The 144179-nt window shown below is 42.5% G+C and overlaps 4 protein-coding genes across 7 annotated transcripts in view; 2 read left to right on the forward strand and 2 right to left on the reverse strand.

Moving 5' to 3' along the window:
- Nucleotides 1-13826: 13826 nt before the first annotated feature.
- On the reverse strand, nucleotides 13827-37757 carry LOC110521839 (protein ABHD8). Of its 2 annotated transcripts, none has more exons than XM_021599752.2 (5): nucleotides 37533-37757; nucleotides 16021-16792; nucleotides 15755-15925; nucleotides 15411-15627; nucleotides 13827-15335 (listed from the first exon to the last, which is right to left on the reverse strand). In XM_021599752.2, exons 2-5 carry the CDS (start codon nucleotides 16782-16784, stop codon nucleotides 15135-15137), a joined length of 1353 nt encoding a protein of 450 aa, XP_021455427.2. In that variant the 5' UTR covers nucleotides 16785-16792; nucleotides 37533-37757; the 3' UTR covers nucleotides 13827-15134. The 2 variants fall into 2 exon arrangements, with proteins under 2 accessions (XP_021455427.2, XP_021455426.2); XM_021599751.2 differs by lacking the exon at nucleotides 37533-37757 and adding an exon at nucleotides 20706-21036.
- On the forward strand, nucleotides 35227-41168 carry LOC110521840 (DET1- and DDB1-associated protein 1). Its single transcript, XM_021599753.2, has 5 exons — nucleotides 35227-37523; nucleotides 38892-38972; nucleotides 39069-39120; nucleotides 39293-39354; nucleotides 39564-41168. Exons 1-5 carry the CDS (start codon nucleotides 37515-37517, stop codon nucleotides 39666-39668), a joined length of 309 nt encoding a protein of 102 aa, XP_021455428.1. The 5' UTR covers nucleotides 35227-37514; the 3' UTR covers nucleotides 39669-41168.
- A 2611-nt stretch (nucleotides 41169-43779) lies between these two features.
- LOC110521841 (anoctamin-8) lies at nucleotides 43780-103623 on the reverse strand. Of its 2 annotated transcripts, XM_021599754.2 has the most exons (19): nucleotides 103061-103623; nucleotides 77916-78026; nucleotides 77298-77430; nucleotides 72954-73092; nucleotides 72735-72831; nucleotides 72389-72505; nucleotides 70265-70392; nucleotides 67011-67172; nucleotides 64472-64624; nucleotides 63931-64057; nucleotides 58545-58600; nucleotides 58331-58405; nucleotides 55440-55478; nucleotides 54044-54291; nucleotides 53338-53848; nucleotides 51274-51465; nucleotides 50287-50418; nucleotides 49043-49153; nucleotides 43780-48705 (listed from the first exon to the last, which is right to left on the reverse strand). In XM_021599754.2, the coding sequence occupies exons 1-19, from the start codon at nucleotides 103227-103229 to the stop codon at nucleotides 47998-48000; spliced, it is 3408 nt and encodes a 1135-aa protein (XP_021455429.2). In that variant the 5' UTR covers nucleotides 103230-103623; the 3' UTR covers nucleotides 43780-47997. The 2 variants fall into 2 exon arrangements, with proteins under 2 accessions (XP_021455429.2, XP_021455430.2); XM_021599755.2 differs by lacking the exon at nucleotides 55440-55478 and having other exon boundaries at nucleotides 103061-103244.
- Nucleotides 103624-143054: 39431 nt separating this feature from the next.
- Nucleotides 143055-144179, forward strand: part of LOC110521842 (nuclear receptor subfamily 2 group F member 6) — an 8223-nt gene continuing 7098 nt past the window's right edge. Inside the window, exon 1 of one of the 2 annotated variants that reach the window (XM_021599757.2) lies at nucleotides 143055-144179. This exon is cut by the window's right edge and continues 436 nt beyond it. The gene's annotated coding sequence lies outside the window, so the exon portion shown is untranslated. The other variant, XM_021599756.2, reaches the window with a different exon arrangement.

A 144179-nucleotide genomic window follows, 5' to 3' on the forward strand; every position in this document is an offset into this window, starting at 1 on the left:
AAGTTAAGTGTATGTCCCATGTCACTACTTCACAGGAGAGGCATTTGAATGTAAAAACAACAAACTAAATCAAATGGGGTTTTTTATTGCAGAAATGCTTTTTGGAACATGTGAACTTTCATGTGCCTTAATAACAAACATGTATGCCATCTGTAAATATAAATACAGTTGTTAAACTACGAGCCTAGTTGGTTTAGCCATGGAAAAAGTCAGGAACCTTCCCATGATTGGGTGAGATAATGGATGGGATGGACATGCTGAGAGATGAGTTTGGATTGGTCTGCCATGTAGCTGGCTTCTGTCTAAAACATAAGCTGCCCAGTATGTAGATAATCCTGGTTACCGCTGCTATTTTGAAAGATATCATGGAGAACTGCTAAAGTATTGCTACTGCTCTCAACATTGCTGCCTGAATTTAACAGGTGCTACCGGCAAAAAGTTGTGATGGACTACTTTCTGGAGGTCGATCGGGCCATGTTGACTTTGACTCTGAAAATGAATCAGATGATGAGGAAATCCCTGATTTAGGTAAAAACATTTTCATTGAACCAAACATTGTAGTATCTTCTGGTGACAGTTATGGGGAAGAAATGGCAATCAACAGTGTTGTTGTCAAGGAAGAAGTTGACAGAGTTTTGAAATCAGTGGAATGCCCGGTGAAAGCAGAGTTTGATTGCAAATGTGTAGGGAGTCAAAAAAGAGAACATAGTAGGCTGTGGTATAAAACACCTATATCCAGATTATATCTTCAAACGAAGGGAGACCATGGCACCCATGATAGACAGGGAGAAGCGTTCATCCATGTATACGGTAAGAGTCTAGCTACATTTTTGTATTTTAATTAGTTGAAATGTGGCATCTCCTGGGTTTCGGGTGGGTGTGATTGTTTGCACTTTAGCAGATACCAAATAAAAGCCCCTCTATACAAATATAACACAACAGAAAGACTTTGCACTCAAAGATGTTACATATGAATATGTTTGAGTCATTGTTACATATCTTACCATACATGTCTATTTGTTTGTCACACCACTTCACTTCAGCTTGACACTTACTGTATGATTACTGTACTCTGATAGTCCAGAGGGAACTATCTCATTCCCGCAAAGGTTTTCTCCTCCTTTTCTCCTCTTTCATCCCTTCCTGGTGTGTATGAACAAGGCTGAGGGATGTGACTTAATAGACACCATATACCACAGAAGACTACAAACAGATATAACACTTAGATGAGTACATTTCAGAGAAGAAGAAAAAGGAAGATATTAACTTTACTTCAAGATAAAAATGGTCATGCCAGAGAGAGATACCAAATAAATGATGTGTGTGATGCAAAAAGAAATTGATAGATATATTTATTGAATGTGTAATGCATGTGTCGGTAGACCTATGCAGGACGTAGGCCCAGTATGTGAGTTGTAATCACTTTTCTTCTTTTCAAATATAGACTTTAAACTAATGGGAGGAGTCAGAAGAAGAGGGAAAATGCTGAAACCACAACAGGTTTCATAATGTGTCACAGACCCCAAAGTCCCCAGTGTATAACTACCCACACGTTCAACAAAGATGGCTGTCTTGTCAGGTACAAAGGAGTAGAGCATGTTCACGTCTATCACCTAACTCGTCAAAAGAAGCGCAACAGGTCCACAGAGTTGAAATGTGAAAACATTATGTATCCGTAATATTTTTTGGGGTGTGACAAGAAACAGGCTAAAATGAATATATATGCCAATTAGCAGATGCCTTTATCCAAAGCGACTTAGTCAGGCGTGCATACATTTTCTAATGTGTGGCCCCAGCGGGAAACAAACCAACAAACAATGGCATTGCAGGCACCATACTCTACAAACTGAGCCACACAGGACCAACTATAATAGTCAACACATAACTCTGTTATATGGAAGTAATCCTTGTTTGTGAGTTCAGAAAGCCTCTTGTATTTGTTAAAGATTTTATTGACAAATCAGCTATGTCTGACAGTGAGACCAGACTACTCTGGCCTCTCCTCCTCAAATGTCTAAACACAGTTCAAGCTGGCCTGCACTAACAAACTTATAACATGTATGTTGTGTCTATTTGATGTGTATCTAGGAAAGAGCAGAAGTGGAGGGAAGGGGATGTGTGGCATAGAAGAAATGGGACTTCCTGTAAAGTACGGTAAGGTACAGAGCTAGCTGTGAAATCACTTGTTGTGTCACGCTGAGGGACAAGAGATGAGGGTTAGGGGAACACATCAAGAAGCTATGTCCACGGATAAGACCGGAGAGAAAACAAACATAAAGAAAAATAGCTTTTTTTAAAGTACTTCTCCTTTTTTTGTTGTTCATAATAAGACAGATACATTGTTTCCTTCAGTGTCCCCTTTAGGACATATGGTGTATGGGTAGAGTGTATGGGTAGAGTGATCATCGCTCCTGGATATGGCTGGTCTCTTTGGACTGAAGATCCTGCTGCTGTGGACTGGGCTCACAGAGTTGGCAATATGTAAGTACAGTATGATACCCAGGGGATGGGAGTGACGGGAGGGTTGTTATTTATTTTAATGGGGATGGGCTGTGGGGCCTAAATTCACCTTTAACGTATATGGAATTGTTTTGGAAAAGGTGTCCTGATGCAGTCACCATCAAGACTTAAGAAAACACTTAAAGGGTGCAGGATTGCATATAACCTAATGTTGATGAATCACACTTATTTGAGATCATTCGAAATGCAGTCACTTTCTCGGGGTTAACTAATGTGTCCTTTCCTTTAAAACGGAGGGTGAGTAGAGTAGCTCTGAGATTGTCAAGTCCATCTCCAGCTAGCTTTTAAAGGAGACGTGTGACAGATTTGGCCCGCTCATGTTCAGAGAATGCACAGACCTTATTTAGTGATGTAAAGTATTTCATCGCCACTGTCTTTGTTTGGTTCTCTGAAATAGTTTTCCGTCAAAGACTATAATAATCTGAGGCTAAAACCTCTTGTTGCGTGCAAAACTGCAGCATTGTATGTGTGAATTTAGCATGAATCTACACTGCAGTACATGTGAAAGTTCTGAATGTACTGTACATCTACCGACTGCAGTAAGACAACATTTAGATGAGCGGTTGTCTGATCACAGCAAAACCACTCTCGTGTTCCATTTTGAGCGGCCAAAGTGTAACAATGATGATCTGGACATTATTTATATCTGTAAAGAGTTATATTGTAAATCCACATGTCATATGAATTTACATATGACAATTGAGTTCATGTTTATTCAATTGAGTATGAAACCATACATTTAATGAATGGATATCCATTCAAAGGAAGTAATCACTAATATTCTTGTTTAAGTCACAGGAAACAATGGGTCTATCAACTTGACTAATTTGGAACCCTTCAAGGGGTACATCTGTCTTGGAGATATTACTGACAACAAATGAAACTATTTATACCACGTCCCATGAAGTTGAAATCAAGTGTTGTAAGTTGTAGCATTCTTTTTAAAATAAACTCTCTCGACTTAAAAATTTGAATTCTTAAAATAGTCTCCACTCTTAGAAAAGGGGTTCCGAAAGGGTTCTTTGGCTGTCCACATAGGAGAAACCTTTTATGGTTCAGGTAGAACTCTTTTTTGTGTTCCATGTAGAACCCTCTGTGGAAAGGGTTCTACCTGGAACCAAAAATCGTTTTTCAAAGGGTTCTCCTATGGGGGATGAGAGCCTTTTATAATGATAAACTTGGATTAGCTAACACAACATGCTATTGGAACACAGGAGTGATGGTTACTGATAATGGGCCTCTGTACGCCTATGTACAGTGCCTTGCGAAAGTATTCGGCCCCCTTGAACTTTGCAACATTTTGCCACATTTCAGGCTTCAAACATAAAGATATAAAACTGTATTTTTTTGTGAAGAAACAACAACAAGTGGGACACAATCATGAAATGGAACGACATTTATTGGATATTTCAAACTTGTTTAACAAATCAAAAACGGAAAAATTGGGCGTGCAAAATGAATCAGCCCCCTTAAGTTAATATTTTGTAGCGCCACCTTTTGCTGCGATTACAGCTGTAAGTCGCTTGGGGTATGTCTCTATCAGTTTTGCACATCGAGAGACTGACATTTTTTCCCATTCCTCCTTGCAAAACAGCTCGAGCTCAGTGAGGTTGGATGGAGAGCATTTGTGAATAGCAGTTTTCAGTTCTTTCCACAGATTCTCGATTGGATTCAGGTCTGGACTTTGACTTGGCCATTCTAACACCTGGATATGTTTATTTTTGAACCATTCCATTGTAGATTTTGCTTTATGTTTTGGATCATTGTCTTGTTGGAAGACAAATCTCCGTCCCAGTCTCAGGTCTTTTGCAGACTCCATCAGGTTTTCTTCCAGAATGGTCCTGTATTTGGCTCCATCCATCTTCCCATCAATTTTAACCATCTTCCCTCTCCCTGCTGAAGAAAAGCAGGCCCAAACCATGATGCTGCCACCACCATGTTTGACAGTGGGGATGGTGTGTTCAGCTGTGTTGCTTTTACGCCAAACATAACGTTTTGCATTGTTGCCAAAAAAATATTTTTGTATCCAAATCCGGCTTTAAACTTCTTCACAACAGTATCTCGGACCTGCCTGGTGTGTTCCTTGTTCTTCATGATGCTCTCTGCGCTTTTAACGGACCTCTGAGACTATCACAGTGCAGGTGCATTTATACGGTGACTTGATTACACACAGGTGGATTGTATTTATCATCATTAGTCATTTAGGTCAACATTTGATCATTCAGAGATCCTCACTGAAGTTCTGGAGAGAGTTTGCTGCACTGAAAGTAAAGGGGCTGAATAATTTTGCACGCCCAATTTTTCAGTTTTTGATTTGTTAAAAAAGTTTGAAATATCCAATACATGTCGTTCCACTTCATGATTGTGTCCCACTTGTTGTTGATTCTTCACAAAAAAATACAGTTTTATATCTTTATGTTTGAAGCCTGAAATATGGCAAAAGGTCGCAAAGTTCAAGGGGGCCGAATACTTTCGCAAGGCACTGTATTTACATAATTTCCCATCAATTCCCATTATTAAAGTGGCTGGAGTTGAGTCAGTGTCAGTGTGTTGGCAGCAGCCACTCAATGTTAGTGGTGGCTGTTTAACAGGCTGATGGCCTTGAGATAGAAGCTGTTTTTAAGTCTCTCGGTCCCAGCTTTGATGCACCTGTACTGACCTCGCCTTCTGGATGATAGCGGGGTGAACAGGCAGTGGCTCGGGTGGTTGATGTCCTTGATGATCTTTATGGCCTTCCTGTGACATCGGGTGGTGTAGGTGTCCTGGAAGGCAGGTAGTTTGCCCCCGGTGATGCGTTGTGCAGACCTCACTACCCTCTGGAGAGCCTTACGGTTGAGGGTGGAGCAGTTGCCGTACCAGGCGGTGATACAGCCCGCCAGGATGCTCTCGATTGTGCATCTGTAGAAGTTTGTGAGTGCTTTTGGTGACAAGCCGAATTTCTTCAGCCTCCTGAGGTTCACAATTCACAATGCTGTCTGTGTGAGTGGACCAATTCAGTTTGTCTGTGATGTGTATGCCGAGGAACTTAAAACTTGCTACCCTCTCCACTACTGTTCCATCGATGTGGATAGGGGGGTGTTCCCTCTGCTGTTTCCTGAAGTCCACAATCATCTCCTTAGTTTTGTTGACGTTGAGTGTGAGGTTATTTTCCTGACACCACTTCTCCGAGGGCCCTCACCTCCTCCCTGTAGGCCGTCTCGTCGTTGTTGGTAATTAAGCCTACCACTGTTGTGTCGTCCGCAAACTTGATGATTGAGTTGGAGCCGTGCGTGGCCACGCAGTCGTGGGTGAACAGGGAGTACAGGAGAGGGCTCAGAACGCACCCTTGTGGGGCCCCAGTGTTGAGGATCAGCGGGGAGGAGATGTTGTTGCCTACCCTCACCACCTGGGGGCGGCCCGTCAGGAAGTCCAGTACCCAGTTGCACAGGGCGGGGTCGAGACCCAGGGTCTCGAGCTTGATGACGAAGCTTGGAGGGTACTATGGTGTTGAATGCTGAGCTGTAGTCAATGAACAGCATTCTCACATAGGTATTCCTCTTGTCCAGATGGGTTAGGGCAGTGTGCAGTGTGGTTGAGATTGCATCGTCTGTGGACCTATTTGGGCGGTAAGCAAATTGGAGTGGGTCTAGGGTGTCAGGTAGGGTGGAGGTGATATGGTCCTTGACTAGTCTCTCAAAGCACTTCATGATGACGGAAGTGAGTGCTACGGGGCGGTAGTCGTTTAGCTCAGTTACCTTAGCTTTCTTGGGAACAGGAACAATGGTGGCCCTCTTGAAGCATGTGGGAACAGCAGACTGGTATAGGGATTGATTGAATATGTCCGTAAACACACCGGCCAGCTGGTCTGCGCATGCTCTGAGGGCGCGGCTGGGGATGCCGTCTGGGCCTGCAGCCTTGCGAGGGTTAACACGTTTAAATGTCTTACTCACCTCGGCTGCAGTGAAGGAGAGACCACATGTTTTCGTTGCAGGCCGTGTCGGTGGCACTGTATTGTCCTCAAAGCGGGCAAAAAAGTTATTTAGTCTGCCTGGGAGCAGGACATCCTGGTCCGTGACTGGGCTGGATTTCTTCCTGTAGTCCGTGATTGACTGTAGACCCTGCCACATGCCTCTTGTGTCTGAGCCGTTGAATTGAGATTCTACTTTGTCTCTGTACTGACGCTTAGCTTGTTTGATAGCCTTGCGGAGGGAATAGCTGCACTGTTTGTATTCGGTCATGTTACCAGACACCTTGCCCTGATTAAAAGCAGTGGTTCGCGCTTTCAGTTTCACGCGAATGCTGCCATCAATCCACGGTTTCTGGTTAGGGAATGTTTTAATCGTTGCTATGGGAACGACATCTTCAACGCACGTTCTAATGAACTCGCACACCGAATCAGCGTATTCGTCAATGTTGTTGTCTGATGCAATACGAAACATGTCCCAGTCCACGTGATGGAAGCAGTCTTGGAGTGTGGAGTCAGCTTGGTCGGACCAGCGTTGGACAGACCTCAGCGTGGGATCCTCTTGTTTTAGTTTCTGTCTGTAGGCAGGGATCAACAAAATGGAGTCGTGGTCAGCTTTTCCGAAAGGGGGGCGGGGCAGGGCCTTATATGCGTCGCGGAAGTTAGAGTAACAATGATCCAAGGTCTTTCCACCCCTGGTTGCGCAATCGATATGCTGATAAAATTTAGGGAGTCTTGTTTTCAGATTAGCCTTGTTAAAATCCCCAGCTACAATGAATGCATCCTCCGGATAAATGTTTTCCAGTTTGCAAAGAGTCAAATAAAGTTCATTCAGAGCCATCAATGTGTCTGCTTGGGGGGGGATATATACGGCTGTGATTATAATCGAAGAGAATTCTCTTGGTAGATAATGCGGTCTACATTTGATTGTGAGGAATTCTAAATCAGGTGAACAGAAGGATTTGAGTTCCTGTATGTTTCTTTCATCACACCATGTCACGTTAGTCATAAGGCATACGCCCCCGCCCCTCTTCTTACCAGAAAGATGTTTGTTTCTGTCTGCGCGATGCATGGAGAAACCCGTTGGCTGCACCGCCTCGGATAGCGTCTCTCCATTGAGCCACGTTTCCGTGAAGCAAAGAACGTTACAGTCTCTGATGTCCCTCTGGAATGCTACCCTTGCTCGGATTTCATCAACCTTGTTGTCAAGAGACTGAACATTGGCAAGAAGAATGCTAGGGAGTGGTGCACGGTGTGCCCGTCTCCGGAGTTTGACCAGAAGACCGCCTCGTTTCCCTCTTTTTCGGAGTCGTTTTTTTGGGTCGCTGCATGGGATCCACTTCGTTGTCCTGTTTGTAAGGCAGAACACAGGATCCGCGTCGCGAAAAACATATTCTTGGTCGTACTGATGGTGAGTTGACGCTGATCTTATATTCAGTAGTTCTTCTCGACTGTATGTAATGAAACCTAAGATGACCTGGGGTACTAATGTAAGAAATAACACGTAAAAAAACAAAAAACTGCATAGTTTCCTAGGAACGCGAAGCGAGGCGGCCATCTCTGTCGGCGCCGGAAGTTAACTAGGAATGCTAGGAATGCCAATTATGGGCCCGCCAAGCCTGTACCCCAGGACAGCTATACCACTGTCACAACTGTGACTCTGATTAAGTCAGAGTCCAACATTCAGTCATACACAGATGCACACACAGACACACACCACAAACTTTAAGGTGTTTAGTTCAGCCTACTTCTTGTTTGGTTGAGAAAGCTCATTTAGTGAAGGGTAAAATAATAAACATTGTATTTATATTTATTATTATTTCTGCCAAACAAAATCTTAAACATGCCAATGTTGCTCTCATGGTCTCAATAAAGGTGTTCAATAATTAGCTGCATGTCATGATTTATGCACTTTTTCAATCTGTTACAATATTCACCCCAAGCACCGTTACAACTAACCCAGACCATGTGGTAAATTGTAACACTCCACTCCTTGTATTTAAGACAACCCCATGCATTTGCAGTTTATTTACATATGCTATATAATAACCACACCCATTTTTAAAGTTTTGAATACACTACCATAAACGATCTCTGGGAAACTGACTAAAAGGTGAAACGTGTTACATGTAGGGGAGACCGGTGGGATGGTTGTAACCATTTGAAGTTTACATGTGTTCTGAATGGATTTTTCAGCAATCTTTTGAAATGTTTCATATTATGATATTTATAGCTTTATTTCTGTAATATTATGACATATTATGCATATTTTCAGATTCAAACTAAATGATTCATTGTGTGGCCATGGTAGGGTAAGCTGTGTAGGATGTTGCAAACATATGTGCTATTTAATAAGCAAAGTAAAAATGGCAAACTTTGCACTACATTGCTGTTTTCAAACTACAGATTTTTCATCTTTGTATGATATATTGGTATGCCTAATGGCTGAGGCTTTAAGGCTGTTTCAATTTTACTAATAGATTGATCTACTTTCTGTACTATCATAAATGCAAATCAAGTCTGTGTATTCATTTATTTTAAGTAGTAATTTGACTTGATATAAAGGAGTGGTGACTCTGCCGAGACATTTCATGGCCAATTGAATATCTTGTAAAGATATTTGAACTGTTGAAAATGTGCATTGCTTACTGTTATTACATCATGGTTACTTAGCACTTCCCATTACCGAGAAGCAAGCCAAGTGAGCTAAAAAGAAAGAAAGAGAAGTTGGCCTACACTTTGATGAAAAGATAAGATTGAATGCTGATCAACGATGCCCTGACTGTAGGTCTGGATAAAGTATGTATGCTTAAAAAACTGTGTTTTCTTACTTGCTAAAACCAAGTAGCCTGAGCCATTGGAACCACACTGTATGTAGGCACAGTTGATTAAGATTTTTTTTTTAAAGGTACCATAGTTTTCCTACTGAATTGAATGGTGGAAGTAACAAATGGCTTTGATTCCTAATCTGGACAGCTACTTGTTACTCGCCGCCACTACACTTTCCTGTATTAGGATGGATAACCACAAGTGTTTCCTCAAACAGTAATACTTCCAGCAAACACAAGGTGTACAGGACATTTCCACCCCTAAATGCTTTCCACTGTAGTTAAGGTTCATTCTAGCGTTAAGCAGAGTATTATACAGTGCAAATACTAACTACTTGTAGCTTGACAAATACCCAGGTATTGTAGCTTGACATTGCATGTGCTTCTAATACACTTGTAATAAACGTGGCTTTTAAACATTTAAGGTTGTATGGTATAATATTTATCAGATCATGATTTTAATTTAAAGTCAAGTTCCACTGAGAACACGACTAAGAATGAGGAACTAAACATGCAGTCGACAAATTTGACTTGTGACAATTCTCTTATTCTATTCATTCACTGGTGTTCTCGCATTTTTCCGCATCATGTTCTCGTCATATGCAAGTCAAAGTTGCATATTGTATAAAGGGTATACTCTGTAAACAAATATTAAGAAACATCTGAATACTGTGAACAATAATGAACCTGTGCTTAAAGCCTCATCAACATAGTTAATGCTGGACATGTTTTCTGTGAGAGCCTATTGTAAGCGGCTTTAGAACGTCTTCCATTTTACTGTTACCTCATTTCACGGCCCAAAAGTATCCACCCCTTTTTTTAAATAAATTTTGCCTAAAATGACATACCCAAATCTAACTGCCTGTAGCTCAGGACCTGAAACAAGGTTATGCATATTCTTGATACCATTTGAAAGGACACACTTTGAAGTTTGTGGAAATGTTAAATTAGTGTAGGAGAATGTAACACATTAGATCTGGTAAAAGATAATACAAAGAAAAAAAAACATGTTTTTTTGTACCATCATCTTTGAAATGCAAGAGAAAGGCCACAATGTATTATGCCAGCCTAGGCGCAATTTAGATTTTGGCCACAAGAGCAGCAGTATTCGTGCACATTTTAGACTGATCCAATGAACCATTGCATTTCTGTTCAAAATGTTGTATCAAGACTGCCCAAATGTGGCTAATTGGTTTATTAATACATTTTCAAGTTCATAACTGTGCACTCTCCTCAAACAAGAGCATGGTATTATTTCACTGTAATAGCTACTGTAAGTTGGACAGTGCAATTAGATTAACAAGAATTTAAGCTTTCAATATTTAAGCTGCCAATGTCAGATATGTCTATGTCCTTGGAAATTGTCTTGTTACTTACAACCTCATGCTAATCACATTAGCCTACGTTAAGTCAACCGTCCCGCGGGGAACCCACTGATCCTGTAGAGGCTAACACGGAACCCAAACCGGCTGCGCGCACCATCATGCATACATTTGTTTTGTCCCCCTACACCAAACGCGATCACAACACGCAGGTTAAAATATCAAAACAAACTGTGAACCAATGACATTCATTTGGGGACAGGTCGAAAAGCATTAAACACTTATGGAAATTTCGCTAGTTAGCTTGCACTTGCTAGCTAATTTGTCCGATTAAGCTTTCTTGCTGTTGCTAGCTAATTTGTCCTGGGATATAAACATTAGGTTGTTATTTTACCTGAAATGCACAAGGTCCTCTACTCCGACAATTAATCCACACATAAAATGGTCAACCGAATAGTTTCTAGTCATCTCGCCTCCTTCCAGGCTTTTTCATCTTTGAATTTTTATGGTGATTGGCATCTAAACTTTCATAGTATTACCATGACAACCGGCAACACAGTTAGTCTTTCAATCACCCACGTGGGTATAACCAAAGAGGAGATGGCACGTGGGTACCTGCTTCTATAAACCAATGAGGAGATGGGAGAGAGAGGACTTGCTGCGTGATCTGCTTGAGAAATAGAAAGGACTTCTATTTTAGCCCTTGGAAACGCAGACGCGCGTGAGCAGTGTGGGTGCAATAATTGAATAACATAGATTTCTACATTTATTTTGCATCGCGAGCGGTGCAGTCAGGGTATAAGTGTTATGTTTTCAAAATGCATATTGCTATTTGTAGGTGACCTACTGACTGTTCCATAACAAATAGTAACAGAGCGCATTATGTGATCATTTTGAAATAACTGGACTCTTGCAGTGCTAAGATCAGAATTCAACCATATAGTTTCAGAGTAACAGTCGTATTAGAAAGGAGAGCATCCAGTCCTGTGCAATACAGGAGGGCATCATTCAGAGTGCACACCAAGCTAGAGAGTAAAGCTATACGGTATTTACTGTTATTCAATGCAGTCTTTGTATGAGGACACTTATCAGACACAAAACAGGGCTTCTCCTGACATGTTCATCCACCAAGGGATCTTACACTGAACAAAAATAAAAACAAAACATGCAACCATTTCAAAGATTTCACTGAGTTACAGTTCATATAAGGAAATCAGCCAATTGAAATAAATTAATTAGGCTCTAATCTATGGATTTCACATGACTGGGAATACAGGTATACAGATAAGGTATGGGGCGTGGATCAGAAAACCAGTCAGTATCTGTTGTGACCACCATTTGCAACGTTCAACATGACACAGCTCCTTCGCATAGAGTTGATCAGGCTGTTGATTGTGGAATGTTGTCCCACTCCTCTTAAATGGATGTGCGAAGTTGATGGATATTGGTGGGAACTGGAAGACATTGTCGATGCACTTTGTGATGTAGCCAGTGACTGAGGTGGTATACTCCTCAATGCCATTGGATAAATCCCGGAACATATTCCAGTCTGTGCTAGCAAAACAGTCCTGTAGCGTAGCATCCAAGTCATCTGACCACTTCAGTATTGAGCGAGTCACTGGTACTTCCTGCTTTAGTTTTTGCTTGTTAGCAGGAATCAGGAGGATAGAATTATTGTCAGATTTGCCAAATGGAGGGCGCGGGAGAGTTTGTATACGTCTCTATGTGTGGAGTAAAGGTGATCTATTGTTTTTTTCCCCTCTGGTTGCACATGTGACATGCTGGTAGAAGGTAAAACGGATTTAAGTTTGCCTGCATTAAAGTCCCCGGTCACTAGGAGCACCGCTTCTGGATAAACATTTTCTTGTTTGCTTATGTCCTTATACAGCTCAATGAGTGCGGTCTTAGTGCCAGCACCGGTTTGTGGTAGTAAATAGATTGCTATGAAAAATATAGATGAAAACTCACTTGGTAGATAGTGTATCATGAGGTACTCTACCTCAGGCGAGCAATACCTCGAGACTTCCTTAATATTAGACATTGCGCACCAGCTGTTATTGACAAATAGACACACACCACCACCCTTTGTCTTACTAGATCTAGCGGTTCTGTCGATGCACGGAAAACCCAGCCAACTGTTTATTATCCGTGTCATTGTTCAGCCACGACTCGTTGAATCATAAGATATTACAGTTTTTAATGTCCCGTAAGCTCATCCAGTTTATTCTCCAGTGATTGCACATTGGCCAATAGAACGGATGGTAGGAGGCAGGTTACCCACTCGCCGATGAATTCTCACAAGGCTCCCGGATCTGCGCCCCCTGTATCTCCGTCTTTTCTTCATGCGAATAACAAAGATTTGGACCTGGTCCGGGTGAAACAGTATATCTTTCGCTTCAGACTCATTAACGAAAACATCTTCGTCCAGTTCGAGGTGAGTCATCGATAAAATGCCATCGATAAAATGCAATTGTTTTCACTGTCTGTCACTTAGGCCTGCACATACCATGTGGCACTCTGTTCACAACGTTGACGTCAGCAAACCACTTGCCCACCTGACGCCATCTGCCCGTTACAGTTGAGACTAGGATTAATCCGTGAAGAGCACACTTCTCCAGCGGGCAAATGTGGGCACCGGAGGTGAGCACTTGCTCACTGAAGCCAGTTCTGACGCAGTCCGGTCAAAACCCTGTTGAGGACGACAAGCACGCAGATGAGCTTCCCGAGACGGTTTCTGATAGGTTGTGCACATCCGCTGTCTTGGTGGCTGGTCTCAGACGATCCCGCAAGTGAAGAAGCCGGATGTGGAGGTCCTGTGCTGGCGTAGTTACACTTGGTCTGCGGTTGTGAGGCCGGTTGGGCGTACTGCCAAATTCACTAAAAGGACGTTGGTGGCGACTTATGGTAGACAAATTAACATTCAATTCTCTGAAAACAGCTCTGGTGGACAGTCCTGCAGTCAGCATTCCAATTGCATGCTCACTCTAAACTTCATATCTGTGGCATTATGTTGTGTGACAAAATTGCACATTTTAGAGTTGCCTTTTATTGTCCGCAGCACAAGGTGCACTGGTGTAATGGTCATGCTGTTTAATCAGCTTCTTGATATGCCACACCTGTCAGGTGGATGGATTATCTTGACAAATGAGAAATACTTACTAACAGGAATGAAAACAAATTTGTGCACATCATTTGAGAGAAATAAGCTTTTTGTGCATATAGAACATTTCTGGGATCTTTTATTTCAGCTCATAAAACATGGAACCAACACTTTACATTTTTGTTTACATTTTTGTTCAGTAGTTACATGACGGAGAGCTTGCTATGTGGTATTGAAGAATTCTCCGATTTTACAAACATTTTTGGTGTACCATATTTTGGTGTACCAATAAACATTTTCATAGCTTATATCACTTTTACCTGAAAAAAAGGTAAACAATCATTGTTCAGCATAGTTTTGTAGAGGAATATGAATAAACAGCAAGAAAAATAATCCTTCTAAAAAGGGCCCAAAACACACATTGATATCTACCAGTTTGTACTTCCCAGTTAACCAGCAGCCAAAGGAAACATTTTTGTTTTTCCCATAAAATACACAAGAAGACTTTGTAAAACAGTCACACATTGGTATTTCCCCTGTCCCTCAAGTTGTTTCTCAGTAGACAAAGCAAAACATTGTCAATGTCAAGAAATGGCTTGTCATTTGCAATGATTCTGACAGGGAAGTGCGTTTGAATAATGCATTTAAATACATTGGAGTTGGCTCGTTCTCAAAAAGCAGCATTGATGGTCGAACATCATTTCAAATGTCTCATTCAACTTGAGTCACAATGTTGTGAAGTTTCAAATATTCAAATGTGATCAGAAAAAAAAAAAGTGGTCAGAAAAAAAAGAAAGTTGGTTCTGGTGTTGCTTGTCACAAACATTGGCTAACCTTTGGCTTGAGTAGTATAACAAGCGTTCTTCTTGGCTAGTTATTGTCTTGTGTGACTTGACCACTTCCAATACATTCTCTTCCCTCTCTGATCCACCCTTGTTTTGACATTTCCACCCATTGTGCAACTAGAGGTGTACCACACGCAACACACAAAACCAATAACATTATCAGGTCCACCTCTACAACTCAGCACCTCTTCAGCCCCACGCCACCCCAAGGCACAGTCAGGGATCAGTCACTCAATCAGAACAGGTCAGAACAATACAATAGACCTCCACGGTCAACGTCATTGACGTCCATCTATCCGTCCCTCCTCACCCTCCCTCGCATCCCTCTTGTCCTTCCTCTGATGTAGTGCAGTGGCTCAGACTTAGACCAAATATAGACCCATCTGTCCCTGTGTACTGTGTTCCACCTCCTCAAATCTCAATCTTAAACCAGCCCAGCCCAGTTCAAACCGACTCAAACCAGCTCCCTGCACCCGAGGAGACACGCCTAGCACTACCAGCCATGGTAGACAGTACACATCACTGGCTGTGCAAGCTTTGATTGGAGTCAATAACACACATCCATCCTTCTATGGGCTACTTATTCTTGGCTTGGCTTTCTGAAGTTGCTCCCCCGTTGGATGCATTGGCGGTTTCAGATCGTGGTTTAGATTTAGGAGCGGAGTCTGGCTCCCAGAGGAAGAACTCGTGCAGGAGGGTGTTGACGCTCTCGGGACACTCCATCATCACCATGTGACTGCCCTCATTGATTATCTTCAGGAAGGCCAGCAGCAAGATCTGAGAGGAGGTAGAGAGGTTAGATTAGGTTTAAAGAAAGGGTTAAAGTTGGCGTTTAAAAGGTTTCTCTCTCACCTCTGCCATGCGTTGATCCTCCTCCACGGGCACAAACTTGTCGTACATGCCGTGCACCAGTAGGATGGGCACAGTGATCTCTGCATGGTACACCTCGTCGCCCTCTGGCCAGTACTGGCCACTCATCATGGCACGCAGCACGAAGGAGGACACGTTGAAAGCATTGTTGTCTTTCAACAGCTGCTTCTCCTTTGCACCCTGATGGGCAAATCCAGCCCTGAGGGAGGCAGAGGAGAGAGTGAGTAGGATATAGGATATCATACTTGAACGTCATAGACGGAAAGATATTTGTACTGAAGTTTGTCTGTATGGGAGGGAAGACGCACACACTCTCCCGCTCTTACTTGAGAAAGCTCCAGGAGAGGCAGGGGGAGAGGCAGTGCAGGACGCAGGTGGGCAGGTTGAAAATGGAACAAAGGCTGGGCTCCAGGGCTGTGGGGCCTCCTCCGTTTATCATCACCACCTTGTGGACCTGGTCCGGGTACTCATGGGCCAGGAATGTACAGAATGACACACTGTACAAAGAGAGAGATGGAGAGAGTCTGGGAGAGCAAAAGGCAGAAAATACAATATGTAGTGTCTATAACTAACACACTTCTGTCTAACTCACCCATAAGAATGTCCGATGAGAATGTTCCTTTTCCGTGCATATCTCTTAAAGATGGCCCTCATGTCCTCGGCCAGGGCATAGAACGTGTATGCCGCCGCGATCTGGGGCGCCGAGCTCGCCCCGTGACCTACCAGATCTGGCACGATGACCTCATAGCCCAGACGGAAGAAGAAGTCCAGCTGACTGCCCCAGATGTCCAGCGAGCCGCCCACACCGTGCACAAAGAACAGTGCCACGTCCGCGTGTGTCCCCTTACACGATGTGATCTTCCTCTCGCTGTCGATCACCACTGTGCGCTTGGGCTTCCGCCGTCGCTTCCGGGGCTGCTGGGTCAGATCTGGAGCTGTTGCTGCTCCCCCTGCCCCAATCACTGACCCTGTCTTGTCCACTTTAGTGTCAGAATTGGGAGTTGGATTGGAAGGTGGGTCTGCGAGCTCTACCTCTACTGTACAGTTCGGTTCTGCTTCTCCGTTCGGAGCATGTAACCGCTCCTGTTTAACCGCATCCCCCAGGTTTTCTATCAGTAGCTGTCCGTTACGATACACTGTGATCTTCCTCTTGCAGTGGACGCTTCCCCCTGGCCCGCTGGGCTCTTCCTCCACCTCCCGTTCCGGAATGACATGTCGGACCCTCAGGACGCGACCTGGTTTGACCTCCACAAACTCGTAGCCGTCAGCGGGTTCTGAGGTTTCTATGGGAACCACAACGTTGGCCGACTTCCCCGTCAGGCAGCAGAGGAGGCCGTCCATTAAGGTGGTCAGCATGGCTGCCCCTGGATGTTCACACACATAGACATAAACATGAGTCAATTGTATATGAATAATGAAGGCAATAACAGTGTCTGACAATACATAGTACATAGCCGGCTGTTTCACTATACATATACAAATATAAAGAAACACGCACCCACTCACAGCATCCACACACAAACACATGCTGCCAGGATAATCCCTATTCTAAAGCCGTTAGGGGTAAGGTTAGACTATGTGAACAGAGTCCACTCTTAGAATCCCAGCACAACAGAATAATGAGCGCATAATATATCAGGAATGGGAGAGGAACTCCTTTGACACGTTGGTGACTCGTTGAAACCACCGAAACGTGACCATTTTCCTTCAGACGTGGCTGATAAATAGGCTCTTCTATCAAGCCTCTTTCCCTAGTGAGGCCTTAGAAGTATTAATAGAAAGGGGGGACCGTAATAGCCCATGGCTGAGATAAAGCCGGCTACAGTGTGCCCATGTGTGCCCCCTGTGTCTTCCAGTATTATTACACTTCATAGGACCCAAGGCCTGGGGTGAATATTGTTGAGGCTACAAAGCAAGAACATGTGTGTTTGTTTTGATAAGCAAAGTAAATGACAAACTTTGGATTTCATTGCTGATGCTGTTTTCCCAACTACTGTTTTTTAAAATTTAGAATACTTAAACAATGATTCTGTGATTTTCAGGCTGTTCCAATCTGATTATGAAAAATTGGGTATTTGGGAGTGGGACTGCTCTGAATGAAGCGAAGATGACATGCGTTCACAGATGTTGCCCACACAAACATAAATCGGGCTCAGGACAGCCCTTGTAAAGGGATTGGGGTGTGGCTCTTCTTTAAGATCCCATTTAATTCAAATAAACTATTCTGAGTGGGCAGCATCTTGGCTTTTAACATAGACTTGTTACACTGTTTTCACATATTGACAAACAGCTGACAAAATGTTCCCGACAAAAGAACAAAACAAAATCAGACAAAACCAGATTGTTACAACTACTGACATGTATTCACACTATGTCCTCTCGCTGTGTTCCTAATGTATTATTTCCTGAGCAGCAACTCTTAAGATAAATAACACTTATCAGACTGGCAATAGCAGAGAGAGTCAAGCTGGGTCTGTCTCCTGTGCTATTAGTCTTTGTGCTGCTCTCCTCTCCTTTCTTTCCTGGGAAAAGAGGGATGTACACCCCTTTCTTTCTCTCCCTCCAGACACACTGCAATACGCAATATGTTTGTCTATCTATCCTTTCTAAAAAATATATTTTAAAAATATGTGGTTCTCCATAAACAATTCTTTCAACTTTTGTGTTTGCAATAGAATAGAATAGAAAAGGCCGGATATGTCTTTTCTTTTGTGGTTTGATGTTGGAACCAGACGTTCTTTTTGTACAACTGCAGACTTTTCTACCTCAGCCCCCACTGCTCACTGTGGTTGGATGAGGATTATAGGAACAATGTAGCATATAACTCCACTCCTCTTGTTCTCTCCTTTTCCCCCTCTCTTTTGCTTACTTGCACTTCCTCATCCCACACGGTGTTCTGTGGTGCTGTGTGTTGTGTGATAAGCTGTAGGCCTTGATGTCTGACACATCAGGTTTGATCTATTGAAAAAACGTGTCCCTCGACTACTGTGGCGTGGCCCTCCATTTTCTCTCAGCGTCGATTCTGACAGGGGCATGGCCAGCATGTAAAGACCCTGTCCTGTGTTTTAAAGGTAAACCTCTTATAGGCTACCTAACTTACCATACACTTTACTGTTAATAACTAGTCCATTTCAGGTGTAATTTTAGGTAGAAAACTGATACACATTGCGTCCCCCTCCATAAACGACTGCCTTTAAACCACACCTACCCCTCCTTTTCATAGCAGTCTCCCTCAGTGCTCATATATATTATTCAATAACCAGGAGTATAGATGCTATATGTTTAAATTATTCATAATTCCAGTGATTCTTAAAAACAGACTCAGTGTCTCGTCACAACACACTGAATGACAAATCACTGAGTGGGACCTCTTCCCATAAACGCCACAAACTGCAACCGTGGGCTTATTTGTGGTGTAGCACACAACGGTTTTACATCTCTCATATGTGGTCTTATCTGAAATAATAATAAAGGATTTGAAGGTACTGCCACCCACTTTCTTGGCCAATAACGCTGTTATGATGTTATCGGCATAACACGGCACTGGCTACAAATAGCAGAAGTCCCACACACATTCTTCGCGTGCACACTCATTAAAATCCCCCCGCTGTCTACCCACTGAGGAACAAGAGTGTAACTTTTTGGCAACTACAAACAATTTCAGCAATTGGGTCAAAATCTCTGGTCCATGTGCAAATGTAGTCAATCCTTCAAAATTGGCCAGTAATATCTGCAAGGCTAGCAGTAGCAACACACCGCCTTCCTGCCAATGGCGTAGCTAAAACAGTGTTACATAAGCACAGATCAAAGGGTAGTCAACTCTGCGTAGGGATTGGCGCTTAGAAAAGAGCAGATAGCATCAGATGGATTAAAACACATTATGGCCTGTGCTGACGGTCTCGGGCCTGCTAAGGGTCAACAAACACTAACAATAATCCTCCTTCTTCTAGGTGTGACTATGGGCGTGCTTCTGTTCTGCACGATGCAAAGTGGCATCCTTAATATATCAAGGTCACAGTATTGTGTGATTGTATGCCGTTCTGTCCTTCAGCGGTCATTGCCTGTTCATGTTATGTATTATGTTATATTTTATGTTTTGTGTGGACCCCATACTAACAATGGCTCCAACTTCTGTGGATGAGTGTCAGGACAATTGATTTGTTGGCTCATGGTGAGAGTCATAACCATGAGATGTGCATAGGCTACATGGGATCAATAGATACTTTAAAAATGGTGTTGAAATCTGATGCTAAGCGGACTCTAAATTCATGTATACATACATGTTGTATATTCTGTACTAAATCAGAGGCGAGACCAGCCATGAGAAAAGTTTGAGGAGTTGATCAAAATCAGAGCCTATTTGGTACTAAAAACACAATAATTTCTAAATGCTGCTGAGAATGTGTTCAATATCCTCCAATGGACTGGTGTCAGCTGGAGGATCCAATCAATATCAGCTACTTTACAAGGCAACACATCACATGACCTATCACTGGGTGACATCTTCAAATCAATACACAGGATAGGTGCTTTGTCTTGAATACAAATAATCAAAACAATTGGTCACAAAACCAATCAAATAGGATATTGGTGTGACATTAAATACAAAAGACATCCTGAGGTAGTCGGGAACATTATTTTCATGACGATGTATTAATAATATATCATCCAAGCTTATTTTGAAACCCTCAACCACTACAATATAATCTCAGGAATATCATGCAATAAGAGGGCTGTCCAAAGGACAAATCCTATCTGGGCTCTCATGAATCACATGTCAATAATTAGGTCATATCACAACTGAAATGAATCTAATATCATTTATTGTTATTAGTTGGATACAACAATATATATACATTGTTGGCTATCTAATAAATGAGGTAGTTTATTTGCTACTGTTCCGTTCACTATAGGTCCCCTTCCATAGAATGGAAAACCACAAAGCGTGCGCACTGCCTTTTACTTCTGAATGGATCACTGACCGAACATCTGAGGCAGCAAATATACAGCAAACACCAGAATGTTTTTCACCTTTTGTTCACCAATTTTCAAGATGCATTAGATCAGCCATACCACTTTCCACAGAAGTAATACCACATCCCCATTTTGGTATTTGATTTAGGCTAATTACATTCTGAGAATTTATTATGCAATTGGTTTAGTGTATCTCCCTACTTTCCCGGTGCGTTCTCTTTTTGCCTTCTGTTGACACGAAATACAATTATAATCATACATCAGGCTTCATTCATATACATTCTCAACAACGAAGAATCATACCTTATTATTGTCGAAGTCCACAGGGGTAAAATTGTTAGATCATACGCGTCTTCCTCGGTATACTGCGTCTTGGAAGCAGGCGCGCTATAATCTGTTGCAGCCAATCCAATAATCTAATCTAATTGGAGTCAGCAGCACTGTTCTCAACCTCAACATTCTTACCCGTTAGTTTACCTGATAAACTACTAAAAATGAAAACCAAGGTGCATTATCAATTCCATTGCATATTGGACGTGCCCGTGGGCGCATAGTGGATGCGCACGCCAGGTGTCTATCTACATGTGCAGGTTTTTAATCCATTGTAAAGCGCACCGTTCACTCTTTTTCCAACTGTTCCCTGGTCCTGTGACTGCCTCTCTGGAACCTGGTCTCAGAGCAAAACGTATTATATTTGACTAAAATCCGGGTCACTCCGTTTAGTATGAAATGTTACTTTACATTAGGTTACATTACATTGGCCCTAGCAATGTAATAGCAGTCGTAAAATATAAAATGAATTGTAGGATGTATAGTATCCTATATCTTGATCACATTTGACCTGTTTAGTATGATACATTACATTTGACTACTTCAGTGTGATATGCTAAGTTTGACTGCTTTAGTATGATATGCTATGTTAGGTTAGGGTTAAGGTTAGGAGTTAGGTTAAAGGGTTAAATTTAAGTTAAGGTTAGGGAAAGGGTTAGCTAACATGCTAAGTAGTTGCATTGTAGCGAAACAGTAGTAAGTAGGCAAAAAGTCCATATGGCAAGAACAGCTCAAATAAGCAAAGAGAAACGACAGTCCATCATAACTTTAAGACATGAAGGTCAGTCAATCTGGAAAATTTCAAGTGCAGTAGCATAAACCATCAAACGCTCTGATGGAACAGGCTCTCATGAGGACTGCCACAGGAAAGGAAGACCCAGAGTTACCTCTGCTGCAGAGGACAAGTTCATTAGAGTTACCAGTTTCAGAAATGGCAGCCCAAATAAATGCTCCACAGAGTTCAAGTAACAGTCACATTTCAACATCAACTGTTCAGAGGAGACTGCGAGAATCAGGCCTTCATGGTAGAATTGCTGCAAAGAAACCACTACTAAAGGACACCAATAATAAGAAGACTTGCTTGGGCCAAGAAACACAAGCAATGGACATTAGGCCGGTGGAAATCTGTCCTGTGGTCTGATGAGTCCAAATTTGAGGTCTTTGGTTCCAACCGCCATGTCCTTGTGAGACACAGAGTAGGTGAACGGATGATCTCTGCATGTGTGGTTCCCACCATGCAGCATAGAGGAGGTGTGATAGTGTGGGGGTGGGTGCTTTGCTGGTGACACCGTCTGGGATTTATTTAGAATTCAAGGCACACTTAACCAGCATGGCTACCACAGCATTCTGCAGCAATACATCATCATCCCATCTGGTTTGCGCTTAGTGGAACTATCATTTGTTTTTGAACAGCACAATGGCCCAACACACCTCCAGGCTGTGTAAGGGCTATTTGACCAAGAAGGAGAGTGATGGAGTGCTGCATCAGATGACCTGGCCTCCACAATCACCCGAATTCAACCCAATTGAGATGGATGGGGATGAGTTAGATCGCAGAGTGAAGGAAAAGCAGCCAACAAGTGCTCAGCATATGTGGGAACTCATTCAAGATAGTTGGAAAAGCATTCAAGGTGAAGCTGGTTGAGAGCATGCCAAGAGTGTGCAAAGCTGTCATCAAGGCAAAGGGTGGCTACTCTGAAGAATCTCAAATATAAAATATATTTTGATTTGTTTAAAACTTTTTTGGTTACTACATTATTCCATTTGTGCTATTTCATAGTGTTGATGTCTTCACTATTACTCTACAATATATAAAATAGTAAAAATAAAGAAAAATCATTGAATGAGTAGGTGTGTCTAAACTTTTTACTGGTACTGTACGTGTCAAGGTAAGTTCTGATACAAATTTCCTCTGACACAACATCAATGTACATCCAATTCAATGGAAGGAAACATTTAGCACACATACACGCAAGTGAGATCAACTTATTTTGTTTTATCTCTCCTTGGACATTTCCAAGGTGATTCAATAAACATTTCACTTGGTCCAAAAGGGACTGATATTCCGGTAATGGCTGAAACTGGTTTCAATACCATGGATCAATATCAGATTAGGCCATTTCCAGATCTATGTATAAATTGTCCATTGCCTGCCCCCCCCCCCCTTACAGTGCCAACATTTGTCAGACACAGAAGCTTGCATGAGTTTACATTTCTTAGGGGTCATACATTTTAAATGGATTAATAATATATTCATAACAGAATTGGATAGTTAGCACGTTTTTCCAGATATTTTCCCATGTTTCAGGAGAAAGGCGGACACCCAAATCAATCTCCCAGGACAATTCTACACCGTGGTAAACAGAAGATCTGGAATTATTAATGATTTTATAAAGTTGACTAGCTATGTGTCTTTTGGACTTAAAAAGTTAAATAAGTTTGTTTTCAAATTCAGTAGACTTTGGAGGGTAATTTTTTACTGGGTAAATTGAATACATTTCTAAACAATCTCATATTGTTGTCAGAGGGGCTTGGGGTGATTATATTCCAACAAAGCCCATAGTTTTATGTAAATTGAAAGCAATCTTATGATAGGATTCTTTATCCCTTACCAGTATTTCAGATTGTCTCTTCAAGGCTGAGTGGTACAAAGAACATTTGTTCATGTCTAAGACTTCTTGTTCTATGATCTCCCAAGGAGTGGGAGTGAAATCGTTGTGAAAAGCCCATTTAAGAGGGTACCTTGCATTAAATGCCAAATAGTATTTACGAATATCAGGAAGGCCCAGGCCACCTCTATTTCTGTCCATTGATCATTTTGAGCAGCTGACTCAAGGGGGTTTCTCTCTACAGAAGAACTTCCTGAATAAAGTATTGAACCTCCAGATACCTCGTCTAAATATTCTGAAATAACTTTTACTTTTTTTTTTTGAAAGATAAGCTTGAACTGTGCTTGGTGTAGGCTAATTGACTGAACAACAAAATACACATATCTAAGTTTAGCTTTCTTAATTATCCAGAAAATCTACTGTTATTTCTGGGTTGTTTATTGAAGTTAGCTGGCTAACTAGTATACCCCTCTGCTCTGTGAATTAATTAACCCAGCTGTCTCCATGGAGATGGCAGCCTACACATGATACATTGGAAACAGTGTTCACCTCCTAGCAGACACACTACTGATACAGGGGGAATGAAATCTATTCATGGGTAAACAGTTTCTGAAAAGTACAATTTCAGTAAAAGCTAAGTTGTTTCCATTTACACTTGAAAACAGTTGCAATTGTAACTGATAAAGCCAATGAATCCCATTGGTTTCCAAACAAGTCTAACAGGAAAATGCAAACTCCCCAAATCTTCCTCTTTATCCCTATCCTCCTCTAGCTGACAACCACTGCTGATATGGTTTCTATTAGTTTTGTTGCTAAGGAACAGTTACCAAGGGTCCAGGTGCCAGAGAGGTGAGACAAGGCAGACTTCCAATACATCAGCGGTGATGGCCTATATTCACAGCTGTGTTTCACATAGGCTTACCACAAAAATAATCATACAGAGCAGCAACATAGGTCTCAAATAAAGAAGAGAAATTCGCTGAAATTATCTTGCAAAGATATTCTGTGATTGGCCTATATCAATTTAGTCATACAGCATCAATGCACTAGCGAGAAAGAACTGGTAGGTGAAAGCAAAGTCTGCATTTATGTTATAGATCAATGAGAGGAGACTATCGAGATGCATCATTTCCATCCCTACCTGCCCATTTGTCAACCTATCCCTGGTTTTGGAGTGGGGCTAAAAAATTATAGCCAGGAATGGAGAGCCCTCCTCTATGTGACCGGAGGTCACCCTCACAGGTTGTCACTCTCCTCTTCTCCCTCCTGCCCCAGACTGTAATCTCAGCCAACCACCCACAGTTAATATCATCCAAATTATAATCCTACCTGACTTCAAAAGGAATATGAAGAAATGTAGGATGGGACCTGCAGGACTTTTTGAAACATTCCAAATAAAAAAACTAAATTAGGCTTTTGAAAGATCTAAGGGCAGGACTGTTTGTAACAGCCCTTTCACAGACTCATTCACAACCAGACAACCAACCATTCCACTACAGGAGTATCCCCAGCATCCTTCAGGTTGGGAAAAGCTTCCAGGGTAACCCTTCATTTTACAGCCTGTTAGTAGGTAAATACATGGTAGCAAAAAAAATATGTACCAACAATTTAGTCTTAAACATAGTTACTAGGAACCAAGCAAGTAAGTACTACATATTTAGTATAGGTAAGTAAGTACCAGTGAGCCTACCAGATTAGCTAAATGCCTTCTATGCTCGCTTCTAGGCAAGCAACACTGAACCATGCATGAGAGCGCCAGTGGTTCCAGATAACTGTGTGATGATGAGGCAGCCTATAGGGAGGAGGTCAGAGACCTGGCAGTGTGGTGGCTGAACAACAAACTATCCCTCAATGTCAGCAAGACAAAGGAGCTGATCGCGGACTACAGGAAACGGAAGGATGAGCACGCACCCATCCACATCGCGTTCCTCAAAAAGTTATACAGCTGCACCATTGAGAGCACTGGTTACATCACCGCTTGGTACGGCAACTGCAAGGCACCCGACAGCAAGGCGCTACAGAGGGTGGTGAATACGGCCCAGTCCATCACTGTGTTTGAAAGTAACTCCTATAATTTTTCTTATACAAGCTGTATGTGAAAGTAAATTCGGAGTGAGGTTGGGTTCATGCGCTTTTTTTTTTTTTTTTTTACCAATCTACCAATAGGTTCCCTTCTTAGTAAGGCATTGCAAAACCTCCCAGGTCTTTGTGGTTGAATCTGTGTTTTAAATTCACTGCTCGACTGAGGGACCTTACAGATAATTGTATGTGTGGGGTACAGCGATGAGATAGTCATTCAAAAATCATGATAAACACTATTATTGCACAAAGAGTGAGTCCTTGTAACTTATTACGTGTGACTTGTTAAGCAAATTTTACTCCTGCATTTATTTAGGCTTGCCATAACAAAGGGGTTAAATACTTATTGACTCAAGACATTTCAGCTTTTCATTAATAATAATAATAATTTAAAAAAGCTTTGACATTATGGGGTATTGTGTGTAGGCCAGTGACACAAAATCTTAATGTAATTCATTTTAAATTCAGGCTCTAGCACCAAAAAAAATTGGATAAAGTCTAGAGGTGTGAAAACTTTCTGAATGCACTGTATGTACATACAGTTCCTTGCAAAAGTGTTTTTCCTATTTTGTTGCATTACAACCTGTAATTTAAATTGATATTTATTTGGATTCCATGTAATGGACATGCATAAAATATTCCAAATTGGTGAAGTGAAATGAAAAAAAAAAAGTTGTAAAACATTATATATATAAAAAAAAACATGCATATGTAGTATGATGGCCTCCTCTCTTCTGTCTCTTCCTGCCGTGCATATGTATGCACCCTCTTTGCTATGAAGCCCCTAAATAAGATCTGGTGCAACCAATTACCTTCAGAAGTCACATAATTAGCTAGATTGCACATAGGTGGACTTTATTTAAGTGTCACATGATCTCAGTATATATATATATATATATTTTATAACTCATATATATCAGAAACTTTGAACATCCCATGGAGCAACATTAAATCCATTATTAAAAAATGGAAAGAATATGGCACCACAACAAACCTGCCAGGAGAGGTTTGCCCACGAAAACTTACGGACCAGGCAAGGAGGGCATTAATCAGAGAGGCAACAAAGAGACCAAAAATAACCTTGAAGGAGCTGCAAAGCGCCACAGCGGAGATTGGAGTATCTGTCCATAGGACCACTTTAAGCCGCACACTCCACAGAGCTGGGCTTTACAGAAGAGTGTCCAGAAAAAAAAGCCATTGCTTATAGAAAAAAATAAGCAAACACGTTTGATGTTCGCGGGAGAGTCCCCAAGCATATGTGGGAGAGTTTTGGTATAAAAATGTGGAAAAAGTCAAGGAGTGTGAATACTTTCTAAAGGCACTGTCAATCCGAACTGTCAGCCCCGTTTCGCTTAAAGATAACAAAAGATTAGATAATGTGTCCCACCCTTAGCCTTCTAAAGATGGCCTCCTCTCTTCTGTCTCTTCCTGCCGTTCTCCCCGACTTTCCTCTGTACTTGGAATACATGTCTATCATTTGTGTCTACCATTTGTGTCTCTGTTCCACTGCTCCTGCCATCTCTACCACTACTTCCCATATCAGTTTCTTAGACTCAGCCTTGCTCATTGGCACCTCCACATCCATCTCTCCGAATAGGCTAGTGGCAAGAACCCCAACATTTTGAGATAAGCCTACCGAAGTATAACAAAACAAAAACATGTTTTCCATATTTCTAATGTCTCCCATATATGAAATGGATGGTTGTATAAAAATATTTTACTGCAGTGGTTAAATTGATAAATATTGTGTTAAACCCCCTTAACTCCTGAGTGGCACAGCGGTCTAAGGCACTACATCTCAGTCCTAGAGGTGTCATTACAGACACCCTGATTCGAATCCAGGCTGTATCACATCCGGCCGTGATTGGGAGCCCCATAGGGCGGCGCACAATTGGTCCGGGTTTGGCCGGTGTAGGCCGTCATTGTAAATAAGAATTTGTTCTTAACTGACTTGCCTAGTTAAATAAAGGTTAAATCAAATAAATAACAAACAAACTGCAGAAAAATGACTGGCTGGATTGGGGAAGGGCCACAAACTCATGTAACCCAACATTTCAAGCTTTTTTGAATACAAGTAGTCAGGCGTCTACCCCACAAACACAAACAGAATTAGGATATATTATTATATTATGAGTTCCCCAAGATGGCGTAGCAGTAGGACGTGTGTATTTGTCTTTGTCTTATCCTGTGTAAATAGACAGTCTTTTTTGTATATATCTTAATCTCACTTTCTATCTACAAACTAAATATACTTTCCTGCAACCCGCCTCACCCAATGCGGTACGGATCTGCTATTTTTATTCCTTATAACTGGAACTTCCATCATGAGCTCGCCAGCTAACTAGCTACTAGTCTTTGTTAGCCAAGGTCTTCACCTTTTTCTCTGTCAACAAGCCAGCCTTAACTCGGACAACACCTGCCAGTCTGCACAGCGCAAAATCAACCCAGAGCATATCGGACTGCTTCTCTCTACCATATCACCGGATTCCTGCCGATCTGGATCAATACACCAGATCATTGCAGCTAGCTAGCTGCAAACGATTGACTACTGTTAGCTAACGCCTCTGTCCCAAAGCAAGCACCAGCTAGCCTTGATCTAGCCTCAAACTATATACCAGCTAATTCTAGGTACAATACCTAATTTGCCAATTGCCCTGGACCCTTTATTGTCAACACGGAACCCCACCGATCCATCACGACTGGACTGCCAACGTGATCGCCCGATGTGGTCTCAACAGGCTATTCTGTTACGATGTCGCCGAAGAACCCGCTACTAGCCCCAGACCGCTAGCTTTTCTGAACGCTGTGTCCCCTGCTCGCCTAGCGTAGTAGTGACTACCGAATGGCACCCTGACTCACCTATTGCTGCTCTTTTGACCCTATGATCACTCGGCTACACAGCTGATGCCCCCTGGACTGTTTCAATAACACAGTACCTCATTTTGTTTACCTGTCAGCCCCAGTCTCGAACTCCGGTCCTGTTTGTACCTAACTGACTCGCTCTGCCCATTCATCGCCATTTACCCGATGTTGTCTTAGCTCTCCTGATCAACACCTGTGATTGCTTTTTGCCTCTCTCTAATGTCAATATGCCTTGTCTACTGCTGTCTTCAGCCCCTCAGTCCCGCTCAGTCCTCAGTCCCGCTCAAAATACCTTAGATAGCTCTTTTGTCCCACCCCACACACATGCGGAGACCTCACCTGGCTTAACTTGTCCCTACAGAGATGAAACCTCTCTCATCGTCACTCAACACCTAGGTTTACCTCCACTGTACTCCCATCCTACCATACCATTGTCTGTACATTATTGCCTGAATCTATTCTACCACGCCCAGAAATCTGCTCCTTTTATTCTCTGTCCCCAACACACTAGACGACCAGTTCTTATAGCCTTTAGCCGTACCCTTATCCTACTCCTCCTCTGTTCCTCTGGTGATGTAGAGGTTAACCCAGGCCCTGTAGCCCCCAACATTACACCTATTCCCCAGGCGCTATCATTTGTTGACTTCTGTAACCGTAAAAGCCTTAGTTTCATGCATGTTAACATCAGAACCCTCCTCCCTAAGTTGATTTTATTCACTGCTTTAGCACACTCCGCCAACTCTGATCCGCCAACTGATGTCCTAGCTGTGTCTGAATCCTGGATTAGGAAAAAATTCTGAAATTTACATCCCCAACTACAACATTTTCTGGCAAGATAGAACTGCCAAAGGGGGTGGAGTTGTAATCTGTTGCAGAGATAGCCTGCAGAGTTCTGTCATGCTATCCAGGTCTGTGCCCAAACAGTTTGAGCTTCTACTTTAAAAAAATAGAATAAGTCAAGAGGTATGAATACTCTGAAGGCACTGTAGTTCCTCACTGTCTCTGGCCCACACTCACATACAGTTGGTGGTGGTAATGCACCATTAATGTTGGATGCTAAATGGCAAATCCCATCGAAGGAGAATGCTAAAGAGGTCTGTGACGCTCGCCGCTTTGTGCGATGCAGATCCGCAGGAGAGAGTGGGAAATGGAAAAGACGTTGTCTGTTCTTTTGAGTTTTGATGTAGAGTCTTTACCATAAGATTAAGGTAAGAAGTGTAAGTTATCCCGTGAGAGCGTTTGTTCCTAAAATACTAAAGTGTTTTAGGTGTCAAGTTTATGGGCATGTTGCAGCAGTATGTAGGAGGGAGAGTCCTAGATGCGTGAAGTGTGCAGGAGGGCATGAGACAAAAGAATGTGTAGTTTCAGTGGAGAAAGTTGTGTGTGTTAGTTGTGGGGTTGCCCATGGGGCTGGAGCTCAGAGGTCCGGTGAGAGAAAGGCAGGTTGAGGTTGCTAGGGTCAGATTAGTACAGAAAGTGTTGTATGCTGAAGCAGTGAAGAGAGTGGTAGAGGAAGATGGGTACAGGGTGAAGGACCCTGAGATAATTCCTGTGAGTAGGCAAAGACTAACAGAGTGATGGGAAAAATATTTGCATCAGTAATGTAGGTTTCTTGGCATTCATAGCTATGGTTGTCAATTGCACTGCAGAAATGGATCAAAAGTTACAGAAATAAAGGTTGTGGTGGCAGCAGCAGAAATACACTTGGGATTGCGAGGTTTTACTGCAGAACAGCTCAGGGGGTGTTGAGTGGTAGTGTTCTGTCCTCCCAGACTGTTGGGCTGGAGTAGGATTAGATAGGGTAAATAATGGAGTGGTGTTTTTTGTTTTTAGAGAGAGATGGCTAATAGTTGGCATGGTAATTTGTCTTTTTCCCAATTTTATAGTACTGTACCACAATTGAATGTCAGTAGGCCGTGAATGGCGTCACACCCCAGTACATTAGGGTGCGGTGTCTGCACCTTAAATTGAATGCGATCCGCAAACACAATCTCAAGATTTTCTCCAACTGCTAACATCAGTGGAATCTGAGGATGATTGCTGGGACGAGGGTTGATCGGAGCTCCGGTATCAATCGTTGATAAACAAACAATCAAACCTTTCTCTGCGTGGCGGCGGTTCAGCACGGCTGTGCTGTGACTGGGGCAGAGATGGTATGAGATAGTGATAGAGAAGAAAGTCAAACAAGTATGGAGCAAAGCGGTACAAGGGGGATTAGGAAAGAGAAAAGGAAAGCGGGAGAGTAAGGGAGTAGGGTTTTTAAGGGGAGCGAGAGGTTTAAGGAGGCAGAAAAAAATGTTTTAGGAAAGCAACAGTTTCCAACGCTAGAGGCAGAAAGCGCAGAGGAAGTGCGAGATAAGTTGCGAGGGGAGCATAAAGTGATTCTGAAGTTCAGGGAGGAAGGGAGAGTTGAGTCTGATAAGGTTGACGGCTGTGATAAAATAGTTGATTGGGGAAGTTATCAATGCTAAAGAGATGGGAGCGATATGGCATACATAGATACATAGATAAAAGAAAGCTGGTGACGTTCATAGCAGGAGCTATCAATTGCACTGCTAAAGTAGAGTAGCTAAAGTAGAGTCTAAAACAGAGAGGATTCAGCTAATAGTGAACGCGGCTGGGAGGCGTCTGAGAATGACAGGGTTGACATGGGATTGCTTTGATCACGTGGACTGGGATATGTCCCGGATAGCCTCAGACAACAACATTGACGTAGACGCTGACTAGGTGAGCGTATTTATTAGAAAGCGGGTCAGTGATGTTGTACCCAATGTGACAATTAAAACCTTCCCTAACCAGAAACCGTGGTTTGTTGGCAGCATTCCCGCAAAACTGAAAGTGCGAACCACCGCTTTTAATTATGGCAAGGCGACTGGAATCATGACTGAATATAACCAGTGTAGCTATTCCCTCTGCAAGGCAATCAAACAAGCGAAGTGTCAATAGAGAGATAAAGTAGTCGCAATTCAACGGATCAAACACAAGACGTATGTGGCAGGGTCTACAGTCAATCACAGATTTAAAAAAGAAAACCAGCCCCGTCGCGGACATCAACGTCTTGCTCCCAGACAAATTAAACAACTACTTTGCTTGCTTTGAGGAAAATACAGTGCCACTGACACGGCCCACTACTAAAGCCTGTGGGCTCTCCTTCACTGTGGCCAACGTGAGTAAAACATTTAAACGTATTAACCCTCCCAAGGCTGCCGGCCCAGACCGCATCCGAGCCGCGTCCTCAGCGCATGCGCAGACCAGCTAGCTGGTGTCTTTACAGACATATTCAATAAATCCCTATCCCAGTGTGCTATGCCCACATGCTTCAAGATGGCCACCATTGTTCCTGTTCCCAAGAAAGCTAAGGTAACTGAACGAAATGACTATCGCCCCGTAGCACTCAATTCTATCATCATGAAGTGATTTGAAAGACTAGTCAAGGATCATATCATCTCCACCCTACCTGTCGCCCTAGACCCACTGCAATTTGCTTACCGACCCAATCACCATCACACTGCACACTGTCCTAACCCATCTGGACAAGAGGAATACATATGTAAGAATGCTGTTCATGGACTACAGCATTTAACACCATACTACCCTCCAAACTCGTCACTAAGCTCAAGACACTGGGTCTCAATCCCGCCCTGTTCTACTTGGTCCTGGACTTTGACGGGCCCCAGGTGGTGAGGGTAGGAAACAACATCTCCACCCCGCTGATCCTCAACACTGGGGCCCCACAAGGATGCGTTCTCAGCCCTCTCCTATACTCCCTGTTCACCCATGACTGTGTGGCCATGCACATCTCCAACTCAATCATCAAGTTTGCAGACGTTTGATTACAAACAACGACGAGACGGCCTACAGGGAGGAGGTGAGAGCCCTCGGTGTGGTGTAAGGAAAATAACCTCTCACTCAACATCAACAAAACAAAGGAGATGATCGTGGACTTCAGGAAACAGCAGAGGGAGCATCCCCCCATCCACATCGACTGGACAGTAGTGGAGAAGGTGGAAAGTTTTAAGTTCCTAGGCGTACACATCACGGACAAACTGAAATGGTCCACCCACACAGAAAGCGTGGTGGTCAACGTCAGGAGGCTGAAGAAATGTGGCTTGTCACCTAAAACTCTCTTTTACAGATGCACAATCGAGAGCATCCTGTCAGGCTGTATCATCACCTGGTACGGAAACTGCACCGCACACAACTGCAATGCTCTCCAGAGGGTTATGCGGTCTGCATAACGCATCACCGGGGGCAAACTACCTGCACTCCAGGACACCTACAGCACCCGATGTCACAGGAAGGCCAAAAAGATAATCAAGGACAACAACCACCCGAGCCACTGCCTGTTCACCCCGCAATCATCCAGAAGGCAAGGTCAGTACAGGTGCATCAAAGCTGGGACGGAGAGACTGTCTCAAGGCCATCAGACTGTTAAATAGGCATCACTAGGAGAGTAGCTGCTGACAACATACAGACTCAAATCTCTGGCCACCTTAATAAATGTTATAAATATATTTAATAAAAGGTATCATTGTCACTTTAAATAACGTCAACATATCCTACATTACTCATCTCATATGTATATACTGTATTCTATACCATCTACTGCATCTTACCTATGCCGCACGGCCATCGCTCATCCATATATTTATATATACATATTCTTATCTTTTCCTTTACATTTGTGTGTATAAGGTAGTCTTTGTGAATTTATTAGATTACTTGTTAGATATTAATGCACTATCTGAATTATAAGCACAAGCATTTCACTACACTCGCATCAACATCTGCTAACCATGTGTATGTCAAATCAAATCAAATGTATTTATATAGCCCTTCGTACATCAGCTGATATCTCAAAGTGCTGTACAGAAACCCAGCCTAAAACCCCAAACAGCAGTATGTGACAGGAAACATGTCTCAATCGGACTGTGGAGGGATATGTAGTAATTTCTAGGGACAGATATAGGGGGGGGGGGGCAAAGGTGGCAAAGTTATTGAACAGGAATGTGTGGTGGTGAAGGTGTGGTTGAGTCTTCAAGGAGGGTGCTAGTGGTAGTGAACTACTATAATCCTTGTCAGATATTGGACTGGGAAGTGCTGGAGACGGTGGAGGGCCAGAATTGAAATAAGGTGATGTGGTATGGGGATTTTAATGGATGGAAATGGCCAAGTGATGGAAAATCTGATAGTTATTAAAGATATGGTGTGCCTGAATGATGGCCGAGGGACCAGTATCTATGTAGCCAGAGGGAAAGAGTCTGCCTTGGACCTCACTCTGGTATCTAGTGCGATGGCAGGAATCTGTGAGTGGGAGGTATGGGAGGAGTCGACAGTAGGGAGTGATCATTACCTGTATACACAGTTGGCCAGAGGGAGGCGGAGGTGTCAGTGGATGGGGTAGGCAGGTGGGTGTTTGGAAGGACAAAGTGGGATCCGTTTCAGGAGCTGAGTGAGCAGGTGATTACTCAGGTGGATAAGAGAGGGGATGTGGACAGAATGAATAACTTGGTGAGAACAGCATTAGTGGGGGCAGCTACTGAGGCTATACCTAATAGTTCAGGGAGGAGGAGGAAAGCAGTCCCATAGTGGACAGAGAAGTGTGGGGCAATGATGAGGAGTAGGAACAGGGCATTTAGAGCACAGAAAGGGACGCATAACTTCCAACATCTGATTCAGTATAAGCAAGCCCAGGCCCTGGTGAGGAGAACTATCAGTCAGGCAAAGGGGTCATGCTGGCGTCGGTTCTGTGGCACCATTGGAAGGGGATGATTAAGAGGATGAGTGGGGTCAGAAGGGAGTGGGGTTATCCAGTGTTGACACATGGGAAGGATGTGGCAGTAACAGGTGAGGAAAAGGCAGAGATGATGGCCAAATCGTTTGTCCAAGTGCATAGCTCGGCAAATTTGTCAGGAGGGGCGGAGGGGGACAGAGTGAAAGAGAGGAGCACCCTGGAGTGCTAGAAAGGAGGGATGACGTAAATTATGCATTGAATGCACCATTTACTATGGCAGAGATGAAAAGGATAATAGATAAGCTTCGGTTGACTTCACCTGGGAAAGATGAGGTGTGCTATGTTATTTTGGCCCATCTTTGTGATGAAGCACTGGATAAGGTATTGTTGTTGTACAACAGAGTGTAGGAGGAGGGGAAACTACCAGGCAGCTGGAAGGAGGCAGTAGTGGTACCAATCCGGAAGCTAGGGAAGGACCCAATGCTACATCAGAGTGGGTTCAGGAAGGGTAGGGGAACTATGGACCCAGTGCTCTGCTTAGAAGCAGATGTCAGGAAGGCTCAGGTGAACAAGAAGACCGCTGTAGCTGTCTTTTTTGATGTGGAGAAGGCTTATGATATGATGTGGAAGGAGGGATTGTTAATCAAGCTTGATATTATGAGGGTAGGAGGAAGACTGTACAAATGGATAAAGGATTTCATGTTTGGAAGATCTATCCAGGTGAGGGTGGGGACGTCTCTATCAGGCAGCTAGCTGGTGGATAACGGTACACTACAGAGGAGTATGATTTAGTCTTCTGTTGTTCTCAATCTGAATCAATTATGTTTACTCTCAGGTACGGCCGGATATTGGTAGGTCGGTATTTGCAGATGACGGGGCTTTATGGAAGAGGGGAAGAAATGTGCCATACACAGTCAGGAAGGTACAGGAAGCAATTAATGACGTAGCGCGGTGGGCATTAATGTGGGCATTCAGGTTCTCTGTAGAGAAATCGCAAGACAGTGTTCTTTACCAGGAGGAAGGTGGGAGATTAGATATGCAGGAAATGAGATATGCTTGAGGTTATATGGAAGAAACGTGGAGAGAATAGGGTCCTTCAGGTTCCTTGGGGTATACTTTGACACCAGACTGACCTGGGCAGAACACATTGAAAGTGTGGTGGGAAAGTGTAAGAAGGTGCTAAATGTGATGCGCTGTTTGACGGGGAAGAAGTGGATAGTATGGAACCATGTATGTTGCATTGATCCAATCTGTAATACACTATGGCAGTATAGCGTATGGTTGGGCAGCCCGGACCTCATTGGAAAGGCTAGATGTCATACAGGGGCAAGGATTCAGAATATGTCGCGGGGTGTTTCGGACCACCCCACTGGCTGCACTACAGGTGGAGATGGGGGATATGCCATTGCGGATTAGGAGACAGCAGCTGGCAATGAATTATTGGGTCAACCTACAGGGACATGGGGTGTCTCATCCTGCAAAAGGGATTTTAGAAGCATGCTGGGAACATCAGCGAGAACAGAACACAAACTTTGGGTGGTTGGGCGAAGGAGATGGGACTGTATAGAAGTCCCGTGAATCAGGATTTTGTGGCCATTTACACAGATGATTCAAACGATCCAAGGATAGGATGCACTGGGTCCGCATTTGTAGTGTAGGAATGTGGGGTGGCAGTCAGGAAACGTATTACAGATCATCTGGCTGTATATACGGCAGAGGTGATGGTCATACTGTTGGCCTTACAGTGGGTGGAGGAAGTCAAGCCAGACAGAGAAGTTATTTGCTCTGATTCATGTGCAGTGTTGAGCAGTCTGAAGTCCTTTAGTTCACGTAGCAGACAAGACCTGCTTTATGAGGTACTACAAAGTGCAGTACTTTCATAAGGAGATGTATACTTGGAATATGGAGGAGGAATGGTGGGAAAAAGAGAGGCGGGAGGAGGTCTAAGAGAGAGAGAGGGCGGAAGAGGGTGAGCTTGAGTCGGTTAAAAATTTCAGAAAAAAGGGAGATGGTTTGTTAAAGAAGAATGGTAGAAAGTGTAAGCAGAGTGAGCTGAAGACAGGAGGAGAAATGGGAGTGAATGAGGGTGAAGTATTGGAGGTGGTAGGTGTGATGAGGTTCTCGGAGCCCGAGGCTTGCACCGAAGGTCAGGATAAAGATGAGTCTGTGACAGTAGGAGTAAAGTTTAGAAAAAGTGGACCCTTGCCTTTTAGCTAATCCATTTGTGATTTCAGGGTGGGTGAAAACAGAGTTGGGTGCTGTTGAATTGGTGAGGGTAACCAGAAGTGGTCTTGTGATAATTGTTAGTGTTTCTGCTGGTCAGAGGGAGAAGGCGCTCCGTGTTAAAATAATGGGGGCAAGAAATGTGAATGGTTTTGCTCTCAAGAAAAAAGCGCCATTGAAAGGAGTGATTACTGGGGTAGCAGTAAATGTAAAGATTGACCAACTGAAGGGGAAGATTCCCGGTGTTTGCGGGTGGCGTGAGTGGTGAAACAGAATAATTATTGTCTGTTCTTTTGAATTTTGATGTTGAGTCTGGCCGACAAAGTGATGTTAGGATTTATACATTTATCATGTTCGAGCTATTATGCCGAATACATTTTATTGTTACAGGTGTCAAGCTTATCGGCATGTGGCAGCAGTGTATAGGAGGGAGGTTGCTAGGTGTGAGAAGTGTGCAGAAGGGCATGAGACAAAGGAATGTGTGGCATTGGGGGAAGTAGTGGTATGTGTTCGTTGTAGGGGTGCCCATGGACCTGAGGATCAGAAATGTCCTGTAAGAGAGAGGCAGGTTTAGGTTTACAGGGTTAAAGTAGTGCAGCATATGCTGAGGCAGTGAAGAAAGTAGAGGAAGATGGGTCAAGAGGGAGGGATCCTGAGAGGAGTGGTGTTTGTAGTATATACTGTATGTACCAGCACAGAAGGATAGGCCAACAAGTGATATATGTTTCAGTAAGATTGGATTTATTGGTTATCAACTGTACTGCAGGGATGGAAGGTAAGTCACAGAAAATTGGGTTGTGGTGGCAGCTGCAGAGAAGTATTTGGGTGTGCGAGACTTGATATCAGAAGAGTTACAGGGTGTGCTAAGTGTTGGTATAGTTTTTTTAAAGCAAAGTATAAGGGAGTTATACTCCAATCTAGTAGGTGGCGGTAATGCAAACATTTATTGGATGCCAACCGCAGTTAAACCTAGTCGAAGAAGTGCCTCACTGTACTTGCGGTTTTTCATGATTACAGAAGATAAAGTTGGACGCAAGAATGTATACAACAGCGTGCTTCAAATAACAAGTGACTGTGGAGGATTTCATAAACATTGGCTAGTAGACTGGAGAGCAGGTAGCTATCTAACTAGCTAAAACAGCAGTCTAACGTTCGCTGGCTTGATAAAACAGTCCATTAACTTTACCTAGCTACCTGCCACATTATCTATCCAGCTGCAAGATATTGTGCAAAGCTCAGTCTGCGTTTCGTCTTGCGACACAAAAAGGGAACATCATGGACAAGGTAACTTACCGGCAAAACGTTTTGCGAAGAGAAAGCAGCTACCTAGCTGGCAGCTTAGCAAGATAACGTTAGCTAATGTCAGTTCAGTGATCTCATCATATGGCTGTTCATTTTTCAGTTATTTAATTGTATGATCTGAAGTAGCTTGCTCGCTTTCTGTCTTATTGGTAACGTTCATGTGTTGTATTAAATACTTAGTTAGCTAGCTTGTATCACATAACAATGAGACAGATATTTCACCAGATGTATAAATGTGAAGCATCCGGTTGGCGTTTCCACTCACTATCAAATATGGTAGTGAGAGGAAGCCCAGTGTCCGGCAGTGGGAGAAGATGGAACGAGATGGATTTTGGCCGACATTCTGTTAATATACTAATCGATGAAACATTTGATCTTAATAGTTTTCTGTAACCAAAACAAAAGTATGTTGCAAACAGAGTGGGATTTTTTGTAGACTTTACCCTTTTACAAAGTTTTGTTTATTTATTTTAAATTTGCGTTAAGACGCAAAGGCGTTTCGAGTTATTGTACACGCGCATTTGAGTAGGCGTTCCCCAACGGAAATATGCAAATGTTGCAAGAACACGCCAATTGGATCTCGTGCGTTTGGGTCTTCCCCCCCCTTGCTTGTTCTGCCCACTATGGCTAATTTGTTCCCATTTGAAACGACAGACCACAGCCTATCTTGTTTTAGTTATACAAATCTTTGCTTGTATCTCACCTGCCAGCCAGCAAGCCAGATAGAATCCTCCACTTGTTTCGACCATATGACAGGGAACGCCCAGGTGTCAGCCACATGGCACCAGCGAGCAGAGGTGTACTCCACCCTCCCCATGGTGTCTTGGAGGTCACTTATTCCAGAACATACAGTCCTTTGCTTCTCTGTAGTTTGAACCAAATGCTGTCAAAGGGGCAGTAAAGCATCCTTCATATTGAACTAACTAGATGTCAACCTAAACTAGCCATGTACCCCAACTCCTCCACTGAGTTGAGCGCAGACTAGAGTTTTTTTTAAATTAACCTCTGATTCCTTCGAGTCACTCTGTGTCGATACTTAAATGTACCCATGTTTGTCCTCTGTTGCGTGCCTTTCGCTGTTTCTTTTTAATAAAACTTTAATTAAATACAACCACCTCAGCGCTAATGTTCATGTGCCAATTGAATTTCAATGTGGAGGAGGTACTTAGCTAACCTAAAACCAGACATGATCGATAAGGCAAGGGATGGTACAGAATCTTGCAGGGCAAGAGGCTTAGTCACCCATGAACTGCAGGACTAGGATGACGCTCTGCAAAATTGGCAACTTTTAGATGTAGTCTACACCTTTGCTTAGCTACACAACACAGACTGAATAATATTTTTCTACAGGCAGATTTCTTAAAGGGTCTCCCTGTTTACAACAAGAGGAATTTCAGCCTGTTCCATGCAGACCCTGTGTGCAAAGCATCGGTGAGCACTTACTCATCTATCAAAACATTTGTAATATGACAGATGAACATCATCAGTCTTGCTCCACCTGAAACGATTTTAAATCACTTTTTACAGAACCGAAGACCGTCCGTGTACCTCCCGACATGCGAGTATCCCTCAGAACAGAGTAAGTTCCTTCATCCTTACAGGAGAGCACATACTTCATCGATAGTCTTTATTTTCTTTGTCTTGGGAAACATGTACTGCTAGAAATGTAAAAATGTATTTTAAACTCAAGCCATTTCCCCTTCCAAAACAACTAAATTATTCCTCATAAATGGATTTCTTTTACTTCCTAGTCATTGTCACGGAGAAAACAAATATCCTCCTTCGCTACCTTCACCAACAGTGGGACAAAAAGGTGAGTTGGCGGGGGCTTCCCATTCCTGAATGAATAGATACATTTATGAATAGCAAGGTGTCATGCAAGAGTAACAGATGTGACCTGTAACAGACCAGGAACTGCTTAAAGCATTGTCAGCAATGCTCACTCTGAAACTGGAACATCAACTTTGTAGAGGTTGTCAATCAGGTGAGTGAAAGCACTGATTGTCCTCCTCTGTTGAACAGAATGCAGCGAAGAAGAGGGAACAGGATCAAGGAGAGGGAGGGAGTCCAGCACCTCCACACAAAATTGCAAGGACAGATAGCCAAGAGATGAACGAGGACTCTTAGGAGTGTGTTTGTGCATCTGGAGGAAGCACATGTACAGGCACACAACAGACATGACTATAAAGACATACGAGACACTCACACTTTGACAAACAACCTGAGAAAATGTTCACCCTGGTTTGGGAAAATTAAAAAAAGTGGCTTTTTTTGTTGTTGTTACCTTCAAAGAGTTTCCTGCCTTGTCTAGTGCCCTGTTTTCAGCTTCACCCCCTAGCCCTGACCACATGGGGCGCTGCAACATCTTTACACACAGTTTGCAGACCCAATACACTGAACTTCTGCCTGCCACAGCAGGGGAGGACCCAAGGATGTATATAAACTCTGGTTTGATGATGCAATGTATTGGCCGTTGATGCAATGTATTGGCCGTTGAGAGGCTTTGAAGCCACTGGTCGGCCATATTGGCACTCTCCAGTAGGAGCAGTCCGCCATAGGAATTAATGGAATTCAACAGTATTTCAATTAAATGTTTGAAGAACAAAATGACATGCATTTCATTTCACAGTAACCCTAGTACTCAAAAAATATAAACATTTAATGTTTAGCTCACATAATAATTTAAAAGTATGTATTAAAGTGTCTAATAGACTAAGTGTCAAAAACGAATGTGGCTTCCACAATCTTTTTTTTTTATAATGGAGGATTACCAAGATGGCTGTGCTGAGGCTTCAATACAGTGCCCCCTGTCAGTCATCCAGGGTTTATACACATCATTGGGAAGAACCCTCCCCCTGGACTTAATGTTCAACGTGCATTATCTTCCATTCTGCTCTGGATTTGTTTGTGTTTGAAGTTTGCTGCTTTGTTTTACTGTCAATTTTAGTTCTGAGATGTTAACTAGGACAAGTCAGTTAAGAACAAATTCTAAATGTACAATGATGGCCAAACCCGGACGATGCTGGGACAATTGTGCGCCGCCCTATGGGACTCCCAATCACGACTGGATGGGATTCAGCCTGGATGACAAGTGACTCAACAGTATACTCGCTTAGTTTGAATTGTTGCTGCTTTCTGGCAAAGTATCCCTGTTAAACAAAAAGGATAATATGTCAAGCCAAATTGTTTTAGTCACAGGTGTTGACTACTCAGTTTGCTAGAATTGCTTTTCAATTTGTTTACAATGCAATCGATGGACCCATTAGGTATTTTAAACTCAAAAGTTATAGCACCGGTAGAACAAAGAATAGTAGCCTACATCAATGAGGGGAAGAGAGAAAGTTGTATTCAGTATGAAGACCTACAGTGCCTCCTGAAAGTACACACCCCTTGCACATTCTTCACATTTTTGCTGCCTTAGAATTAAATCTAAAAAGGAATGAAATGGGATTTTTTTTCTCCACCTTGTAGATTATTTTTCAACCAATCAAATGTAGTCCTGTGTTGTCTTTTTATATAGCAAAATGTGAAGACTGCAACTTGTATGTAAATATAATAGCCAGTGCCAGCTGTTAGATATTAAGGTCTTGGCTTGATATTTATCAAAATAAATGACTTTGAATCTGCCTTTTTGTAAAAATTAATACACATAGCTACATGGATATTATACTAGATGCTGTTATGAAATGTTAAGAGAAGCACTGCTACCCAATGTTTGAAGAAGAAAAAACGTCAAACTTCCCGAGCTGGGGGGGGGGGGGGGTTGTGTGGAGAAGAGGATAAGGGACTTGCCATGGAATGCTAAAATAGGTGCAGTCGCCATCCTGCCTTGTTCCAGAGATTTAGTTGGTACTAGTACTGGTGTACATTCACAACATTGAAGATAAAATAGTCATGAAAAGAGATTACATGATTAATATCTGCTCTGGGGGGAGAAGAGGATAAGGGACTTGCCATGGAATGCTAAAATAGGTGCAGTCGCCATCCTGCCTTGTTCCAGAGATTTAGTTGGTACTAGTACTGGTGTACATTCACAACATTGAATATAAAATAGTCATGAAAAGAGATTACATGATTAATATCTGCTCTGGAGATCGACCGATTTATCGGCATGGCCGATTAATTAGGGCCGATTTCAAGTTTTCATAACATTCGGTAATTGGCCTTTTTGGATGCCGATTATGGCCAATTACATTGCAATCCATGAGGAAACTGCGTGGCAGGCTGACCACCTGTTACGCGAGTGCAGCGCGTCAAAAGGACCTAGTTGTTAGCTAGCATTAAACTTATCTAATAAAAAACAATCTTCACATAATCACTAGTTAACTACACATGGTTGATGATATTACTAGTTTAACTAGCTTGTCCTGCGTTGCATATAATCAATATGGTGCCTGTTAATTTATCATTGAATCACAGCCTACTTCAACTTCGCCAAACGGGTGATGATTTAACAAAAGCACATTCATGAAAAAAAGCACTATCATTGCACAAATGTACCTAACCATGAACAGCAATGCCTTTCTTAAAATCAATACACAGCAGTATATATTTTAAACCTGCATATTTAGTTAAGAAATTCATGTTAGCAGGCAATATTAACTAGGGAAATCCCTAGTTAATATTGTGTCACTTCTCTTGCGTTCAGTGCAAGCTGAGTCCGGGTATATGCAACATTTTGGGCCGCAGCTCCATGCGAACTGTGAGCTAATTTGCCAGAACCTTGCATAGACATTGAAGGTTGTGCAATGTAACAGAAATATTTAGACTCAGGGTTGCCACCCATTCAATAAAATACTGACGGTTCCTTATTTCACTGAAAGAATAAACTTTTTTTCCCTCAAAATTATAGTTTCCGGATTTGACCATATTAATGACCAAAGGCTCGTATTTCTGTGTTTATTATATTATAAGTCTATGATTTGATATTTGATAGAGCAGTCTGACTGAGTGGTGGAAGGCAGCAGCAGACTCATAAGTGTTCATTCAAACAGCACTTTACTGCGTTTGCCAGATGCTCTTAGCAATGCTTGATGCACAGCTCTGTTTATGACTTCAAGCCTATCAACTCCCGAGATTAGACTGGCAATACTAAAGTGCCTATAAGAACATCCAATAGTCAAAGATATATGAAATACAAATGGTATAGAGAAATAGTCGACGCATCATAATTCCTATAACTACAACCTAAAATTGGTCGATTAATCGCTATCTGCTTTTTTTGGTCCTCCAATAATCAGTATAGGTGTTGAAAAATCATAATTGGTCAACCTCTAATCTGCTCTATATAATACATTTCTATACATTTTCTGTAACGTTGCACCCTTCAGAACAGGCCCCAGACCTATGTTAATATTTACACTGCTCAACAAAATTACTGCAAAATTATTTTCCAGATGCTGCAATCGAAGTGAGTTGACTTGTAAGTGATGTTCCTTCTGTAGGTCTATTTGCCATCCTCTGACTTTGAAGCATAAAGACATGTTATGCTTTTTCTAGACTGTTCTCATTACACATGCTACCTTGCCCTGTTTTATTGTGTATAGATGGGTTGGCTGACAACATCATGAAAATTATGGGCGCACATCGATGTGGTCGGAAGGTGCACGTTATGCACGCAAAAATGAAAAGAAGCTGCCTTGTGGGGGATCGTAGGTGGCTTGTTTCAGTTCATATCTTGTTATTGAAGCCATGTCTTGTTTTGACTGATGTCATGTCTATGCCTACATGGCAAAAAAGTAGCTAGCTAGCGAACCAACAACTGTAAAGATGTATTTGAGAGACAAGTGCTCATTGTGCAAATGTATTTGTTTTCAATAAACATTTGGAGATTAAATATAGTTTACTTGTCAACAGTCTAAGCCAACCCCGTCTGTTTTGCCCCATAGATGCGTATGTGTCGAAACAACTAACCTATGTAGGTCAAGCGTGCACGCTGACTTCGGTCGCAAGCTGTAGATGTTTCCTCTGACACGTTGGTGCGGCTGGCTTCCGGGTTAAAAGCGAGCAAAAGTAGCAGTGCGGCTTGACAGGGTCATGCTTCGAGAATGCATGGCTCTCGACCTTCGCCTCTCTCTCGGCGATGGGACAAAACTACCAATTGGATATCTTAAAAATTGTGGAGAAAAAGGAGTAAAATTACCCAAAAATTATAATACAAAAGTTGTTTCCGTTATGTAATTGAAACAATGTACATTTGTTTCATACTTTCATGTTTCAGGGAAGAAAGAAACAAACATTTCAGTTTACATTTGTTTTATTATCTATTTTCAAATCTTACAAAAAAATATGACAAAATAAAATAATCCCATTTCCCAGTATTATATTTTTCTTGAAAATAAAGATTTTTTTTGTACAGTGGTACATTGGAAGAGAACATGATGTCTTGTCAGTGAGGCTGTTGTGAATGTTTTTTTTAATTTAGTTAAGAGGTTTAAGGGAACAATTCTATATACTGGTAGCTGTACAGTACACCTGTACACCTCCACTCCACGGCATCAACAGCACTCCTCCCACAAGTCTCCAGAAAACGTACGTTTTGGTACTGAGAGGGACCTTTTCATTATAAAGTTGGAGGAAATACATTCCTAGCGTGCAAGGAATGTGTTTGCTGGCCTCCTAAATGCTCGCCAGCTAGCTAACCTGTTTGCAATTCCTTTAGCGTTGCTTGCTGGCTAGCTACAGAGGTTAGCTGGCTAGTTAGCTACTGCCATCAGTTGTTGTGTTGGTATCATATTTGGCCTATTCCACCATTTGTAGAATGCATACTGGCATTTGAATGTAGCGTGGGATAAGGGAATCCGGACACGGTAGACACATTTCAATATAGGTGTAGACACGACGCATTCGTAAATCCATGATCCAGAACTCTGATCGGATATTAAACTGAACTGTCAAGTCAACTGTCAAGTCTAAACACGGCCTCAGTTCTCTTCTCGTAACCCTTGTAATATTTGTAACTAAGCAGTGCAACGATAGAACATCAAAAGGTCAACTCTTTCAGAGTACTTCCTTACAGTTTTAAAATACGTATAGTTGCATTGATACTGACATGAACCATTTCACTACTTCTAAAGTAGCTCTGTCTGATAAAAGGGTCAACGTGTTTAGTGAGGCCAAAGGACATGGACGGCCACTGACCCAAGGCAGGCTGCATCTCGATGGTCTTACTAACATGGACCGAGCTCCTTGTCTCCTTTCCCATCATCGGCACTTATCTGAAAATACCAGACAGGTAAAAGCAACATGTTAGTTGCCTGCTGGGAATTTGCTTTAGCTTGTCCATTTCTTTCAGATCAGGGAAATAGAGGAAGCCATTCAGAACTATGAAGATACAACCTGTATCAAAGGTGAAACAAACAAAGAAACCAACCTAGTCTGGTTCCAGAGCTGCGGCAGGCAGGTGTACCATGGATGACTGTTACTAACAATAGTCTATGACAGAAAACCTGATCAAACACTTCCAAATGTGTCCGACTAAGCAGCTGCAGTAAAAGAGAACAAAATTGAAATCCTGTCTCATCCGTGGCCTAGTTATTTGGCATTATTCACAAATGTATGGTGACGATGATAGTAACCAAATGGTTTCCTTGTTATTTGTACATAATTACTTAATGGCTGTAGAGTGAGGGGGAAATGTAATAAGGTCACAAACAACTGCTCTTTCTGTTTCCTTATTGCCTCGAAGTGCCTTTTCAGTTCAAATACATTCTCATGTAACTACTACTACCAGTACAAGTTCAGTCAGTCAGAGCTCAATACTCATTGTTTCCATCATATGCATGAAAATACTCAACCTGGTCTCAGAGCATTTCTTATCATTCTGTACGTAAATCTGAGAAACTCCACTTAGTATGATATCGTATGGTATGTATTAATTTGTGATGTCCATCACCAACTTTGTATGATATGTTACAAATTACAATTCATATTATATGTTACAAATTTGCAAAACGTCCAATATGTTACGAATTTGCTAAATGTATATGTTACAAATTCTAGCTAGGTGTCTAACATTAGTTAGGCTAGGGGTTAAGGTTAGGAGTTAGGTTAAAGGGTTAGGGTTTGCTAAAAGGATTAAGATTAGGGGAAGGGTTAGCCTAAAGGGTTAGGGGAAGGGTTAGCTAACATGCTAAGTAGTTGCAAAGTAGCTAAATAGTTGCTAATTAACTATAAATTGTCCATGATGAGATATGTAACCATACTAAACACAATATATCATACTAACTTGAGTGTCCCGAATGTATATGTACTATGTTATGTCTAGTCTATGAGATCAGGTTGAAATACCATATTGAGTTTCATTGCAGAAGCATGACACTATTTTGTAGCTTGTATAATTACAGCAAGGCAATCCATGCAAAATGAAAGTTGATGCATGTTTTTGCCAAAATTCATATTTGATAGGCATTTTAGGTAACCTCGTCTCATATTTAAAGCAGAGAGAGATGAAAAGGACAGTGTACCAGGGAAGCTTCCTTAGATTAGGTTTCCTATTTCAGAAGGGAGACAGGTGTGTCTGGTTCAGCCCAGATGGAGAGAGGAGAGATGAGATGTTAATACCCACACTGAGAAGCCAGGTCAGGTGGAGGAGATCGAAAAATGTGGGTGGTGGAACAAGAGATGCAGTTGGCTAAGGCATGGACCAGTAGAAGACTAGTGTATATGGCTGTGCCTCTATGTCCCTCCAATACGATATTATTGCAAAGATCCTAGCCAAAGAGGATGACGTGGAGGTGCAAAGATAGTTTACTGCATGTCTCTGTGCTTAATCTCTGCTGTGAAGTGCAGTGGTTCTTCTTTTCAATGAAGACTGGATGTACTATGAGTTTATAGGCACAGATCTAATGTCAGATTACCTTCCCCAAATCCAAAATTTAACAGTAGGGGTGGAGGACACACAACTGACTGCTGATCAGTATCCAAGGACAATGCCATTGTACTCTAAATTAGAGACGTATAAACCACTTTCTTGTTCTCTGGCACCATCCTCTGGCCACATTAGAGAAAATAAAGATGGTTGAATAATCCCTTTGGATTTGCTTATAAAAGGAATTTAGAAATCTGGGATCTCCAGAAATGTAACTATGTTCTCACATGCCAGTGTACTCAGAAAGGTACTGCTTTGGCAACATCCCAAATGACATATATCCCAAAAGACACAAGGGGAAATAAAATATGTCAGCTCTCGAATGATTGGGATCAGCAGCCATCCAGATGAAATAACAACAGCATCAGTATAAAATACTAGCGATAAAAAAAGCAAGTGTTTGCATGTGTTAGGTTGTGTTATGAGCCAGGCTGGTATGGTCCTTCCTTACACCTGCAGAACAAGCTCTGCTGTCTCAGTGCAGTACTTCGGGGTTTAGTGCAAATGTTCTCTCTTTCTATCTCACTAGTCTAGTCAGATCTTTGTGTTGAAATGGAGTGCCATGATTAGTATACTGTCTATAATGTCTCTCTCTACCGGCTTGAATGGGGAGATATTAGAATGGCACACAGTAGACTACAGTAACCCAAACTCTCCATAGCACATACTGTATACTGTCTAGTCTACACACACATCCATGTCAACATCCTGTGGCATCTTCCTTCATCGGACTCTGCTTCCTGGGCAGGCATCAGTCAAAACAACTGTCATTCTCTCCCTCTCTTTCTTTTCCTCTCTCCCTAGAACACATATTGATACGAGACAGTATGTGTTGGTTGTCTCTTATCAAACGACTTTCATCTCGGCCTTTCACAACATCCACTCTCACTGTCAGACATACACTTCAGATATTCCTGTTGTTTTCTTGGGAGGTATATACTAAGCTCGGGTGGTTCTTTTTGCTTTGTAAATAAAGCTCATGGCACTTCATGTATGTTTTTAAATGGGAGATGAGGCTGATGAGAATGAACTTCACGTGTTTTGCAGTACTGCTCAAATTTTAAACACTGATTGATATTGCACGGCTAGCAAAGCCGATTCGTTTAAGTAGAAAAGCTGATAGGCCTTCATAGTTCAACATTTGTATGAGATCAGGCGACCATTTTGTGGATGCTACGAAAGGTCTCATTATGCCTTTGATAAATGTTTTTCCTTCTCTCCCCAAAACCAGGCTATTATGTTTCAGTGGCAAGATGGCCACCAAGATGATTTACATTTTCAGATGAGAATAAATCAAGATAAACTGCTCTCCCTTTTTCCCCCAAAAAAAGTTTTAGAAACACAGCTCATGCATGTCTATATGTATTGCAGACAAAAGTGAGGTATGTGTGTGTCTCTAAGCGCGCACGGGTTATGTTTTCATCACCATCACCATCAGCCCATTCCCCTCACAGCCTCTAGGCAGTGTCTACATACACAACCTCAGACAGCATGGAGAGGCTTGGCCTTTTCACCCCACTTATTTTTTCCTTGTAGTAGATATATCAAGTTAAGTTCTCACAGCAGTTTATTATCTCTTTCCAGAGACTAGACTTTACGGTCCGGGGAGTCTGTGTGGTGTTCGTTCTCCTCTACGTCCCCTCCAGGTGAACGGCTCTCGCCCGTCACCCCATTCAGGTCAGACTTGGTGGGCTGTTTGTCAGACACCTGGGACCCCTCTCCTGGTCGGGGTAACTGGGTCCCATTCACACAGGAGCCCCCCTCCGACTTGCCAAAGTTAAACAGTTTCCCCGGGTTGAATGACTTGCTTGGCGACTGAGACCACTCCTGGTTACCACTTGGGACGGTCGCAGACATCGTGGCATTCGTTGCCGTGGCTGCCGCTACTGCAGCAGCAGTCGCCGCCGCTTCCTTCTTATTCTCGGGCGACTTGAGGAACTTGAAGCTAAGGAACCCGGGGAGCTTGGGTTCGTTTCCAGTGGGAGACTGAGGGGAGCGCGCGCTGCTTGAGGAGAACTTGTTCTGTAAGGGGATGATTTGTTTGAGCTTCATCACGTTGTTGTTGGCCAAGAGGGAGCTGGGCCTCTTGGGCTTGTCCCCCCCTCCACCCCCCCCAGTGCGGGACTTCCCCCTATGGCTCTTGTCGTGGTGGTGGTCTCCCCCGGAGGAGTCCTTCCCCTCATCTCTCTCCCTTTCCCTGCGAGCCTGATACTCCGCCTGCCTCTGCCTCTCCTCCTCCTCTCTCTTCCTCCTCTGTAGCTGTTGATAGTGTTGCTGTGCTTGCCGCTCGTGCCTCTGTAGGGAGAGAATCAACCATTACAACAACTCATACAATCAAAGTCTGACAATACTGTGCACAATCTGAACCGAGAAACTATCTATTCACTCTTCACCTCTACCAGGTACAGCCAGAAGAGGATGGTTTCTTTTCTGGGGAGTGTTCCTACCCAATGTGCCTCTGCTTGCTCTTTGAGCTCTAGGCCGGGTTACTGTATCACTTTGAGTTACTGGGTCACTTTGTGACGACTGGTGATATAAAAAATGGCTTTCTAAATCAATTTGATTGATTATTGATTGATTGATACAATGAACTCCTCATAACACCAATGTGATTCAGGCATGGACAATTTACCTTAAAGGCCTCCCTGCGTTGGTACTCCAGTTTTGCTATCTTCTCTCCTACCCAGCTGGGGATATCTGGGATCGCTACGTGAATGATGTACTTCAGCAGGATGGCAAAGTGCTGAGAGAGAGCGAGCAAGAGAGAACGTTATAACATTTAAAAAACCAGGCTGGTCAGGCATTTTCAGTTAGCAGGCCCAAGCCAGAGAGCTGTTTACCTGTGAGCTGTTTACTGGCTGCAGTGCTGTGTTGTGTTTATTTAGCATGTTGAGACTGTCCTATCCTGTCCACCCCACTCTCTCCCCTTTATACCTCACCACCGGGAGTGTGACAGAGTGGTGGAGATGTCCAGAGATCATGTAACACTTGAGCTTTCTTACAGGTACGTACAGTCTCTGGCTAGGAGTAGGGTTCACATCACTCACCACCCACCTGCCCTGTCCACAACCACAGAAGTAGCCAGGAATGATCTGCCTCATTTCACACTTACACATTTTTACTGCTATGGGCACTTAGTTGAATAGCTGAAAGCTGCCTCAGAGAAGGATACATTTCATTGAGGTAGCTGTGGCCAGCTTCAAAATAGTATTGCCTGTTTCTAAGCTTTCATAGGGGCTTAAGACACACCTGCTGCTGACTAGTGAGCAAGACTAGCTTCAATATGGTAGATACCGTTCTAACGAAAATCCCTTCTCTGGGATGTAAAACAACTTTGACATCTTTACTTACGAAATATTTAAATAAAGGAGGAAGCTCATATGAAATTGCAAATGACATGCCCAGCAGTCTCCAAACTATTTGTCATATTTATTATATTGACTTAATTTTAATCTCATCTGAAAGCCTGCTAGTATACTGCACACTGAGGACGGCTTGATGACAAAACGCATTGGTGCAGCTGCAGGTCATAATAAACGTTTGAAATGTGTCTTGGAAGATGCTACTATGACCACAGCTCACCGAGGTGACTTTTAAAGAGACAAGTCTATAAGGCCTGCTGGGCTGCTGTCAAATTGAGAGGTTGAGCTGCTCTGAGATCAGTTGACCAGCCATATATCCTCCCCTCAACTATTAGAAGACGTCAATCAAATCTGACTCTGGATCAGTGCTGAGTGTTAGTCTACCTCCTACAAAATCCCTATTCAAACCCTGCCAACACTGAAACAGAGTGAGACTCAAAAACCCAATCAGCCAACTGAGCTAAAGCCTAGGCATTAGCTGATGTCAGGTGTGTTACTGTAGTAGAGTCTGTACTTCGAGGATGACAATGGAGATGATGGCCATCTCAGGGCTGAGCCAGGGGAAGAGTCGCTGCAGCTGACCACACTGACCAATCAGGTAACAGTTGACTATGATGGCGATTAGACCCATGGCTTCCATTGCTGTCTGCAGAGAGAGAGAGAGAGAGAGACACACACACACACAACAGACAGGCTTACTGTATTTACATGCAGTATAACACATGCTTTCAAAGCTTACACAGGGTAAATTCATGATTAGGTTTATACTAAAGGACAGGGCTCTGTTTATGAAATATTAGTGCTGGGCTGCAGCAAAAGCCCGTGAACACTGTGGCTTTCCATAACCAGTCCCCCGTTCCCACTGCCGGTCTTAGGACTGTCCTTTATTCCTACCTGTCACTGTCCCTTAGTCCAACCTGTCCTTGTCCTACTTGTCATTATCCCTCAGTCTTACATGTGCCGTCCCTCAGTCCTACCTGTCGCTCAGTCCTACGTTCCACTGTCCGTCCCTCATTCCTACCTGCCACTGTCCCTCAGTCATATATGTCACTGTCCCTTAGTCCTACTTGTGATTGTCCCTCAGTCCTACCATCCTGTCCCTCAGTCCTACCTGTCCCTCAGTCCTACCTGCCAGTGTCCCTCTGTCCTACCAATCCTGTCCCTCAATCCTACCCGTCACTCAGTCCTACCTGCCAGTGTCCCTCAGTCCTATCTGCCAGTGTCCCTCAGTCCTATCCGTCCTGTCCCTCAGTCCTACCTGCCAGTGTCCCTCAGTCCTACCTGCCAGTGTCCCTCAGTCCTACCTGCCAGTGTCCCTCAGTCCTACCTGCCAGTGTCCCTCAGTCCTACCTGTCCCTCAGTCCTACCTACCAGTGTCCCTCAGTCCGACCTGTACTTCAGTCCTACCTGCCACTGTCCCTTAGTATCATTTCTACTTTTGTTTGTAAGTTCTTTCAATTTGACATTATATTAAGTACTGAGCTTGAACAGACTGTTCTACCTGCCACTGTCCGATGCTCTCCACCCTCTGACCAAAGGGCCTCTGCAGGCCGGTACAGAGCTTTAAGGCGTCGCTGCGGATCTCTATGATGTTGTTAATGAGAGCACACATGGCCGCCAAGGGGAAGGCTGAGGAGAAGAGAACCACATAGCCAAACTGGACAAACATCTCCTGGTAGTCCTGGAAGGTGTCCTGGAAGGGACAAAATACACAACAGACACTGTCAGCACTGTGACATGGATAGATGATTATCACAGTGTTTAATATCTTTATTGTTTCAGTAAGGGCCAGAAGTTACAGAAATGTAGTTGTACGTGTATGGGAAGTTAACTAGTCATGGCTAACTTTGCCTCGCACAGTGACGTCAAAAGACCTAAAGTAATATCTTACTGATTCTCAGTTCAAGACACAGACACCATGTATTTACATTTCTTGGTGGTAATACATACTGTATCTGCACTGTAGGGTTGTTCCACGAAAAGAGTGCCTTTTGCGTCCCTTTGATATTTTAATACGAAATTGTGCACCAATATATTGCATTTTAAAAGCCAGTTATATTAGGGGCCTCCCAAGTAGCGCAGTGATTTAAGGCACATTGCAGTGCTAGCTGTGCCACTAGAGATCCTGGTTCGAGTCCAGGCTCTGTCGCAGCCGGCCGCAACCGCGAGACCCATGGGGCGGTGCACGATTGGCCCAGGGTCATCCAGGTTAGGGGAGGGTTTGGCCGACAGGGATGTCCTTGTCCCATCGTGCTCTAGCGAGTCCTGTGGTGGGCCAAGGATGGCACGCTGACACGGTCGCCAGGTGTACGGTGATTCCTCCGACACATCGGTGTGGCTGGCTTCCAGGTTAAGCGGGCATTGTGTCAAGAAGCAGTGCGGCTTGGTTGGGTTGTGTTTTGTTTTCGGGGGGACTTAAATCACTGTTCTCGACTTTCGCCTCTCCCGAGTCCGTACGGGAGTTGCAGCGATGAGACAAGACTAACTACCAATTGGAAACCATGAAATTGGGGAGAAAAAAAGGGGTAAAATATGAAAAAAATATCAGCCAGTTATATTAAATTAAGTGCCTTTTAATATAGACCACATGGAGAATTCAATAAATCTTATTTTTATATGAATAAAGACTTGCTCAAGTGCTGACATACAGCATTTTGACACGCCCCCCTGTGCACCCTCTGACTTGTAGGAAGATTTTAACCCACTTAACCAACATTTCTCCAAGTTTTCACCAGTAGTAGCTAGGTTTCCATCCAATTGGTGATAGATTATAATGTGCATATTCTAAAATTTGCATTAAATAATATCCATTTTCCCACCAGATATGATTCAATCAAATATGTGTTTCTATCAAAAAAAGGCTTTGCGTGATGATGTAGTGCACTTAAAATACCCTTTGAAGTCAAATGGGTTTCCATTGCATTTTCAACTCTACTGATGGTTTTCTCATAAAAATGTTGCATTATATAGCATGTGCCCACTCTGGTATTGGCACTTGTGCTCTAGCCAACAGCTCTTAGATACAGTGCGGGTAGGAAAGCCTACATGATGAGATTATTATGGAGAGCATCATGTTGTGGGGGTGCTTTGCTGCAGGAGGGACTGGTGCACTTCACAAAATAGATGGCATCACGAGGGAGGAGAAATTATGTGGATATATTGAAGCAACATCTCAAGACATCAGTTACCAAGTTAAAGCTTGGTCGTAAATGGGTCTTCCAAATGCACAATGACCTCAAGCATACTTCCAAAGTTGTGGCAAAATGGCTTAAGGACAACAAAGTCAAGGTATTGGAGTGGCCATCACAAACTGACCTCAATTCTATAGAACATTTGTGGGCAGAACTGAAAAAGCGTGTGCGAGCAAGGAGGCCTACAATCCTGACTCACGTTACACCAGCTCTGTCAGAAGGCATGGGCCATAATTCACCAGCAGGGAATTTTTACTAGGATTAAATGTCAGGAATTGTGAAGAACTTAGTTTAAATGTATTTGGCTAAGGTGTAAGTAAACCTCCAACTTCAACTGTATCTATGTATGTGTGTTTGTGTGTGTGTTGTCCTACCTCATAAGTCTGCATGCAGCTCTCAATCTCAGCCTGTGCCAGAATCGTACTCTCTTGCTCCTCTGGGGGGTCGATCCACGACTCCCTCTTGGTCTCAGAGTCTAGTCTCTCCAAACTCCTCTGCATTCTGTGATGACGCACCCTCACCGTGCTCTCTGGCCCAGAAGGCAGTGGGGCAGCTGCCACATTTTCATTGGCCAAACCACCCGTGTCCTTCATCTCATTGACATCGGCATCATCATACGTCTCGAACACCAAGGCCGGGTCCATCCCCTTCTCCACCATGGTGGGGCTGCCATCCTCCAGGAAACTATCCTCTATTGTAGGGACGCAGCCCCCTCCAGACGACTTCCTGTCCACCTTTTCTATGAAGCTAACCTTCCTCAGCTTCAGGCCACAGTCTATCAACTCCTCGTTCTCTCCCTCACTGAACCTCCCGCTGTCTCCCTCCTCCCTCTCCCTTTCCTCCTCATCAGGCACCCCACATCCCCCGTTCAGACACTTCTTCTCCCTATAGAACAGCAGAAAGATTAGGCTTCCACTTACAATAGTGTTGATTAGACTAAAGTATGTAAATGTGAATAGGTCACACATCCTCAAACAATTCAAAACATAGGCTTGTCTATAGTCAAAGAAACATGCCCTAAAAAAAGCTCTAATTTAACTTATTCATGAATTAATATAAAAGCCGTTGTATCAGCATTACCTGCGGCCAGGCTGTCCCACCCCGGATCTGGTTCCCCTCAGGCCGTGGCTCGGTACGGCCTGGTCGGTGGGTGAAGCCTGGGCCTTTCCTGCGGCCAGCCGGCAGTACTTGAGCAGGGCTGAGAGGAGCAGGTCCCAGACGCCGTGCAGTGTGAGCTCGCCCAGCTTATGGCGCTCGTACAGGTAAGGCTGCAGCACCTCTTTCACGTTCTGGACAAACTGCCGGGTGATCAGAAGGGTGGCCAGCATCTGACAGGATCAAGGCTTAAAGGTCAGAGTTGTCATGATCGGTCACTGGGTTTGAATACCATGGGTGGAGTTTCCCATAAGTAGGCACCACACTAAACAAATAAGATGGTAAAAAATAGAATTCCTTTGCAGAAATACACTGCGTATACAAAACATTAAGAACACCAGTCCATGACATAGACTGACCAGGTGAATCCAGGTGAAAGCTATGATCTCTTATTGATGTCACTTGTAAATCCACTTCAATAAGTGTAGATGAAGGGGAGGAAACAATTTAGACATGGATTGTGTGTGTGCCATTCAGAGGGGGAATGGGCAAAATATTTAAGTGCCTTTCAATGGGATATGGTAGTAGGTGCGAAGCGCACCGGTTTGTGTCAAGAACTGCACCGCTGCTGGGTTTTTCATGCTCAACAGTTTCCTGTGTGTATCAAGAATGGTCCACCACCCTAATGACATCCAACCAACTTGAAACAACTGTGGGAAGCATGGGAGTTAACAAGGGCCAGCATCCCTGTGGAACGCTTTCAACACCTTGTGGAGTCCATGCCCTGACGAATTGAGACTGTCCTGAGGGCAAAACTCAATATTAGGAAGGTGTTCCTAATGTTTGGTATACTCAGTGTATAATATTCACTCGGTACTATATATGATGGACTGAAAACAATCCTCTATATAAACCGCAAGCAGTTCACGCCCATTCAAATACAGTAGATACACACACTACTCTGTATGCAGCCTAGTCAAATGTGCGACAGCAAAACCATGACATGTAAAACTACTACTGCAGGAATAACTACAGGGCATTGTGCTCAGGCCCAGAGGTAATACCCAGGACACAGACACAGTGTCCTTTCACTGCAAACCATGACCAAGTCAACGCACAAACCACAGATAGCACATTTACAGACAGCCCATAGTCAGTCCATCAGTTTACACAAAGGCCCATTCAGTGCTTATAATGTTCCTTAACACGAACAGAAAGTGCAGTATGAAAAGATATCCCAGACATTTTTGGCTTACAGAAATAAAACACAGGGAATATACAGGAAACACCCAAAGACAGTAATAACAGAGTGGCTGAAAGAAAGACAGACGGAAAAGAGTACAGAGTGATGTGCCAGGCGCATGACTTTCACGACACAAACCTTATAGGTCAAATGTCCAAATCCACAGGTAGTCAGACGCTATAAAACCCATAACATAACACTGCTTAACAGACATGTCAAATGCCTCAAAATTTACATCATATACACAATTAACAGGTAGAATAAAAAACAACTGTGGGAAGCATTGGTTTTGTGTGTTATGTGTTTTGTAAATCAACATAGCATTAAGTTCTGGGTCCATACAGGTTAAGAGATCAAGAAATGCTAGAACGATGAGCTCCACCCTCTCTCTTCGCAAGTTACGGGCCAAATGTCCCTCCTCTTCTGAATTTCGAAAGATACTAACAACTGCGAAATCTTGATTTATCGAAAAACCCAAAACACTGGGACTACTGCTATTCTTATATTACGCATCCCATTCAGTCCCGACAGATTCTCTCGATTTAGACGCATAATCTTTCCACGAGAGATTCACCTAAACATATAAACGCTTTCTATGCAATGCCAACGATGCATAAAGATGCTCCAAACGACAAGCACAACAAACGTACAGACTACAACTCTAAACAAATAAGCGCGGGTGAAAGTAAAGTGCTTCGGTACGGCGTCCTGGCAAAACACGAGCCGATCACAGTAGTGGCCACATATAATCTGGCCTAATGTCAATCGCTATTACACTTTTTGGTGTTTTGTGTAACAGGTGTCTCTTTTCATTCACCACTGTTTGGAGGCTGGAAATACAGTGCCTTGCGAAAGTATTCGGCCCCCTTGAACTTTGTGACCTTTTGCCACATTTCAGGCTTCAAACATAAAGATATAAAACTGTATTTTTTTGTGAAGAATCAACAACAAGTGGGACACAATCATGAAGTGGAACGACATTTATTGGATATTTCTAACTTTTTTAACAAATCAAAAACTGAAAAATTGGGCGTGCAAAATTATTCAGCCCCCTTAAGTTAATACTTTGTAGCGCCACCTTTTGCTGCGATTACAGCTGTAAGTCACTTGGGGTATGTCTCTATCAGTTTTGCACATCGAGAGACTGACATTTTTTCCCATTCCTCCTTGCAAATCAGCTCGAGCTCAGTGAGGTTGGATGGAGAGCATTTGAACAGCAGTTTTCAGTTCTTTCCACAGATTCTCGATTGGATTCAGGTCTGGACTTTGACTTGGCCATTCTAACACCTGGATATGTTTATTTTTGAACCATTCCATTGTAGATTTTGCTTTATGTTTTGGATCATTGTCTTGTTGGAAGACAAATCTCCGTCGCAGTCTCAGGTCTTTTGCAGACTCCATCAGGTTTTCTTCCAGAATCGTCCTGTATTTGGCTCCATCCATCTTCCCATCAATTTTAACCATCTTCCATGTCCCTGCTGAAGAAAAGCAGGCCCAAACCATGATGCTGCCACCACCATGTTTGACAGTGGGGATGGTGTGTTCAGGGTGATGAGCTGTGTTGCTTTTACACCAAACATAACGTTTTGCATTGTTGCCAAAAAGTTCAATTTTGGTTTCATCTGACCAGAGCACCTTCTTCCACATGTTTGGTGTGTCTCCCAGGTGGCTTGTGGCAAACTTTAAACAACACTTTTTATGGATATCTTTAAGAAATGGCTTTCTCCTTGCCACTCTTCCATAAAGGCCAGATTTGTGCAATATACGACTGATTGTTGTCCTATGGACAGAGTCTCCCACCTCAGCTGTAGATCTCTGCAGTTCATCCAGAGTGATCATGGGCCTCTTGGCTGCATCTCTGATCAGTCTTCTCCTTGTATGAGCTGAAAGTTTAGAGGGACGGCCAGGTCTTGGTAGATTTGCAGTGGTCTGATACTCCTTCCATTTCAATATTATCGCTTGCACAGTGCTCCTTGGGATGTTTAAAGCTTGGGAAATATTTTTGTATCCAAATCCGGCTTTAAACTTCTTCACAACAGTATCTCGGACCTGCCTGGTGTGTTCCTTGTTCTTCATGATGCTCTCTGCGCTTTTAACGGACCTCTGAGACTATCACAGTGCAGGTGCATTTATACGGAGACTTGATTACACACAGGTGGATTGTATTTATCATCATTAGTCATTTAGGTCAACATTGGATCATTCAGAGATCCTCACTGAACTTCTGGAGAGAGTTTGCTGCACTGAAAGTAAAGGGGCTGAATGATTTTGCACGCCCAATTTTTCAGTTTTTGATTTGTTTGAAATATCCACTAAATGTCATTCCACTTCAGGATTGTGTCCCACTTGTTGTTGATTCTTCACAAAAAAATACAGTTTTATATCTTTATGTTTGAAGCCTGAAATGTGGCAAAAGGTCAAAGTTCAAGGGGGCCGAATACTTTCGTAAGGCACTGTATGTTGCGAGTGGATGAACAGCCTAGTAAAGGAGCCCTTTGAAGTGAGTGATTGACAATCATATGAAAACATCATAATGGGTTGCATTTATGCCACAATAAATACATTTTAAAAGTTAAAGACAAATCTTCACAACTAGGCCCACAGAGATCATATTGAATTAAATAGGGATTCTATATGTAATTATATGATAAGGCCCATAAAAAATTTGGGGTGCTGGGCAGGTAATGTCGAGATGACTAACCCCTGACCCCATCTAAAAGAGGTCCTGATGACCCAGATGGTGAAGACCAGTAGCTGGATCTTGGGAAAGAGATATGGCAGCACATTGTCCTTCAGCTGCCTGAGAGGACTCTTGCCCAGTGAGAACACCAGTAACATCTAGGACCACACCACAAGACCAGCACCAAAGACCCACACCACACAGAGACAGATGGAGAAATAGGCAGAATGGAGAGAGAGCAACATGTGAAGAAGGTAGAGGGATTAAAGAAGGAAGACCAGGGAGGTGAAAATGGTTTGGGTAACTTTTGGAAGGAGAGGAAACATGGTGGGATTTCAGTGGCTTTTACCTCTTTCAGACGCTCCATGTCTCTGAGGTAGAATCCAATGTAGAAAAGACTGAGATAAGAATTTACAAACTGAAACTGCAAATAAAGAAACAAAACATGCGAGTTGAAAAACTTTAGAGAGAAAGTATAAGTGTGGATTCTGTATTTCAATCATTTGTCATGTGAAAAGTGAGTCCAATTTCCATGTAATAAGGAAGAAGATGACACCACTCACAAGAACCATTTTGATGATGAGATTTTTCTCATAGGCACTCTGGAGTCTGTAGTTTTCTGTGGGGGAAGAAATATAATGTCAGCATTCACAGAAATAATCATCATCACCTGGAACACTTAAACAACAATGTAACTCCAAGTCAATCACACTTCTATGAAATCAAACTGTCCACTTTGGAAGCAACACTGATTGACAATAAATTTCACATGCTGTTGTGCAAATGGAATAGACAACAGGTGGAAATTATAGGCAATTAGCAAGACACCCCCAATAAAGGAGTGGTTCTGCAGGTGGTGACCACAGACCACTTATCAGTTCCTATGCTTCCTGGCTGATGTTGTGGTCACTTTTGAATGCTGGCGGTGCTTTCACTCTAGTGGTAGCATGAGACAGAGTCTACAACCCACACAAGTGGCTCAGGTAATGCAGCTCATCCAGGATGGAAAATCAATGCGAGCTGGGGCAAGAAGGTTTGCTGTGTCTGTCAGCGTAGTGTCCAGAGCATGGAGGCGCTACCAGGAGACAGGCCAGTACATCAGGAGACGTGGAGGAGGCTGTAGGAGGGCAACAACCCAGCAGCAGGACCGCTACCTCCGCCTTTGTGCAAGGAGGAGCAGGAGGAGCACTGCCAGAGCCCTGCAAAATGACCTCCAGCAGGCCACAAATGTGCATGTGTCTGCTCAAACGGTCAGAAACAGACTCCACGAGGGTGGTATGAGGGCCCGACGTCTACATGTGGGGGTTGTGCTTACAGCCCAACACCGTGCAGGACGTTTGGCAAATTCGCCACTGGCGCCCTGTGCTCTTCACAGATGAAAGCAGGTTCACACTGAGCACGTGACAGACGTGACAGAGTCTGGAGACGCCGTGGAGAACGTTCTGCTGCCTGCAACATCCTCCAGCATGACCGGTTTGGCGGTGGATCAGTCATGGTGTGGGGTGGCATTTCTTTGGGGGGCCGCACAGCCCTCTGTGTGTTCGCCAGAGGTAGCATGACTGCTATTAGGTACCGAGATGAGATCCTCAGACCCCTTGTGAGACCATATGCTGGTGTGGTTGGCCCTGGGTTCCTCCTAATGCAAGACAATGCTAGATCTCATGTGGCTGGCGTGTTTCAGCAGTTCCTGCAAGAGGAAGGCATTGATGCTATGGACTGGCCCGCCCGTTCCCCAGACCTGAATCCAATTGAGCACATCTGGGACATCGTGTCTCGCTCCATCCACCAAGGCCACGTTGCACCACAGACTGTCCAGGAGTTGGCGGATGCTTTAGTCCAGGTCTGGGAGGAGATCCCTCAGGAGACCATCCGCCACCTCATCAGGAGTATGCCCAGGCGTTGTAGGGAGGTCATACAGGCACATGGAGGCCACACACACACACTACTGAGCCTCATTTTGACTTGTTTTCAGGACATTACATCAGTTGGATCAGCCTGTAGTGTGGTTTTCCACTTTAATTTTGAGTGTGATTCCAAATCCAAACCTCTATGGGTTGATAAATTAGATTTCCATTGATAATTTGTGTGATTTTGTTGTCAGCACATTCAACTATGTAAAGAAAAAAGTATTTGATTAGAATATTTAATTCATTCAGATCTAGGATATGTTATTTTAGTGTTCCCTTTATTTTTTTGAGCAGTGTATATATCAACTCAGCAAAAAAATAATCATCCTCTCACTGTCAACTGCGTTTATTTTCAGCAAACTTAAAATGTGTAAATATTTGTATGAACATAAGATTCAACAACTGAGACAAACTGAACAAGTTCCACAGACATGTTACTAACAGAAGTGGAATAATGTGTCCATGATCAAAGGGGGGGGGGGATTCAAAATCAAAAGTAACAGTCAGTATCTGGTGTGGCCACCAAATCAAATCAAATTTTATTTGTCACATACACATGGTTAGCAGATGTTAATGCGAGTGTAGCGAAATGCTTGTGCTTCTAGTTCCGACAATGCAGTAATAACCAACAAGTAATTTAACTAACAATTCCAAAACTACTGTCTTGTACACAGTGTGAGGGGATAAAGAATATGTACATAAGGATATATGAATGAGTGAGGTACAGAGCAGCATAGGCAGATACAGTAGATGGTATCGAGTACAGTATATACATATGAGATGAGTATGTAAACAAAGTGGCATAGTTAAAGTGGCTAGTGATACATGTATTACATAAGGATACAGTCGATGATATAGAGTACAGTATATACGTATGCATATGAGATGAATAATGTAGGGTAGGTAACATTATATAAGGTAGCATTGTTTAAAGTGGCTAGTGATATATTTACATCATTTCCCATCAATTCCCATTATTAAAGTGGCTGGAGTTGAGTCAGTGTCAGTGTGTTGGCAGCAGCGACTCAATGTTAGTGGTGGCTGTTTAACAGTCTGATAGCCTTGAGATAGTTGTTTTTCAGTCTCTCGGTCCCAGCTTTGATGCACCTGTACTGACCTCGCCTTCTGGATGATAGCGGGGTGAACAGGCAGTGGCTCGGGTGGTTGATGTCCTTGATGATCTTTATGGCCTTCCTGTGACATCGGGTGGTGTAGGTGTCCTGGAGGGCAGGTAGTTTGCCCCCGGTGATGCGTTGTGCAGACCTCACTACCCTCTGGAGAGCCTTACGGTTGAGGGCGGAGCAGTTGCCGTACCAGGCGGTGATACAGCCCGCCAGGATGCTCTCGATTGTGCATCTGTAGAAGTTTGTGAGTGCTTTTGGTGACAAGCCGAATTTCTTCAGCCTCCTGAGGTTGAAGAGGCGCTGCTGCGCCTTCTTCACAATGCTGTCTGTGTGAGTGGACCAATTCAGTTTGTCTGTGATGTGTATGCCGAGGAACTTAAAACTTGCTACCCTCTCCACTACTGTTCCATCGATGTGGATAGGGGGGTGTTCCCTCTGCTGTTTCCTTAAGTCCACAATCATCTCCTTAGTTTTGTTGACGTTGAGTGTGAGGTTATTTTCCTGACACCACACTCCGAGGGCCCTCACCTCCTCCCTGTAGGCCGTCTCGTCGTTGTTGGTAATCAAGCCTACCACTGTTGTGTCGTCCGCAAACTTGATGATTGAGTTGGAGGCGTGCGTGGCCACGCAGTCGTGGGTGAACAGGGAGTACAGGAGAGGGCTCAGAACGCACCCTTGTGGGGCCCCAGTGTTGAGGATCAGCGGGGAGGAGATGTTGTTGCCTACCCTCACCACCTGGGGGCGGCCCGTCAGGAAGTCCAGTACCCAGTTGCACAGGGCGGGGTCGAGACCCAGGGTCTCGAGCTTGATGACGAGCTTGGAGGGTACTATGGTGTTGAATCCGAGCTGTAGTCAATGAACAGCATTCTCACATAGGTATTCCTCTTGTCCAGATGGGTTAGGGCAGTGTGCAGTGTGGTTGAGATTGCATCGTCTGTGGACCTATTTGGGCGGTAAGCAAATTGGAGTGGGTCTAGGGTGTCAGGTAGGGTGGAGGTGATATGGTCCTTGACTAGTCTCTCAAAGCACTTCATGATGACGGAAGTGAGTGCTACGGGGCGGTAGTCGTTTAGCTCAGTTACCTTAGCTTTCTTGGGAACAGGAACAATGGTGGCCCTCTTGAAGCATGTGGGAACAGCAGACTGGTATAGGGATTGATTGAATATGTCCGTAAACACACCGGCCAGCTGGTCTGCGCATGCTCTGAGGGCGTGGCTGGGGATGCCGTCTGGGCCTGCAGCCTTGCGAGGGTTAACACGTTTAAATGTCTTACTCACCTCGGCTGCAGTGAAGGAGAGACCGCAAGTTTTCGTTGCAGGCCGTGTCAGTGGCACTGTATTGTCCTCAAAGCGGGCAAAAAAGTTATTTAGTCTGCCTGGGAGCAGGACATCCTGGCCAGCTGCGTTAAGTACTGGCAGAACACTGTCTTGCAGGAAATCCCGCACAGAACGAGCCGTATGGCTGGTGGCATTGTCATGCTGGAGGGTCATGTCAGGATGAGCTTGCAGGAAGGGTACCACATGAGGGAGGAGGTTGTCTTCCATGTAACGCACAGCGTTGAGATTGCCTGCAATGACAACAAGCTCAGTCCAATGATACTGTGACACACCGCCCCAGACCATGATGGACCCTCCACCTCCAAATTGATCCCGCTCCAGAGTACAGACCTCGGTGTAATGCTCATTCCTTCGACGATAAACGTGAATCTGACGATTACCCCCGAAGAGACAAAACCGCGAATCGTCATTAAAGTGCACTTTTTGCCATTCCAGTCTGGTGCAGCGAAAGTTTGTGCCAATAGGCGATGTGGTTGCCGGTGATGTCTGGTGAGTACCCGCCTTACAACAGGCCTACAAGCCCTCAGTCCAGCCTCTCTCAGCCTATTGCGGACAGTCTGAGCACTGATGGAGGGATTGTGCATTCCTGGTGTAACTCGGGCAGTTGTTGTTGCCATCCTGTACATGTCCCGCAGGTGTGATGTTCGGATGTACCAATCCTGTGCAGGTGTTGTTACACGTGGTCTGCCACTGCGAGGACGATCAGCTGTCCGTCCTGTCTCCCTGTAGCGCTGTCTTAGGCGTCTCACAGTACGGACATTGCAATTTATTGCCCTGGCCACATCTGCAGTCCTCATGCCTCCTTGCAGCATACCTAAGGCACTTTGACGCAGATGAGCAGGGACCCTGGGCTTCTTTCTTTTGGTGAGTCAGTAGAAAGGCCTCTAGTGTCCGAAGTTTTCATAACTGTGACCTTAATTGCCTACCGTATTAGTTGTTAGTGTCTTAACGACCATTCCACAGGTGCACGTTCATTCATTGTTTATGTTTCATTGAACAAGCATGGGAAACAGTGTTTAAACCCTTTACAATGAGGATCTGTGAAGTTATTTCTATTTTTACGAATTATCTTTGAAAGACAGGGTCCTGAAAAACGCACTACCGGTCAAAAGTTTTAGAACTCCTACTCATTCACGGGTTTGTCTTTATTTTCACAATTTTCTACATTCTAGAATAATAGTGAAGACATCAAAACTAGGAAATAACACATATGGAATCATGTAGTAACCCCAAAAAGTGTCAAAATAAAAATATATTTGATATATTTCAGATTATTCAAAGTAGCCACCCTTTGCCTTGATGACAGCTTTGCACAGTCTTGGTGGCCTTCTCTCAACCAGCTTCACCTGTTATGCTTTTCCAACAGTCTTTAAGGAATTCCCACATATGCTGAGCACTTGTTGGCTGCCTTTCCTTCATTCTGCGGTCCGACTCATCCCAAACCATCACAATTTGGTTGAGGTCGGGGGATTGTGGAGGCCAGGTCATCTGATGCAGGACTCCATCACTCTCCTTCTTGGTAAAATAACACAGCCATATGTGTTCATGTGTGTGTGTGTGTATTTGCCTACGTGTTCTCACCCATGTCGTTGAGCCAGCAGGCTATCTTCCGGTACACCTCGTCACAGGCGGTCACAGTGATGGCCAGCATGATCTTAGGGATGAACCTGGCCAAGCGAGGTACCTCCTTGATCCCCATCACAAACTCCTGTGAGACAACAACAGCTGCCTAATATTGTTGCAATCCTCGCTAATATGAGCCACGTTACAATTCCCACCAAGTGGGCTAACTCTATTGGCACAACGCAAGGGTGTTGACATTTCACGGCAGCGACCCGTCACAATCAATTCCACAGGTATATTTCCCTTCAAATCCTTTCTACGGTTGAAGGAATTTTTTTTGTAGGGTTGTTAAATTCCGTTAACTTTATCAAAATTCCCAGGTTTTCCAGAAATCCCAGTTGGAAACTTTCCAGGAATGACGAAGGAATATGCACAAAATCCACAATTCTCCAACCAGGTTTTCTGGAAAACCTGTGAATTTTGGGGAAGCTCCCTAGACACTAGGAAGGCAGTTATGTAGGTAGAGCAGCAGCAGCCAGAAGGAGCAGTACTGACATACCTGCAGCTCGAAGCAGATGAGCATGGCCAGGAAGACAAAGCAGAGACAAAGGATACAGATGGGCAGGCTGACCAGCCACCTGAACATCCTCCTCCTCCACGGAGAGTAGTATAACTCCTCACAGCCTGTTATGGGACTGCACCGCTTTACGCCCTGCAGGGGGGAGGGGGCGAGAGAGGAGATGGAGGGAGAGAGGGGAGATGGAGGGGATGGGGCAAGAGGGAAAGGGTGAGAGAGAGCATAAAGGGAGGAGGAGAAAGGAGGAGGGAAACTGAGAGGGAAGAGAAAAGCAAGAAAGGGTAGAGCTGCCGCTTTCAAGTAGCGGGACTATTTAAAAAAATATATATATATATTTAACCTTTATTTAACTAGGCAAGTCAGTTAAGAACAAATTCTCATTTATAATGACTGCCCACACCGGCCAAACCCGGACGACGCTGTGCGCCGCTCTATGGGATTCCCAACCACGGCCAGATGTGATGCAGCCTGGATTTGAATCCGACTGCTGAGCCAATCGGAAGCCCCTAAAGCTTATAACCCGGAAGCTTATAAGAAATCCTGCCCTACGACGAACCATCAAACAGGCAAAGCATCAATACAAGACTAAGATCAAATCGTACTACACCGGCTTCAACGCTCGTCGGATGGGGCAGGGCTTGCAAACTATTAAAAACTACAAAGAGAAGCACAGCAGAGAGCTGCCCAGTGACACAAGCCTACCAGGCGAGCTAAATTACTTCTATGCTCGCTTCGAGTCAAGTAGCACTGAAACATGCATAAGAGCATCAGCTGTTCCGGACGACTGTGAGATCAGGCTCTTTGCAGCCGATGTGAGTAAGACCTTTAAACAGGTCAACATTTACAAGGATAACCAGAACGTGTACTCCACGCATGCTCTGACCAACTGGCAAGTGTCTTCACTGACATTTTCATCCTCTCCCTGTCTGAGTATGTAATACCAAGATGTTTCAAACATACCACCATAGTCCCTGTGCCCAAGAACACTAAGGTAACCTGCCTAAATGACTACCAACACGTAGCACTCACGTCTGTAGCCATGAAGTGCTTTAAAAGGCTGGTCCTGGCTCACATCAACAACATTATCCCAAAATCCCTACACCCACTCCAATTTGCATACTGCCCTAACATATCCACAGATGATGCAATTTCTATCGCACTCCACACTGCCCTTTCCCACCTGGAGAAGAGGAACACCTATGCGAGAATGCTATTCATTGACTATAGCTCAGCGTTCAACAACATAGTGCCCTCAAAGCTCATCACTATGCTAAGGACCCTGGGACTAAACACTACAAAGAGAAGCACAGCAGAGAGCTGCAACTGGATCCTGGACTTCCTGACGGGCTGGCACCAGGTTGCAAGGGTAGGTAACAACCCATCCGCCACGCTGATCCTCAATACGGAGGCCCCACAGGGGTGCATGCTCAGTACCCTCCTGTACTCCCTGTTCACTCATGACTGCACGGCCAGGCACGACTCCAACACCATCATTAAGTTTGCCGATGACACAACAGTGGTAGGCCTGATCACTGGCAACGACGAGACAGCCTATAGGGAGGGGGTCAGAGACCTCGCCGTGTGGTGCCAGGACAACAACCCCTCCCTCAACATGATCAAGACAAAGAAGATAATTGTTGACTTCAGGAAAAGGAGGACCAAGCACGCCTCCATCCTTATTGACGGGGCTGTAGTAGAGCAGGTTAAGAGCTTCAAGTTCCTTGGTGTCCACATCACCAGCAAACTAACATGGTCCAAACACACCAAGACAGTCATGAAGAGGGCACGACAAAACCTATTCCCCTTCAGGAGACTGAAAAGATTTGGCATGGGTCCTCAGATCCTCAAAAGGTTCTACTGCTGCACCATCGAGAGCATCCTGACTGGTTGCATCACTGCCTGGTATGGCAACTGCTCGGCCTCCAAACGCAAGGCACTACAAAGGGTAGTGCATACGGCCCAGTACATCACTGGGGCCAAGCTTCCTGCCATCCAGGACCTCTATACCAGGTGGTGTCAAAGGAAGGCCCAAAGGAAGACTGTTCTCTCTGCTACCGCACGGCAAGCGGTACCGGAGAGCCAAATCTAGGTCCAAAAGGCTTCTCAACAGCTTCTACCCCCAAGCCATAAGACTCCTGAACAACTAATCAAAGGCCTACCCAGACCCGTCTTTTACGCTGCTACCACTCTCTGTTATTGTCTATGATTCGTCACTTTAACTCTACCTACATGTACATATTACCTCAATTACCTTGACTAACCGGTGCCCCCGCACATTGACTCTATCCCGGTACCCCCTGTATATAGCCTCGCTATTGTTATTTGACTGCTGCCATTTAATTATTTGTTACTTTTATTTTCTATTTCTTACTTAACACTTAGTTTTCTTAAATCTTCTTAAAGCATTGTTGGTTAAGGGCTTATAAGTAAGCATTTCACTGTACGGTCTACACCTGTTGTATTCGGCACATGTGAAAAATAAAATATTATTTGATTTAAAATGTTCTCATGTCCTCCTCACCATAAACTGTGTCCGTGGTTCCTCTAGGGACTCGTTAGGGGTATCCAGCGTACCCCACTTATAGGCTAGCTCCGCCCCCCTCCTCTTCCACCTCTCCAGGAACAGCGTGGCCCACACCACGTTGAACAGAGCAAACACTACACAGCAGATATCACGACTTGTCTGAGAGAACACACAGAGAATACACAGGTGAATCTTTAAATAGGAAACATGTAACCTCTATAACACCTGTGTAAAAACTAAAGGAGGACTGGAGGAAAATGAAAACGTCTTAGAAAGAAATGGGATCATCATATCTGAGGTTTCTTCGAAATACTTCCTACATTTTCAAGTGTCAACAGTTCGATATCTCACTCTGTGATTCCATTGAAAAGGCATCGTTAGAGAACGGCATAAGTCTGTTAGACAGCAGATGAGTGTATCACAATTAACATCTGTGTCCAGACAGTACACTTGAAAAGTAAGTGGTAAGTAAGCCTTGGACAAGTAAGGCTTGTCTGAGCCAGAACTGCCCATAGGGGCAGAATCTTATAGTGCCTTCAGAAGTTATTTATACCCCTAGACTACCATATTTTGTTGTGTTACAGCCTGAATTGAAAATGGATTATACACGCAATACCCCATAATGACAAAGTGAAAACCAGGGGTTGGAACCGGTTCAGGAAACAGAACAGAAAAACGTAAAATAACGCAATTTTCCAGTAACAGAAACGTAACCTGAAACTAAAGTAATCCATACTGTTCCGGGAACAGAACCGTTACTTTTAAAGCACGGGAACTGGTTAATAACATTGTTTTACGTTTCAGACATTTTTTTCTAGTCCCACAACAAAATACAACAAAGCACCTATACAAAGCCCTCACTCTGTCACTCAGAAACATATACCAGTGTGTCACGCCCTGATCTGTTTCACCTGTCCTTGTGATTGTCTCCACCCCCTCCAGGTGTCACTGATTTTCCCCAGTGCATATATCCCTGTGTTTCCGGTCTCTCTGTGCCAGTTTGTCTTGTATGTTTCTAAGTCAACCAGCAGTTTTCCCGTTCTCCTGCTTTTTGCATTCTCCTTTTTCTAGTCCTCCCGGGTTTTGACCCTTGACTGTTTCTGGACTTTGTAACCGCCTGCCTGACCATTCTGCCTGCCTTGACCACTAGCCTATCTGCCACTCTGTACCTCCTGGAGTCTGATCTGGTTTTGACCTTTTGCCTGTCCATGACCATTATCTTGCCTACTCCTTTGGATTAATAAACATGTTAAGACTCCAACCGTCTGCATCTGGGTCTTGCCTTGTGCCTTGATAAGTGTCTGCCTGCAAGCTGAAAATCTTTGCCTCTGCGTGTTTAGGCTACCTGCTCCTCCCCCTCCCGAAGCATAGGCTACTGTACTGATGTTACAAGCTTGATTCAGAAGATAAGGAGAGAGATGTTTAATTAGTAGAGAAGAATGGATAAACTTTTTCAATGCTAGGATACTATAGGTCTATTTATCACATTGGATTAATTAAGGCCTGTCTAACTAAAAGGTAAGACGTGTTTTTAATTATTGTGCTGCTCTGCACACACAAGCTAGCTAGCTCAAGCTTGTAAGCTAGCTAGCTCAAAGGACAATTTAAGGTTCCTCCATAGAAGCCACTCCTTCTAGGTATAATTCATATAATGCATGTCATAACAACATGCCCAGCGATTCAAGCCTCCTACTCAATCCTCTTTCACTCTCTCCCCACCCACAAAATTTAAGTTGCATATTGCAGCATAGGCTACACTTGTCTGTCCACCACGAATGTAAACAACTAGCTTGCCTGCGCTCTCCGCACGGATTGAAGTAATTTAATGAGCTAAATGTAAAAACCTGTTGATTTCACAGGTTAAAAAAGGAACAGAAAGGAACAATATAAAATTGTACTTTTTTGGGGTCGAACCGGTTCAGGACTTTATTTTGCCTGTCGGAACAGTGGAACAAAACCCCCCAAAATAATGGTTCTGTTCAGATCGAAACAATTGAAAAATTATTTTTGTTCCAACCCCTGCTGAAAACGTATTATTTTTTGTGTGCACATTTATTGAAAAATAAATACAGCAATATCTAATTTACATACGGTATGTAGTCACACCTCAATACTTTGTAGAAGCACCTTTGGCAGTGATTACAGCTGTGAGTCTTTCTGGGTGAGTCTTGAAGAGTTTTCTACACCTGGATTGTACAACATTTGCCAATTGTTATTTTCAAAATTATTGAAGCTCTGTCAAATTGTTTGTTGATCATTGCTAGACCACCATTTTCTGATTTTGTCGTAGATTTTCAAGTAGGTTTAAGTCAAAACTGTAACTTGGCCAATCCAGAACATTTACTGTCTTGTTGGTAAGCAATTTCAGTGTCGATTTGGCCTTTTGTTTTAGGTTATTTTCCTGCTGAAATGTGAATTATTCTCCCAGAGCCTGGTGGAAAGCAGAATGAACCAGGTTTTCCTCTAGGATTTTGCCTTAGCTTCATTCCATTTATTTTTTATACTAAAAACTCCCCCGTCCTTAATGATTACAACAATATCCATAACATGATACAACCACCACTATGCTTGAAAATATAGAGAATGGTATTCAGTAATGTGTTGTATCTGCCCCAAACATAACACTTTGTATTAAGGACAAAAATGTAATTGCTTTACAATTTTTTTTTGCATTATTACGTGAGTGCCTTGTTGCAAACAGGATGCATGTTTTGGATTATTTTTATTCTGTACAGGCTTCCTTCTTTTATTTCTGTCAATTAGGTTGGTATTGTGGAGTAACTACAATGTTGTTGATTCATCCTCAGTTTTCTCCCGTCACAGCCATTAAACTCTGTAACTATTTTAAAGTCACCATTGGCCTCGAGGTGAACGCCACTGGCCTCCTCTCCGGCAACTGAGTTAGGAAGGATGCCTGTATCCTTGTTGTCTCTGTATTGATACACCTTCCTAATTGCAATTAATAACTTTACCATGCTGAAAGGGATATTCAATGTCTTCTGTTTTTTGTATACCCATCTATTAATAAGTCCCCTTCTTTACAAGGCAATGGAAAATCGTATTGTGTAAATCCATTTTAAATCAGGCTGTAACACAACAAAATGTGGAAAAAAGTCAAGGGGTGTGGATACTTTCTGAAGGCAATGTATCTCCTGTTTCTGTAGTGAGGCAGCTTGATATACAAGTACACCCCGTGTACAGGATGCTAGAGGCACTTAAAGGCACTTGATAAGGCCCAGTGTGAACGTCACCTGATCAGACTCCGTCAGAATCCAGAGCACAAAGCCAATGACAGCTGGATACAGCATAGATGTGGTGTAGAACCCCAGCCAGGCAAAGTACATGGCTATCTTCACCCCAAAGTAATCATGAATATCATCTAGATACACCACAGAGGGACCGAGGGAGAGAGACAGTTAGCAATGAAACATTTATAATTCAATTCAACATACAATTCTGTGAGTGAAGAAACTTTTTCTGGTGAGTTTTGGCCTCGGTTGACCTTAGGTTTAAGGTCACATGAACCAAATATACAGTTGAAGTCAGAAGTTTACATACACCTTAGCCAAATACATTTAAACTCAGTTTTTCACAATTCCTGACATTTAATCAAAGCAAAAAATCCCTGTCTTAGGTCAGTTAGGATCACCACTTTATTTTAAGAATGTGAAATGTCAGAATAATAGTTGAACTAATTATTTATCAGCTTTTATTTCTTTCATCACATTCCCAGTGGGTCAGAAGTTTACATATACTCAATTAGTATTTGGTAGCACTGCCTTAAAATGGTTTAACTTGGGTCAAACATTTCAGGTAGCCTTCCACAAGCTTCCCACAATAAGTTGGGTGAATTTTAGCCCATTCCTGACATAGCTGGTGTAACTGAGTAAGGTTTATAGGCCTCCTTGCTCGCACATGCTTTTTCAGTTCTGCCCACAAATTTTCTATAGGGTTGAGGTCAGGGCTTTGTGATGGCCACTCCAATACCTTGACTTTGTTGTCCTTAAGCCATTTTGCCACAACTTTGGAAGTATGCTTGGGGTCATTGCCCATTTGGAAGACCCATTTGTGACCAAGCTTTAACTTCCTGACTGATGTCTTGAATGTTGCTTCAATATATCCACATATTTGGTCCCTTCATGTGCATCCAATTTTCCTTTTCCCCCACAACATGATGCTGCTACCCCCGTGCTTCAAGGTTGGGATGGTGTTCTTCGGCTTGCAAGCCTCACCCTTTAACCTCCAAACATAACGATGGTCATTATGGCCAAACAGTTCTATTTTTGTTTCATCAGACCAGAGGACGTTTCTCCAAAAAGTACGATCTTTGTCCCCATGTGCAGTTGCAAACTGTAGTCTGGCTTTTTTATGGCGGTTTTGGAGCAGTGGCTTCTTCCTTGCTGAGCGGCCTTTCAGGTTATGTTGATATATGACTCGTTTTACTGTGGATATAGATACTTTAGTACCTGTTTCCTCCAGCATCTTCACAAGGTCCTTTGCTGTTGTTCTGGGATTGATTTGCACTTTTCGCACCAAAGTACGTTCATCTCTAGGGGACAGAACGCGTCTCCTTCCTGAGCAGTATGGCGGCTGCGTGGTCCCATGGTGTTAATAGTTGCATACTATTGTTTGTACAAATAAACGTGGTACCTTCAAGCGTTTGGAAATTGCTCCCAAGGATGAACCAGACCTGTGGAGGTCTACAATAATTTTTCTGAGGTCTTGGCTGATTTCTTTAGATTTTCCCATGATGTCAACCAAAGAGGCACTGAGATTGAAGGTAGGCCTTGAAATACATCCACAGGTACACCTCCAATTGACTAAAGCCATGACATCATTTTCTGGAATTTTCCAAGCTGTTTAAAGACACAGTCAACTTAGTGTATGTAAACTTCTGACCCACTGGAATTGTGATACAGTGAATTATGAGTGAAATAATCCGTCCGTAAACAATTGTTGGAAAAAATTACTTGTGTCATGCACAAAGTAGGTGTCCTAACCGACTTGCTGAGCTATAGTTTGTTAACAAAAAAATTGCGGAGTGGTTGAAAAACGAGTTTTAATGACTCCAACCTAAGTGTATGTAAACTTCCGACTTCAACTGTACATCATGAAAGATTCACCCAGCACTAACAATTCACTTCCAGCAAACACTCGTCTACCAAGACGGAGGAAAAGTACACAAACAGTTCTGTGTGTGTGTGAGAGTGTTAACTGGGGAGAACGGGCTTGTGGTAATGGCTGGAGCAGAAAAAGTGGAATGGTACCAAATACATCAAACACATGGTTTCCATGTGTTTAATGCCATTCCATTCACTTAATTCCAGCCTTTTTTATGAGCCGTTCTCCCCTCAGCATCCTCCACTGGTACTGACCTAGTGGCTGTTTTTCACACACGGCCTGCACCCAGGACTTCATCAGCTGACTGAGGATCCTCTGCTCATGGAGCGGAAACACCTTCTGGATCACGCCCCGCACACTTAGCTCTGGGACTGGTGGAACAGGCATACAAACATTAATTCTTATTTTCCAACACACAGAGTACAAAGTGGTACACATAGAAGCATTCAGGAGCACGCACACACATGCACGCACACACACCTGTTTACAGTATACAGTATGGTATTGGGATTAACACAGTGCTGGGTATAAACAAGTTACACAACATTATTTACTTCACAGTGACTAACAAAGGCAAAACAAACAACAAATGCTGCTCACTGATTGGCTGTCCCTCCAGGAACTGTATGTTGTGAAGCACCTCTCCATTCTTGGCACGTAGATTGTCGAGCCAGTACTTGATGATGCTTTGCCTCTCCTGAGGAGAGATGGGGACCGACTGGTCAGACAGAATCAAATCTTCAGGTTCTCAGACAAGGTTATTTATCACACGTGTGTGTGTGTGTGTGTGTGTGTGTGTGTGTGTGTGTGTGTGTTGACCTGTGATGTGAAGAAGCATAATTCACTCTCAATGTTCTCATAGATGTAGTCTTCTTCACAGGAGAAGCTGCGTGTTCCTCCCCCAAACTCTGGCTTCACTGTTTTTCTCAGACCCATCTCCTCTGCCCCACGCAACAGACTGAGAGACAGGGAGAGAGAGAGTAAGAGGGAGAGAGTTAGGGAAACACACACAGGCTTCCACGGGCCCACAAGGCTGGAGCAGAGTTGGGATGGAGAAACGCACACTCACAAACCAACAGAGTGGCACAGAGTGACAGACAAGCAAACAGACAGGTGTTAGGACACGCACACACACACACCCACATGCAATTAAAAACAAGAATATACACACAAAGATTGGAATACATGGTCTAATGTGAATAAGACCTGTCCTGACATGCCACACATCTGATAAGAATTCCATATGACACATCCCATGATAGATGCACATGGAGGGACCAAATAACACTGAACAGAGCAGCAAAGGAAAGCCGGAGTAAACTCTGAATGACAGCATTCTCGAATGACAACAGTATGTATTCTAGGTTCTACTTCGCCTCTCCTCCTCCATTCCTATCCTCCTCTCTCTAGAGGCTGACTCTATGCAGTTGTGCTCTGTTCTCTCTGCAGAATGATAAGCCCAACTCACACAGCTACACACACACACACACCTGAGTGAGGCCACACTCCTATTAGCTGCCATTTACCAGCACACATCTATCACACTGTTATGGCCCTCTCGGGTCATGAATGAAACTGCTTTACAATATAGTCCATAGTACTGAACTCAACAATGACTGAAACCGATCAACGATCTAAGAAGGATTAGATCTATTTATAGGGTAACACAGACTGCATTTACTCAAATCCACAATTTCTTATCCAGATGAAGCCAGTATGTTTTAGAGAGGTATCCTGCTACTGCCAACACTCTTTACGAGGGGTCGTGACTGAACACGTCCAAGCAACCAAGCTTCTATTGGATTAAAAGTTTATAGCCTTATTTTCCTTTCAATTCAAGAAGTCATTACCTGCGTGTAGTGTCCCGTTGTCATTGGCGACTGCTAACCTGGGATAAATAACCCAGTCTAATACGGCTGAGAGGGCTAGCCTAGCCAGTTGTACTCTATGCAGCTTGCTCTGTGCTAATTTAGAAAACAATATATCACCAGTAATGAAAAATTCTGCCCTGCTTGCGGGAAAAAACAGCGAACTCAGACCTAGAGAAGAGTGAATGAATTGATGAATGTTGCCATCTGCTAGAAGATAGGTACGATAAGCAAGAATTTCAATAAGCATTTTTCTATGGCTGGCCATGCTTTCCACCTGGCTACCCCTAACCCGGCTAACAGCTCTGCACCCCCCGCAGCAACTTGCCCAAGCCCCCTCCCCGCTTCTTCTTCACCCAAATCCAGATAGCTGATGTTCTGAAAGAGCTGCAAAATCTGCATCCCTACAAATCAGCTGGGCTAGACAATTTGGACCCTCTCTTTCTAAAATTATCCACCGAAATTGTTGCAACCCCTATTACCAGCTTGTTCAACCTCTCTTTTGCATCGTCTGAGATCCCTAAAGATTGGAAAGTTGCCGCGGTCAGACACTCTAGACCGAAACTGTTACAGGCCTATATCCATCCTGCCCTGCCTTTCTAAAGTCTTTGAAAGCCAAGTTGACAGATCACTGACCATTTCGAATCCCACCGTACCTTCTCCACTATGCAATCTGGTTTCAGAACTGGTCATGGGTGCTCCTCAGCCACGCTCAAGGTCCTAAACGATATTATAATCGCCATAGATAAAAGACAGTACTGTGCAGCAGTCTTCATCGACCTGGCCAAGTCTTTCGACTCTGTCAATCACCGCATTCTTATTGGCAGACTCAATAGACTTGGTTTCTCAAATGACTGACTCGCCTGGTTCACCAACTACTTCTCAGATAGAGTTCAGTGTGTCAAACCGGAGGGCCTGTTGTCTGGACCTCTGACAGTCTCTATGGGGTGCCACAGGGTTCTCGGGCCGACTCTTTTCTCTGTATTTATCAATGATATCGCTCTTGCTGCTGGTGATTCTCTGATCCACCTCTACTCAGAAGACGCCATTCTGTATACATCTGGCCCTTCCTTGGACACTGTGTTAACAAACCTCCAAACGAGCTTCAATGACATACAACAGTCCTTCCGTGGCCTCCAACTGCTCTTAAATGCTAGTAAAACTAAATGCATGCTCTTCAACCGATTGCTGCCCACACCTGCCCGCCCGCCTAGCATCACTACTCTGGACGGTTCTGACTTAGAATATGTGGACAACTACAAATACCTAGGTGTCTGGTTAGACTGTAAACTCTCCTTCCAGACTCACATTAAGCATCTCCAATCCAAAATTAAATCTAGAATCGGCTTCCTATTTTGCAAACAAAGCTTCCTTCACTCAGGTTGCCAAACATACCCTCGTAAAACTGACTATCCTACCGATCCAGGACTTTGGCGATGTCATACAAAATAGCCCCCAACACTCTACTCAGCAAATTGGATGTAGTCTATCACAGTGCCATCCGTTTTGTCACCGAAGCCCCATATACTACCCACCACTGCGACCTGTATGCTCTCGTTGGCTGGCCCTCGCAACATATTCGTCGCCAAACCCACTGTCTCCAGGTCATCTATAAGTCTTTGGTAGGTAAAGCCCTGCCTTATCTCAGCTCACTGGTCTCCATAACAACACCCACCCATAGCACGTGCTCCAGCAGGAATATTTCACTGGTCATCCCCAAAGCCAACACCTCCTTTGTCTGCCTTTCCTTCTAGTTCTCTGCTGCCAATGACTGGAACGAATTGCAAAAATCACTGAAGCTGGAGACTTATATCTCCCTCACTAACTTTAAGCCAGCTGTCAGAGCAGCTTACCGATCACTGTACCTGTACACAGCCCATAGGTAAATAGCACACCTAACTACCTCATCCCCATATCGTTATTTTTTTGTTGCTTTTTTGCACCCCAGTATCTCTACTTGCACATCATCATCTGCACTCCAGTGTTAATGCTAAATTGTAATTATTTCACCACTATGGCCTATTTATGGCCTTACCTCCCTAACCTTACGACATTTGCACACACTGTACATAGATTTTTCTATTGTGTTTTTGACTGTACGTTGGTTTATTCCATGTGTAACTCTGTGTTGTTGGTTATGTCGCACTGCTTTGCTTCATCTTGGCCAGGTCGCAGTTGTAAATGAGAACTTGTTCTCAACTGGCCAACCTGGTTAAATAAAGGTGAAATAAATAAATAAGTGAACGTGTATAATTTTCTTTTAACCTTCTATCTCACGACTTTTAGCATTTCCATATCACTTTCATGGTTCAACACAAGTTTGAATCGTTTCAGCAGCAGTAAATGAGATTACATACATTAGCTTTTCTATCGCGTTAATTTAGGTCATCCAATACACCTGAGAACGAGCGTGCAAGTATGTGTGACTGTGTGTATGTGAGATTGTGTGCGCACACATGCTGGTACAGCCATCTGCCTTGAGTAACGCACACTGACACACTTACAGAAAGCTCTCTCTCTTTCTCTCTACTCCGTTCACTTGTTAAGAGGTGAAAGCCACCCTTAAAACTCTCGGGATAGGATAGTCAAGAGCCCTTGAAAACAGATCAGTCAGCACAGCAGTCAGTCAGCACAGCAGACATCCTCTAACACAGAGTGAACTGCATTGTGGGGTAGTGTGGCTAATGCCCGCTGTGCTCTTACTTTGGTTGTTGAGTATTTACCCAGAGTCATCTCTAAATCCCCTGGTATTTACCCAGAGAGGTAAGATACAGCATAATAGTATGATGTACAGTACAGTGTTTAGAAAGAGTTGAAGCTATTGTAGAATGTAAGTCCTTCCAACATTCTACAATGAAATTCCTGTAACTTTCCCCAAATTCCCTGGTTTTCCAGAAATCCTGGTTGGAACATTCCTGGAATAATGAGAAATGAAGGAGGTAATCTGGGAATCCTCCAACCAGGATTTCTGGAAACCCAGGGAATTTGGGGATAGTTACCAAAATTGTGCAATCCTAGGTCCAGATCTCTTAGCAGTGGTTTTAATACAGCAACGGGAGGCCACACTAGTATTGCTAATACACTAACTAACCTTCTGCTGTTGATGTAGGAAATGTTCTATTTGTGATCAGTCAAGACACTAATTCAAACAGGTTTACTAAAGACTCGGTAACTACCCTCTATCCCCGGATCCATTTAGATGCTAACAATAATAATGACAATTAATTCATACTGCAGCACGCAATGTCATTGTCTATACTGTACATTAGCTGGCCATGCTAATGGCCCCTCTTACTTCTCATAGGTTGCTGTGACGAAGAAGGCATGGACGCGGGTGCGTTTGTGATGTCGGATCTGGATGTTGAGTTCCGGAATGCCCAGACGCAGGTGGTTCAGTAGCCATAGCAACGTGTGGTCATCTGTCTGGTCTGTCACAGGAAAGAAATAGAATGGAGATGAAACACATACAGTACATGCATGTTTAAAAAAAATACAATTATTTGGTTACATCATCATCATAATAACGGTTTATGAAAATGAAAATGAAAATTCCAACCTTCAAGATATTTTTTACTATCAGTTTTACTGTGAAATTGTTCCACATAAACCAACACAGAAACACTGTTTTTAATTAAACTCAGATGAGTAAATAACCCATATTAGTATCATTACTTTCACACTGGCCTGGAGCGATGAGTGCGTGTTGTCTAATGAGCATTATGTTCCAGTAATGACTGAGAAGAGTAGCACAGCATATCTATGTACTGGGATGGCTAATGTTTCTATTACATTATCACCATTCATAAAGTCAGGCCACAGAGACCAACATGAAAAATGACTTCTGCGTACTTCTGCTTTTCAAAGTCCTGGATGGCCATGCAAACATGTAAGTAAACAAAAAACAAAGAGACACCTGAGAAAGTCATGAGGATGTCACAGTTCTCAGTGGGCACGGTCTTCATCCAGGATTTATGAGACATTATGTACCGCCCAGCCTGCAGCAGCCGCTTCCCAAATAACTTATCTAGAGAGGAGAGAGAAAGAGACAGAGAGAAAGAGAATCACAACGACAGTCACCTTCCAATACTGAAGCAGAATGACAGATTAGGACACTTCTTTTCAAACTGTCAGTCAGTGCTCCTCTCCTTCCACCCCCTCCCCTTTCCACACACATCCTTTTCCTCTACCACACACACACACACACACATCCTTTTGCTCTACCACACACACACAATCTGCCAAACACACACACACAGTGCATTTGGAAAGGATTCAGACCCCTCGACTTTTTCAACTTTTGTTATATTAATGACTTATTCTAAATTTGATTAAATATTTTTTCCCCTCATCACTCTACACACAATACCCCATATTGACAAAGTGAATACAGTTTTTTATGTTTTATGTTTTCAGAAAAACATTATTTACATAAGTATTCAGACCATTTCCCATGAGACTCGAAATTGAGCTCAGGTGCATTCTGTTTCCATTGATCATCCTTGAGATGTTTCTACAACTTGATTTTTAGTCCACCTGTGGTAAATTCAATTGTTTGGACATGATTTGGAAAGGCACACACCTGTCTATATAAGGTCCCACAGTTGACAGTGCATGTCAGAGCAAAAACCAAGCCATGAGGTCAAAGAAATTGTCTGTAGAACTCTGCAGCATTGAATGACCAAAAACACAGTTGTCTCCATCATTCTTAAATGAAAGAAGTTTGGAACCACCAAGACTTTTCCTAGAGCTGGCCACACGGCCATACTGAGTAATTGGGGGAGAAGGGCCTTGGTCAGGGAAGTGAACAAGAACCAGATCTTCACTCTGACAGAGCAAAATAGTTTCTCTGTGGTGATGGAAGAACCTTGCAGAAGGACAATCATCTCTGCAGCACTCCACCTATCAGGCCTTTATGGTAGAGTGGTCAAACGGAAGCCACTCCTCAGTAAAAGGCACATGACAGCCCACTTGGAGTTTGTCAAAATTCTCTGGTCTGATGAAACCAAGATAGGACTCTTTGGCCTGAATGCCAAGTGTCACGTATGGAGGAAACCTGGCACCATCCCTACGGTGAAGCATGGCGGTGGCAGCATTATGCTGTGGGGAAGTTTCCTACAGGACAACTACCCTAAGCACACAGCCAAGACAACACAGGAGTGGCTTCGGGACAAGTCTCTGAATGTCCTTGAGTGGCCCAGCCAGAGCCCGGACTTGAACCCGATCTAACATCTCTGGAGAGACCTGAAAATATTTGTGCAGCGACGTTCCCCATCCAAACTGACAGAGCTTGAGAGGATCTGCAGAGAAGAAGGGGAGAAACTCCCCAAATACAGGTGTGCCAAGCTTGTAGCGTCATACCAAAGAAGACTCAAGGCTGTAATCGCTGCCAAAGGTGCTTCAACAAAGTACTGAGTAAAGGGTCTGAATACGTATGCAAATGTGATATTCCGAGCTGACAAGGTAAAACTCTGTCATTCTGCCCCTGAGCTAGGCAGTTAACCCACTGTTCCCAGGGCACCGATGACATGGATGAAACTCAAGGCAGACCCCGCACCTCTCTGATTCAGAGGAGTTGGGTTAAAATGCGGAAGACACATTTCAGTTGAATGCATTCAGTTGTACAACTGAAAGTCAAGGGGTCTGAATACTTTCCGAACGCATTGTACACCTGTCCCCTCTCTATCTGCCAGAATTAAATGTCACCCTCCTTCCCTCTACAACATAAGAGCGAGGGAGTCGGACTTAACCCCTACCTTTCTGGGAGACATTGTCAACACTCTTTCTCCTTCTACATTGTCAACACTGACTATCTCTCTCTATTACTGTGTATGTGTGTGCGTGTTCAAGCGTGCATGCATTTATTCCTACAAGTGTGTCTGCATGTGTGCGTGAGACCACACACACACACACACACACACACACATCTCCAGGCTGTGTAAGGGCTATTTGGTCAATAAGGAGAGTGAGGGAGTGCTGCATCAGATGGCCTCCACAATCACCCGACCTCAACCCAATTGAGATGGTTTGGGATGAGTTGGAAGGCAGAGTGAAAGGAAAAGCAGCCAAAAAGTGCTCAGCATATGTGGGAACTCCTTCAAAACTGTTGGAAAAGCATTGCAGGTGAAGCCTATTCATAGAATTGATTTTATTTTATTCAACCTTTATTTAACTAGGCAAGTCAGTTAAAAACAAATTATTATTTAGAATGACGGCAACTGAACAGTACAGGCGTGAACAAAAGTTGAGAATGACACAAATATTAATATTCACAAAGTCTGCTGCCTCAGTTTGTATGATGGCAATTTGCATATACTCCAGAATGTTATGAAGAGTGATCAGATGAATTGCAAAGTCCCTCTTTGCCATGCAAATGAACTGAATCCCAACATTTCAGCCCTGCCACAAAAGGACCAGCTGACATAATGTCAGTGATTCTCTCATTAAACACAGGTGTGAGTGTTGACGAGGACAAGGCTGGAGATCACTCTGTCATGCTGATTGAGTTCAAATAACAGACTGGAAGCTTCAAAAGGAGGGTGGTGCTTGGAATCATTGTTCTTCCTCTGCCAACCATGGATACCTGCAAGGAAACACGTGCCGTCATCATTGCTTTGCACAAAAAGGGCTTCACAGGCAAGGATATTGCTGCCAGTAAGATTGCACCTAAATCAACCATGTATCGGATCATCAAGAACTTCAAGGAGAGCGGTTCAATTGTTGTGAAGAAGGCTTCAGGGAGCCCAAGAAAGTCCAGTAAGAGCCATGCCCGTCTCCTAAAGTTGATTCAGCTGCGGGATCGGGGCACCACCAGTACAGAGCTTGCTCAGGAATGGCAGCAGGCAGGTGTGAGTGCATATGCACACACAGTGAGGCGAAGACTTTTGGAGGATGGCCTGGTGTCAAGAAGGGCAACAAAGAAGCCACTTCTCTCCAGGAAAAACATCAGGGACAGACTGATATTCTGCTAAAGGTACAGGGATTGGACTGCTAAGGACTGGGCTTAAGTCATTTTCTCTGATGAATCCCCTTTCCGATTGTTTGGGGCATCCGGAAATAAGCTTGTCCGGAGAAGACAAGGTGAGCGCTACCATCAGTCCTGTGTCATGGCAGTAAAGCATCCTGAGACCATTCATGTGTGGGGTTGCTTCTCAGCCAAGGGAGTGGGCTCACTCACAATTTTGCCTAAGAACACAGCCATGAATAAAGAATGGTACCAACACATCCTCTGACAGCAACTTCTCCCAACCATCCAGGAACAGTTTGGTGATGAACAATGCCTTTTCCAGCATGATGGAGCACCTTGCCATAAGGCAAAAGTGATAAATAAGTGGCTCGGGGAACAAAACATCGATATTTTGGGTCCATGGCCAGGAAACTCCCCAGACCTTAATCCCATTGTAAATCTGTGGTCAATCCTCAAGAGGCGGGTGTACAAACAAAAACCAACTAATTCTGACAAACTCCAAGCATTGATTATGCAAGAATGGGCTGCCATCAGTCAGGATGTGGTCCAGAAGGTAATTGACAGCATGCCAGGGCGGTTTACAGAGGTCTTGAAAAAGAAGGGTCAACACTTCAAATATTGTCTCTTTGCATCAACTTAATTTAATTGCCAATAAAAGCCTTTGACACTTAACTTCTTAAAATCATATCATGAGTTGAACTAGATACCACAGCCCTATAATCACCTGCCACATTAAAACACTGTTCTCTGACCAGTCCACGGTGACCTCTAGCCACATATCTGATTTATACCAGCACTAGTCAAACAGTCAACTAAGCTAATCACCAAGCCCTTGACCAGTTGAATTAGGTGGTCTAGAGTGTATATTTGGAATATGTATAAAATATGTTGAATAGCTAGGGGTCCCCAAGGACTGGTTTGAGAAATACACTGTTCAGCTCTGTGTGGTTCTGCTTCCTGGAACAGACTGAGGATGATAAAAGGGCAGAGTAGGACTACTTCCTGGAAAGAATGCCCAGGGGATGTTCCAGAGAAATAAAAATAGCCCCCATACTGTCAAGATGTACATCGCAAGGTAAAATACGGTTTGGATTGTTATTCTGTAACACTAGATAACCTTCATGCCTGCATCACTTTGTTACATAGGCAGTCTGAACATGTAGAGTTCAATTTGGAGTTCTTACAGAGAGAGTTAAGGAATTTCATCCCACTGGGCACACTGGTTGAATCAACACTGTGCCCATTGGGATTTTGTTTCAGGATGTTATTCTATTCCAAATAGTGATTTAACAAATGAAAACAATAGAAACAAAATGTAAAAATATTTTTATTTCAGTTTCATCTTAAGTTATTATTCACAGTCTCTAAATCCATCCTGTTCCCCATGCAGCTGCAGTTTGGCAGAAAAAGAACAGCCTGACAAGCATTCTAATGAGGCCTGTATTCACTGCTCTAGACACACACACACACACACACACACACACACACACACACACACACACACACCGTCTGAAAGCCAACACTTCCACAATACCTAGATTTATGAACCAAATTGACAGGCAGACTGCTGTGCAGCTTACGTGTGTGTGGGTTTTAGTGTGTGTGTTCGTCTCTGTGTTTGAGTAATGCTCATAGAAAAACCCATTCACACTGGTGTTGTCTCCATTTTTATTTAACTAGACAAATCAGTTAAGAACAAATTCCTACCCCGGATGACGCTGGGCCAATTGTGCGCCGCCCTATGGGACCCCCAATCACAGTCGGTTGTGATACAGCCTAGAATCAAACCAGGGTCTGTAGTGACACCTCTAGCACTGAGATGCAGTGCCTTAGACCGCTGCGCCACTCGAGAGCCCCCATTTTCCCAGACATTGCCCATCAGGGCTTAAGTGGGGACATTTTGCCGGTCCCTACAAGGAAAATGGTTAGGCTTAGGGGATAGGTTTAGGGTTACAAGTAGAGTTAGGAGTAAGGGTTAAGGTTAGCTTTAGGGAAAATAGGATTTTGAATTGGAATCAATTGCTTGTTCCCGAACAAGGATAGCAAAACAAATGTGTGTGCTCTGCTCACTTGGCTCACCTGCAAGAGGAGGTCGTAATTTCCACCAAAATACCATGGAGAGACAAGCGCACCTGACACCATGCTGCTGAAGGGACGGGGGAAAATACAGCCCCTATCAACAGACCCAAGGTCAGCAGTCACAGACAAACTCAAGCATTTTACTGGGAAATCACTGTTTTAAGAACAGGGCTTATCTAGCGACAGCGAGGCCAAGGCACCTGCTCTGTTATGTGTACTCAAGTATGGGCTCCAATGATCGATCACCATTCCGGTATTGTTGAATAATATTCCATACAGTAACAGTCAAAAGTTTGGACACACCTACTCATTCAAGGGTTATTTCTTTAGTTTTACTATTTTCTACATTGTATAATATTAATAGTGACGACATCAAAACTATGAAGTAACACATATGGAATCATGTAGAATCATGTAGTAACCAAAAAAGTGTTAAACAAATCAAAATATAATTTTAGATTTTAGATTCTTCAAAGTAGCCACCCTTTGCCTTGACAGCATTGCACACGCTTGGCATTCTCTCAACCAGCTTCACCTGGAATGCTTTTCCAACAGTCTTGAAGGAGTTCCCACATATGCTGAGCACTTGCTGGTTGTTTTTCCTTCACTCTGCAGTACAACTCATCCCAACCTATCTCAATTGGGTTGAGGGATTGTGGGGGCCAGGTCATATGACGCAGTACTCCATCACAAACTGGAGGTGTGTTTTGAGTCATTGTCCTTTTGAAAAACAAATGATAGTCCCACTAAGCGCAAACCAGATGGGATGGCGTATCGCTGCAGAGTGCAGTGGTAGCCATGCTGGTTAAGTGTGCCTTGAATTCTAAATAAATCACCGACAGTGTCACCCGAAATGCACACCCACATCATCACAACTCCATCCTCTGCAGTGCGAACCACACATGCGGAGACCATCCGTTCACTTACTCTGCATCTCAAAGACACGGCGGTTGGAACCCAAAATATACAATTTGGACTCCAGACCAAAGGACACATTTCCACCGTTCTAATGTCCATTGCTCGTGTTTCTTGGCCCAAGCAAGTCTCTTCTTATTGGTGTCCTTTACTAGTGGTTTCTTTGCAGCAATTCGACCATGAAGGCCTGATTCACCCAGTCTCCTCTGAACAGTTGATGTTGAAATGTGTCTGTTACTTGAAGCATTTATTTGGGCTGCAATCTGAGGTGCAGGTAACTCTGGGTCTTCCTTTCCTGTGGCGGTCCGCATGAGAGCCAGTTTCATCATAGCGATTGATGATTTTTGCGAATGCACTTGAAGAAACTTTAAAAGTTATTGACATTTTCCAGATTGACTGACTTTCATGTCTTAAAGTAATGATGGACTGTTATTTCTCTTTGCTTATTTGAGCTGTTCTTGCCATAATAAGGACTTGGTCTTTTACCAAATAGGGCTATCTTCTGTATACCACCCCTACCTTGTCACAACACAACTGTATGACTCAAAAGCATTAAGGAAAGAAATTCAATAAATTCACTTTTAACAAGGCTCATGAAGCTTGTTGAGAGAATGCTAAGAGTGTGCAAAGCTGGCCAAGAGTGTGCAAAGCTGGCCAAGAGTGTGCAAAGCTGACATCAAGGCAAAGGGTGGCTACTTTGAATAAATCACACAAATAAAATACATCTTGATATGTTTAACACTTTTTTGTTTTCTATATGATTCCATACATGTTATTTCTTAGTTTTGATGTCCTCACTGTTACTCTACAATGTAGAAAAGAGTAACAATAATGAAAAACCCTGGAATGAGTAGGGGTGTCCAAACTTGACTGGTGCTGTATATATAATAATAATAATAATAATAATAATAATAATAAATTAGTTAGAAACAATATAATTATAGAAAAGCAAGGCATAGGACTAAATGGAATATAATGTATTATTGTAAGTCCTCTCGAGGAAAGAGCTTGATGTAGAATTCTTTTTGGGGGGGTGGTAATGCTGAAGGAAATGCAAACCAACATGTAAATTCACTAACCTCAACCTCCCCCCACTGCTACAGTAAGTTCACTTCAAATAATGGTTACATAGACTACAGTAGTTTAAAAAGTCAAATGTTGAGGCCTCGGCCTACATGTAAACAAGTAGGATCGTTTACATGTTAGCTAAGCATCAGCCAAAGTAATTCAATTTCACTGAGGCTTTAAATACTATCACTCTCTGAGCACTACAGCTCAGGTTTCTGTAGTTTAGCTGTATTCACAGACACTTCAGAGTATATTAAGTGGTTGAGAGCATCATATTGAATCCTGGGTGTCGACTCAGGGGGTGGGTCAGCACATGTGAACAAGCTTTAGGGGTGCTTTCATGGGGTCTACATCCAGAGCGTGATGCGATGTGCCACGCCAACATGTCACATACTAAATTACTGCATACACAGGACAACACAGATGGGATGTCAACTTTGACTAAACAGACCTGGAACTTATCTCATATTCATACTGCAAAACAGACCTGAAACTGCTTAATACACATTTATAACAAAATTCTGACTACATACATGTGCGTTCATGAACCAGGAACAGTTCATAACATGTTTATTACACATTCATAACAGCATTCATAAACTACAAATAGGTTCTGCTGGGACCTTTTCCAAGTATATGTTATGTAGTGACCCCCCCAAAAATGTATTCTCTGTCAATCCATGGAATTTTAGACTACATATTAACAATATAGTCTAAATATAGGATTCAGAACTCTCACACAGAAACACCTCTAGGGTGAGTTACATGCTGACCACACCACTCGCGTTACGTGTGTGAGTGTTGCAAAATACATTTACACATGCATGTTATTCAATTATTTAATCCAAACTGCTCACACGTGTTTGCGTCGTTAGGCGCTAAAATAGGACTTTGTGCTATTTTTTACGTTTTAAGCGCTTCAAGTCCCACCTCTCCCATCTCCTCATTGGTTTTTAGGAGCATATATCCACGTGGGAGATTGAAAGCTGAACTGAGGTCCACACTCCAGTCCAGTTGGTGGTGGTAATGCACCTTAAAAAGTCCACAGAAGAAGAGATCATTAGAAACAAACTAAGTTTCCCCTTTTATTTGTGGATTAATTGTTGGAGTAGAGAACACACCTTTTTTTGTGTGACTCAAAGTGGGTCAAAATTCTACAAAGATCAAGGGAAAAAAGGACCTTGTGCATTTCAGGTAAAATAACAACCCAATGTTTATATCCCAGGCAAACTAGCTAGCTAAATGTCCATGAATGTTTAATGTTTTTCGAACTGTTCCCAAACTAAATAGTTCATTTTGATATTTAAACCTGCGTGTCCTGATCGTGTCTGGTGTGGATGGATAAAATCAACAAGCCTTTGATGACACGCGTGCCCAGTGTAGTCCGCATGTTAGAGTTCTTTCTTATCCCATATTCCCCCTAGCAACAGTGACTATTACCTCACAGGCAGACCAGGGGGAAGGGAGTGTGTGGAACTGCTTTGAGCGGCACCTGTTTCTCAAGGGGTGGTTTTAGAGGAATGACATATACCGAACCCCATTCTAAAACCCAAAACCTGCCCTAGCCCTTTAGGGACTACGCTGAAGATCTGAAAGAACTGGACAGCTGCCCATTGATTTGGGATTCAGCACTACCCTATGTACTAACATGATTCTGTATGACTAACAACCATGTCCACAGCCACAATAACAGTACAGTGTAATAGCAATGATCCCATTAAGAACATCTGCTCTGTTTCTGGGCCAAATTATCTAATCATGCTCATTTCTTCAATTATAAGGTCTTCTGTTCCTATAATTCCTCTCTCGCCCTCTCTCCCCCCCTCTCCTTCTCGCTCGCCCGCCCCCTCTTTCTCTCGCCCCCTTGCCCGCCCCCTCTCGCTACCCCTCCTCTTGCTACCCCTCTTGCCTGCCTCCTCTCTCCCGCCCCTCTCTCTCCCTCTCTCCCCCTCTCTCAAAATGTGGGGCTCTTAAGGTTTTAAAGCCTTTCACTAATTTGTGCTAGTTGAACATATTTTGTCAATAGAAAATGGGGGTTCAAGAACATAACTGAGTGTGACTTTCAACACAGTATATTACACTGTATAAAGAAGAGTGGGCTAGATCAGACAGTGAAGAGCAGCAGTATAAGGCGGAGTCTGAACAGTAAAGTGCCAGAGCCACAATGCCTGCTATTCATCCAGGTAACAATCATCAAAGAGTGCCAGTGTGGAGCAGAGGCCCTTTCGCACAACTCCATACAGACTTCTTCCCAGATCCACAGCTTGCTGGTTATCTAACTGGCTGAATTGGCCATTGTGATGAAGGGGGATTAATAAGAGAGTGGCTCTGAATATAGTTAATGAATAGCAGCTTGTGTGTGTCCAACTCCAACGGACAGCCGTGTTCCATAGCTGTCACAGCAAAAGCCCCCAAACACAAGAGGAAGATCCTCTAATGACCACAGCAACAAAGGGATACAGGATTTAACAGATCAACAGTACAACCATGACGATGCAAGGCCGTTTGGGCATTGCAAGATGTAGCACAATTTTTTGTAACATGAAGTTGTGCACCTATAGACAAATCACTAGGGGGGATAATTGGTTGGGTGGGGTCTGAACTATTAAGTCTGATGTGATAACCCTAATTCAAGAGAGGGAATTTACAGAAGGAAAAAGTCATGAGATATAACCTACAGTTGAAAACATTTCCATGAAAAGGAGGTATAGGTTTTTGATGTGCTTCTCAAACAACAACAAAAACGTAAGGAAACCAAAGGGTACCAAAGGAGGTGAGCAGAACTAAACCAAGCACAAGCTGTCTTTCAGTAAGATGCTTAAAGAGAGAGGGCATTAGCGTTGGAGGCACTGACCCACTTCCGACTGACACCCCACTGGGCAAAAACTGGTTGAATCAACATTGTTTCCACATAATTTCAACCCCCAAAAATCTATGACGTTGAATCAACGTAGAAAACTGAATGGATTTGCAAAAAGTCGTCAACACAAGGGCATTTCATTTTATTTCACCCAACTTTTAATCTAAATCCAATGACATTTGTTGTTGATTTCAAATGTAAATTAAAACTAGATGTTGAACTGAGGTCTGTGTCCAGTGGGACTGTTAGCAATGACCAACTATTTCAGGAAATAAGGGATTTAAATCTATTTCCATTTTGAGGCAAAGACCTCAAAGACCTGTATTATCTGTATAAAGAATTGAAAAACTCAAGTCCACTTATATTTCTCTCTCTCCCGCTCTCTCTATTATTAGGTTACAGTGAGTAAAAAAAAACACAATTGCAATGCACCCAGCTAGCACATTTAGTTCCTTGGAAGTTGTGTGAACGTACGTTTTTGGTTTCCCATTGGTTCTGGGAACGAAGCCATACGTTTCCTGACTGGTAAAACAGAACGTTATTTAAATGTTCTGAGAACGTTCATTTTTAGGTTGCAGGGAGGTTCTGAGAATGTTTTACTATGGTTCCCTGAAAGTTTTCCAGGGAGATTTTATTAACATTCTGTGAATGGAATTGATAGGTTTTTTAAAAAGTAATTAAAATAACATTCTGAAAATAAGATTTTTAATAACACTGCTAGCTTAGTTTGAATGAACTGCTTTGAACGCTAAGCACAGATGGGACACATGGAAATTAATTTGCATGAGCATTAATGATGCAAACATTGTTTTTATTATTGTGGCATCAGGGAGATTTGAACCTATCAACGAAATTAGTCCACTGAGCTGTTTTTTTTTTATTTCACACAAAGCTGATCATTTGTCTATTCAATCAGCCCCCCTTTCAAAAGGAAACAAGTACTGATTAAGATCAGCTGAGGCCAATTAGTAAGTGCGGCCACCACACCTGAACACACTTACCAAGATAGAAGACAGAGAGAGTTTGGTTGATGCTGCAAACGGAATGTATATGTTTTAAATTAATTCTTATAATGTTCTTTGGACGTCAATGTTTTGTTGTGTTTTTATAGTCCCGGTAGGTATTCACACAATAATAAGGAATTCTCCTCGACCACACCCACAAATTGGGCAAAAACCAACATTCTTTCCTATTGACCCCTACTGTAAAAGAGGCAACTTTGTTGTTTTTGGTTATACAGAGATAACAAAACATGTTGAGAAGCTGCTGTGTTGTTCAATGTACAGAAACTAATTTATATATTTTTTTTTTAACTGAAATATCACATTTACATAAGTATTCAGACCCTTTACTCTGTACTTTGTTGAAGCACTTTTGGCAGCTATTACAGCCTTGAGTCTTCTTGGGTATGACACTACAAGCTTGGCATACCTGTATTTGGGGAGTTTCTTCTCTGCAGATCCTCTCAAGCTCAGTCAGGTTGGATGGGGAGAGTTTCTGCACAGCTGTTTTCACGTCTCTCCAGAGATGTTAATTTGAGTTCATGTCCGGGCTCTGGCTATGCCACTCAGAGACTTGTCCCGAAGCCACTCCTGCATTTTCTTGTCTGTGTGCTTAGGGTCATTGTCCTGTTGGAAGGTAAACTGTTGCCCCAGTCTGAGGTCCTGAGCACTCTGGAGCAGGTTTTCATTAAGGAACTGTACTTTGCACCGTTCATCTTTGTCTCGACTAGTTTCCCATTCCCTGCTGCTGAAAACCATCCCCACAGGATGATGCTGCCACCACCATGCTTCACTTTAGGGATGGTGCCAGGTTTCCTCCACATGTGACGCTTGGCATTCAGGCCAAAGAGTTGAATCTTGGTTTGATTAGACCAGAGAGAGCCTGCGAAAAGAGTTAGGCTATTCGTTTGAGAGAGTGGGAAACGTGGGGACGCTGTGTCCAAGTAGGCTACACGTAGCTATGTGTAAAGAAAACATTTAATCACAGGTAAGACATTTAACTTGTTTAGTACAGTCTGTTTGTAACTCAACTCACTACTTGTAGCTCTATAGTCCGTTTGTGTTGTTGATCTTGGCTAGCTGTTCAGGTCGGTAGCTATCTAGCACTCACTCACTCACTCAAGTGGCTGCTAGAATCGTCATGAAAAGGGGTATGAGGGAAGCCCAGTGGTCACCAACCTTTTCTAAAAAGTCGAAATCAAATTAAGCCCGATCAAATTGATGTGGCTTAAGCATTGTTGTGGACTTGTTGTGGACATCACATTTTTGTATTTTCTCTATTACAAAAAAGTTTGATTTTGAAAGTGAAAATCCCCCAAAATCTATGTGAAAAAAACAGGAAAACATGATTTTCACATAGGGTGCCTTTCCTTCGCTGGGTGGGCCGTTTGGGAACTTTTTGGCAAAATTAGAGTATTCCCACCTCTCCAGGCACCAGTACACCACTGCATAGGGCCGATGGAAAGACAGCAATCACACAGCGCATGATGTTATAGGATATACATACAGTAATAAGCCAGTAGGTCCCAATCATAAGAATACAAAAACACAACAATTAAGCATTTCCCAATAAGAAGTTACATAATTACTTCATTGCAAAAACATGTCGCCAAAAACATGTAATTGGTGACCTAAAGTTTGAATGCAACAATGTTTCACACACATACGTTATTTTCAAAGAGATGGTTAACAGTTAGCGAGCTGCAATTAAAAAATAAATAAAAAACACAGTTCCACTCACCAGATGATGATCATTTGAAACTTAACTTTTTGTTGAAAGTTATTCTTGAAAAGGGAGAAGCTAACAAGTTAGCAACAACATCCTCTTTGATAACACCTGCTGGAGCCACTGAAAACTAGCCGACAACAAAAACGAGTTAACTAGACCATGGGAAAACTACTGCTAGCTTATTGCGCAGAGACCGGTTGGCCTTTGAGAAGGCAGACGTATCCATACGTTTTTGTAAAAACGGTCCCACCCATTAAGTCAAAATGTGATTGGTTGATGCTACAGTCACTACAAATTGTTGCCCTATTACAGTTGAATGGCAAATTACTTCTATCTTGCTTCTGATCCATCTAGCCAAAGGCTGACTAGGTTTATCTCCCCAGAGACTAGCAAAGAAAAATCCTGATTGGATCTTTTTTTCCTCTTCAGTGTTAACCCTTTCCAACAAAACTGAAGAGATTAAATCAGAACATTGAAAATGTTATTGTTATTATTTTATAAATACTTATCCCTTCTCTGAAGGCATAGAAGGCCCATTCTCCCACACTGTTATGAATGTCTTAAGAATTCATATGTTGTTCTGAAATACTGGACAATTTGACAAAAATTACAATCATGGACCCCTTGTCCCCCCTCCCGGTCTCGGTCTTGACTCCAAATCTATTTGTTCCTGTTTTGAAATCGGTCTTGCTTTAAGTGGTCTCGAACACAACACTGCTTCAGACACATGAAATGGTTCAAAATGGGAACACTTCGCCCGGCGTGCAGGGCAGCTGATCGACCGGTTGGTGACAAATGTCCTACAATATTATGTTTTTCTAAGTAGTGAGAATGCTCGTGAGTAGGCAATGTTGAAAAGTAATCTTTAGACATGTACTTTTTTTAAATGTAGTTTTGTAATTACTAAAACAAGCAGACAAGAAAATAGCATTTGAAAAATGTAAAGTTCTTGCTGTGAGCCAGGCAGGGTCGCGACGTTCTGTGTAATACCGACTGAGTCTATGGAAGGTTTTCTTTTTGTTCTGAAAACATTACTTTAAATACAACCATGAGGAAACGTGATGCTAATGTATTGACATTCCCACAGAAGAACATTGTTTCTTAACATTCTCTGAAAAATGTGAGAACATTACTTTAAATAGAACCATGAGGAAACCTGTAGGAAACGTTAAGCTGAAGTACTGAAATTCACACCTAAGAAAGATATGGTTCTCAGAACAATATGTGCTAGCTGGGCATTATTTGTGTCCCTTATTTCACCTCTCTCATTTCACATCTCATCAGTTTACTTATCATACGGTCAATAAGGAATGACATAACTCTTATTACTACAATATTACATATTTACACCCTTTACTGCAATTTCATGTGTATAGCCCATGGCTCTAACAGTCAAATAACATGGTACATTTTACTTAATATGATGTAATGTAATACTATAGTAGACCAGCGATGAGATGACAGTCACTGCTAGACAGTCTTAATCCAGATTCGTAATAATTGTATTTCTGTCTAAAAGAGAGAACATTTCACTTTCCTGATGAATTAGTTAAAATTGCCAAACTGCTGCTGTGCTCTGCCTCTGAGCAACGCTCATCTCCATACTGATAACAGAATATCTATTTATAGAAAGTCATTCTATATCTAATTTCCGCTTTTAACTCGCACACACTATCACACTTACTATAGTGACGCATAGTATCATAATACTGTATATCCAGCAACCCTAACCCTCATATCCGTGCTGAGACTGATGCCCTATACCGTAGTAATGATATCTATGTGACGTCTTTGAGGATGTGGATGTCAATAATAATGGCAGTGGGACACTACAGTCAGTAATTGGGCTGCTGATCTCGAGCTCTTATCACTGCTATTATAGGCCTAGGTTTTATCTGTAGAAAGGTCCTATTGTAGTGGTAGATACAGTACATGTTCATGGACGGTTCCCAGGCAGATCGATACCCCGAGGATGTAGAAATTACAGCCCTTAGATCCACTCGCAATCGGCGTTCCAATTCACCACAAAGTTGTTTGATGGGCTTGAGGTCAGGGCCTTGTGCAGGCCAGTCAAGTTCTTCCACACCGATCTCAACAAACAATTTTTGTACGGACCTCGCTTTGTGCACAGGGCATTGTCATGCTGAAACAGGAAAGGGCCTTCCCCAAACTGTTTCCACAAGTTGGAAGCACAGATGTGTACCATGACCAGTCTTTCAAAGCATTTCCTGGCTACAGATGTGAGTGCTATGGGCTATAGTTATTTAGTCAGGTTACCTTGGCGTTCTTGGGCACGGGGACTAGGGTGGTCTGCTTGAAATATGTGGGTATTACAGACTGGGTCAGGGAAAGGTTGAAAATGTCAGTGAAGACACTTGCTAGCTGATTAGCGCATGCTCTGAGTACGGGTCCTGATAATCCGTCTGGCCCTGCAGCCTTGTGAATGTTACCTGTTAAAAGGTCTTACTCACATCGGATACGGAGAGCGCAATCACACAGTCGTGCTCTCATGCATGGTTCAGTGTTGCTTGCCTTGAAGTGAGCATAGAAGGCATTTGGCTCATCTGGTAGGCTTGCGTTATCAGCAGCACGCGTCTGGATTTCCCTTTGTAATCCATGATATTTTGCAAGCCCTGCCACATCTGACGAGTGACAGGATTCAATCTAGTAGTATGATTCGATTTTAGTCCTGTATTGACGCAATTCTGAGGACATCAACATAAGACAAAAACACTTAGATTTCTAAAGTGGAAATGTCGGGTGCAGAATCAGGGTATAGAGAAGGTTTTGCACTGCATTTTCCTGACAGCCTATTTGTGAGAGGTTCTCATGCAACACTGCACAAAAGCAGGCGACCCTCTTGTTTTAGTTTTGCTGAGGGGTCAAAAGTGGCACAAGAACCACAGCGAGGAGTTTGGTTAGCAACTGTGTTTTAATCACGTTGCCGATGCACCGAAAGATAACTAATATAAAACGTATTCAGAACTGAATCTGTCATCTATTTTTGGAATAACCAATTAGGAAAAGAGGAGAGACAGTGATGAACTGGTGCTGAAATACTAATGCCTGAAAATGGACCAGAAAGTGTTCCTCTCCCCTGTAGGCTAACTAAAAAGCTCTTCGGTAGAGGGTAGAGTAGAGGGTAGAGAGGAGCTGATCTGGTGATATTTCCCATGTCATGACTGAGGCTAAAAACAGCCTTCCTCTGCATGGCTCCATCGCCATTGTACTTCTACTGGCCTTGCTTAGCAACAACTACAAAAATCCCCCCCTGCTCAGGGAGGATAAAGGAGAGGGATTCTCAGTTTCCATGAGAATTGCAATATCTATTTACACACACCAAAGTACAGCAGTATTGACTCTGCAGGCAGTGATCATAGGGTGACATGTTCAAGAAAGACATTCAAAAGCCTCTCTGTATTGGCAAGGTGGATGTTTATAGATGAAATGCAAACATTTCTCATGTCTAGAATAGACCTAACTTTTAGGAACAGAGTCCACATGCATCCACAAGCCAGTCAAAACCATAACCACAGGCTCTTGAGTAAGAGGCAGGCTGACTAGATTTCACCCTCAGACAGACAAGATAAATGTATGACCAGTTCCACTCTTGCATTTTTCATCTCTGGAAGAACGATAGAAACACAAGACAGAGAACGGACTGGAGGGCCCCACCAGGTTGCTCACAACTACTCTCATCATCCCTAAATATGTCCCGTAGAATGCACAGCAACTGCTATCTTAAATCTACCCGGTCTTTGGGTCGTTCCATGAAATTAATGCCCTTTGCTTCCCTTTGATACTTGTAAGTAGAAATTGTAAACCAATATTGAATTTTAAAAGCCTGTTATATTCAATGAAGTGCCCTTTAATGTAGACCTAAATGTTAACCTAAGTATACCTCATAATATCTATAGCTACTTCATCATGGATTTAGCCCAAGTATAAGCTATACACACTATGCAGGCTAGTTTGTAGGCTCTTTTTACCCTGACAACATTGGATCACTTCTCATAAGACATTGTAACCAGGTTGTGCAATGGACTGGCTGTTAAAATATCAAAAACATCACTGTGCTTTTCCTATAAAGCAGTAGTCTATGGTGCTATGAGAGGAGAAGTCTGTAAATAGGTAGTTATCAATAAAACGTCACAATAAGGCACAGAGTGTGGGATTTGCCTGCTGGGGGGCTAGGAGACCCTCAACTGGCAACTGCACATCGGTTTCAAGGGATTGTTAAATAAATATGAACTATTGGGTTGTATCACCTCGAAGAGCGTAGTCGGAACTACAAAATGTCAGATTATTCCAAATGTAGCTCTATCATCAGAGTTATACAGCAAGTACAGTGGGGCAAAAAAGTATTTAGTCAGCCACATATTTTGCAAGTTCTCCCACTTAAAAAGATGAGAGAGCCTGTAATTTTCATCAGAGGTACACTTCAACTATGACAGACAAAATGAGAAAAGAAATCCAGAAAATCACATTGTAGGATTTTTAATGAATTTATTTGCAAATTATGGTGGAAAATAAGTATTTGGTCAATAACAAAAGTTGATCTCAATACTTTGTTATATACCCTTTGTTGGCAATGACAGAGGTCAAACATTTTCTGTAAGTCTTCACAAGGTTTTCACACACTGCTGGTATTTTGGCCCATTCCTCCATGCAGAGCTCCTCTATAGCGGTGATGTTTTGGGGCTGTTGCTGGGCAACACGGACTTTCAACTCCCTCCAAAGATTTTCTATGGGGTTGAGATCTGGACACTGGCTAGGCCACTCCAGGACCTTGAAATTCTTCTAACGAAGCCACTCCTTCGTTGCCCAGGCGGTATGTTTGGGATCATTGTCATGCTGAAAGACCCAGCCACGTTTCATCTTCAATGCCCTTGCTGATGGAAGGAGGTTTTCACTCAAAATCTCACGATACATGGCCCCATTCATTCTTTCCTTTACACGGATCAGTCGTCCTGGTCCCTTTGCAGAAAAACAGCCCCAAAGCATGATGTTACCACCCCCATGCTTCACAGTGGGTATGGTGTTCTTTGGATGCAACTCAGCATTCTTTGTCCTCCAAACACAACGAGTTGAGTTTTTACCAAAAAGTTATATTTTGGTTTCATCTGACCATATGACATTCTCCCAATCTTCTTCTGCATCATCCAAATGCTCTCTAGCAAACTTCAGACGGGCCTGGACATGTACTGGCTTAAGCAGGGGGACACGTCTGGCACTGCAGGATTTGAGTCCCTGGCGGCTTAGTGTGTTACTGATGGTAGGCTTTGTTACTTTGGTCCCAGCTCTCTGCATTCACTAGGTCCCCCCATGTGGTTCTGGAATTTTTGCTCACCGTTCTTGTGATCATTTTGACCCCACGGGGTGAGATCTTGCGTGGAGGCCCAGATCGAGGGAGAATATCAGTGGTCTTGTATGTCTTCCATTTCCTAATAATTGCTCCCACAGTTGATTTCTTCAAACCAAGCTACTTACCTATTGCAGATTCAGTCTTCCCAGCCTGGTGCAGGTCTACAATTTTGTTTCTGGTGTCCTTTGACAGCTCTTTGGTCTTGGCCATAGTGGAGTTTGGAGTGTGACTGTTTGAGGTTGTGGACAGGTGTCTTTTTAAAAAAAAAAATTATTTTACCCCTTTTTTCTCCCCAATTTCATGGTATCCAATTGTTGTAGTAGCTACTATCTTGTCTCATCGCTACAACTCCCGTACGGGCTCGGGAGAGACGAAGGTTGAAAGTCATGCGTCCTCCGATACACAACCCAACCAAGCCGCACTGCTTCTTAACACAGCACGCATCCAACCCGGAAGCCAGCCGCACCAATGCGCCGGAGGAAACACCGTGCACCTGGCCACCTTGGTTAGCGCACACTGCGCCCAGCCCGCCACAGGAGTCGCTGGTGCGCGATGAGACAAGGACACCCCTACCGACCAAGCCCTCCCTAACCCGGGCGACGCTAGGCCAATTGTGCGTCGCCCCACGGACCTCCCGGTCGCGGCCGGTTACGACAGAGCCTGGGCGCGAACCCAGGAACTCTGATGGCACAGCCCTTAACCACTGCGCCACCCGGGAGGCCCTTGGTGTCTTTTATACTGATAACAAGTTCAAACAGGTGCCATTAATACAGGTAACGAGTGGAGGACAGAGGAGCCTCTTAAAGAAGAAGTTACAGGTCTGTGAGAGCATCAAAAAAAAAAAAAAAAAACTCTGATGATGGTGTAGTTCTCGCCATGCTCTTCAAGCGGTGATATTAAAACCAAATAGTTAGCTATAACATTTATTTAACAATCCCTTGAAAACAGCACATAATTGTCAATGGTTTTCTGAGAAGCTGGGGGGGGGGGGGGGGGGGGGGGTCTTCTTGCTCCCCAGTAGCCAAATTGAATACTCTACACCGTATTGTGACGTTAGAATAAAATAGGATCAGATAGAATGTCTACTGCAATGTCTACAGTAAAAAATGTAGTTTCTTGCTTCTACAAATGTGGTGGTGAGTTTGATGCTTTTGCATAAATTGTCTTGCCTTTCAGTGCTGTCACAGAGGGTTGGTGTGCACTATTAGAAAAAAAGTGTTCTTCGGCTGTCCCCAATAGGAGACATTTTTGATTCCAGGCAGAAACCGTTTTTAGTTCCAGATAGAACCCTCTGTGGAAAGGGTTCTACCTGGAACCAAAAAGGGTTCTTCAAAGGGTTCTCCTATAGTCCTAAATTCAGGAAATAAGTTAGCTCTGGTTCGTTCAGCCATCCCTATGGTAAAAACAAAGGGGGAAAGAATAGGGTTTTGGAATAAATGAAATTAAGGTCTGAGGTTAACACAGGCTTAGGAGATCTTATACGTTTGGTTCTATGAGATAATAGCAGTCAGTTAACATGACTATGACTTATGAAGCCTGTATGTCATTTGTTTTTTATTATTATATAATATTCACAAAAAGGGACGTAAGCAGATGAAGATTAATCCTACAAAAACATTTTCCTCATAGGCTTTGTCCAACGAACCACGGCGGAGTTGGTGCCTACAAAAAGAAGCTATTGCTGTTTCTCTCTAAGGAGACAGCCAAAGAACCCTTTTGGGTTCTAGATAGCACCTTTCTTTCTAAGAGTGTATTTAAACCAACTTGTGTGACATTGGACCTGTCTAAATCTGCTTAAAGCAGAGCGGAGGACTCCTTGCTGAGGGGTAAAAAGAGAGAAACAGAGAAAGTGGAATCCCTGTCAGTGCCAAGGGTGTGTGGATGATGTGTGCTGAGACAGTGTGCATATCCCTGCTTAGAGGGATAGTTCGGGATTTCGGCAATCTACTTCCCCAGAGTCAGATAAACTTGTTGATACCATTGTTTTGTATCTGCATGCAGTTTGAAGGAAGTTCCAAACTATCGTTAGTGCAATGACTGGAAGTCTATGAGTCTATAACACGAGTTAGCACTGACTTGTGAAACTACCTCTAGCTTCCTTTATACTGGACACAGACATAAAAACGTTATCCACGATTGACAAAATACCGATCTATTCCTTTTACAAAATTTTACTTGTGCCTTATTGCACAAGGAGAATCGCCTTTATTAATGCTGAGTTCTGAAGAAAGAAACTTAAATAAGTTTACACAAACGAAAATGGACCCCCCCATCCTATCTCACCAAAATCACAGAATAGATCGAGTGCCACTTTCTGAGGTTGTTTGAGTCGGCAGAGTGAAAACCCTTCTCGTGATCTGATCGTTTTAGACAGGAGGGGAGTTTCTCAATATGCAAACTCCCGTGCTCCACACTCTCATGCTCAGAGTTTGTTCTCCAAGAGTGTTCGAGTTTAGTCTTAACTTGGGGACTCGTATCGCTCAGATCAGTGCTTCACTTGATCTATAGAGAGAAATGCAGTAAAACCAATGGGAATTAGAAAATATACTTGTTATAAGTACAGTTCAAGTACATGTTTAGAGGAGTAACCCTCTTCACAACCAATAGCTATTAAATCAGGTTAGGGAAACTCCACAGAAACTTTTGCTTGTCTTTGACTTTAAGAATGGATGTCCCTTCCAAACAACAAAAACACTGATGTTCTGGTTGAATGAATATCCACCATAAAACCCATGCCCTGATTTCACTACTGTAACCATCTGTATCTTATCAGCACCACCACTCTGCACTGGAGTGGTCAATACTTTCTGAAACTACGGAGACGCCCCAAATGGCAGCCTATTCCCCTGGTCAAAAGTAGTGGACCACATAGGGAACAGGGTACCATTTGGGACTCATCCTAAGATGACTATGTTATATGATGGACATGTAATTAATGTGGAGGACGAGGGAGGGGACTGAGAGGGTGAGGTCACAAAGGACGGTGTCTTAATGGATCAAAGCTACTTTAGGCTAACTGAAAAAGGATTAGGAAGACTTGCTTAAAACATGGAGAAGAAACATCCAATCCTCCCGCCCGGCTAAAACAGAGAGCAGGGCTGAGAGGGAATCAGGCATCAGGACTCAACATGCTGTTTGGCGGCGTGGCGCTGACAGACACTGACACGTGTGAAAGCAGTTATGTGATATGTTAATCATGATGAAAGTCTGCACTGACTCCCCAGCTCTTCTCCCCCATGAACCAACTGGGAAATACAGCCCATAATATATACTACACAAAGTGTACAAAACATTAGGAACACCTTCCTAATATTGACTGGCACCATCATTTGCCCTCAGAACACTCAATTCGTCGGGGAATGGACTCTACAAGGTATCAAGCATTCCATAGGGACGCTGTCCCATGTTGACTCCAATGATTCCCAGAGTTGTGTCAAGTTGGCTGGATGTCCTGTGGGTGGTGGACAATTCTTGATACACACGGGAAACTGTTGTGTGTACTGCCATGACCTGTTCAAAGAACTTACATGTTGTCTTGCCCATTTACCCTATGAATGGCACACATACACAACCCATGTCTCTGTCTCAATTGTCTCAAGGCTTAACAATATTTCTTTAACTTGTCTCCCACTCTTCATCTACACTGATTGAAGTGGATTTAAAATGGCCGGGCGGCCAGCTCTAGGAAGAGTTGGTGCTTCCAAACTTCTTCCATTTAAGAATGATGGAGGCCAATGTGTTCTTGGGGACCTTCAATGCTGCAGAAATATTTTGTTACCCTTCCCCATAGTCCTGTCTCAGAGCTCTACGGACAATTCCTTCGAGCTTGGTTTTTGCTTTGACATGCACTGTCAACTGTGGGACCTTATATAGGCAGGTGTGTGCCTTTCCAAATCATGTTCAATCAATTGAATTTACCACAGGTGGACTCCGATCAAGTTGTAAAAACATCAAGTATGATCAATGGAAACAGGATGCAAGTGAGCTCAATTTCGAGTCTCATAGCAAAGGGTGTGAATACTTATGTAAATAAGGTATTTCTGTTTTTATATTTTATTTCTAAAAACCTGTTTTCGCTTGGTCATTATGGGGTATTGTGTGTAGATTGATGAGGAAAATAAATAATTTCATAAATTCTAGAATAAGGCTATAACGTATCAAAATCTGGAAAAGGGGAAGGGGTCTGAACACTTTCCGAATGCACTGTACAAAGTAAAAGTGCTATACATCAAATTCCTTGTATTAAGCAAACCAGACGGCACGATTTTCTTTATTTTTTTGTATTCCTATTTTCCACCATAATTTGCAAATAAATTGAATAAAAATCCTACAATGTGGTTTTCTGGATTTTTTTTTCTCATTTTGAAGAAGCTGCTAGCCTCCCGTCAGTTCAGCTTGTGCTGCTCTCAGCTGATCCCAACGATCGCAGAGAAACACGCTGATCTACGGACGGATTTCTGACAACAGTCACTCTTAACCTCTATGCGATCGGTATTCACCTCTGAAGGTAAATAATGTCCTTACATTCAGTAATCTAGCTGATTTGTCATCATGAGGGTCCCAGAGATAAAATGTAGCATCATCTTGTTTGATAAAATCCAATTTTATATTAAAATGTAGTAACTGGGTTCTACAGTTTGAACCCCTGCTGTGTAATAATTTAGCTAGCTATTCTGCATATTTCATAGAGTCATAGAGTGCAGTGATATCAAAAATTAGGAACTAAGTTTTAAAAAAATTTAATAGCGGATGATCGGGAATCCTAACATTTTAGGATGAGTCCCACGTCCTACAAGACAGATCGGATGAGGGAAGTGCATCACGTTGGAGTGATGCCATCTGACGTAAGACAATGGGCCTATATAGCGTTTGTAAAATCATCAACATCTGTTTCAATTCAACCCAGAATTTAACTAAAAATAGACAATAAAATAAGCCTAGGGTTTCAAGCTCTGGTTGATTTCAAATGTAATGATATATACTGATATTGAATTGTGTTCGGATGTCAACGCATCCAAATATCAATACTGCTTGGATAGTTCCATCTGTGACACTGACTTAGTCTGGCTTTAATTCCAGTTTGTCTACAGATGAATAATTGATATGTTGGATTCAAGTCTCCATCTCAACCCAAAATCAAGGTAAAGAATAGGAATAATTCAAACTTTATTTAAAGTGCATTTAAAAGTTTGATTTAGACCCTATTCTTTAACTTTTTGGGGGGTTGAGAAGGAGACATGAATCCAACATATCAATTATCAATTTGTAGACAAACAAAGTCAGTGGCACAGATGGAACCAACTATCCAAACAGAAGACAAATCTCCTTCAAATGTTGATATTTGGTTGCGTTGACAACCAAACACAATTCAATATAATTTTGAAATACAATAAATAGCCTATTAACTTAGACATATTAAACAAACTATATGTTGGATTCATGTCTCCAACTCAACCACAAATACAAGTTAAAGAAGGGGATTAAGACAGTGGCTCAGATGGAACAATCAACAAGCAGTAGATACATCGCCTTTAAATGTTGATATTTGGTTGCGTTGTCAACCAAACACAATTCAATATTACTTTTTTAATACTAAAGTTAAGGCTAACATTCCACATTAAAATGGCCACATTGAGGTTACTGTAACTATAAATGTCTTCTTATGTAATTACATAAAGTGTGCATGTTCAAGATTGCATGCATAGGTTATAGCAGGTCTGTGGAGATCTTCACAATTGCTGCAATAATCTGCGCAAAATCTTGAACGGCATTGATGACTTGCACTTATATTTTTATGTATTTTCAACTGCAATCCAGGCCACTTGGTTCTGCTATTAACACACTGATAACACAATAAAATGTTGTATAAATAAACAATCAGGGACAGCTGTCTATCGTTGTCTCTGATTGGGAACCATACTTAGGTAGCTTTTGCCCACATGGGTTTTGTGGGTCGTTGTTTTCTGTATGGTTTAGTTTCCTTACAGAACTGTTAGTTTTCCTCTTTGTTCGAGTGTTCTGAGTTAATAAAATATCATGAACATGTGCCACGCTGAGCTTTGGTCCAGTCATTTACAGGAAGAGGATCATTACACTAACTAAACCAAAAATCCGATATTGTTTTTCCATTGGAATTTGTTGATGCTTTTAGATGGTTGCAAGCATAGTGATAACACATTGGAAATTCAACAAATTATTTAACAAATCTCATTGATCAACATCAACCAAATATTACCCAATTATCCACATTGAAATTATGTGGTGTGCCCAGTAGGTTGATAGAAGAAGGGGGCACAATGCCAAAGAATCTTCACAAAATACTTAATTTAAATAACAAAATAGTCAACTGTCATTGTGGGAAATGCGTTTTAGTTTGAACAGGCTATATAGCCTAAGTTTTCGTGGTAAACGGTTAAAACCAGACTATTTGAAAACTCAAAATACAGCAGCCCTAATCCATAAAATGCTGCCCATTGGGCACAGAAATCAGTTCAACGTCTAGTTTTTAATTTACTTTTGGTTGAGTTGTCACCTAAGTGAAATCAAGGTGAAATCAACAAAACATCCCACCATGCCATTGGATGGATTTAGGTTAAAAGTTGGGTGAAAAAAATGCCATTATGTTGATGACTTTTTACAAATCCAATCAGTTTTCCACATTGATTCAAAGTCCCCACGTTTATATTTTGGGGGTTGAATTCACGTGGAAATAACGTTGATTCAACCAGTTTTTGCACAGTGGATGGTAATTCCAGGTTGTTGCTGGATATTACATGCTAAACCTCCCACATGTCAAACCTACAACACACACATATGGAGTGAGTGTTAGCAGGCTAGCCTAGAGACAGCGACGATGATACTGTAAATGTAAGGACAAATACACCCTTCTACAAACAATATATGATGTGGGCTGTTTCTATGATGGCCATGTGCCTGAAAAGACGAAAGGACGGTGCGGCGCCGGTCCTATATTGCTCGTCTCGTTTCCCGTCGCATCTACCCGTCCCGTCGCCGCAATTCTAACTGCATTACATTTCCGCCCACAAGCCAAACTGACCCTTTGAAATACGGGCTCACCCAGTACACCGGAGGACGTTTGCTGCGAGGAGGCAGAACTTGGATCTGTCTTTTCTCCCTCGCGTTGCGATCGGTGTCTGTGCCAAAAGCCCTCGGTGCCGTCTCTGCTGTCGGAGGAGCTGATACTGGCAGCTGCAGCTGCTGCTCCCGTCGCCCCGGTCTCAGGCATGCTCTTTCAGTGGGGTGTAACGGACGATACTCTCCGGGAAAAGGGAGAATGAAATCGCATCTCAGGCAGGCAAAGCATGGACCGCGACAGACCGGTGGGTCAGAGAGACAGAGGTTAAATTAACGTGAAGTGATGGTTGTTGTGCTGGTGGCTCATCCTGGTTTGCAGCAGATGGATAGCGCTCGGTTGATTATTAAGTATCGAGGAGGGACAAAGAGAAAAGGGGAGACTACAGCCAGTAGGCTACAGCCAGCCACCACACACATGCACTGGAAATAAAATATCGTTATTTTCCTCCTTGCCCTCCAAGAGAGCATTTCAATAAATACACCTTTCACTTTCTCTGACCTCTGCAAACAGCCAGAGAGCAAATTGTTTTTTATAGAACGACTACCCGATGCAGAAGCGCCACCCCCCATCTGATATCAGTCAAAATACTAAACGATTTACTTTCCAATCCCACTGGTCACGCTGTCATTTCAACGTAGATAATTGGGTACTATTTGGTTGAGACGTTGATCAATGATATTACAACCTATAGTCACCCACTCAAAAATACAAAAGTTAGTAAAATGTCCAATGTATTTTATCATGATGCTTTCAACCATCTACTAGTAAAACCACAACCAAATTCCAAGGGAAAAACAATGTCAGATTGTTGGTTAAATTGGCACCCAAATGTCTGTCACTGTTCTTTCAACCATTTAAAGGGACAGCAAAGTTCAAATGGGAATACAATGATCTATATTGTGTTTATGTATACAGCAGATTAGTGTGATATCACTGCTTCATCTAATAGCACAACCAAATGATGCTGGATTGCAGTTGAGATGCATTACCAGTAGTACTACTGTTCAATACTTTGTGCAGATTATTACAGCAATTGTGAAGATCACCACTGACCTGTGATGACCTATGGGTTCTATCTTGAACATGTATGCTTTACATGATTGCGTAAGAATGTGGCTGTGGATGTGTTACTCCATTTTCAGGTTGAATGTTACTTTAGTTTATAGCCTTAACATTAGGATATTTACTATATTACAAAAGTAAGGCTTAAAAAACAAGATATATATTTTATCAATAATGTCTGTTAATACCGAAAAGGCTTCGACCATCTTGAATGGCCTTTTCTATTTCAAATTTGGAAGCTTTCAACTTTCCAGCTGGAATAATAAATGTAATAAAAAATATTATATAAATGTTTCTTAAATCAAAAATATACACAAATAATACATTATCTGATGAAATTGCTTTAGAAAGTGGCACATGACATGGTTGTCCTCTCTCCCTCCAGTTTTCACTGGCAATTGAACCGCTTGCAGAAAGAATTTGACAATAACCAAATGTAACAGGTGCCAGTATTGGTATGCATGAATATAAACTAATCTTATTTGCAGATGATCTCCTGATATACCTGACCAATATTGAAAACTCAATGCCCCACTTGTTAAAAATATTTTCAAAATACTCTAAAATCTCAGGATATACAATGAACGTGAAAAAAAACCATGAAATAATGGCAATCGGAAAAATAAAAAGAATAGCTCATGATCTACAGCAATCCTTTAAGTGGAACACAAAAAATATCAAATACTTAGGGCGCTAAATGATAAACAAATGTATAAAGATACATTTATCCCATTAACCAACAATATGAAAACAGATGTATTTCTTCCATTTTATCTTCCCATAAATCTTACAGGTAGGTAGAATAAGCCTCTTCAGAATGGTAATACCAATTACCCCACCGAAGACATCCTTTAAAAAAGTATACAGTGGGGCAAAAAAGTATTTAGTCAACCACCAATTGCGCAAGTTCTCCCACTTAAAAAGATGAGAGGCCTGTAATTTTCATTATTAGGTACACTTCAACTATGACAGACAAAATGAGAAAAAAAAAATCCAGAAAATCACATTGTAGGATTTTTAATGAATTTATTTGAGCTCACGTGCATCCTGTTTCCATTGCAACTTGATTGGAGTCCACCTGTGGTAAATGTAATTGATTGTACATGATTTGGAAATGCAAACATCTGTCTATATAAGGTCCCACAGTTGACAGTGCATGTCAGAGCCAAAACCCAGCCATGAGGTAAAAGGAATTGGCCGTAAAGCGCCAAGACAGGATTGTGTTGAGGCACACATCTGGGGAAGGGTACCAAAAAAGCTCCTCTCCTCAGCTGTGAAATGGCATAATAAAGCTCACAGCCTGTCCTGTCTGGGAGGATTACCTACATTATGATTGATTTATGTCTTCATGGATATGGGGTAGCAGGTAGCCTAGTGGTTAGAGCGTTGGGCCAGTAACTGAGTGGTTACAAGATCGAATCCCCAAGCTGACAAGGTACAAATCTGTCGTTCTGCTCCTGAACAAGGCCGTTAACCCAATGTTCCTAGGCTGTCATTTAATGCCTTGAAGCATATTTCTTGGTCTTCATACATTTTCCATGTAAACACTGTAATAAATGCCATTCTCTTTCGCAAAGCCAAATGTTCTCTAGTTTCTAAAAGCATAAAGGTGAATCAAGACCTAATTTATTTACTTTGTCAAACCATGTCAACATGTGGAGCACACTGTGCAACTCAGTTTCAATATACTCATCCTGTACTTGTCAATAGACAGAGAATGCCTGAAAAACAGCTTCAAAACAAACATTGATGTTAGCCGAATCTTTTACATATTTTTAAGCTAACAATTATTTCAGGTCCCATCCCTAGGATCTGGAAGGTGGCCGGCCCATATACTCACCCTTCACAAAGGTGGTAACCCGTGTGACCTAAATCATTTTCGCCCCATTTCCAAACTCTCTTGCCTAGCAAAAATTCTAGAATTCTATAATCCCTCAATTTATACCAAACAAAAATATAAACGCAACATGTAAAGTGTTGGTACCATGTTTCATGTGCTGAAATAAAAGATCCCAGAAATGTTCCAAATGCACAAAACCCCTATTTCTCTCAAATGTTGTGTACAACTTTATTACCATCATTGTTAGTGAGCATTTCCAGTCGGCAAGATAATCAATCAAACTAACAGGTGTGGGATACCAAGAAGCAGATTAAACAGCATGATCACAGCCCGGGCAGGGTCGAAGATTAGTTTTGGCCAGTATTCGTTGATGTTTCACATATGCTTTATAGTGCAGCTCAGGGTACCAATCGCTCCAGGATCCGGATCATACAGAGATACACTATATATACAAAAGTATGTGGACACCCCTTCAAATTAATGGATTTGGTATTTCAGCCACACCAGTTGCTGGCAAGTGAATAAAATCGAGCACACAGCCATGCAATTTTCTTAGACAAACATTGGCAGTAGAATGGCCTTACTGAAGAGCTCAGTGACTTTCAACGTGGCACCGTCATAGGATGCTACCTTTCCAACAAGTCAGTTTGTCAAATTTCTGCCCTTCTAGAGCTGCCCCAGTCAACTCTAAGTGCTGTTATTGTGAAGTGGAAATGTCTAGGAGCAACAACGGCTCAGCCATGAAGTGGTAGACAACACAAGCTCACAGAATGGGACCACCGATTGCTGAAGCGCGTAGCATGTAAAAATTGTTTGTCCTCGGTTACAACACTCACTACTGAGTTGCAAACTGCCTTTAGAAGCAATATCAGCACAACAACTGTTCATCGTGAGCTTCATGAAATGGGTTTCCATGGCGAGCAGCGGCACACAGGCCTAAGATCACCATGCGCAATGCCAAGCGTCGGCTGGAGTGGTGTAAAAATCACTGCCATTGGACTCTAAAGCAGTGGAAACGTGTTCTCTGGAGTGATGAATCACGCTTCACCATCTGCCAGTTGACAGATGAATCTGGGTTTGGCAGATGCCAGGAGAACACTACATGCCCAAATGCATAGTGCCAACTGTAAAGTTTGGTGGATGAGGAATAATGGCCTGAGGCTGTTCTTTGTCTGGGCTAGGCCCCTTAGTTCCAGTGAAGGACAATTTTAACGCTACAGCATACAATGAAATTGTAGACGATTCTGTGCTTCTAACTTTGTGGCAACAGTTTGGGGAAGGCCCTTACCTGTTTCGGCATGACAATTCCCCCATGAACAAAGTGAGGTCCATACAGAAATGTTTATCAAGTTTGGTGTGGAAGAATTTGACTGGCCTGCACAGAGCCCTGACCTCAACCCAATCAAACACCGTTGGGATGAATTGGAATGCTGACTGCGAGCCAGACCTAATCACCCAACATCAGTGCCTGCCCTCACAAATGCTCTTGTGGCTGTATAGAAGCAAGTCCCCGCAGGCTTCTAGTGGAAACCTTCCCAGAAGAGTGGAGGCTGTTAATGCAGCAAAGGGAGGACCAACACCATATTAATGCGCATGATTTTGGAATGAGATGTTCAACAAATAGGTGTCTACATACCTTTGGTCATGTAGTGTATGTGAAACTGCCCAGAATACATTTCATAGTTAAAAATAATCTACTTAATGTTAACTGGCTAACAAAAGTTTAATGACCAAAAGGAAATAACGAATATTGATTGTGTTGCAACTATGTGTTAACTAGCTTAATTCGCTAAATTAACTAAAATACAAAATAATGTGTTCAAACAAGGGCAAAGGGGCGACATGGACTGTCTGTGAAACTAAGACCTTCTGGAGATCTGGGGAGATGAGAGTATCAAGGTGGAACTGGCAAACACCCACAAAAATATGGTGGTGCATGGGTACATTTGCGAACATATGGGGGAAAAAGGCTACTCAAGGAATGCAGAGCAGTGTTGGACATAAAAAAAAAATGAAACAACTAATTTCAGTTAGGGATGCACTCAGGAAGCTTTTGGCAGATGAAAAAGACAAGTGTCAATATTGTGACATGATTGACGCCATCATTGGCTCACGCCCAACAAGAAAGCCAATCGGAACTGTGCATACATTGTCATAGATGAGTCCTATGCCTACTGCTGCAAATCAAAGTCCAAACCAGACACTGAACAGTTCATCATCTGAAATTAACGATTCCTTCCCTAGTGGTAAGTTGACAGTAGGGTATGCATAGCAATTGTACACTGTAGGTTAACGTGAGCTAGCTAGCAAAATAATTCTAACAACATTAGACCAAGTAACATTAATCTACGATTAGTCCACTGGTGATGTACACGTCCATTGCTTACAATAGGTAGACTATGTGAAGCAATGATACATTGTAGCAATTATACACTGTAACAATGGCAATGGTACACTACTGTAAGTTACCGGTAGCTAGCTAGTAAAATAATAACAGTAGGCCATGTAATGTATGGTTTGCCTGTGAGTAGTCCCATTGATGATGCAAGTACGTTGCTTACAATACATAGACCTTTTATCTAACCAACTAGCCAGCTCAGTCACATTTCAACTTATTTTGGTTACAGTAATCAATACTGCAATTGTATTCAAGCCTTGAATATTTGTTTTTTAGGTGAACCTGCTTGTGCTTCAAGGGACATTATCCAGCAAGTGGGGACCTGTACCACCAGTGACAAAGAGGAAAAGGAAGACACCTGACACACACAGCACCACGGCAGCAATTGCGGACACAGAATAAACAATTTGAGGAGTGTGTGAAGTTGGAGATTTAACGCCTCTTGAGAGAGAATGAGCAGGTAGATAAAATGGTGGCATGGACAGCAAATGAGGAGAAGAACAGCGAAAGGCATGTTCAGCAAATGGATGAACTCCTCAACGAGAATAAGAGCTTTGTTACTGTGTTTCAGCAGCTGTTGTAAAGGACGTCACGCTGCTTGCTTACCGAGTGCAACTTCCTCTGCCTTGCTAGCACAATTGACTGCTCTCCGGAAGCTTCTTAACAGTCAGCGCCACGCGAAAAGCTAACTATTCGTTGGTGCAAGTGGAGACACTTCAGGCTGAGGAGTAAGTTTCACACATCTGCATGTGCTACAGTACATTCACCCCTGAAAATTACTCAATAGCGACCCCAGCGTTGTAGATCCGACTTACTCGGCACCCCTGTAAAGGATGTCATACTGCTTGCTTAGCGAGTATCACTTCCTCCCGATTCGACCCATACCTGGCACAAATGCGGAACCTCTGCCTTGCTAGCATACGTGACCGCCCTCCTGAAGCGTCTTACCAGTCGGCACGATGCGAAAAGCTAGCGATTCGCTTGCGCAAGTGGGGACACTTCAGGCTGAGGAGTAAGTATCACACATCCCCATGTGCTACATTGGCAAACACATTTGAATGTGTGGCAGGAGCCCTTGTCCCACCTCATGAAAGCTGTCCCCCAACAACACAAAGCAGGCCCAAAACACAACGTGGTATCCCCCCACAACTTCAGTGTACACAGCCTCAGATGTGACTCACCTACAATGCCTTAAAAAAAGTATTCATAACCCTTGACTTATTCCACATTTCATTGTTACAGCCCGAATTCAAAATTGATCAAATATATATATTTTTTCCCCCCCATCTATACACAATACCCCATAATGACATGAAAACATGTTTTCAGACATTTTGCAAATGTATTGAAAATAAAATACAGAAAAAACTCATTTACATAAGTATTCACACCCCTGAGTCAAAACTTTGTAGAAGAACCTTTGGCAGTGATTACAGCTGAGAGTCTTTCTGGGTAAGTCTCAAGGAACATTCCGCACTTGGATTGTGTAACATTTGTCCGTTATTCTTTATAAAATTCTTCAAGCTTTTGTCAAATTGGTTGTTGATCATTTGCTAGACAACCATTTTCAGTTCAATTAGATTTAAGTCAAAAGTGTAACTCAGACACCCAGGAACTTTCACTGTATTCTTGGTAAGCAACTCTAATGTATATTTAATGATTTCAAGCATACCCATAACATGATGCAGCCACCACTATGTTTGAAAATATGGAGAGTGTTACTCACTAATGTGTTGTATTAGATTTGCGCCAAACATAACAATTTGCTTTCAGGATTAAAAGTACATTTATTTGCCACAAAAAAAGAACATGCGGTATTGTATTTTTAAATTCAGGTTGGAACATAACAAAATGTGGAAAAATTCAAGGGGTGTAAATACTTTCTCAAGGCACCGTATTCATAATTGAGAACGAGCCATCAACATCCACCACAACCACATATCGTCATCTGTAGCCATCCGTTGCAGAAATGTTGTCTGATTTAATCAAATACATATCATTGTCACGGCCGTCGTCGGGGTGGAAATGACAGGACCAAGGTGCAGCGTGGTGAGCGTACCTTTTCCCTTATTTATATAATTGTCACCAACAAAACAAGAAACAAAGAAACGACCTTGAAGCTTACTAAGGCTATAGTGCCACTAACAAAGTCAACTACCCACAAAATACAAAGGGAAAAAGGCTGCCTAAGTATGATTCCTGATCAGAGACAATGATATACAGCTGTCCCTGATTGAGAACCATACCCGGCCAAAACTTAGAAACAGAAAACATAGAAATAAGGAAACTAGAATGCCCACCCTAGTCACACCCTGGCCTACCCAAAATAGAGAATAAAAGCCTCTCTATGGCCAGGGCGTGACAGTACCCCCCCCAAAGGTGCGGACTCTGGCACCTGACTCTAAAGGGAAGGGTCCGGGTGGGCATCCCTTACGACAGCGGCTCTGGTGCATGATGTAGACCCCCCTCTGCCTCTGGCTCCCCCCACTTTGGTGGCGCCTCTGGTACGGGGACCCTCATCACCAACCCCGGACTGTGGACCCTCGCTGCCGGCCCCGGACTGGGGACCCTCGTTGCCGGCTCCGGACTGGGGACCGTCCCTGGTGGCCCGGACTGAACCGTGGAGCAGGCACAGGACTCACCAGGCTGGGGAGACCTACTGGAGGCCTGGTCCTTGGAGGAGGCACAGGATGAACCGGGCTGTGGGGGAGCACTGGAGATCTGGTCCTTGGAGGAGGCACAGGATGAACCGGGCTGTGGGGGAGCACTGGAGATCTGGTGCGTATCCTTGGCACCACTCTTCCGGGCTGAATGCCCACTATAACCCGGCACCTCCAGAGCGCAGGCACAGGTCGAACCGGGCTGTGGGTTGCACCGCTCCTCTTGGCTGAATGCCCACTTTAGCCCGGCACATGCAGAGCGCAGGCATAGGACGAACCGGGATGTCACAGCGCACCGGAGACACAGTGCGCAGAGCCGGCGCAGGACTCACCGAGCTGTGGAGGCGCACTGGAGGTCTGGAGCATAGAGCTGGCACAAGACGTGCAGGGCTGGGGAGGCGCACAGGAGGCCTGATGCGTGGGGCTGGCCCAGTCTTCACCAGACGCACCTCAGGACTAGTATGGAGAGCTGACTCAGGTGACATCAAACTGAGGACACGCTCCTTAGGGCGAATGTCGTAACTCATGCACCAACACAACAGCTCTCTAACTCTCTCCTCCAATCTGCCCATCAACTCCTTAACTGCCTCTGCTTCATTCCCTTCACTCCCCTCAAAGTTCACCTTCTTCTCCCCGACTGGCTCTGGTTCCAACCTTGGCTCCACCAACCGTCCCGTGGCCAGAAGAGGCAGCGCCCCCCCCAAAAATCTGGGGGGGCGCTGCCTCTTCTGGCCACGCTGCTTGGTCCTTTGGTGGTGGGTAGTTCTGTCATGTTTGTCGTAAGGATCGGACCAAGGCGCAGCGTGGTATGCGTACATTCTCTTTTAATGAATGAACACCGAACAAACCATAAATAAATAAATAAAAAGGGGGGGGGGGGGGATTGGCGGAGTCAGGGGTTAGACCTGAGCCAACCTCCCGTGCTTACCGTGGGGAGCGTGTGACTGGTCAGGCACCGTGTTATGCAGCAAACACCTCCATCTTCCCTTCAGTTGACCAAAAGCCCTCTCTACAGTAATGTGAGAAGGACTGAGCCTCATTAAAGTTGGTCTGCACAGGTGTGATTCCTCCTCTCTCTGAGTAGGGCTTCATCATCCAAAGAAAAGAAGTCGGTAGGCAGAGTCTCCTAATACATTTGGCGCATTCACTCCATGAAAGGTCTCAGTCCATCTTTGGAGTAGTCTGCCCTCCTGACTCTTGGTAAATAGTACTGAATTGACCAGCACATGGGCATCATGAAATTAAATTTGTGATCTATAAGCCCTTGTAGGATCACAGAGTATAACCTCTTTCTATTATAATAGTCCCGCTTGTCTTGTGGTGCTAAGTGGGGTATATGAGTGCCATCGATTGCTCCACAGCATTGAGGGAATCTTGGTTGACGGTCATGGAATCCGTTTACTATGTCTCTGAACTCAGCCTCCGTTGGTTCTCTTGATGTAAACGTTTAACATTTTCTCCCGGATGAGACCGGCAGTTTGATTAGTGACTGTACATGCAGTTGACAAACTTACACCAAACAATAAAGAGATGGTTTCAATCAATCAAATGTGTTTATGAAGCCCTTTTTACATCAGCCGATGTCACAAAGTGCTATACAGAAACCCAGCCTAAAACTATCAGGCAATGCAGATGTAGAAGCACGGTGACTAGGAAAATCTCCCTAGAAAGGCAGGAACCTAGGAAGAAACATAGAGAGGAACCAGGCTCTGAGGGGTGGCCAGTCCTCTTCTGGCTGTGCTGGGTGGAGATTATAACAGTACATGGCCAAGATGTTCATAGATGACCAGCATGGTCAAATAATAATAATCACAGTGGTTGTAGAGGGTGCAAAAGGTCAGCACCTCAGGAGTAAATGTCAGTTGGCTTTTCATAGCCGATCATTCAGAGTTAAAGACAGCAGGTGCGGTAGAGAGAGAGAGTCGACACTCTATATTAGTGGCAAGTCTCCACAGATAAATGGCAACCTGCTGCTCCACAGACAGTGCTTTCCTGCAATGACACTGTTGCTGGACAAGAGAAGGACGAAGAATATCACATAGATTGAGGAATGTTGTCTTCCTCATCCTAAAGTTCGCCTTCCGCTCTCTCTCTCTGTCAGTCCAGCCTTCAAATGCAGTCAGCCACCACTGTGCCTCCCTTGGAACAGCCCATATACTCACGGTAAAAGAGAAATACATGGCTTAGGCCTATTACTTCAAATTGTAAACATGAATGGTAAGCTACAATATAACAATTATAGCCAAAATAATATGTATAACAGATAACAATGATAGATCTGATAGTGCATGCATTTCAATATCACTTATTTGAAAACAGAATATAAAACATTTTAAATTAAATGATATATGCATGCCATCATGTCCTTTTGGCTAGTGTTCTGATCTGATATTAGATGGCTGGTGCCATCTAACGGACAAAATTGTAACTGCACTTGTGGGTCATGGCTAGAAGGAATCCAGCTTTTGCCAGAATTGACTTTTCGTAGCAGGTTTTGGAGAATTTATGCTGCAGGTTATGAGAATTAGGTTAAGTTTAGGAAAAGGGTTAGGGTTAGCTCAAATGTATATTAAAAAAAATGGACAAAAGCTGAATCCAATCTAGATATGACACAATTTTTGTGACTGTTGTTATAGGCTATAGACAACAAGTTCCTCAGAAAAAACAAGGCATCTTTTTACTCACCATGTTGCATGCTTTTGGATGAGAACAGTATGCTGAGAAACATTACATTTCATGAACTCTTGATATATCATTAAAAACGGTTGGCCTTGGCGTTGTTGTGTGAGCCTCCTGTGTCGGTTTACGTGGATAGTTTTCCATTATCCTGCTGCTTTTACATAGTTCAATAAATTGCATAATGGTCCTGATATTTCGGCAATACTGTTTAACTTGGTTCAAGGAAATCATAAGAGAAAGTAAAAAATGTAGTAATGTCACGACTTCCGCCGAAGTCGGCCCCTCTCCTTGTTCGGGCGGCATTCGGTGGTCGAAGTCACCAGCTTTCTAGCCATCGCCGCTCCATTCTTCATTATCCATTGGTTTTGTCTTGTTCCATTCACACTACATGTATTTATTCCTCTGTTCCCCCTCATGTCTTTGTGTGTAATTATTTTGTGTGTTACGTGTTGTTCGCACTAGGCTAAGCGTTTGTTCTTTTCCGTGTGTTTTCACTAAGCTTATTTGTATTGCTATTCATTATTGTTGTGTGACATTTGTGCGCGATACACTCTTTGCCTTGCTGGCTGATAGAGGTTTTGACACAGCTGCGTTCATCTGTATATCTCTACTGCTGAAATAGTGAGTGTGCGCCTGTTCACAATTCTCTGCTCTCCTGCACCTGACTTCATCACAAGTACGCACATGCCTGACAAGTAAATTGGTCTCCATTTTTAAGTTAGCTGGGTTTTAATACAGACAGTCCCAGAATTCCAAAAACGCACTCTGATACACTTTAAAAACAAATCATTTTGAAAACCAAACTTATTCTGTAGAATTCTCGCAAACGCTCCAGAGAACCACATCAGGGTACCGAATTTCATATGTGAAAACGCCCTAAATGTACACCAGTCAGGTTTCAGACCAGTTCATACTTCTTTTGTTTTAAATTGTGTTCTTAATTGTTTTCGATAAGAAACACTGTGCAGCCCTTTTTATTGACCGGTCTAAAGCCTTTGACACTGTGGATCACTAATTACTTATTCAGAGGCTTTCATCAATTGGCCTGGACCAGGCTGAGTGTTGCTGGTTTGAAAACAATTTATTAAAAGGACAGAACGCAGTGTGTATTTACTGATGGTGTTAAATCAGTTTTTTTGGACATACCAAAGGGTGTCCCACAAGGATGGATTCTTGGTTCGGTTCTTTTCACTATTTACATGAACAATATTGGTTTATCTGTAATAAACATTAACTTTCACCTGTATGCAGATAACACTGTGGTGTATGCTATTGCCCCCACAGCTGACCAGGCTCTGTCGGAGCTTCAATCTGCATTTATTACCATGCAGAAAAACCTTAGTTGAACTGGAATTGGTGCTTAATGCAGGAAAAACAACATTTTTGTCATTTTACAAATCATGTAAAAATGTATCAGATGTATGCATACATACTTTGAATGGTGCCCTCATTGATCATGACCCCGCTTATAAATATCTGGGAATCAGATTTATGAAAAGCTACCTTTCAAAAAGCATTTTGATGAGTTAATTAAGAAATTAATAATTAAAATAGGCTTCTTCTACAGGAACATGTCCTGTTTTCTGTTAAATGGCAGAAAACAATTCATTCAGACAACATTCTTTCATTGAATATGGCGATATCGTCTATATGAATGCAGTTGCCACTGTACTGAAACCAATTTGACAGTTTATCATAGCGCATTGTGCTTTATTACGGGTGATAGGTTCAGTATACATCATTGCGTTTTGTATCAGAAAGTAGGCTAGCCCTCCTTGAAGTCTCATAGATCGATACATTGCACTCTTTTTTTGTCTCAAAAGCCCTCTTGCATAAACTTCTGCCATACCTTACCTCATTGTTGACCTTCAGACTTACAGTATACGTTACCAGACCCGGACTCAAGGATGGCTAACCATGGAGATCGCTTCAATATCCACTGAGTTAGGAAAATCTTTTAGTTTTTTTGTGCCTCATGTAGAATGATCTACAAAAGTCCTTAAAGTTGGTGGACTTGGTGCCTCTATGGCAATTCAGGCAGATGTTAGCTATTAAAAAAAACTGTGTCAAATGGTTTCAGTACAGTGGCAACTGCTTTCTTTTTTACTGAAGAATGTGTTTGTTTCATATGAATGTTTTGCTTTTCATGTTTTGTGTTTGCTTTGTATGTATGTATGTATGTATGTATGTATGTATGTATGTATGTATATATATTAGTGTAATTGTTGTTTGTTGATATGTTGGCTAGATCATCATTGTAAATAAGAATGTATTCTTAATTGACTTACCAGTAAAATAAAGGTTAAAAAAAATAAAATGAAAAAATAACCATCTCCACACGTGACAAACAACCCAACCTGTTATCTGTTGTGTGTGTATGTAAGGTGCGCGTTTCATGTGCCACTAGTGTATACATCAACATTATGACTGCTGTTACTACACATACAGTCAGAGGTACAGTATGAAGACAAAGACTTGGTGCTGATGGCTCAAGTAAGGTGACAGCTGTCCTCTATGGAGTCTACTGAATAATTAAGTACACAGGTTAAATATTGTCCCTCCCCCACCTTAAGCAATAGCTGCTGGGCACAAACTGGTTGAATCAACGTTGTTTCAATGTAATTTGTTAGATATATTGTGATGTGGATTCTATGGGGAAAATACATTAGGTTGATTACTTTTTTCAAATCCAAACTATTGTTATGAGGGTGACATTTCTACCACCGGATGTTATCATGGTAACCAAATTTCAACATAAACAAACCTTGTACGAAGTATGTTGAATTTGTACCTTTGAAACAATGTCATGTCTTCAACGTTATATCCACTATCAGAAAAATAACTATAGGCTGGGCAGCACCTACTACTGAAGAATTGATCTATCTACAGCTACCCTTTGGTCTCCCATCCAGGGTTTTAACCAATCCCAGCCCTGCTTAGCTTTGATATTTGTCAATGAGTATTACCAATATGCCATCATGAGAATGATTTGAGAGATCTCCACTTAAAAATGAAATAGATTCACTGTTAATACATTGTTTCAATTCAAAACAGGATTAAGATAAGACAATACATATAGGACTGGTTGATTTCAAAAATTATATTTTAGTCAAATTGAATTGTGTTTGGTTGTCAATGCAACTAAATATCAACATTTTAAGGAGATGTATCTTCTGTTTGGATATTTCTATCTGTGCCACTGACTTAGTCTGCCTTTAATCCCAGTTTGGCTACAAATTAATAATTTATATTCATGGCTCTTTATTTAAAGTGCATTTAAAGTTTGATTTAGTCCTATTCTTTAACTTAGATTTTTGTTTGAGATGGAGGTGTGAATCCAACATATCAATAATGAATGTGTATTCAAACTATAATTAAAGTCAAACTAAAATCAGTGGCACAAGATGGAACTATCCAAGGAGAAGATACATCCTTCCAATGTTGATATTTGGTTGCGTTGACAACCAAACAATTTAATATTACTTATGAAATACAATAAATGTAGCATATTAACTTGTCCACAAGTAACAAATGATGTTGGATTCACATCCAACTCAACCAAAAATACAAGTTAAAACAGAGGCAGAGCCTACCCACTGGGCACACCACCTCATTTCAACATGGATAATTGGGTCATTTTTAGCTGAGACATTGATCAGTGAGATTACAACCTATATTCACCTACTCAAAATGACAGCCAAAAGAGTTGAATTTCTAATGTGTTGTCATGTCACTATGCTTACAACCATACAAATGCACAACCAAAATCCAACGTAAAAACAATGTCTGTTTTTTTTCACCCAAATGTCTATCACAACGCTTTCAACCATTTAACTTCTTATGGCTGCAGGGGCAGTATTGAGTAGCTTGGATGAAAGGTGCCCAGAGGTGCCCAGAGTAAACGGCCTGCTCCTCAGTCTCAGTTGTTAATATATGCATATTATTATTGGATAGAAAACACTTTGAAGTTTATAAAACTGTTTGAATGATGTCTGTGAGTATAACAGAACTCATATGGCAGGCAAACACCTGAGAAGAAATCCAAACAGGAAGTGGGAAATCTGAGGTTGGTCGATTTTCAACCCAGCCCCTTTTGAATACACAGTGGGTTATTGGTTGTTGCACTTCTTAACGATTCCACTAGATGTCAACCGTTTGTTTGAGGATTCTACTGTGAAGTGGGACCGAATGAGAAGGGAATGAGTAAGGTCTGCCATGAGCTGACCATGCACATTCACATGAGGGAGCACTGTTCCATCGCACTTCTGAAGACAATGGAACTCTCCGGTTGGAACATTGACGTTTTATGTTAAAAAAACATCCTAAAGATTGATTCCATACACCGTTTGACATGTTTCTACGGACAGGAATGGAACTTTGACATTGTCTGCAACTAGGGAATGCGCTTTATGACTTTGGATTTGTTTACCAAACGTGCTAACAAAAGTAGCTCTTTGGACATAAATGGACATTATCGAACTAAAGCAAACATTTAATGTAGAACTGAGATTCCTGGGAGTGCATTCTGATGAAGATCAAAGGTAAATTAATATTTATAATGCTATTTATGACTTCAGTTGACTACCCAATATGGCAGATCTCTTTTTGGCTGCTTTGTCTGAAAGCTGTACTCAGATTATTGCATGGTTTGATTTTTCTGTAAAGTTTTTGAAATCTGACACAGCGGTTGCATTAAGGAGAAGTGTATCTATATTTCCATGTCTAACAATTGTATTTTCATCAACATTTATAATGAGTATTTCTGTAAAATGATGTGGCTCTCTCCAATATCACCGGATGTTTTTGGAACTAGTGAATGTAACGCGCCAATGTATACTGAGTTTGTTTTATATAAATATGCACTTTATCGAACAAAACATATGTATTGTGTAACATGAAGTCCTAGGAGTGTCATCTGATGAAGATCAAAGGTTAGTGATTAATTTTATCTGTATGTGCTTTTTGTCACTCCTCTCTTTGGCTGGAAAAAAATTGCAGAATTTCTGTGACTTGCTGGTGACCTAACAGAATCGTTTGTGGTGCTTTCGCTGTAAAGCCTATTTGAAATCGGACACTTTGGTGGGATTAACAAGATTGCCTTTAAAATGGTATGAGATACATGTATGTTTGAGGAATTTATGTTATTTGAATTTGTCGCTTTGCACTGTCACTGGCTGTTGTCATATCAATCCCGTTAAGAAGTTTTAAAAGCACAACAAAGTTCAAACACACACACAAAAGTTGACACGCCTACTCATTCCAGGGTTTTTCTTTACTATTTTGTACATTGAAGAATAACATCAAAACAATGAAATAACATATGGAATCATGTAGTAGCAAAAAAGTGTTGAACAAATCAAAATATATTTTATATTTGAGATTCTTCAAAGTAGCCACCCTTTGCCTTGATGGCAGCTTTGCACACGCTTGGCATTCTCTCAACCAGCTTCATGAGGTAGTCAACTGGAATGTTTTTCAAATAACAGGTCTGCCTTAAGTTAATTCGCAGAATTTCTTTCCTTCTTAATGCATTATAGCAAGAACAGTTCAAATGAGCAAAGAGAAACGACAGTCCAGCTGTCTTAAGACATGAAGGTCAGTCAATTCAGGAACATTTCAAGAACTTTGTTTCTTGAAAGTTTCTTCAAGTTGTGGCTGTTTCGCGTGATGTATTGTTGTCGCTACCTTCTTGCCCTTTGTGCTGATATATATATATATATATATATATATACACACACACACACACACACACAGTGCCTTGCGAAAGTATTCGGCTCCCTTGAACTTTGCGACCTTTTGCCACATTTCAGGCCTCAAACATAAAGATATAAAACCATATTTTTTTGTGAAGAATCAACAACAAGTGGGACACAATCATGAAGTGGAACGACATTTATTGGATATTTCAAACTTTTTTAACAAATCAAAAACTGAAAAATTGGGCGTGCAATATTATTCAGCCCCCTTAAGTTAATACTTTGTAGCGCCACCTTTTGCTGCGATTACAGCTGTAAGTCGCTTGGGGTATGTCTATCAGTTTTGCACATCGAGAGACTGACATTTTTTCCCATTCCTCTTTGCAAAACAGCTCGAGCTCAGTGAGGTTGGATGGAGAGCATTTGTGAACAGCAGTTTTCAGTTCTTTCCACAGATTCTCGATTGGATTCAGGTCTGGACTTTGACTTGGCCATTCTAACACCTGGATATGTTTATTTTTGAACCATTCCATTGTAGATTTTGCTTTATGTTTTGGATCATTGTCTTGTTGGAAGACAAATCTCCGTCCCGGTCTCAGGTCTTTTGCAGACTCCATCAGGTTTTCTTCCAGAATGGTCCTGTATTTGGCTCCATCCATCTTCCCATCAATTTTAACCATCTTCCCTGTCCATGCTGAAGAAAAGCAGGCCCAAACCATGATGCTGCCACCACCATGTTTGACAGTGGGGATGGTGTGTTCAGCTGTGTTGCTTTTACGCCAAACATAATGTTTTGCATTGTTGCCAAAAAGTTCAATTTTGGTTTCATCTGACCAGAGCACCTTCTTCCACATGTTTGGTGTGTCTCCCAGGTGGCTTGTGGCAAACTTTAAATTATGGATATCTTTAATAAAATGGCTTTCTTCTTTCCACTCTTCCATAAAGGCCAGATTTGTGCAATATACGACTGATTGTTGTCCTATGGACAGAGTCTCCCACCTCAGCTGTAGATCTCTGCAGTTCATCCAGAGTGATCATGGGCCTCTTGGCTGCATCTCTGATCAGTCTTCTCCTTGTATGAGCTGAAAGTTTAGAGGGACGGCCAGGTCTTGGTAGATTTGCAGTGGTCTGATACTCCTTCCATTTCAATATTATCGCTTGCACAGTGCTCCTTGGGATGTTTAAAGCTTGGGAAATATTTTTGTATCCAAATCCGGCTTTAAACTTCTTCACAACAGTATCTCGGACCTGCCTGGTGTGTTCCTTGTTCTTCATGATGCTCTCTGCGCTTTTAACGGACCTCTGAGACTATCACAGTGCAGGTGCATTTATACGGAGACTTGATTACACACAGGTGGATTGTATTTATCATCATTAGTCATTTAGGTCAACATTGGATCATTCAGAGATCCTCACTGAACTTCTGGAGAGAGTTTGCTGCACTGAAAGTAAAGGGGCTGAATAATTTTGCACGCCCAATTTTTCAGTTTTTGATTTGTTAAAAAAGTTTGAAATATCCAATAAATGTCGTTCCACTTCATGATTGTGTCCCACTTGTTGTTGATTCTTCACAAAAAAATACAGTTTTATATCTTTATGTTTGAAGCCTGAAATGTGGCAAAAGGTCGCAAAGTTCAAGGGGGCCGAATACTTTCGCAAGGCACTGATATATATATATTTTAACCATTATTTAACGAGGCAAGTCAGTTAAGAATATATTCTTATTTACAATGACAGCCTACCAGAAGGCAAAAGGCCTCCTGCGGGGACGGGGGCTGGGATTAAAAATATATTTTTTGATATAAATATAGGACAAATCACGACAAGAGAGACACCACAACACTACATAAGAGATAAGAGAGACCTAAGACAACAGCATAGCATGGCAGTAACACATGAAAACACAGCATGGTAGCAACACAACATGACAACATGGTAGTAACACAACATGGCAGCAGCACAAAGCACAGTACAAACATTATTGGGCACAGACAACAGCACAAAGGTCAAGAAGATAGAGAAAACAATACATCACGTGAAACAGCCACAACTGTCAGTAAGAGTGTCCATGATTGAGTCTTTTAATGTAGAGATGGAGATAAAACAGTCCTGAAAGATTGGTGGAATCTGTGTGGGTAGCTGGACAGGTAGGATGACTGACAGTGAAGGTGAACAGGTGGTCACGTGTCAGGTGACAGAGGAATGGATGAGACTGAGGCAGGAATTCCTTTAACCATAAAGTGGTATATTTATGGAGTAGTCTGTGTTGCATCACAAAGGAAACAAATAACATGTATCCAATCAAATTCATAATCAAAGATCAAATCATATAATTCATTATTAACATAATTTAGGGAGTTCAACAGTCCAGTTCATTAAGTCAATAGTAATCATCCGTGAGTCATTTAGGCTCGTAACTATTTATCATAAATCATGAAAGAATACAAACACTGAATGGTTATTCAATCTAAAATCCCCATTATCAAAGTCGATCAGTTAGCAAACAATGACGTTTCCCATTTCACTCTTTCAATTGTCTTCATGTGTACATATAATTAATTTCAATACATATGAACCATATCGATTGCATAATTGGCCTATGAGGATCCGTAAGGGCCGTGATCATTGACAATTCACATTACACAATATGTTTGAAGCGTGCGCTCCAAGCCGCACTCCGCGGTAATAACTATAAACAATAACCGATGGCCCATCTCCGGATCGCAACAGATACCTTTCATCTGAACTAACAGAGTCGGTGGACTTACGTGGATTCATGGACGCACAGAACTTCTGGATAAGATGGAGTTACGGCAGAGAAAGCAGCGAGATCAGGCGATGGCAATTCCCTCCTTTTATGGAGTTGACATCAGTCGGACATTTCCACCTGACCTAATTAAAGCACCCCTGGCCCAGCTGAGTAAATGGCAATGAATTAAAGGATTATTCCACCAACTCCATGGGCCTTTTCTACAGGTCCTGTTTGAGTGTTTTTTGCAGTTCGTTCCAGTCGCTAGCTGCAGTGAACTGAAAAGTGGAGCTACACAGGGATGTGTGCACTTTGGGGACCTTTAACAGAATGTGACTGGCAGAACGGGTGTTGTATGTGGAGGAGGGCGGCTGCAGTAGGTATCTCAGATAGGCGGGAATGAGGACTAAGAAGGTTTTATAAATAAGCATCAACCAGTGGATCTTGCGACAGGTATACAGAGATGATCAGTTTACAGAGGAGTATAGAGTGCAGTGATGTGTCCAAAAGGAGCATTGGAGGCAAATCTGACGACCGAATGGTAAAGAACATGGGTAGGATGGTCATCTGAATCAGGGTTAGTTTGGTAGCTGTGGTAAAAGAGGAATGATTACAGTAGAAGAAATCAAGTCTAGATTTAACCTTAGCCTGCAGCTTTGATATGTGTTGAGAGAAGGACAGTGTACCGTCTAGCCATACTTCCAAGTACTTTTATGAGTTGACTACCTCAAACTCTAAACCCTCAGATGGTATTAATCTCACCGGTGGGGAGAGGGGCATTCTTTTTAGCAAACCACATGACCTTTGTTTTGGAGGTATTCAGAACAAGGTTAAGGGCAGAGAAGGCTTATTGGACACTAAGAAAGCTTTGTTGTAGAGTGTTTAACACAAAATCCGGGGATGGGCTAGGTGAGTATAAGACTATATCATCTGCATATAAATGGATGAGAGTTGTTGTTAATGTAAATTGAGAAGAACGTGGGGCCTAGGATCGAACCTTGGGGTACTCCCTTAGTGACAGGCAGTGGCTGAGACAGCAGATGTTCTGACTTTATACACTGCACTCTGAGGTAGTTAGTAAACCAGGCCAAAGACCCCTCAGATACACCAATACTCCTTAGCCGGCCCACAAGAATGGAATGGCCTACCGTATCAAAAGCTTTGGCCAAGTCAATAATAGCAGCACAACATTGCTTAGAATCAAGGGCAATGGTGACATCATTGAGGACCTTTAAGGTTGCAGTGACACATCCATAACCTGTGCAGAAACCAGATTGCATACCCGAGAGAATACTATAGACATTCCAACACTTTTATACAACAGATTGCGTTGTCACTGCTTCACTGAATAGCAGAACTAGATGACCTGAATTGCAGTTTAGATTACATAAAAAAAACATGGTGCAAGTGCTCAATGCCATTTGAGATTTTAAGCAAATTATTACAGCATCTTGAACATGCACACTTTATATGATTACTTAAGATATTTATTGTTACAGTAACCTTAAATGTGGCCATGGATGTGTTGTATTACTCATTTTAACGTTGAATGTTTAATTTGTTTGTAGGAACCTTCGCATTAGGCTATTTACTGTATTACAAAAGCAATATTGAATTGTTTTTGGTTGACAATGCAACCACATCAACATTTAAAGGAAATGTATCTACCACTTACATAGTTCCATCTGAGCCACTGGCTTAATCACATTCTTTAAAAACAGAAACATCGGGATTCCCCTGAAGACTACAGACCCAAATTGCAACAATAAAATAATAAAAGCTCATAAGAAACAAAGTGGCAAAAGTCTTAGACTTGATACAGTATGTCACGCTGGTATAAATGAGTCGGGAGACAGATGCAGGAATGCGTAATAGGGGTATTTATTAAGCCCAAATTACGTCGTGCTGTGTGAAGGCACAGGGACGAAGACCAACCAAACACTATACAAAACCACAGGGTTGAAACCCAAACAGAAGAGCGAGGAGTATCTCGAAAAACGACAAGGGACGATACCCATAATAGACAATATATAAAACACGCAGCATATCAGCTGCACCAACGCATAGGTACTCACACGACCAACGGACATGGGAACAATAATCAACAAGACCATGGTGAACAAAGGGCACATATATACAAATACAATCAGTGGGTGTAGGGGCCAGGTGTGCGCAATGAAAGTTCCGGAGGGATCCGTGACATGATACATATTAATCAAACCTGTTTTGTTTTTTTAAATAGACATTTACAGACAAATACATTAACATGTTTCAGTATAATACAATACGCAAAAAAAAGCAAGATCTAGATTTATCAATAGTAGATGCCGAAAAAGCTTTCGACCATCTTCAATGGCATTTTCTATTCAAAACTTTGGAAGCCTTCAACTTACCAGCTGAAATAATACATTTCATAAAAATATTACGGTATATAAATATACCAACGCAAAAATATAAAATAATGCATTTATTGATGAAATTCCTTTAGAAAGCTGCATTAGTGTTGTTAAACATGATATAAAGTATAAGTGTTGGTAAACATGAATATAAACTAAGCTTATTTGCCGATGATCTCATGATTTATCTGACCAATATTGAAAACTTAATACTCCTCTTGCAAAACATATTGAAGTGGACCACAAAAAAGATACTTAGGATGGTTTACCCATTACAGTCTAGGCCCCATCTAAGATGGGGGAGGGGGTTCTACTAAGTGGTATGGAATTGTTTTAAGAAGGTCATACCAAGCTATTTGATTTTGAATTTTAAAACCCCTTAACTTCAGACGAGTCCCAAGCTGCCTGTGGGGGTCATAGAGCAAAATGGAGAATGCCATAGTGCTCGTGAGTCTCATCTTTCCATAGATGGATGTGGAAGTGCAATATCGGCGGATGCGGTGGATTGAGACCAGTGGTGATTTTAGCATGTAAATCTTGGTGGGGCAAACTCAGTTTTTTTTTTTAGACACATGCCAGCAAAGCCACTACACAAAGCAACATTAAACAATACATGAATTGTACTATAACGGTGCCAAACGGTGCCATAAACTGTTAGTGTAACGATGTGCACTGAGAGTCGGGAAGCAAGTTCAGGGAGTGAGTGTTTTAATAAAATAAACGGAACAAGAACTTCGAACAATGCACAGACATGAAACAGAAAAAATGACGCCTGGGGAAGGAACTAAAAGGAGTGACATATATAGGGCAGGTAATCAAGGAAGTGATGGTCCAGGTGAGTCTGACGACTCGACTCGCAGGTGCGCGTGACAATGGTGACAGGTGTGCGCCATAACGAGCAGCCTGGTGACCTAGAGGCCGGAGAGGGCGCACAAATGACAGTTAGGGCCTACATAAATCTGTCCAAACAGCAGGATTAGCCCCTTTTTTTCAATTTTCGACCTAAAATGACATACCCAAATCTAACTGCCTGTAGCTCAGGCCCTGATGCAAGGATATGCATATTCTTGGTATCATTTGAAAGGAAACACTTTGAAGTTTATGGAAATGTGAAATTAATGTTGTAGAATATAACACAATAGATCTGGTAAAAGATAAAACCAACCGTTCTTTTGTATTTAAAAAAAAAAAACGCCATAATGTATTACTCCAGCCCAGGTGCAATTTAGATTTTGGCCACAAGATGGCAGCAGTGCATGTGCAAAATTTGAGACTGATCCAATGAACCATTAGATTTCTGTTCAACATTTTGTAGCAAGACTGCACAAATGTGCCTAATTTGTTTATTAATAACTTTATTTTTAAAATTGTGCACTATCCTCAAACAATAGCATGGTTTTATTTCACTGTAATAGCTACTGTAAATTGAACAGTGCAGTTAGTAAGCTTAAATTGTTGTTGATCTGTCATCGTCTATGTCCTGGGAAATGTTCTTGCTACTTACAACCTCATGCTAATCGCATTAGCCTACGTTAGCTCAACCATCCCGTGGAAGGGACACCAATCCTGAAAAACATAGCTGATATGGCTGACTTGCTTAAACAAATGTGGTTTCTCCTGACAATTGAGATGTGCAAACTATGGCATAAGGGAACGATGCGCAGATAAGAGGCAATAAATAATGATAATAAGAGTAGTAATTCCGATTAAGACATTAATGAGCGTGCTAAGACAGACGTAGTCAATATAACTATTTGTTCAGCACTTTTGAAATGTGCAGCGACAGAATTCAGAACATGGGCCATTTTTACTGTATTCTCCATGTACACCAAGATAGAACCGTAGGATAAATAAAGGTTAAGCAGACAATGAAAGCGCTTACAAGATTTGATGAGGACATTTCTCTAAAACAGGCTATAGGCTACATGTGCATCACCAAGTCAGAACAGTAGGCTAAGTTATGAGAGGGAAAGGGACCAAATTAGTATTACTTTCTTAGCTACAGTATACATATCTCCCTGGCATATTACATGATTTATACAGCAGCATACAAAACTTTTTTGGACTCACCCTGTTGTGCTGTTCTCACTTGAACAGGAAGGTGGCACGGTGGTCCTTCTCGTGGGGACATTTTGTCAAACTTCGTCCTCAAAGTATGGCATTCCCTTTATTTATGGTGCTTTCAAGACAACTGGGAACTCAGAAAAAAAACAAGGTTGAATCATGTCAGTGATCTTCAGGTCGAAGCTCTAGAAAGAGGCCCGAGTTCCCGACTTCGAATTCCGAGTTGGATGACCATTCAAAACGTATTTTCTTAGTCGGAGTTCATTTTTTTTGTTGAGTTCCCAGTTGTTTAAACTCACTGAAGTTTGAGATTTCCCAGTTCTGAGTTTCCAGTTGTTTTGAACGTGGCAGAAGTCACGCTGAAGTCAACCTTTTCTGGCCCATAGTGTTGAGTGTGAATGTTTATCATTTTAAGCTTGGAAAAGATACCCTTAGACACAGACTTGTACCACACATCCTCTCCACCAAATAGCAGGCAGGGTAAGCAAAATCGGGATTGCTTTGCAATGCTTGCAGTTAGCCACTGATTCCTTTCAAACCACTCATTATTGAATTTGCGATTTCCAACTTGTTGTGTAATGTTCATGTCCAAAGGCCGATGAGAACCGACACGTTTTATCTATAATTTCTCTTCATATTACAAGGATTGAAAAGGATTTGCCAGTAGATTGTCGACGTGATTCATGATGAGGGGCGGCAGGGTAGCCTAGTGGTTAGAGCGTTGGACTAGTGACCAGATTGCAAGTTCTAACCCCCGAGCTGACAAGTTACAAATCTGTCGTTCTGCCCCTGAACAGGCACCCACAGTTCCTAGGCCGTCATTGAAAATAAGAATTCATTCTTAACTGACTTGCCTAGTTAAATAAAGGTAAAATAAAAAAATAAAATGACTGCTTGTCTAGCTTGCTAGCTAAGAATTTGAAAGTACGATGTTGTCATGATCAGTCCAATCAAAGCTACGGTAGATATAATGTGATTTGAGGTCATTTTATCTGTGGCCAATGACCTTGAGCCTTCTTGGATAGTCATTTCTATGTAAATTTATGGCAGCACCCAATGGGGCTTGAACTTTCAAGCTCTCCCTGTAGATTTTGCGGTAAGGTAGTGTCACCATGAGAGCCAATCACGGTGCTACTAGAGAAGATTACCAACCCCTATTTTCCGCTGGCTACCAATACACCACAAAAAGTACTGCTGGGCTGAAACACTTGCATTTTGGAACTGCCTTACTCAAGAAAGCAAAAAAGAGACCATATATATTATTATATTGTTTGCAAACTGAAATGTGACACGTATTAATGCCATAATAACAGGCTCTGCCCCACCTGCCCTGAATGACGGGTCGCTACTGATTGAGACGCATCCAATGCAAATAACCAGTATCTCTAGCTTAAACTGACAGATTTTTATTGGGATTTTCTATTATGCTAATTGATGTTTGTGAGGGTGCGGACATCAACTCTAATGGTTAAGTGACAACAAACAACAAAATCTTACAGGTAGAATAAACCTCCTCAAAATGGCATAGCTCCCAAAGTTTTTACATTTATTCTTGGTAATACCAATTACCCCACCCAAGATATTCTTTAAAAAAGTATACCCGGCCATAACAGACATTTTATGGGAAAATAAAACTCATAAAATAAAAAGGGAAGTTTTAGATCTCCCTAAGTCTGAGGGTGGTTTTAACCTCCCAGACTTGGGAATTGTATCAACTTGCCACCAAAGGCTTTTACGTGAGACATATTGGTAAATGCACTAAAGAGGAACAATGGGTACACATTGAAGATACGCATTCTCACACCCAGAATCATTTCATGTGTCTATTTTCAAAGGACAAAGCTAAGCAGATTAACAACTTCATAGTTACAAACATAACAATATGGAAGAAAATGAAACAGATTATTCAAGAATCAATATCTTTCAAAAAGCACCACCCTATGGAACGATCCTTGGATAGCTTTTCAGAAGGCACCGATTAACTGGTCCATATGGAAAACTAAGGCATCGAAACCGTAAATGACTTACATGGAACCCAAACCGGCTGTGCCCGTGCGCCATCGTGCATAAATGTATTTTGTCCCCCCACACCAAACACTATCACAGCACCCAGGTTAAAATATCAAAACAAACTCTGAACCAATTACATTAATTTGGGGACAGGTTGAAAAGGATTAAACATGTATGGCAATTTAGCTAGCTTGTACTTGATAGCTAATTTGTCCTATTTAGCTAGCTTGCTGTTGCTAGCTATTTTGTCCTGGGATATAAATATTGAGTTGTTATTTTACCTGAAATGCACAAGGTCTTCTACTCCGACAATTAATTCACACATAAAACGGTCAACCGAATAATTTCTAGTCATCTCTCCTCCTTCTAGGCTTTTTCTTCTCTTGACTTTATATTGCGATTAGCAACTTCCATAAATTAGATGCATTACCGCCACTGACCTTGTACGTCTTTCAGTCGCCCACGTGGGTATAACCAATGAGGAGATGGTACGTGGGTACCTGCTTCTATAAACCAATGAGGAGATGGGAGAGGCAGGACTTGCAGCGCAATCTGCGTCACAAATAGAGCTGACTTCTATTTTAGCCTTTGGCAACGTAGACGCTCGTTGGTGCGCGCAAGCAGTGTGGGTGCAATAATTGAATAATATAGATTTCTAAATGTATTTTTGCAATGCTCGCACACAGTGTAGTCATCGAGCAGTGTAGTCAGCCTGTTAGTAATAGGAAGTACATTTATTTCCATGACAGAATTAAAACACTATTTTGGACTGACCAATGTAGATATTTTAAAATACATGCAACTTACAAGTTTCATATCATGAAATGTAGATTTAAAATCTTTTGGACATTAGAGCAATCTTGAAGGAACCTTGCAGACAGTCTATCCAACTGACAACCTCTTAGGAAAAAAATGTAAACTATTGGAACCAAGACTTAAAAATAACTGATATTGGCACAAGATGGAGGGACTGTTGGAACATAAACTAAATTACAGGGAACGAAAACTTAAGCTCAATCCAGTATATACTAATGTATAGAATTGATTATACAAGAGCCAAAATGCACAAATTCTACAGAACGACAACAGAGTCATGTCTTAAGCACTGGGATGCTATGAAGTCCAAAAATTATGAGCGGGTTTGGAAAGTTGACTGTTAGAAGTATTACAATGTAAATTTCCTTTTAATCCGTCTGTCTGCATATTTCAAGACGTCATGTGTTGGAGCAGTGAAATCTCTGATGGGTTGGACGATACTCTTCTCGTGATTGTTTCCCAATCCTATATCATTAAGACAATGGAAAAATCATATGCTTCATTATCTGAATTTTGAAAGAGTGTGGGAGACTCAAAGGAACAAAATGGTGCAATTTGAGGACATGTGGCAGAGAGTAGTGCAGGCACTGGAGATATGGGTGAGAACAGGTGGGTCTGGGCAGGAGGGATGTTGTCTTTTGTACTGTTAGATTCTATATATATATATATATATATATATATATAGAGATAGAGATAGAGATAGAGATAGAGAGAGGGGCAGACCAGGGGGTTGAGACACGGACAGAGTAGGATTAGCTCAGTTTCAAAGGTGTTTATAAAAATAATAGTCCAAAAGAATAGGTCTCCCCCAAGAGACCCTCTCCGGGATACCGCCTTCTAGGCATGGGGTCTTGCTATATCCTGTGGGGATCAAAAACTGAACTCCCTTCTTGTTACCATCCCCAACTATACGGAACTCATTTCCTCCCCCCAGTCTCTTCCCTGTGTGCTGCCCTTCTGGCAGCTTTATGGGACTTGGTGAGCAATTAGCCATTGATTACTCACAAATCCCCAATCAGCCCCAATTAGTCCTGGCAGGAGAGCCAATCAAGACCTGGCACCTCCAGCAGATGGAGCCATCGCCTCATGATGTATATGCCGTCTGTCACCAGGCCTCAACGAGTCTCCCCCTGGTGGCTGACCTGCTGTACGCCACTATATATATATATATATATATATATATATATATATATATATATATATATATATAAATAATGGGACTTGGTGAGCAATTAGCCCTTGATTACTCACCAATCCCCAATCATATATATATATATATATATATATATATATAAAACGTCCAGCTAGCAATGCTGGGAAGAAAAGCCTGCTCAACACACTCTAAGAATAATACACACCGTCAACACACTTAGAATAACACACACACACACACACACACACACACACACACACACACACACACAGAGAGAGAAAGACAAAGTATTACCCTCAATTTCCCATTGACATCAATGTATGAGTACACTTAGTCATGCACATACACTTAATTCTAGAGAATACACACCTAAAACAATCTGCAAATGTCACACACGAATGACAATGACTCACAGAGAAAGACTCCGCACACTCACGATACTGCTTAAGTCCGATGTCCCTTGAGAGAAAATAACTGCCTAATGACATTTATGCAACCATGTGTGTTTTGGAGGCTGCACCACAGGGCTTCCTATCCGAATAATAGATGTATTCATCAGACTCCAGATAAAGTCCTGTTATTGTTTCCTATTGAGCTTTGTCTTTCCCAGGGCCTGACTCATGCCCTTGGCTCTGACACCGATTAATGACTGAGCCTGGCTGTTAGTCTTTTGGCTGGGAAGCTGGGAGGTAGGGATGCTACCATATAGTACTTTACACTATGTACGTATAGTTTAGCCGGACTAAAGCTGAATTAAGCCGTGTGAGTCTGGATGAAAATATCCCATGGCAGGAGACGGTTGATGTGTTTGTCGATTATCTAATTCCACAAGCTTCCCACAATAAGTTGGGTGAAGTTTGGCCAATTCCTCATGACAGAACTGGTGTAACTGAGTCAGGTTTGTAGGCCTCCTTGCTCACACACTTTTTCAGTTCTGCCCACATATTTTCTATAGGATTGAGGTCAGGGCTTTGTGATGGCCACTCCAATACCTTGACTTTGTTGTCCCTAAGCCATTTTGCCACAACTTTGGAAGTATGCTTGGGGTCATTGTCCATTTGGAAGACCCGTTTGCGACCAAGCTTTAACTTCCTGACTTCTTCACCTTCACAAGGTCCTTTGCTGTTGTTCTGGGTTTTTTGCACTTTTCGCAACGAAGTACGTTCATCTCTAGGAGACAGAACGCGTGTCCTTCCTCAGCGATGGCAACAACAACTGCCCGAGTTATACCAGAAATGCACAAACCCTCCATCAGTGCTCAGACTGTCCGCAATAGGCTGAGAGAGGCTGAACTGAGGGATTGTAGGCCTGTTGTAAGGCAAGTCCTCACCAGACATCACTGGCAACAACGTTGCCTATGGGCATCAACCCACCGTTGCTGGACCAGGCAGGACTGGCAAAAAGTGCTCTTCACTGATGAGTTCTCTCACCAGGGTTGATGTTTGGATTCGCGTTTATCGTCGAAGGAATGAGCGTTACACCGAGGCTTGTACTCAGTAGCGGGATCGATTTGGAGGTGGAGGGTCCATCATGGTCTGGGGCGGTATTTCACAGCATCATAGGACTGAGCTTGTTATCATTTCAGACAATCTCAACGCTGTGTGTTACATGGAAGACATCCACCTCCCTCCTTGTGGTACCCTTCCTGCAGCCTCCTCCTGACATGACCCTCCAGTATGATAATGCCACCAGCCATATTGCTCATTCTGTGCGTGATTTCCTGCAAGACAGGAATGTTTTGCCATAGCCAGCGAAGAGGCCAGACCTCAATCCCATTGAGCACGTCTGGGACCTGTTGGATCTGGGACCTGTTGGAGGGTGAGGGCTAGGGCCGTTCCGCCCCAGAAATGCCTGGGAACTTGCAGGTGCCTTGGTGGAAGAGTGGGGTAACATCTCACAGCAAGAACTGGTGCAATCCATGAGGAGGAGATACAATGCAATACTTAATGCCCATCTTGGCCACACCAGATACTGACTGTTACTCTTTGTTCAGGGACACATTATTCAATTTCTGTTAATCTGTGGAACTTGTTTAGTTTTTGTCTGTTGTTGAATCTTATGTTCATACAAATATTTACACATGTTAATTTTGCTGAAATTAAACGCAGTTGCCAGTGAGAGGACGTTTCTTTTTTTTATATACAGTACCAGTCAAAAGTTTGGACACACCTACTTATTCAAGGGCTTGAAGAGGACCCAGAGTGCCCCATGGTGGCGGCATGGTATGTGCAGGCATAAGAGACAACTAACAGAATTACATTTTATCGATGGCAATTTGAATGCACAGAGATACCGTGACGAGATCCTGAGTTCCACTGTCGTGCCATTCATCCGCCGCCATAATGCACGGCCCCATGTCGCAAGGATCTGTACACAGTTCCTGGAAGCTGAAAATGTCCCAGTTCTTCCATTGCCTGCATACTAAACAACCAGTCACTCATTGAGCATGTTTGAGAAGCTCTGGATCGACGTGTACGACAGCGTGTTCTAGTTCCCACCAATGTCCAGCAACTTCGCACAGCCAAGAGGAGTAGGACAACATTCCACAGGCCACAATCAACAGCCTGATCAACTCTTATGTGAAGGAAATGTGTCGCGCTGCACAAGTTAAACGGTCACACCAAATACTGACTGGTTTTCAAATCCACGCTCCTACTTTTGTTTTTTAAAGGTATCTGTGATCAACAGATGCATATCTGTATTCCCAGTTGTGAAATCCATAGATTAGGGCCTATTGAATATATTTCAATTGACTGATTTCCTTAAATGAAATGTAACTCAGTAAAATCTTTGAAATTGTTGCTTGCTGCTGTTATATTTTTGTTTAGTGTACTATTACAATGTAGCACTGTAACCTACGTTAGTGATATATTTACATTCATTCCATGTTGACACCCTTTCATCTATGACTGTGCTTTGGGTGTTAGTGTGTTACTGTGTGCTGCTATGTAAACGGATGACACATTTTCCATGTTTGATTGACAGCGAGGAGTGTGAGGCCTACAGTGAGTTACTGTCACTGTACAAGGGCAGAAAACAGCAGGTCATACCACACTGGAGACACATAGCAGGTGGCTAAAACACACACACACACACATCACACACACGCCTCAACTGCTGTTTATGGAAAAGTTACAAACACACACGCTCACAGCAGTTCATTCCTCTTCCCAAGTCTGGTCATGGAGAGACAGCAGCCATGAGTCTGAGAACTGAGGAGCTGTCAACCTCCTCCTGAACACCAGGAGACGCTGTGGAGACAAACACACATCCAGACAAGGTTACATCACTATGATCCTGTGTGTCTGCCTACCTGTCTTTGCATATGGCAGGGGTGTAATCATTAGTAGGAACGTTTTGCTACTAAAACAAGAGTTTCTATTGGAAGGTCCCTCTGTTTCGTTCTGTTTGCTTCTTTTTAAGAAACATTTTGCAACAGAAACGGCGTCATGAATACAGCCATAGGGGCCTCATTTATCAACAGAGCTTAAATATTTCACTAAATTCAGGAGTACTTGGAGATTCTAGGATTTGCATGCACAACAAATTATTGGCATTTATCAAGCTGTCGTACGCAACATATGCACATGTTTTCTTTGCAGTGGCGATTTTAGTATGTAAGTCTTGGTGGGGCAAACTCCCCCAAAAAATGTTAGATGCATGCCAGCAAAGCCCATACACAACACAACACTAAACAATAAATTATTTGCACTATAACGGTGACAAACGGTGCCCACAAACTGTTAGGGCCTACATAAAGCCATCCCAACAGCAGAGCTTTCTTTTCAGCACCATGGAGTGGATCCTTCCCACCGCTGCACCTGGCTATCTACCACTGCTACACCTGCCTATCAGTGGAGTCTTGTCTGGCAGCGAAACAGTTCATTCTGCCTCATTTACTGCATTTTTTAAAAACGTAGCTGATATGGCTGACTTGCTTAAAACCTCTTGATACTAGCCATCCCGGATCCGGGATCATAAATACAGCCTCAAGCCCATTACCATAACGCAACGTTAACTATTCATGAAAATCGCAAATGAAATTAAATAAATATGCTAGCTCTCAAGCTTAGCCTTTTGTTAACAACACTGTCATCTCAGATTTTCAAAATATGCTTTTCAACCATAGCAAAACAAGCATTTGTGTAAGAGTATTGATAGCTAGCGTAGCATTTAGCATAGCATTCAGCGGGCAACATTTTCACAAAAACACGAAAAGCATTCAAATAAAATCATTTACCTTTGAAGAACTTCGGATGTTTTCAATGAGGAGACGCTCAGTTAGATAGCAAATGTTCAGTTTTTCCAAAAAGATTATTTGTGTAGGAGAAATCGCTCCGTTTTGTTCATCGCATTTGGCTACCAAAAAAAAACGAAAATTCAGTCATCAAAACGCAAACTTTTTTCCAAATTAACTCCATAATATCGACTGAAACATGGCAAACGTTGTTTAGAATCAATCCTCAAGGTGTTTTTCACATATCTCTTCGATGATATATCATTTGTGGAAGTCTGTTTTCTCCTCTGAATCCACATGGAAGAATACTTGCACCTGGAGATTACACACCAATTTCGACGCAGGACACCAGGCGGACACCTGGTAAATGTGGTCTCTTATGGTCAATCTTCCAATGATATGCCTACAAATACGTCACAATGCTGCAAACACCTTGGGGAAACGACAGAAAGTGTAGGCTCATTCCTTGCGCATTCACAGCCATATAAGGAGACAATGGAAAACAGTGCCTCAAAAATTTTGCTCACTTCCTGTTTGAAGTTACATCTTGGTTTCGCCTGTAGCATCAGTTCTGTGGCACTCACAGATAATATCTTTGCAGTTTTGGAAACGTCAGAGTGTTTTCTTTCCAAAGCTGTCAATTATATGCATAGTCAAGCATCTTTTCGTGACAAAATATCTTGTTTAAAACGGGAACGTTTTTCATCCAAAAATGAAATACTGCCCCTAGAGTTTCAACATGTGGTTTCTACTGACAATTGAGATGTTCAAACTATTGCATAAGGGAACGATGAGCAGATAAGAGGCAATCTGTAATTTCGATTGAGCAAGCAAGCTAAGACGGACGTAGTCAATATAACTATTTGTTCAGCACTTTTGAAGAGGTTATAGGCTACATGTGCACTACCAAGTCAGAACAGTAGGCTACGTTATGAGGGGAAAAGGGACCAAATTATTAGGGTGAAGCCCTTGACAGCTTACAACACAACATACACTTAGTATTACTTTCTTAGCTACAGTATATGTATCTTCCTGGCATATTACATCATTTATGCAGCAGCATACAAGCCACACACTTTTGTGGCACTGCATTTCAGTCCTGCCACAAAAGGACCAGCTGACATCATGTCAGTGATTCTCTCGTTAACACAGGTGCGAGTGTTGACGAAGCTTCCAGTCTGTTATTCGAACTCAATCAGCATGACAGAGTGATCTCCAGCCTCGTCAACACTCGCACCTGTGTTAACGAGAGAATCACTGACATGATGTCAGCTGGTCCTTTTGTGGCAGGGATGAAATGCAGTGAAAATGTTTTTTGGGGATTCAGTTAATTTGCATAGTAAAGAGGGACTTTGCAATTCATCTGATCACTCTTCATAACATTCTGGAGTATATGCAAATTGCCATCATACTAACTGAGGCAGCAGACTTTGAAAATTAATATTTGTGTCATTCTCTAAACTTTTGACCACAACTGTATTCTACAGTCAAGTCTGCAAAAACACTACAGTGAATAATATAGTATACTACAGTCATGGCCGCAAACACCACAGTAAATACTAGTCATGTCCGCAAATACACTACAGTATGCTTCATTCATGTCCGCAAAAACATTACATTGAATTACTAGAGTCATGTCTGCAAAACCACTACAGTGAATACAACAGTAAAGTCTACAAAAACGCTACAATGATTACTATAGTATATACAGTGCTTTGGGAAAGTATTTAGACCCCTTCCCTTCCCTTTTCTACATTTTGGCACGTTACAGCCTTTTTCTGAAATGGATTAAATAAATAAAAATTGCCTCATCAATCTACACACAATACCCCATAATGACAAAGTGAAAACAGTTTTTATTTTTTGTATGTATAAAAAATAAAAAAAGATAAATACTTATTTACGTAAGTATTCAGACCCTTTGCTATGAGACTCGAAATTGAGCTCAGGTGCAACCTTTTTCCATTGATCATCCTTGAGACGTTTCTACAACTTCATTGGAGTCCACCTGTGGTACATTCAATTGACTGGACATAATTTGGAAAGGCACACACCTGTCTATATAAGGTCCCACAGTTGACAGTTAATGTCAGAGCAAAAATCAAGCCATGAGGTTGTAGGAATTATCTATAGAGCTCCGAGACAGGATTGTGTCAAGGCACAGATCTGGGCAAGGGTATCAAAAAAAGGTCCCCAAGAACATAGTAGCCTCCATCATTCTTAATTGGAAGAAGTTTGTAACCACCAAGACTCTTCTTAGAGCTGGCTGCCCAAACCAGAGGTGGAGGTGACCAAGAACCCAATGGTCACTCTGACAGAGCTCCAGAGTTCCTCTGTGGAGATGGGAGAACCTTCCAGAATGACAACTATCTCTGGAGCACTCTACCAATCAGGCCATTATGGTAGAGTGACCAGACTGAAGCCACTCCTCAGTAAAAGGCACATGACAGCCCACTTGTAGTTTGCAACAGTATTCTTGTCTGATGAAACCAAGATTTAACTCTTTGGCCTAAATGCCAAGCTTCACGCCTGGAGGAAACCTGGCACCATCCCTACGGTGAAGTATGCTGGTGGAGGCATCATGCCGTTGCAATGTTTTTCAGTGGCAAGGACTGGGAGACCAGTCAGGATCGACGAAAATATGAACAGAGCAACTTACAGAGAGATCCTTGATGAAAACCTGCTCCAGAGCGCTCAGGACCTCAGACTGGGGCGAAGGTTCAACTTCCAACAGGACAACAACCCTAAGCACACAGCCAAGACAACGCAGGAATGGCTTTGGCACAAATCTATGAATGTCCTTGAGTGGCCCAGCCAGAGCCCGGACTTGAACCCGATCAAACATCTCTGGAGAGACTTGAAAATAGCAATGCAGCAGCGCTCCCCATCCAACCTGACACAGCTTGAGAGGATCTTGGGCTTGTAGCGTCATACCCAAAAATAATTGAGTGTAATCGCTGCCAAATGTGTGAGTAAAGGGTCTGAATTGTTACGTAATATTTGCGATATGTATATATATATTTTTTTTTTACATTTGCAAAAAGTTCTAAACCTGTTTTTGCTTTGCCATTATGGGGTGGTGTGTGTAGATTGATGAGGGATTATTCTTTTTTTTTAAATACATTTTAGAATAAGGCTGTAACGTAACAAAATGTAGATAAAGTCAAGGGGTCTGAATACTTTCTGAATGCATTGTACATATAGTAATACTACAGTTTTAGTACACTATAGTATTTTTTTTTCACATGGGTGGCTTGCCCGTTTGTCTTTTTTTAATTTCACAATCTTTCTCTTTTCCCCTCTTCCTTTCTTTCATTCTCTCTTTTTCCTTTTTGCTCTCTTCCTCCATCTTCAAACTCTCTGTCATTCCATTCTCTCACCCCTCCTTCTTCCCCCCCCCTCTCCCGTCTCTCTCTCTCTCCCTCCCTCGCCCTAATCCTCTCTACCCTTCTGCCCTGTCCTAGGCGACCGGCCGGCTGCAGCTGTGATCAGTGGTCAGGAGGTTAAGGCAAGGGTTTAGTGTCACACCCACCAGGTCACAGCACTGCCTGGCTGTTGTAAAAGCCTCTGACTGGAGGGTTCATTGGGGCCAGACTAGAAGGTAAGCAGTCAATCACACACACACTGTCAATCACACACACACTAATGCACACACAGAGTGCAATGACACTAGGGTTACCTCATTTACTTTTTGCATCCGTTTCTAATTTGAATAAGGTGTATGAAGAGATCACAGGCTGTGCCCCACTCCTTTCTTCCTCAGAGGCATGAGCTCACCCCTATTATCCCACTTTCTCTCTCTCACTTGCACCCATTCTATTCTTCCTTTCAGCTATTCTTCCCCTCTCCCCTGTAAGGCTACTTGTGTCACACAACACTACACTGACTAGTGTTGTGATGACACCACTCCACAGATTGACAGGGTAGAGCCCTATAGAGGGGTAAGAGAGGGACACTTTTCTCTTTTCTCTTAAAAAGCAGATCTGACCCATTAAAACAACACATCACATCTGCTATGTGCTCTCACCCACTCATGTAATGACTCCCAGCAATACAGGTTACCAACGGCTAAATGATCCCATCATCACTGAGCCCAGAAAGATATGGGGACCCAGGCATCTCCACACACAACACAATCACACACGTGGCTGTTCAGAGTCAGACACATGATGGCCACCGTCATGATAGTCACAAATGGGTCTCACAAGATACACAGGGCAGGCTACAACAGCAAGTTGCTTTGTGGGGTTTAGGTCTACAACCTACATTATATTTCCTGTTCAGTCTTTTAAGCAAGTGCATCTCAAATGGTACCCTATTCCCTATATAGTGCACTACTTTCGACCAGAACCCTATGGCTCTAAGCAGTGCACTATATAGGGAATAGGGTACCATTTGAGACCCAGCCTAAGCCCTGATCATGTCAGGTCCCAGATAAGGCCAGTGTGGCAAGGTCCCAGATGGTCCCAGATATGGTCTCAGATAAGGCCAGTGCCTCTCTGTAAAGCGAGGATTATGTGACTCTGGTATGGCGAGGTGAAGGCCACGGAGGGGCGTAGTTTCTGGCTGCTGGGCTGCTCTGTATGGCTGATAATCCCGTTAGTCTAACTCTGAGATGTCTTAATTAGACCCGTTAGGACCTCAGTCTGCCTGTCCTCAACCAACCACTCCTCTGTCTCGCCATCCACTCCATCCACCCACAGTAACTAATGAACAACAAACTGGAAATGGAGATTTAACAGGAGATTGGAGATGGATACCGTGGTCAAAATTGTTGTCTGACTCAGTGTTATGGGTTATGGTAATGCTTAGTCTTAACATGGAAAGCTCATTGTGTAATATTAGAAGATGATGATTCAATGTTATTTCAACAGGAATGTCTGTATATAGCATTGTCTTCTGTTACAATGCTGTTTAATGTGTTCAAAAAATGTTATATAAATCTACCATTGTATGGTTAAATGTAAAACACTTTGATTTGCGATTTCTTGAACAAAATATAATTGAAAACATACAAGTAATGATCAACTTCTAATTAACTATGTATTTAGTACTACAGTATTACTGACATGAGGGTTTGGTTTGACTAGATATAAATCTATCCCCCCTAGTTCTGAGCAATGCAACAGACCAGACAACACCTTAGCAAAAATATAATGTCATTACACTGCAGTTAGCATTGACTCACGAAACTACCTCTAACTTCCTTCATACTTGACACAGAGGCATAAAAATGGTATCCACAAGTTCATCTGATTCTGGGAAAGTGGATAAACAATCCAGAAGTATCCCTTTAACCCCTAAGCCTAACCCCTAACCCTAGTTCTAACCCTAAACCTCCTAAGTTTAAAAAAACCCTTTGTCCTCGTGGGGAGGTGGACATTTCCTTGTTTTGCTATCCTTGTGGGGACTTTTGGGGATTTCAGGTCCTCACAAGGATAGAAGAACAAGACCACACACACACCCACCTACCCCTCTCGTCCAACATTCCATTATTGACAACCTACAGAGAGACACTCGTTTAAATGACAAATGCACCAAATGTGTAGTTTCCCACCAACCTACAGCAGGTCTTGGGGAGGAGAGAATGGGGTGAATATTGATTGGACTCAAAGCGTTGTGTGTTATGTCTTGCCCCCCAGCAGATGTTTTTCTGAGGCAGGATCCACTGGCCTGTTTATTTTATGCTGCGCCGTCATTCAACTAAGGTCAAAAGGCACCGCAGCGCTGAGAGAGTGATAATGAATAAAGAGAGGGAGAGAATGAGTGAGGAGAAAGATCATGAAAGGAGAGAAAGACAGATATAGGAAAGGAGAGAATGAGAAAAGGAGATAATGAGAGCAGGATGGAAATAGAGAATGATATAATTACTGAATTTAGAGAGGGGCAAAACGGAGAGATAGAGAGCGAGAGAAAGAGAATGAGTTGTGGGCCAAAAGGTTAGTGACACGAATGGGTCGAGCGGTGCTGGGAGTCATGCACTGCTGTTCACCCAGCCAGAGAGTCAGTCACAAACAGGGTTCAACTTTAAACCCACTGGCCAAATTCCTTCACACTATCAACACATTCACTAGCATGGTCAAAATACCAGACCTGCATCAAATACAGAACTGCTTGATTAAGACGTTTGTTCTTTTGGATACCAATATTCACCCCATCTGTCTATTTCAGGCATAGCCTGCTTTAAGGTGTGTGTGTGTGTGTGTGTGTGTGTGTGTGTTTGACATATAGGGATCTGGTCAACATAGTGGAGGGTGATAGGCTTAGGGACAGTTACTGCATGCTGTATCTGTGCGCCCCTCTTCTCCACTCTTTATTGGGCTTCTGGCTGTGTTGAGAATATACAGACCCTGCGTCAGCAGACTCCATGCAGAGCAGCTGCATTCCTGATCTACAGTTCAAAGAGCAAGGGACTCACAGACACAGACGCACACATGAGCGCACAAGCACTTGAACACATGCACACGCGAGTGCATACACACACGCAGAGTCACACACATTAGTGCATGAACACATGCACAAAAAGGCACACATTCTCTTGCAAAAAGACAACAGAGGTAAGTACACACTCACTCCTCTTACAAACAGCCACCCCAAAGCTCCTGGGAATCTAGAGAAACAAGCAGTGTACATATATTTTCTATTCCCCTTGATCTCAAAAGATTAAAACATACACCAACAAAAAGCACACACTCGTGGCCTTAATTGAAAGGGCATTAATTCAGTTTAACACAGCTTAGGTTTGCCGCTGATAACCTCCTATAAAAAACAAAAGAGCTATCCGTAGCACAGGGACGTTAGCTGTGACTTGTGTGGGTTATATGGGTTAAAGTCACTTCATGCTACACCTCAATGTACATTATATGCCAAAGTGACTCTTCCTTTAAAGATGAGGCAAATTATAACTGTTTTCCTCTTATCAAAATTAAAATGAAATCAAGTTGTATTTGCATACAGACCCCTTTTCCAAAGAAATCATGCAAGACCAGATTGTCGTTCAAGCCATTGACTAGTAAAACAGTACATACTCTATATTGTTGGACCATAGAATGCTGGTCCAAATATATATGTAACATGAAGGCTGTCAGGTTGTTCTGTAATATGAAGGCTGTGATGTTATCTGACTCCTTGGGTGCAGGGTCCTTGTTCTCCTCTCTTCTTCAGGAGACCTTCACCTGACAATGCAAACCTTTTTTAACCATACAGTTGCTAGCGTTGGAAGAAATGAGAAATGAACTAACTAAATGAGCGCGCGAGAGAGAGAGAGCTAGGTATTACTATGGTCCGAGCAACAGCTAGGTATTACTATTGTCCGAGCAACAGCTAGGTATTACTATTGTCCGAGCAACAGCTAGGTATTACTATTGTCCGAGCAACAGCTAGGTATTACTATTGTCCGAGCAACAGCTAGGTATTACTATTGTCCGAGCAACAGCTAGGTATTACTATTGTCCGAGCAACAGCTAGGTATTACTATTGTCCGAGCAACAGCTAGGTATTACTATTGTCCGAGCAACAGCTAGGTATTACTATTGTCCTAGCAACAGCTAGGTATTACTATTGTCCGAGCAACAGCTAGGTATTACTATTGTCCGAGCAACAGCTAGGTATTACTATTGTCCGAGCAACAGCTAGGTATTACTATTGTCCGAGCAACAGCTAGGTATTACTATTGTCCGAGCAACAGCTAGGTATTACTATTGTCTGTGACCGTGTTTTTCCTCTGCTGGTTTGCCTAATTTATTCAAGCCGGGGCCAGAGGAAAAAGGGGACAAAACAATTTTTAAAAATGCAATTGTACATTGTGTGTCACAGCTTTCTTCCTGGGAAGGAGAGGCTGACCAAAACACAGCGTGGTTATAGTTCATGGTTCTTTAATAAGAGACACAAAACATGAACACAACTACAAAACGTGAAAACCGAAAATAGTCCCATGTGGCACAAACACTGACACAGGAAACAATCACCCACAAAATACCCAAAGAATATGGCTGCCTAAATATGGCTCCCAATCAGAGACAACGATAAACAGCTGCCTCTGATTGAGAACCAATCCAGGCAACCATAGACTTACCTAGACACCTAAAAGAACACAACCCCATAAATCTACAAAAACCCCTAGACAAGACAAAACACATAAATCACCCATGTCACACCCTGGCCTAACCAAAATAATAAAGAAAACAAAGATAACTAAGGCCAGGGTGTGACACTGTGACTGTGCAAACGGGAATGCAGAGAAGCTTAGGCCTGAAGCCATTACTGCTGGATGGACAAGCACTGACAAAACAAGGGAGGGAGAGAAACAGAAACAGAGGGACAAGGGGAGGCTTGCTAAGGGGAGCTCCCATTCTGTCTAAGCTCCCATTCTGTCTCAGGGCTAATAGAGAGAGGGGAAGTCTCTATTTCCACAGATCCCTGGGAGCAGGAGAGGAGCAAGAAGCAGACACTGTTTCACAACAAGCAACAGAGCACGGAAGAGAGCAAGAGAGGGGACGTCACTGCACTTTGAACTTGTACAGACTAGCAGGACCAGAGGGAGCTGTGTGTGACTTTATCATGATCTATTTAAAATCTTTGTTGTAAATAGTGAGCCTTTAGATTCAGTGTGGTTGTTCCCTGAATTGTCTGTCATCTCTGACTATTGGCTGTCTGTCTGGGGGGATAGAATAGTGCTGCCAAGCTAATGAAACAAAAAAAGTGCTATTTATAAATGTTTTTGTGACTCAACCTTCTATGGGGTTGAATGACAACATTTAATTTCCAAGATTTTCTGAATATCTGCTTGTGGTACATACGTATAAGAAATTCTTGACACCAATTTGAGCTCCTTCTTGCCAAGCTATAACGGTGCTGCTGTCTGTAAGATTGATTGATAACACTTTCTACACACAGCCCAGAACTGGTCCGACTAGTTTGTAAGTAGGGTAAAGTAAGTCGGGCAGTTTGAAGGAGAGCAGTCCTTTTCTTTCTGGTCTTCTCCTTCGCTCCTCCCTGCTTGTCCAGGGAGAAAGTAGCGTGGTGTAAGGAGAGGAGAGACAAATGAAGAAGGGGGGTCCTATTTTACCCCTCATAGACCCTCCTCCTAGTGTGGCGGAAGTGACAGAGACAGAGAAAGAGCGAGCGCGAGCATGAGCCTATAAGTGTAATTTATTGTTTCCTGTGAAAGGGCAGGCTGCACCCTTTTCTCCCTCCTGAAATCTGAACTGCTTGTTGTGTCAGAACTTTCAGGAGGAGCCATTGTCTAGGGGTCATAGGAAAAACAGAGGAGTGAAGGAGAAGAACAAGAGAGTGAGAGGTCGGAGAACAGCACCGCGGTAGAAAAATAGAGGAGTGAAAG

Source organism: Oncorhynchus mykiss, chromosome 30, assembly GCF_013265735.2.
Source record: "Oncorhynchus mykiss isolate Arlee chromosome 30, USDA_OmykA_1.1, whole genome shotgun sequence".
NCBI lineage: Eukaryota > Metazoa > Chordata > Actinopteri > Salmoniformes > Salmonidae > Oncorhynchus > Oncorhynchus mykiss.

Coding starts and splice junctions, on each gene's coding strand:
- LOC110521839 (XM_021599752.2), bottom strand. CDS start 16,784: ATGCTGACCACCTTAATGGACGGCCTCCTCTGCTGCCTGACGGGGAAG. Junction 15,926..16,020: donor CTCATCGGACATTCTTATGG/GTGAGTTAGACA, acceptor CTCTTTGTACAG/TGTGTCATTCTGTACATTCC. Junction 15,336..15,410: donor AGGATCAACGCATGGCAGAG/GTGAGAGAGAAA, acceptor ACCTCCTCTCAG/ATCTTGCTGCTGGCCTTCCT.
- LOC110521840 (XM_021599753.2), top strand. Junction 38,973..39,068: donor ACCCTGTGTGCAAAGCATCG/GTGAGCACTTAC, acceptor CACTTTTTACAG/AACCGAAGACCGTCCGTGTA. Junction 39,121..39,292: donor CGAGTATCCCTCAGAACAGA/GTAAGTTCCTTC, acceptor TTTACTTCCTAG/TCATTGTCACGGAGAAAACA.
- LOC110521841 (XM_021599754.2), bottom strand. CDS start 103,229: ATGCCTGAGACCGGGGCGACGGGAGCAGCAGCTGCAGCTGCCAGTATC. Junction 55,479..58,330: donor ACATGGAGCGTCTGAAAGAG/GTAAAAGCCACT, acceptor TGGGTTTTATAG/CGTCTGACTACCTGTGGATT. Junction 54,292..55,439: donor TTGGACATTTGACCTATAAG/GTTTGTGTCGTG, acceptor TGATCCTGTCAG/ATGCTGGCCACCCTTCTGAT.